Genomic DNA, 141,012 nt, shown 5'->3' with positions numbered 1-141,012 from the left:
AGGAATGGCCATTGCTCGCATCTGCGATTGTTGATAACCTCATTGAAAGCATGGAAAATCGTTGTAAAGTTTGTGTGAAGGTCCGGGGTGGTGACATACCATATTAATGTAAGTTTGTTTGCCTCTAAACATCATTATGTTAATGACCCAAATGTAACATCATATAACTTACGAAAAGTTTTTTTTTTCATCTTCCTACACAATTCTTGTTTTCTTTAATGCATAAACACATTTGCTACCTTCATGTGCAATTTTGTGTTAATCAAAGCTTTACTTTTCAATTTTTGTTGATTTTATCATCGCGTGCTTAACTTTTGGAAGCGTGTTTATATTGGAGATGGACTAATGACATATAGTGTACAAATATACTGTATAAGTGTACTGATCTCTGATGTAAGACACAACAATTCAGTAAATGACTTGACTGCATCAATGTACATGATAAAAAAAATCTCTTAGGATCATCGACCTAAAGCTCATAGTTTGTTTTAATAATGAAACTAAAAATATGCATTGCGGAATTTGTATCTTAAAAATCGTTGTGTTTGTACTACTAAGGTTTTCTAACTTACTTTCTGTGATGACATGTCTTGTGTACACAAGGTGTTGCCTGCTGTACAACATTGCAAGGTTTCACCCTAAGATTACCAAAATTACTTTTTCCCTCTCAATCTTTTTTATTCATAACTCCTTCAGTACAGCAAGAGCCATTTTATTTTTTCATGTGAGGCAAAAGTGTTTATATTTAGAAAATGCTATACCCTAAGTGGTTTGTACTTTTGAAGACATGCCCTTACTCATGTACTAATATTACCAGCAAAGAATCATTGTTATCCCTAATATATATTGCTCTTCAGTGTTTTACACAAATTGTTCTTGTATTCACTCATGTCTTGTGTGTGTGCGAATTACTCACAATTACAGAATAATAAGTATTCTAAAAAATATTTAAAATAAAAATACTAAACTTATTTTACTTACGATTAGTGAGAATGTAAAAATTTCCAAACAACGTTTCAGGAATCAATTGTTCCCTTCATCAGGTTCCTTCTTGCCTAGCGAAATTGCCTCAAGACCATGTCATATTGAATTAAAAACAAGGATAAAGGATATAGGAATAACAATGGTACAAACGAATTCTGCAAGAAGTAAATCTGGAACCCTCATGGGTGAAAGTGTATTGACGTGCATCTTTTAATTTTTCAAGTTGTAATGTTCTTTTAAAAATGTCTTTTTAAGTTTTGTGGTTTTACGTAGGGAGAGTAGTGGGTATGGAATTTTTAACAGGATTGGGCAAGCTTTTAGGATTCCGTTTGTACCATTCTTATTCCTATATCCTTTATCCTTGTTTTTAATTCGATATGATGTGGACTTGAGGCTATCTTGCTAAGCAAGAAGGAACCTGATGAAGGGAACAGTTGATTCCTGAAACATTGTTTGGAAATGTTACATACCTACTAATCGTAAGTAAAATAAGTTTAGTATTTCTTTTTAAATGTTTTCTTTTTAAATATTTTTTGGAATACTTATTATTCTGATCTTGTATTGTTAAGATAAAAGTAACAGGTATGTAATTAAGTAACACTTCAGAGGTTGAAAGCAACAATGTACTAAAGATGAACCTTGCATGCATAGTGTGGGCATGTGATATCAGCTGTGCATAACTGGCAATTGACTAACTTTCACTAAATTGTGGGTGCTGTCACTAAAATGCATATTAAAAAAAAGAAGAAAAAAAAGTGGCACCAGTTCATTAATTAGTATTTAGGATTGATTGATTGATTTAGTTTATTTTACTATGCGTTTTGTGCCTCTTGGCTAATTTGCGAAGATGGGAATGAGTGATGAAATAATGAAATTGATGGATGGACATCCACAAACAAGCAAGCCCGAGCAGGATTCGAACCTGGGACCCTTGGTGTCGCAACACGATGTGCTAACCACTCGGCCACAGGGTCTGGCTATTTAGGATTGAGTACAAAGAATTGTGCTATTGTTTTAACAGTTGTGAACTTCTTTACAAGTTATGGTTATTACTTAACCCTTAAACCATATATTTGTGTAGAAAATAAATCTGGTAATGTACTATTGTAGGTTTGAATAGAGAGTTAGGTGGTCATGAGAGGATTGCCGTAATGTACTGCTAATAAGCGGCTTTACAGTGTGCCATGTTAAACTGCCATAAGTAATTATTTAAGTTGATATACACTAGAGTACTGCATCAGCACTTTCGCTCGCTCAAATTCGTTCGACTCAACTCGAAAGACTCAAATACAGCACATATGAAACAGACCGAAACATAAAATACAGTACTGTGCAAATTAATGTGGACAAAGAGAAAAAATATATATTTTTTTCCATTTTTTACTCTTTCTTGGAGATGTACATAACGTACACTTACACTAATATGAAATATGTCCTCCTTTGGCTGCTATTAGCTGCTTGATGCGGTTTGGCATTGATTGAACCAAATTTGAACACATAACTTTGATATCACTGTCATGAAACCACACATGAATCACATTGGTAATGACCTTTTGCTTCGTTGAACAGTCCAATTTTGCAACACGTTTCTTCACAATACCCCATAAGTTTTCTATGGGGTTCATATCCGGTGAATTCCCTGACCAATCTAGAATCATTAAATTGTTGTCAGAAGCAAATTTACATACAGACTTTGTGTGACAAGGAGCAAGGTCATGCTGAAAAATTTCTTGTCCATCGTCAGTGGGATTTTGAATGAGTGGGACAATTCTGTGCCTCAATATGTCAATGTATTTTGCGGAATTCATCATTCCATCCACTGGTACGAGCCCTCCAGGTCCACTGCAAGTAAAGAATCCCCAAAACATTTGCTTGGGTGGGTGTTTGACTGTCTGAATGCAATGTTCAGGTCGTAAAGGTTCACCTGGACTTCGTCACACAACAGATGTTTTGTAGCCATGCACTTCAAAGTGAGACTCATCTGAGAATATTACCTTCCTCCAATCAGCGACTGTCCATTTCTGGTATTTCTTAGCCCATTTTAGGCATTTCGTCTTCATTTTAGCTGTCAACAATTGCTTTTTAACCAGTTTCCTGGATTTTGTTCCAACTTCAAGTAAGCGACGTCGAACAGTTGATGCATCAATACTGATCCCAGCAGAAAGCAAATCACGTTGCAGGTCCACACTTGTTTTGTATGGGTGAATTTTACTGTTTCTTAGCAGTAACGTGTCACTTCTAGGTGTTGTTTTGAGTTATCTACCACACTTTCCTTTTCGCTTTGGAGAAAAACTACCAGTTGCCCTGTAGTTTCTGATAATTTTTGACACCGCTGATTTCCCAACACCAGCCTCTTCAGCGATTTGCCGCACAGTCATGGATGTGTTCTCACTCAGTGTAATAATTCTAGAACGTTTTCTGGGTGTTATATCCATAATGAAAACTCGTAGGAACACGGAGCCCAACAAAAGTGTGTTTACTATAGCCAAGCTCTCACAGAAGTCTATTGGCATTGCACAAGGACAACAATGAAACACCAACAACAGTGCTTCAAACCTTGTAATTGTTGTAAACATTCTCAAGTACGCATCAAAAAGTTAGCTGATATTACTAGTATAAATCTGTTACGTATTTATTCGATTATCTCACATAAAGAGTGTAAAACTAAAAAAAAATGTATATTTTTCTCTTTGTCCGCATTAATTTGCACAGTACTGTAGATACAAATTCTGACAGACCTGTCTAAGCAATTACAAATATCGTATCACAGTGCAAGAAGTACGTGTACATCATTGTTCACTTACCGAAAAGGATAATTATATTCTGCAAAATAATAAAATGCAGTTATAACATTCAATCGAACATCATTTCAGTGTGAAAATAATTGTAGAAACATAAATTGTCAGCCTAGGTAGTTTCAGCCCATAATCATCTATTTCATTTTCACATATCTCTGTAAGATATACAAAACTGAATTTTATCATGGAGAGGGTGACTGTGTTCACTTATTTTTTTTAATTTCACTTTGTCTTTTACTTCACGATCCATATTTGAGGGCCCACTCCCGTAGACAAATTACGGAAATACGTCTGCTAATAGGGTTCGAGTGTATTTCGCTCGTTCGGTCGTTTTTCGTTCGAGCAGAAGAAGTATCAATTCTGTGTGCCATCAGTGTTGCCCGTGCAAACTATTTGCCGCTCGAGCGAAAACTGCTCATTGCAGCACTCTAAATGTACAGATTTTTAAACTGCTGATATTGTTAACCACATTCTTTATATTATAGATTTTTGTTTTATGTATTTTTACTAAGGCTGGGATGATACAGATACACAGTTATGGATGCAGTGGGGTGGTTTTTGTATGGGGTGAAGGAAATTCTTCTAGTCTGCATCCCTCATCCTGTGGTATTTTTTTGTGGGAGGGGACACTCACGTGCCGAGATTTTTCAAATACCATATCCCACATGTGTCTATCAATATTTATGCAGTTAATTAAGGAATTAAATTATACATACATAAGTATTAATCTACGTATTACAACCTTGTAAATTGGATTATACACTAATATGCTCTTTGATTGCTATTATCACAATAAAAATATTGTAAAGAAATTTTTTTTTTTACAACATAGATATTTTAGGGCTTCAACTCAATGATTTCCAGAAAGTAACTTTTTTAACATGTAAGCTGATATTTTCTGATATATGCTAATTTATCTGTATCGTCTCAGCCATATGATTCAATAATTATCAAGTGTGTAAATCCACATAAAGAGTGAATTTTGAGGAAACAAACATAAGAATGTTTACTCCATTCTTAATGGATTTCATTACATCTTTTTTCTTAGGCTGTGTTTCAGTTGCCATATTGATATTCCTTATTTCTAAAGAAATGGAAATTTGTGGTGTGTTCATTGTTTCAATATTTACAAGCTAGATATATTTAATAGTACTTATACCCTCAGAATATAAATTCCACTTCTAGCCATTGTTTCGAAAACATTTTTTTTTCTTTTTTTTCTCGACGATTTTTAAGACAGCATTGCTCACATCATATTCAGTCATATGTATATTTCAAGCATTAGCAATTATACGAACACACACTAAAAATTCCATACTAAAAAGCTTGCTATGTGAAATTCATTGCTCATGCATGCATGTACACTGTTAATATTGGCCTGGTTGAGGGGGTAATGAAATCTGAAAAACTTGAAATCTAGAATTTTAATTCTGATTACTTTTGAAGCAAACACTGTGAGATTAAAAGTTAATAAAAAAATTAAATAAGTTATTGAAATTGATGAATGTCAGTGCTCAAATTTCATCATTGATCTTGAATGTTAAATTGTCTTCATAATCAAATTTTGATAATGCAGGTAATGCATGCAAATGCATGTGTGTGTGTGCATACATGCATCCATGCACAGGAAAAGTTACATTAGCCTGCCCATTACTATAGCCTGTGTTTATGCTGTGTGTGTAATTGGCAATTGACTGATATTGACTGTGCTCCAGTGTGTTCACTATAATAGACTGAGTGAATTTTTATAGCCTCGAGTTTAATGACTGGGTATCACTTTTTTACAACTGTACTATGATGTGTGTGAAATTTCAAAATCTTATTAACTAGTGAAATATTAAATTTCCACATGTGTTCTTGTCTTAGAGACTGATTTTTTTTAAAAAATGTGTTTTATGTATTAACTTACAGAAAAGGAATGTGATATTTTCATGAACTCAAGTGTCCTTTTCTATTTTTTTTTGTATAATTTCATGTACTCATGAAAATGTATAAGCTTTATATATTCGAGTCAAATGTATAGTGTGTTACTGAAAGCTTGTAATAAAGTTTATTTAAAAAAGACAGGCAAGCTTAATGCATCACATTCTTTGAGCATGTAATGGTACAGAAAAATTTAGTTCCAGTTTTGGAAACAAAACTAACTTATTGATATACATACAAACTATACTTACATATCCACAACAGTTTATTTAATTTGAGTGAATTGAGTAAAATAAGCCATTACATGGATACATAGTACAATTCATGTATATATTAATATCTTACCATGTCCAAGTTCTGTAACGTGAAAACTAACTTAAGTATAAAGTTATTGAATGGCAGATTCTCCAACCACAGTTTTCAATTTGAGTGTCACTCACACCTTTAAATTTCTTCCAGAGAGTGAATGGCAAGAGCCTTTCTAACCATAAGATACTCTGAGCATCATCATAGAGAGAGAATTTGTGCTAAATGCAGAAAACAGCAGGGGCAACTCATTTGTTTTGTTCATATTTTAATCACTTTCATCAAGCTCAAGGTATAACTTCAAGTAGTGTGTTGAAGTGAATTCAATAATGATGAATAACAAGAGGAAAGTTGTTGCTTGGAATTTGAAGGGATCGTGGTCTAATCACTGCTTTCCAGTTTCTTTTCAGTTAATTTTTCGCATACTGTACTTTTATGTATTTATACTTTCCCGTACATGTACACTTTATTAATAGATGATGCAACTGTAATCTTCACCTATGCAGGAAAATAATAGTTATTGGGTCATCGGAGATGTTCTGAGCATTTTCAATGTTGGTATATTTAAGCAACTCCCTATGGAAACTCAAGGTTGGTGGCACTGAAAACCAATTTGACTTCATGGGTTCTTGATGTTTTGTCACGTGAAGCCAAAGCTGTGTTTCTGACTGCATGTGTCGTGGGTCACTCATAGAAAATTGAATGAGTTAGTCTGGGATGTCTTACAACACCCACAAATTCACCAGACATTGCACCATCCAACTTCAATTTCTTCTGGTCTTTACAGAACTCTTTGAACAGAAAATCATTCTGTGACTCCAACAACGCATCGATGATTTATTTGCCTCCAAGTCAGACCAATTCTCACTGACATTATTTTGAGGTTGCCGAACAATGGACCAAGGTCATGAAGAGTCGGCCAAACACTGTAGGAGTGTAGATCATATGGTTGCAATGTAATCTTATGTCACATAAAAATGCATAATTTTACCTTTAGCACATAAAACATTTTTCCATAGAAAGAACATTAAATGTATATATGGTATTTTATACATTCCAGACAAAATAAAGTTTCCAAATTCTTTGTGTAAACACATATTTTAGAGTTAAATGCATAAAATAATAGACAAAACACACAGTAAATTAGCAAATTATTATCCTATTCGGGACTCCACAACAAATAATGTTGGAATTTTTTGTATGTGTTGTGAACGAGTTTATTCAAATGCTTCAAGATTTATTGAAATATGGTTTTTTTCAAAATGATTTGGGATTCCTGTCTGCAAATGTAAGCTTTTTGTGTGTTGTGATAAACTGAAAACTTCCACACAACTGCTTTCTGAAACAGTGAACGATGTTAGTGCAGTTGAAAGGAAATTTAATTCTCCATTAGGGACACACTTGCAACTGCTTAGGTAAATTCCGAAATCTGTTTGAAAGAAAAAAATAAAATAAAAAAGTACCAAAAACTGGATAAAGTTGCTCATTCAGGTTCGGAGTGAACATGTAGGTGATATTGATGTTGGAAGTGTGCATGATATCCTGCACTTCAAATATGAGGGTTGCTGGAAAAGTTTATGCAAACTACGACAAACAGTGGCGCTAGTGTTCTGCTATTATAAAAATCAGAAGAATACAGCTTTTTTATGTTTAAATTATCTTTGATTGTTTGTTTAAGTCTATTCGTTTATTTTTCATAGCAGTTTGAAGAAGTAGTTTCGTGTGAGAAATGGAAATTTCTCGTGAACACTTTCGGGCAATGATTTTTTATGATTTCAAATGTAGTCTAACACTGAAACAATGCATCGAGCGACTTCATTTGGCTTTTGGGAATGAAGCACCATCCAATAAGACTGTGTTGGTTTTCTGAATGCCAGCATGGTCGCATATTTCTCAGTGATGAATTTCATGAAGGTCATCCATCCACGTCTGTTGTTGCCAGTTATGTTGATGCTGTGCGTGAAATGATTGAGAGAGATCGGCATGTGACATACTGTGAGATTCAGGCATCCTTGAACATTGACATGAAAGCAATACATAGAATTTTGCATGGTCATCTGAATGTACGGAAACTTGGAAGCCGTTGGATCCCACACAACTTAACCGAAGCTCAAAAACAGGCTCGTGTAAATTGGTGTAAAGAAATGCTCAAAAAATTCAACCGAGGAAAGTCAAATTTGGTGTACTACATCGTTACAGTGGACGAAACTTGGATCTATTCATACAAACCCGAATCTAAACAGCAATCCACTATTTGGGTGTTTCAAAGTGAGCCGAAACCAACAAAAGTTGTTCATTTGAGGAGTGCTGCCAAGCAAATGATTGCTTGCTTCTTCAGTTATCTTATGTGGCAACAACAATAGCTTTAGAAGATCGAATAACTGTAAATGCTAAGTGGTATACAACAATTTGTTTGCCAGAGGTCATCAATGAATTGCATAAAACAAACCCAAATCGTCACATTATTCTTCACCACGACAATGCCAGTTCCCACTCAGCACACCAAACTGTTGATTTTTTGTCCAGTAAAAATGTCTTAATGAATTAATGACTCGTTGTCTGTCCGTATTCACCTGATTTATCACCTAATGACTTGTTTTTGTTCCCACAAATGAAAAATAAGGTGCGTGGTGAGCGATTTGTGTCGCCTGAAGCAGCTGTTGATGCATTCCGAACAGCGGTTTCTGAGGTATCAGCTTCAGAGTGGAGAAAATGCTTTCAAAATTGGTTTGAGCGTATGCAAAAGTGTATCAATCACTATAATGAATAGAATGCAACAAGCATCTAACATCCTCCTGACACTTGTATCTATTTATTTGTTTAACAGTTTTTGAATGAAAATATTTTTGATTGTGCACTGTTTTTAGAACATAAAAAATAAATATTTTTCAATCTTTTATCACCTAAAAATCTACTACCTGATTATAAAGAGGTTGATTGGGTTATATCCGACTGATATGTAAAGTACACTTACCCTATGAAAAGCCATGTTGCCACCACTGGGTGTGTTCTATGGGACCGCCAGCATTATGGACTATCACCCAACATCGCAATTTCCACTGCAACAAACTATGTTGGAGCGCATGCATAGGAATTCCAACCCATTCCTCCTTGCAGGCTTTCCATAGACCAGTGAGGGTGTGGTGGCAGCGATGTTGTAACAGTCCAAATGCACAGAAATCCATTGGACTGGCAGGGCTTTTGACAGGAATGTCATGAAACGAAATAACATGGATTCCTGTTCCCTGATCCATGTCCTGATAAAACCGAAGGGATGATCTAGTGGTGTGACTGGATGCTTTGTCCATGTGGGTCCGCACCTGGTTCTTGTTGGCTCCATACAAACGAGGGATGTATGTCTGATAGATTGGGGCCATAATGGATTCCTGGAAGTAGGCAGCATTTATCTTTATGTTTTTCTCCACCTTACGTATCTCCCAACTTACCCTCATAACCATATCCAGCGACAATCATGATTCCCTGCCGGAAACTGCACCAGATTGGACTTCTAGGCCATGGGGTGGTGGATTCTCCTGGACTGCAATTCACCAAATTCCACGAAGCACCTCAGGTGACATTTTCGCTGGCAACCTTCGAACGGGCCCTTTTGTTGGCGAATGTTTCTGCATGAGCACCATTTGTGTTTGCCTGTCCACGATATTTTTAGCTGTGGTCACTCTGATGGTTAATCCATTTTCCCAACACTGTTTCACTATTCGGTTGTACGAAAAATGTGCGTGAAAAAGAGCCATGATGTACCCTTCCCAACAATGGTTAATTCTCGGCGGCATTTCACTAGCATGAACACAACACTCCAGCAACTGCAAGCTCAGACACATCAAGTCCAGTTTCAGTGGCGCAACTACACACGTGGCAGCAACGTTGGCAAATCATACGTATATAGCTCGATGAGCCTTCTGTATTTGTTTTCTTTTTCTACAACAAAAATACTCAGAACTCTCTGGACAACCAGTAGTTACATTAACATTCTTATTCTATTTTATAGTACCCCTATTTTGATCTGGATGAAGTCAATATTCTACTGAGAAACTTCAACGTAAAAAATGTTTCTCTTTTATTAATTATACAGCTATTGTTATTTACTTGATATTTGTGGATGAAGTAATGATACTTCAGCATAAGATGAAAAAATGCTTTTATGTCTGAGACATGTTAGAAATTATTTTAAAGTATGTTATGTGGTTAAACTACTATTTTGCAATTTTTATTCAGCGTAGATCCAACACTAAATGAACACAAGTATATATATATATTCCGTATATATTTTTTTATTCCACTTTAGAGAGAGTTTCATTTAGAAATTTTGCTTCTGCCAACTACCTGTTTTGGAATTTTTGTTGTGAAACTAGTTGCTTTTGCGATATTTTTCACTTTGTTTGATGTTACTAAAGTATCTGAGAGTTGCGTGCTCAGTCCAAATTTGTTCTGGGAGGGCATCCCAGCTGAAGAGTAGATATAAGTATCCCCACCTTCTGTTTGATGTTTAAGTAGGTTATTTGTCCGTGCATCTACTGGTGACTTCTCATCAACAGTGTATTGAGGCAAAATTATAACCACTTTAGGCGATTGTGGGCTTGCGAGAGAGAGAGATTTTCCTGGAATTGTACTCTTGTTGTCAAAAATGTGGCCATAAGATGAACTGGACTGGTGAACATCTGGAAAACTGCTATTGGAACTGTTTCCTTGATGAAGAACATTGAGAGCTTCCAAGTTTAACGTGCATAGCCCTCGCATGAGAGCTTGCTGCATTGATGTCTCACATTCTTCTTTTGCACTTAACAAACCACGCCTTTCATTCTTCAGATGTGTTAGTTCCTTTGACAGCTAAAATAAAATGGAAAACTAAAGTGTACATGTATTGCATTTACATTTTTGCTATCAACCCTTATCTAAATTCGAAAAACGTTTGTCTGAGTTTGGTGGGTTTTTTTTTTTTTTACTTAATCAGCAGAAATATTTTTCAAATTTTCAAGTAATTTTCAAATATGACTTACTTAAATTTGTATTTGTATTTTCGCATCTCTTTTCTGCCAGTTTTGACTAATTTTAATGATGAGTATATGTATGATGATTAGATTAGTGATACACAGGTATATACCAAGTCTGTTGAGTTTTGTCTTTTACATCCATTTTATGCATAAAAAGGCTAATTGGGATTGAACCTACAGTTTATAATCATAATCTTTGTTCATCCGTTGACCCATTTTGCATGGGTATGGATTTCGTCAGATACATGAAAATATAATATAAGCTATGGTATACAAGCTATTACAGTATAGGAACAAAAAATTTTATATGCTCTACATATGTGATAATGAAGTTTACCTTGGTAAGTTGTACATTATATTCACAATGTTAAAAACAATGATAAACATATATACAAGGTAATCAAAAAAGTTCTTGCCATTTTTGACATCCCATTAGTCATGCGTTCACAGAGAGGAAACGAAATGACGCACGTGCCTGCCAAGCGATCGGGAGTTAGTCTGACCATCGACTGTCAGACACGTTGCGCACACACATCAGTCATAGCTCGTCCAGTGTTGAAGAGAAATGGAGGTATTGAAGTAGCTTGTTCACGTGTGTTTGTTGTATGACTTTGAAGTGGGCCTGTCAGCTGCTGCAGCAAGTCGCCACATTTGCCAAGCATTTGGGGAGAATGCCGTGAACGAACACACTGCCAGGCATTGGTTCCAGAAATTCCATTCGGGAGGTGTGAGTCTTTCGGATGAACCTCGCAGTGGACGACCACATGTGTTGGATGACGAGGCCCTGAAAGCAGCCATCGAAGAGGACAGTGGTCTAACATGTGATGAACTTGCAGAAAGGTTCCATGTTTCTGCTGAAACAGTCAGACTGCACCTGCATGGGATAGGGAAGTCATACAAGTTAAGCAAGTGGGTACCCCACAATTGTCGGCAGCCAACAAGGAACAACGAGTGACAGCCTGTTTGTCCTTGCTCACTCTGCACCTGAACACACCCATATTTGATCGCTTGTTCACTGGTGTCGAAAAGTTGGTCCTCTATGACACTCACAAGCGTACCAGACATTGGTTGTCGCCACGTGACCCTGTTCCTCACACCTCAAAACCACCTCTGCACCCACGAAATTTATATGCTCTGTATGGTGGAATTGTCAGCAAGTGGTGCATTACGAGCACCTTCCACCTGGTCAGACCATCACTGCTGACCTCTACTTTCAGCAGTTGCATAGGGTGCACCGTGCATTGCGGCAGAAGGAGCCGTCATTGGTGAATCGCAATGGTGTGCTGTTCGTCGAAGTACCATGGTCCATTATTCATGCCAGGAACAAGCTGCTATGGTCTTTGTATATGGTCAAGCAGATGGAACCGGTCGAGAAGCCGCATGGATTTATCAAGCTATGTAGCCGGACAGGCAGCACCACCCAAGCCACAAAACCTTTACAGCCATTTATGGTCGTTTGTGTGAGCATCGGTCCTTTCATACAGGCGAACATGGAGGGGCAACCGCATCATGTTCGTACACCAGCTCTGGAGGAATGCTACACGATATTGAGAACAACTCCAGTACAAGCTCCAGGCAAGTGGCCTGCCAGCGTGGTGTAAGCCAAGTGACGGTGTTGTGTATCCTGCATAAAAACCGCTACTATCCCTATCACCTGCAACGGGTGCAGGGATTATCACCAGCAGATTTTCCTCCAAGAGAACATTTTGTCCATGGTTTTTGCAACAGGCCAGCACCATATTGGGATTTCTGTCATCAGTCCTCTTCACCGATGAAGCGACCTTTGGTAGAGATGGCATCGTCAACCTACACAATCATCATCTGTGGGCTATAGTCAATCCTCGGGAAATGGCTGAATCGTCTCATCAGCAACGGTTCAGCATCAATGTTTGGGCAGGCATTATTGGCGACTACCTACTTGGACCATTTGTTCTTCCACAATGCCTTAACGGACAGACGTATCTGGAATTCCTGCAGAACACTCTGCCTCTTTTGCTTCAGAATGTGCCTTTGCCAATACGACAGGTAATGTGCCTGATGCATGATGGAGTACCAGCCCAACACCTCAGCATCTTCTCCAGAAGATGGATTGGATGAGAAGGTCCTCAGGCATGGCCTGCTCGATCACCGGACATTGTTTTTTACTTGTGGGAGCATCTGACAAGTGTTGTGTATGCTGAGCCAGTTCCTGATTTGCAGACCCTTGAACATCGTGTCCGTGTAGCCTGTGGCGCTATTCGGGTATAGGCTGGAACATTTGAAGAAGAGAGGCAATCCATGATGCGAGGTGTGGACACTTGCATTGCATCCCATGGAGACCACTTTGAACACCTGTTGTAACATGGATGAAAGTCATGTCATGTAGTGTGTACCGGTACTAATTGCTTTATTGCAGACTCACTGTCCATTTCCGGACATATGACGATATGAACATTTTTGTTCCTTCACCTGTCAGGAATCACGTCCTGAAGTTTGTCTCTATAGTTTCTGTTCACCCTGTATACAAATATATATACATATATACATACACATATATATAAAGTACATGCATGATTTTTTAAAATTAGAGATACATTATTCCTTCTATGACATTATTGAATTTCATTGTATATTTGATACTTGTACTCAGTCTATTTTATACTTCAATAATGTCATACAGAGCTCTGTCTGTGAGGTATTTTTTTATTAGCTGCATTGTTTTCTTTAAAGGAGTGGTATTTTTTAGCCAAGAGGGAAGGTTGTTGTGGAATTTCAAACCTGCAGAATGTGGTGATCTGTCTGTCAGAGTTAATCTGTTAGTCTGGACATGGAAGTTTTGTCTTTGTCTTGAATTATGTTCATGAATTTCTTTGTTTCTAAATTGTGTTTTGTCATTAAGTACATAGATAATACAGAGCATTCCCTGACATTCGCTACGAGACTCGGCGGCAAGTGACCCGGCATCAGCGCTTGTCATTCCCGGTGAATGGGTTCGCGACAGTTGCACGCTACAGTCTGTTTTTTTCGCTCTCCCTGCCTTCGCTCTCTTTCCCTTTCTTTTGACGTTGCAGACTGACGCCAGTATAATCCTCCCTCAGAAGTTCTGTTGTGTCGTGTCAGTGTGTTGAAGATTGTGGCTTGATATGGTACCACAAAAGTTTACATTACAACAAAGGATTTATCTTGTCGAGTGTTACTTCGGAAAGAGGAATTGTGGAGAAGTGCGACGACAGTTTGCAACGAAATTTCCTGGTGTTCCCGTTCCACATAGGACCACTATATTAAACCTCGTAAAAAAGTTTAGAGTAACAGGGTCAGTTCTGGATAAAAGTGGAAAGAAAAATGGGGAAATAAAGTATACAAAGACAATCCGCACACCATCCATGAGTTAAAAGAGAGTATTGTATGAGAAATCGGGAGAATTACAGTAGACGAACTTGCACATGTAAATGCCAATTTCCTTCAGAGATGCCAGGAATGTGTTGCAGCAGAATGACATCATTTTCAACACCTTCTGTAGTCAAGGTTAGTACACAATATGAAAACTGTAATTTTAATAGCTGACTAGCGACTGTCGCTGACCCGTTCACCGGGAAAGACAAGCGCTGATGCCGGGCAGCTTGCTGCTGAGTCTCGTAGCGAATGTCAGGGAATGCTCTGTAGATTTATAAACATACAGAGAGTATAGAGTCATAATTTTGTTTTCGCGAAAGGCAATTCTGCATGTGGATCTGGATGGTATTTTGCATATAAGTCTAACAGCCCTTTTCTGTAGTGTGAACACTCTTTTTGTATGTACGTGAGCTGCCCCTCCCCAAGCTGTAACGCAGTAATCTAAGTGAGGATAAATAAGACCATAATAAAGATTCATATTGATTTCCTTGATATTATATTGTGAAAGGATTTTCAATAGATAAAGATTTTTGGTGAGTTTATCACAGATATAATCAGTATGACATGCCCAATTTAATTTATCATCAATGATCAATCCTAGAAATTTTACAAGGTTAGCATAGTCTAGTTCATTTTCATCTAAGTAAACCATCAAGTTATCAAAGTTGTTCTTGTTGCCAGGGTTAAAAATCATGAAATTTGTTTTTTGATGGTTTACATTTAGGTTATTAGTGTTTAAGTACTGGGTTATTTGATTAATTGAGATGTAAGTTTGGATTTCTAATTGTTGTTTGGTTTTTGCCCTACATATTATATTAGTGTCATCTGCATAGGTGATAGTTTGAGTCATGTTGTTCTTCGGTATGTCATTGATGTAAAGGATGAATAATTATGGACCAAGTATAGATCTATGAGGGACACCTATCTTTGATGATTTAAAGCTGGAGTAAAAAATTTTGATAGATGAATTATCTATGTGGTCAATTTGAGTGCATTGTATTCGATCAGAGAGAAATGACACCTCGAATACCTAAACTATATATGCATAAGTGTGTTTTAGTTGAGAGTCAAATGCTTTGGACAGATCTAGGAATACTGTGCTTGGAATTTCATTGTCCTCCAAGGCATCAGTGATTATTTTTGTAAATTGTACAGTTGCAGAATTCATTGATTTGTCTTTTTGAAAACTGTGCTGATATTCATTTATAATATTAAATTGGAGCAAAAATCATGAATTTTATTGGAGATTATTTTTTTGAGAATTTTGGAGAAGGTTGAAGTAATTGCTATTGGTCTGTAATTTAAGGGATCTGTTTTGGACCCTTTTTTTGTATATTGGTATTATGACACTTTTTTTTAAGGTCTTTGGGAATATACCATTTCTTAATGATGAGTTTATAGCAAATTGTAGAGGCAGGAGTAGACAGGGTGTACATTTTTTTACTAGATAGTTAGACCACCCATCAATATCACATGATTTCTTGTTATTTAGGGAATTAATAGCTTTCTCAAGGTCATTTATACTTATTTCTTCCAGTATCATAGTGTTTTGAACGGCATTATTGTGTGGTCCTGAATTTTCACTGTGTTTTGTTTGCAAACTAGTGTTTGGGTTATCATTCACAAAACTGTTATTGAATATTGTTGCTATGGTTTCTGGGTCTCTTACCTCAGTTCCATTTATAGCTAGTGAGATATTTTCTTTATCTTTATTATTATTTTTCCCTCTTTGCTTCTTCAGTATATCCCATATGATTTAGATTTATTGCTTTGCTTTTTATTTTTTGTGATAAATGGTGAGCTTTCTCAGATTCAATTAATTTTTCATATTCTTTTTTCTTACTTTTATACATGTCATTATAAATTTTCTTTTTGGTAGCTATCAATTTGTGATGGATGCTTTTTAGTTGAATTTTTTTTCTGCAGAATTTTCTTTGAGACCCAATCTTTGTTTATTTTATTTAAATATATATATTTCTTTTTAATAGGACATGCAACATTTAGGTAATATACAAGTGTTTTTATTAAAATTTTCTCATTTTTTTTTCCGTAGTATCTGTCTGGTACACTTCTGTCCATTCTTCCTTTTTTAGAAGATAAGATAGATAGATAACTGGTATCTTCTTCATTAATATTTCTACATTCTATTGCATATCTTCATGTTATATTATGGTTTGTGGGCAAGTTTACTTGCATTAGTTGTGCGGTGTGGTCAGATATTAAATTGTGAATTACCTCTGTTTTTGTCATGTCAAAAGGCATGTTAGTGCTAATATTAGTACTAATTATTAGTGCTAATATAATAGTCAACGCTGTCTCCAGAAGCTTGAAGTCAATTTTAATGGCTTGTGAGCATACCCACAATGAAGGGAGGCAGGAGGCATCTTGCTGGATACCAGAAATGAAAGTTTCATTATTACCTGCAATGTGATGAATGAAATCCTCAGCAATGCTTTGCAAAAGAAGGATTAGAGTCTGGCGAAAGTCATCCCTCTAATTACTTCAACCAAATTGCATTTGCAGGTTATTGCAAATCAGTGTGAAAACATCAAAGGTGATCTGCAAAAAAGTATTCGGACCAAACTGAAGAATATCGGATGAGAAGTGCACCTGGTTGCTGATGAGGATGCTAGGAAAACTTTCTGTGTGATGAAAGAATATACAGAAAGTGTAATTGAAGAAATGGAATACAGGTTCAACGATCAATCTATTGATACCATGAGATTCCCAAGTCAATTTGAAACCTTTCAGTCAGTAATATGAAGTCAAAAGGTTGCAAAATCTCCGTGAAGTCCTTCTAACCATTCCCATAACAACAGCCAGCTTAGAAAGGTCTTTCAGTGCAATGAATAGGATACTAACTAGGACAAGAAGTAGAATGCTACCAGGAACTTTAATGCTTTCCATGATAATAAGCATTGAGGGACCTAAGATTCCAACTGATGATTTTCTGGAGAAAGCAGTAGATTTATATGCCACAAAGAAAGCTCGCAGGATAAGATGGCTGTAAATTCTTCTTGCCATCTTAAGCTTTGCATGATTGAGTTTAATAATATAATATTTTTTGCTGGTTCACCATTGTGGAATTTGTTCTGGTTGATAAAATGTAAAAGTAGGTGATGTTTTGTAATTTACTATTTACTATTGTAATGCTAATTGCACAAGATAATATTTGTAAATGTTAGACAACAGACTAATAAAAAGAAACAGAGACAAATAAAAAGAAAAATCTATGTCTTTCCACATTGAATTACTAAATATACTTAGGTCACCGCATCCTACTTTATTTTTGTTACTGTACGTCATTTCCTACCTGTAACGCTCAGCGTCAAGTTCATTGACGAACCACAAACGACCACTGGTAATTCTCAATGTTAAACGCACATATGTTGTATTTTGCAGTTGAGATTCACTGGAAGTTAAGGCTGGAAAACACTGAAAGAAGAATAAGTGCCCTTCGAAGATGATGGATAACTTTCTAGAGAGAAGAAGTAAAGTATGCCAGATGAGTGATCCCAAGATCTTTGTTCCAGGATGAACAGATGTTCCAGAATTTCTTAAGAAATTCTTCAATGACAAGTCTTTTGATTTATATTCTTTTAGTTTTTTCCCCCAATAAATGCAAAAGATGATAGCCATCGTTCTTACCTTTGCTACTTCAGCTGAATGAGCTTCTTTAAGCTTTGAACAAGCTTCCTGGAGTTTTCTCTGATAAGAACTAGATATTCTCTCTTTCCACAGTTGGTGAACATCAGAATGTAATGCTAGAAATGCTTTCCGCTTAAGTTTATTGTTGTAGTAGAAACTGGCGAATTTAGTTGATGACCTCTAAAGAGAAAATATAACATACTTGGATGGTTGGCAACAGGGTAGCATGATTTGAAAAGAAAATATTTATATTTTGAGAAATCCTAAATATACAAATAATCCATTTTATATCAGAATATCAACAATGTAAATTAAAAGTACCATAATAAAATGTACATACATGTATAACAAGAATAATAATATTGTAATATTTTGTTCCATTGTAACATAAGTACAATTTTCCTCTAATATATTTGTTATGTTCCATAATCAGATATCTACATATTTCATTGCCACTAAATTTTGTTTTGTTCCTATGTTGATAATAGTAAAAACATAAATAAATAATGCAACACTTTTTCCTATAAAGAAAAGAGACTATTACATAAATTCGTCATGTTATAATGAGAAAGCAACTTATTTTGTAATTTATATTTTACACTTGAAAATGCAGTATTTCAATGCTAAAGTAGCTGCTTGCTGGCAAAAACAGATAACGATCTAGCAAAATTCTGGGACTTCAGTGGAGCTATTTAAACAAACATTTTGTCTCATCACAAGAAGCATATCATCGGAATTTTTCAATTTCACTGTCTGGGATGAATTCTGAGACAAACTGAGCTTCATTGCGAATGATGGAGAGAAATCAAACGCTGTGAGAGGACATTGTAATGTGTTGTCATCCATGTGTGAACAAATCCATACAGACACAGATTTTTAGCACTGACCAAATATTATGAAGGTAACTGGAATTGACCGAGAGGTAAAAGAATCCAGTTTAGAAAGCAAGGAAGTGCCATGATAAGAATTGATATGGCAATCATAATCATCCCATTGAGAAAAAACAACATAGATAGTAACTTTAAAGGTACTATTGCACTGCTGAACTGCAAATGCCCTGCTGAGGTCAATTTTGGAATTATCTGTGTCTCTCATATCTTCCTTTAGAGTAGCACATAGCAAATATAAATTGGACAATAAATAACCTGCTTTAAGGGGGTTCTAAAACCATGCTAAAGCATAGACCCAAATTTCTAAGGATAACCCTACAACTAATATAGATTCGGTAAGGAAGAAATTTTCTGACATAAAAGATTGTTTTATTCACTAGAACATGTGAACCTTATAATTTTGTTACGACTGAAAGGATTTAAGTAAATAACAGAAAATATAAAATCTCCGTCATGTTCAAACTGCTGTGCACAGATGGCGCAGAAGTGATAGTTTTGTCAATACCGGTGCATATTTTAAAGTTGCCAGTCTATTAAGGATGATTTTTACGAAATGGTCTTCACAAGTTCTTGTCTCAAGTATTAGGAACACTGTGTGTAAATATAAACTCAGTTTGTGCGTCCATGAACTAGTCCTTATATTAATAAAGTTTGAAGTGGCATTTCATCTTCAAGATATTTATATCAAACGCTGTTGCCAAGTTTACATTCCGTATGTTATTACAATACGTTGATTGTCATGTTTGATTGATCGTGTGTGGAAAATGGGGAAAGTGACACACAAGTATGGAAGTAAAAGACACCCATTTCGCTCTAGAAAAGCATGGGCCCAAAGAATACGTCGTGAACGTGAAAAGCAAGAAAGAACTAAAAGTTAAGTCTTGTTTATATTTAATTGCTTGCTCGTATCTGTTACAGATATCAAGTGTGCTACAAATTCAGTATGCTTAATACAGATGGACATTTCTCACACAGTATACATATTTGTTATTATGTTTCTTTACACATTTTTCTTTCAATCAAAATGGATGTATTGTCTGCATGCGTGATGTAAAAGATACATACACAAGAAAAAAACGTTTACCGTTTTCCTTGTGAGTGAGGTTTTGACATTCACAATTCATACGATTTCTGTTAGCTTATTTCGTACAAATAGAATGTGAGCTCGAGGACAATTGTTGATTATTTGAGGTACACACGGATATCTGCTTGCAAACTCTTAGTAGCCAGTCACTTTACGAATTCACTTTGCCCTTGCACCATCTTCAATACCGGAGCTCCATATTTTGTGACTAATAACAAATCTATCATTGTTTTGTCCATACAATATGATATTTATTTATTTATTTATTTGAGAAAATTTCAGATACAGCACAGGTGGCCATTTTACACTGAAATTGTCAACAATGAGAAAGCAATAATTATAATAAGCATAAAGATAAAAAAATAAAATAAAATAAATAAATAAAAATAAATAAGAAATAATTAAGAGTAACAAAACAACATAAAAGTGAATAGCAAATGAACAAGAAAATAAGTAAGAGATGGCACTATGTGATATTAATTACAAGTATTTCTTCTGATAGAAGACCGAAAGGCAAACTCGGAGGAAAATATATCAATATTTGAGGGGAGATCATTGTATTGTGTGATAAGTCTATAAAAGAGAGATCTTTTTTGAATTTCCAGTCTAGGTTTTTTTGTATAAAATAACCTTGTATTGCGAGTTGTGCGCATAGGTACTCTAAAGTGGAATTCCTCAAGGAGTGTGTTGCAGCGGATTTTGCCATTCACAATTTTGTATAAGTAACTGAAATCATTCTGCAAACATCGCTGATAAGCAGTTTGTAAGTTTAGAAAAGACAAGAGATGCGGAGATGAAAAATTGCGTAATGAGGGAACCCTGTGACGGACTATAGCTAGGAAGAAGTTAAAGACTGAATCGATTTTGGAGAGGTGAGTGGGACATGCCATGGACCAGACGGGAGAGCAGTATTCTATTATTGGGGAGATGAATGATTTGAAGTACAAAGTGAGGGCTGAGATGTCACTAATTTCAGTGAAACGGTAGAGTAAACCTAAGAGACATAAAATATGTTCCTCAAATGTGAGCTTTTGGTCGAAAACAATGCCTAGGTCCTTATGAGAGGATACTGCTTTGATGTTATTGCCAGAGATGGAATAAAATGACTTTAACAGATTCTTCTTGAGAGAGATAGTGAGAGTAGTACACTTGTCAGGATGTAATGTAAGGTCCCATGTCAGGCACCAGGAAGTAAATGTTGCTATGTCATTCTGAAGAAGATGAGTATCGTCGGAAGTGGAGATTTCCCTGAAAATTTTACAGTCATCTGTGAAAAGAAGGTAATTGCTAGAGGGAGCTGTGAGATGGTCGGCAAGGTCATCGACGAATAATATGAACAAGAGAGGTCCTAGAACACTACCCTGTGGAACTCCAGAGAGGACAGGAAGAAAGTTAGAAACAGTTCCAGGAAGAACGACACGTTTTTGGTGATCGCTAAGGTAATCTGTGAGAAGGGTGAGAAATTTCCCATGAATGTTGAATCTATTGCATAATTTGTGAATCAGAAGACGATGACTAACAGTATCAAAGGCTTTGGCCAGATCAAAGTATATTACATCTAATTGTGAATTATTTTAAATGCATTTCATAGCATGTGAGAGTAAAACAGACAGGTTTGTAAGACAGGAGCTACCAGGAAGAAAACCATGTTGCTTAGAGCTTAAGTACGGAGAAACAAATTTGTACAGTCTGTCTTTGATTACTTTTTCACAGATGATGGACATAGGAGAGCAGGCACGTATCCAGAGGGGGGGCTTAGGGGGCTCGAGCCCCCCCCCGAAAGTTTTATGTTTACACTAGATAGAATGAGGTTTTTTGTTCCTTGTGGCGTGAAATAAAATAATGTGACAATAATTTAAGGAGACAAATAATTATCGAGGCAAGACGGAGAATGTTCCGTAACCCTGTTATTGATAAGAGCACGTATCCAAGATGGGGCACAGGGGGCTAGATCCTCTCCCCAGGAAATTTTTCAGTTTACGTTAGATAAAATGAGGTTTTTGGCTTCTTGAATAATGTGAAAATAATTTAAGGAGAGAAATAATTATCGAGGCAAGACGGAGCATGTTCTATACCCCTGTTATTGTTAATAGCACGTATCCAAGGTGTGGATGAGGTGGCTCGAGCCCCGTCCCCCCACGAAATTTTTCAATTTACACTAGATAAAATTAGATTTTTGGCATCTTGAATAATGTGAAGATAATACATTTATAAATCAGAGAAATAATTATCGAGAAAAGACGGAGACTGTAACCCTATTATTGTTAATAGCACGTATCCAATGTGGTAATCAGGAGGCTCGAGTCCCCCTTCAGGAAATTTTTCTGTTTACACTAGATAAAATTAGGATTTTGGCTTCGTGAATAATGTGATGATAATTTGGGGGAAATAATTATCGAGACAAGACGGAGAATGTTCTATAACCCTGTTATTGTTAATAGCACGTATCCAAGGTGTGGTTGAGGTGACTCGAGGCCCCCCAGGTAATTTTTTATTTTTCACTAGATAAAATTAGGTTTTTGGCTTTTTGAATAATGTGACGGTGATTTAAGGAGATAGGAAGGCGGGAGAGGGTACGTTCTTGAATGAGAGAAGGAGTCAACTACTGGTAATATTAACGAATCGTTTTATCTGCGGAACGTTCTAGAATATAATGAGGATATAAATACGCGGATTCAATTTTTCGATTGATCTTACAAAGAATCGGTTATTGAGATTTCAGAGGTAAGTGTGACCATACAGTCGATTAGTGATCAGTCAGCGTCTTCTGGTTGCTTTATAAAATATAGTGATTCGAAAATGAAGACATTGACGACAGCAGAACTTCCGGGACCACAGTGTAGTACTAGTTCGGGTTTAGGGCCGAAAGTGAATATTTCAGCAGTACCGGATATTGGAGCGGTTTATTAAAACAGAAATAAGCTGCATAGGCCAACTGAAAATCAAAGTTTTAAGTGATGATTTAGTTTTGCCAGAACTAAATTTCGTATATGCAGTCCGAGAATTTCATGGTATAAAAAAATAATTTTGTTTAAGCCTAGTTGCATATGTAGACATTTTAGGCGGAAATTGCAGGCTCTACCAGGACCAGAATCAGAGCTCTACCTACTGAGCCATCCTTGACTTCAACCGATTTTTTGTTAAAATGTCTACATAGTAGATGTCCTGTGTATATCAAATCGTAAGGTGTTGCCTCTATAGTGAACAAGCACAGAAAATATATGAGAGAGAAGAAAACTGAGGAGCATTCCCACCGGTTGAGGAGAATTTTTTTCTTCTGTGGTCAGCAAAAGCTACTACATCGAGGTGACAATGACAGTGGCCTAATAAGGGAGATTTCACACCGTGTCGCCTGAGGATTTCACAATTCGAAATTAGGTTTGTGTGGCCTTTTGTGTCGCTACAGTGTGAAACGTTGCTGTTGATTGGCCCATTCCAATCGACATGTATCGCCTGTCCGTTCGGTATGAAACCTTCCTAAGTCTTGAAAATCCAAGTCACAAGAATGGAAAATTAGGGCCTTGTTAAGGTTAGGTGTGAAGGCAGGCAGACGACAGCACTCTAAAGGATCATATCCAAACCGGTAGGAAGAACGCATCTTACTTCAATCTCCAATACGGAATGATAAAAACTTCTGGTGAGTTGATTTTTAAAAAAATGTGTCCGAGATAAAGAGTGGCGTGCCCAGGATTTTCGGAGGAGAGGGGTTAGCATACTATTTTTGGAGGTCAGTCCTGATTTTGCCATTTTTTTTTTGTGTTTGGTGTTCTTTTTTTAAAAAAAAAAAAAAGAAAGGGAACACTGGAATGGGGTTATGACCTCACCAACCCTCCCTTGGGCACGTCACTGGAGATAAATGAATAAGCATTTGATCATAGTGGGAGACGAAACTTTATATGTGTTGGGAACCTAAGGATTTTCACTGTGCATTAATTGTTTCGTGATCCAGCTGTATTCGAGAAGACTTCCTTTGTTTCGTGCCGATATATGACAAGACAGCGGAAGCTGTGACGGACAATTTTGAACACTTGTGAGTGCTTAGGCCTGAATATGAACAATTTGGTTGGTTTCAGCTTTTATAAGAGCTTCAAACATGGGGGGACAAGACGCGTTAGTGGTGTTCAGGCTCGAATCAGAGAGAAATATCCGAGAGCTGTTTGCGTCCAGTTTGCAGTCCACAATTTGAATCTCGCGTTGTCGAGTGAATTGTCCATCCCGTGCATGGGTAACAGCTTCGTAAAAACAGTCAAAGACACCATAGATGTTTTTATGCCTGATGAGAACAAATGGACAAACACACATACTGAGGTGGTTCCGGCACACAATGTTAATGCATGGAAACAGAGGAGTCGAGTGGTAAAAAATGTTCCCATTTCACGTTAAATGACAGCCTTACAGTGGCGACGATTTAAGGGATAGTTGCTTCCCATTTTTTTGCCTCAACATTATGAGCTCTTAATGTTAAGCCTTGTCTACCAAGAGAAAGTAAACTTTCCTTGCACCGCCCTCCATCCCCTTCCCCCCCCTTGTTTTGGAACCCAGTTTCCACCACTGGTATTAAACATACAATTGTGAGGTTCTTACTATACCCCTTAAAAAAATAGTGTTGAGCCCCCCCCCCCCCCCCCGAAAGGAATTCTTGGATACGTGCCTGGAGGAGAGAGTAAGGAGACTGGTCTGTAAGATGAAACAAAATTTTTGTTACCACTTTTGTGAATCGGTGTGATGTTAGCTTGTTTCCAAGCGTGAGGAAAGATGCCTTCCGAAAAACATCTGTTCAAGAGAATGGAGAGGAGATAGCACAGGGATTGCACAGTTTTCCTGAGGAACATGGTGTTGATATCGTCCGGTCCTAGGGCACGGTGAACTGAAAGAGACGACAATAGATCCTTTACCTCATCGGGTGAAGCGTTGTTAGGCAGTAGGAACAGACTGGTCTTACGTTTGGCAATGCTGCATGGGAAGACGGGGGGCAGAAGTTACCATGAAAATAAGCGTTGAAGAGTTCTGCCCTTCGGTCCCCTATCGCACTTTCTCTATCATGCGTAATTTCAGCTGGAATCCTACTGTTATTTTTCCTTGAGTTTATTAGATTAAAAAAGTTTTTTGGGTTTTCCGGGATTGTTGCAGTGACATGTTCCATATATTTTTTTCAAAGGAGATATTTTGAGTGTCGTCGCAGAGCAGCAAAGGTATTGTGCGTGTGTTCACTCGGGAAGCCCTTCTAAAGTTGCCATGCTCGTGTCTTATTGGCCAGTACATCCCGCACTTCGGAGTCGAACCAACACGGAAATCTACGAGAAGATATTTTCCCTGTAGGCACGTGGTCCGTCACTGCTGCTTGAATGACACCTGTAAATAGGTCAGCTGCCTCGTCGACCGTCATGTCTTCGAAGATGCCCCAGGGGAAGGAGCCGAGGGAAAGTCTTATCTCCTCCCACGGCACTCGGTTCCACAGGTAGCGTTTGTTCTGGATGGAGGGGCGATGACCTCTTCTAGGGGGTGGGGGGATGAGAATAGAAACATCCAAACTGTCTTTGAACAAGTCAACATTCATTGGTTAGGTTGATCATGATCCACTATTACATTGCGATAGATTTGGCTAAAATAAGCTGGTTAGGTTAGCACTGGTCAGATTGAGTAACTTTTCCACAACGCCCTACATGTTACAGTTTACTTGAAGCTTCGAATTAGAACAGAACCAGTAATACTGTAACACTTTTAACTTCGACCTCCTCTCATAACTTTCAACTGATCATGGCCCATTTCCTCCTAACGGTAATACTTTATATATTTAACGTAAATAAATTTGTAAATTTCGACTGAAACCAAGAAACTTTGATGTCAATAGCTTACATGGCTGATACATTGCAAAACAGTAACCAGATTTGAAGCGTTCTGCGTTATGTGCAAGGGCAATTCAACAGTAGAAGGATAGAGTTTACAATAAACATATATCTTTCATGTACAAATGTTTTCTTCATTTGTGAAGAAAAAAGAAATTGTGTTAAAAAATGCATACTACACCAGTAGTTAAGAATAAGAGGCACGATCACGTTACAAATGTAGTTGTATTTGTTTTGTATAACTCATACAATTCATAATTGTTTTTGTTCCAAACTGAAAAGATTTATTGATATATAAGATATGATTGTGTGAATCATATTGCAATAATTCACAATACAAGGTCTGAAGATCAATACAAATAATAAATAGCTGTGAGAATGATATATACATTTCTCTGCCAACATGCAAAAATGATATGTTGTAGGTCTAGTAACTGTTACATAAACAAATATTGTATACTTGGTGGACGTTGTGAAATTACCCTAAATGGCGTACCTTCCAATTTACATTTCTTTCTCATTTTGTGAACCTAAATAATTTATTTTCATTGAATTATTTTATATATGTGCTAAACTGTAGGATAGCAAAACTATGAACATTTACGTATCTATGATATCCCTCTAAAGTCTAAGCATTTCACAGCATATTTCAACTATAGTTAGGCTACACGTATTTAATGTTTTGAATATGGTTCAAATTGTAGGCTTTTCATGAAGAGAGAAAATTACAACAATAATTTTAAATATCCCAAATTAATCATAAAAATAGCTAATATGTTCCAAATTAATATGCAAAAACACACATACACGCACACACACATACACAGTAAGCAGAGGGTACAGACATATAAACTTGAGCCGGCCCCCCTGGCGGAGTGGTTAGCACATCACTCTACGACGCTGGTCCCAGGTTCGAATCCAAGCCTCGTCATGCTTGTTTGCGAGTGTCCATTCATCAATTTCATCATATCATTTATCCCCATATTCGCAAAATAGCCAAACGTGGCACAAAAGGCAAAGTAAAATAAAGCAAATCAATCAATCAATCATATAAACTTGCTATTGCATACATATTCTTCAAATATGCCAATAAATTAAACGTAAAGTCGTCTATGGCTTTACCTTTTACAGACATTGTTTGATTATCAGATGTTTATGACAACATACTTGTGCATTTAGCTCTGATTTGATAATGTCGAGCTTCGTCACAATTACACGCTGCTCTTATTTTTATAGCTACTTATAATAATGTAAAATTCACAATTCACTTTTGGCATTTATTTGCTTTTCTTATGTTTCTTAAAGAATCATGTGGGCATTATTTTGTCTTGTGTTGTATGTCTGAAGTTCTATACCTGATGTCAATCATGCCCTTCTTTCGCAGGTATGCAGTAGAGAATCCAAATGCATCCTTATCGCACAACAATGAGGAGCACGCCGTAGTTTTGGACTCGGATTTGAATGATAGTGATAATTCATCTTTGAAGTCAGAATGTGTACCCTCTACACCGAATGCTTCGCCTGTGAGAGGGACTACATTGTCCTTATCTACGTGCACTACAAGAAACACCTCCACTCAATACAAGTAAAAGCTATACATGTGAAGATAGTTTTTCAAGTTCATTATCGCCACTCACAACCACATTTGAGAGACTTAAAAGGGAGTTCATTATGGAGACAATTTTACCATATGTGACATGGGTCACGTAATTGAAAAGGCACAATTACTGGAGGCGCATTCGTATAAATGCAATTTTGGGGCCTCGATGATTCTAGTTAAAACATCACAGAATGGACTGGAGAGTAAGTGCTTCTATGAGTGTAACAAAAGTGAATGTTCTCATAGGCATACAATTACAAGCATTTCAGGGGATAATCCAATTTCTATAAACATGGTCACCGTTCTAGGAGCCCGATCAGCTGGCAGTTCATACTCTCTTGAAGAAGAGAAATTCTCGTCCATGAATATTAAATATATGAGCCAACCAACATTTATTCATCATGAGAAATCTCTGGGCGACATATTAGAGAAGTGTACAAATGAAGCATTAAATGAAGCAATTGCCGAAGAGAAGAAGTTGTCATCGATTCAAAAAACTTACATAACATAGCTGAAAGATATGTTAGAAGATTCAATGTATCAACGGCAGATGAGGTTGAAGTACTAACACGAGGCCAAGCCAATAGCGAGAGATGGTGTGAAGAAAGAAGTAAAATAATACCATCGTCTTTGTTCAAAGACGTTGCTTCACGAAGACCAACAACACGTACTTCTTGTTTGGTAAAAAAAATTTCCAATCTCCATGAAAACAGCAGCTCTGCCCTTTCACTAGTTTATGGAAGGGATAATGAACCAGAAGCTCTTAGGCAATATGCAAGTTTCCACCCAAAATTATAATGTGCAGCAATGTGGATTATTTGTACATATAATGCACCCATTTTTATGTACTAGTCCAGATGGTTTGGTGAACAGTGACGGCTTATTGGAGATAAAATGTCCATACAATGCCCGAGAATGTATAAGACTTGTTGACGTTGCTAGAAGTAGCAATATCGGGTTTAAAGTAAACGAAAACAACAAGTTGTACCTTAGAAAAGAACACCGCTATTATTATCAAATACAAGGACAGTTGGAAATAACAGACAGAGACTGGTGTGATTTGTTTGTATGGTCCCCGAACGATACCCAGGCAATAAGAATTCTTCGGATAAGCCATTCTGGGAAAATCTTTATCTCAAACTGTACAATTTCTATTACGAGTCAGTGCTACCTGAACTGGTGGATTCACGAGCAGCAAGGGGTATGCTCCTTAGAGAGCCTGATCATGTGTTAAAGGCTATACAAGATAAGAGAAAAATGTAAAATAGGCTTTTCAATTACTAAAACTTTGAGTATCATAAATTAAATATTTAATTTTGGTAGTGCTGTGCTGTAAAAAGTTATGTATGTACTGAGTATGTGGATTTTTAGTTAGTTAAAATTGTAGTGGACAAGGCTATCATGTGTGTGTATTACATGTTACGATGTTCCATTGTTACAGTTCATATGAGTCGTTGCGGACACGAAGGACGAACTTAACAAACAAACATTGTGAGGGAAATGCGTTTCAAGTTGTCAATATGTATTTTGACAATTACTTTTTGATACTGCATTCTAAACGTAGTTATTGAAATTAATTCCATGGGATTATATATTTTTTAAAGGACCCAATTAGGGCAAAATGTCAAATTTCCTTGTCGAAACTATGGCTTTCGTGGGGGGAAAATGTAATCATAATGAAACAAGTTTAACGATATTACCGTTATGATCCAATATCCATTGTGCAGCAGATTTATCGCCTTTAAATTCGCACCAGAATTGAAATCCAGACTGGGAAAGCTGAGAAATCTTATTTTATCACTTGTTTGTTTTACATGTTGTCACATATAGAAGATATTTTTCCACCCTTTGTGTAAAAGCATTGCTGTTTTATACAACACTTGCCAATGTCAGATCGTCATAATGTTACTAAACAACACCAATGCTTTCTGTAACTTGGAAACTGTAAAGACGACACTACTGTAAGTTAGCAATATGCCGCAGTAAATATACATACCTGCCTGATAAGTATATCTGAGAAATTTTGTTAGTACGTAGTTTTGGTACCCACTATAAGGTACAACCTATTTACACGGATGGTACTAAAACCTCACAATCTGTTTTGTTCTGTTTTCAAGCAATAATGCCGTACAAAATTACTTCGTAAATGGATTCATGCATTGATTACAATTGACTAACACAATATTTTAGGAGGCTGTTTTTTGGTACAGTTACGTTCTTCGTTTTTGTGTGCCACAAATATTGCCATCTTCACATGTGTAATCATTAGAGTCATTTCACTATTATTTTTTATGTAATCCATTGCATTTTGTTCCGTCTTTTCCATAATTGCTTGTTGGAAAATTTCATGAGAACAAATAATTGAATATGTGCTTTACATTTGCTTTCGAACAAATAGAGGCAACTCTGTCAGGAAAAATCTCAAATATTTGCTGTGACGCATCAATTGCAAATTTAATGTATGTTGCAAATTACTGCAACTTCATCAACTCCAAATGTGATTATGTTGCATACATATATTTAATATATCAATGTCATTTTACAATGGTGAAATAAATAACTCTTCTGTTTAGGATGTATTTAAACGACTGCAATCAAATATTTAGCACTTTGTTTTCTTCCAATATCCCTCGTTTCAGTTCTCTTAACATAAGAAATAACAATGCAAACGTGACGTCATTTATTGACAGTAAATGTTGCTTCATTATCGTTTATTAACCAACCTGTATGCAGCTACTTTGATTATAATGCGTAGATCTGGCAACATGACCCTCGGTTGCCATGGCAAATGGTGCTGCCATCTGTTTTCGAAAAATTACCACAAAATTGCCTTACTACGGCCTTAATTTGTTATCGAGAATCTGCTAAAGGGACAATTTTAAACTAGATTAGAGACATATTTACCACCGGTAAACCAACTTTTTCCATATATGTAGAAATTTCTGGAAAATTTGAAGTTATCAGACTTCTGTTTTTGTTTTTTATATGCATGCCTACATTGGGGATTTATTTATATTATGTCTAATGAATATATACAATATACAAAAATTGATGCGGTGAAGCAGGTCAAATTTTCAGAATACGCTACTGCATTCTAGATGGCCTTTAAGAACATTGGATACTTGATAAGATGGAAAATAAAAATACCATATGAAAGTCCTGGACACATTACTATTATGGTTTACTCAGTACTCTGACCAAAAGATTTCTGGTGAAGAGGTTGTGGGTCCAGTAACTTTATTTTGAAGTATACGTAAAAGGAAACGCTATTCTTGGACATTGCACTGTGCCATGAAGAGTGCCACCTTCCACTCCTCCCCACACATATTCCTGATTTGGGCCACACTGGAGGTGATTGATCAGGCCACCATTACCTTCCAGGATTGCTCTCAGGTATCCATTGATTCAATACTGGGTGAGCTCCAGAGCAGATTTATGCAGTATTTGTTAATGTTATAATCCATCACAGGGAGTAAAATTATTTAGTAAAGTATTTAATTTAATAGCACTCACCTCATGCTTCTGTAGCACACTATTCAGCTGCCAACTGTGAAAGTTCTTTTGCAACTGGAATTTTTCTCTTTGTTTTTCCAATATAAGCAAACATTTGTAAATTGCCTTTGTTTTTGATTGAGATTCATTTTGATAAGTTGACACTAGTTTTTGTAATTGATTAATTGATTTCTTCATGTGTTCTGTTTCAAATCTAGATCTATTGTAATTACTCATCAAACATTCAAGCTGTTCATGCTTTAGTAAGGTTGCAAAGTGGTCAAACCAGTCCTGAAAAGTATATTACAAAATGTATGCACATGAGTAATATATATATATATATATATATATATGTATTTTCCTCTATGGCTACAGAAAATAAAAATATGTTCAATAATATCAGGGATGGGACCGATTAATCGGTACTCTATCGGTATCGGCCGATATAGGCATATCAGTGTATCGGTTTATCGGTAAAGTTACCGATTATTTTACCGATCGATATATTGATAAATATCTGATAATTTAGTACAAAATTCTGACATTTTGTTGTAATTTTAATGGATACTCTGCATGCCCTAATTTCTAAAAAAGTAAATGTCTTAATATGCAATTTCTTTTTCACTACAGTCAACTTGAAACACATTTATTACGGAGGTCAAGACCTTTCAGGTTCTTCAAGGATCATTTCTAATTTTATATCGAATCGGTAGAATATCGGTTATACGGTATTGGTAAATTTTATATCGATACTTGATTGGTATCGGCCCATCCCTAAATATTCTGCTGGTTGTATTGACACCATGAGGTGTATGTACACCCAACAGCAAAATAAATAGTAGGCAAATTGTCCATCACATTTTCATTGAGTCTATTTTCCACAATGTGATGATCATGAATTGAAATACTAGGGTGAATCAAATATGAACGAGCCTTGATTGGCTAAGTGTTGGAATGGGTAGCAGGGTGTGATTAGGCATGTGGGGCCGGTAGGTGGGGCTGTCGTGAGTCAGGAACCAGAACAGCCGGCGTGTCGCATGCTTTGTTTAGTAGCTCTCACAATGAGTGAGCAGAGTGTGCCAGTGTCTGTTGCGCAACGCATAATCATCAAGTTCTTCACCCAGGAAAACGCCAAACCGGCCGAAATTTACCGGAGACTGCAGGCCCAGTTTGGGAATGGTACCCTCTCGTGGGCAAGAGTGAAGGTGTGGTGTAAGGAATTCCAGCAAGGCCGTGAACGTGTTGCAAATGAAGTGCACCCCCGTCGTCCTCGCACCAGTGTGACGAATGACAACATGGCTCGTGTTCGTGAGCTTGTCGAACAGGATTGCCGAGTCACTGTGAAGCAAATTGCGGCAGAACTTGGTGTGAGCTATGGAAATGTCCAATCAATCATCACAAAGCACTTGGGCTTCCGCAAGATCACAGCTCGGTGGGTTCCTAAGCTGCTGAATGTTGCTCAAAAAGATGACCGAGTTCGCATTGCTTGCCAGCTTCACACTCGTTTTGACGTGGAAGGGGAAGCGTTTTTGCATCGCATCGTTACCTGTGACGAGACATGCGTGTATCATTACACCCCAGCATCCAAGCGTGCCAGCATGGAGTGGAGGAGAAAAGGCGAAGCAAACCCCATGAAGGCCAAAGTTCAGTTGTCTACGGGGAAGGTGTTGGCCACGGTGTTTTGGGACTAGAGGGGGATCCTACTGGTGGATTTCTTACACGAACGTCGGACCATCAACGCACCCTACTACTGCAGCCTCCTGGATCAAGTTAAGGTGCAGTATCGATGCAAACGACGAGGCTGTCCCATCAGCCAGGTCTTGTTCCTCCACGACAACGCCAGACCCCATACAGCAGGTGTTACGTGGCAGAAACTGGTGGAAACGCACTGGGAACCGCTTCCGCATCCACCGTACAGCCCAGACCTTTCACCATGTGATTTTCACCTGTTCGGACCCCTCAAAGAAGCACTTGGGGGCGAGCAATTTGCGACCAACGATCAGGTGGAAACCTTTGTGCGCAACTGGTTGGCTACCCGCCCAGCTTCATTCTACGAGAACGGCATCAAGAACCTACCACAACGTTGGGAAAAATGTATCACTAAGGGCAGAGACTATGTACAAAAATAGGTTGTGGCAATGTCTCTGTTTCCTTCAATAAATTTTGTTTTTCCGCACAAGGCTCGTTCATATTTGATTCACCCTCGTAACAATGTCAATAGGCAGAGGACAACATCTGCTTTGTATCAACAGAAATTCATTCCTTAAAACAACACAAATGACGTGTTGTGGAATAAAGAGTAATGAAAATAGTGATGGACAATTTGCCTACTATTATATTTGCCGTTGACTGTACATATGGTGGGCATGTGGAAGTCGATATAACCAGGAGAACGTCATTGAACACTATCATTTCAGAGGTGCTGGGATCCTTGTATGGACTGGCATTATGATGGGCTCTTGTACACCTCTCCACGTCTTTGCTAGGGGTTCAGTCACTGGCCAAATATACTGGGATGTGAATATCCAACAATATGTCCATCTATTCAGGGGTGTAATGGGATTTGCTTTCCTGTTTATGGACGATAATGCAAGGATCCATAGAGTGGATCTTCTCAATGAATCCCTGGAATCAGAGGATTTGGTGTATAGATTTGCTGGCGAGCTCCCTCGATCTCAACCCAACAGAATATGCATGGGATATGCTCAGGCTACGCATTGCAGAATGGAATCCCCTTCTACGTAGTTCCCCTCCAGAAAACATTGTTAAAAGGGTGGGACACTATTCCTCAAGAACAGCTCAATACTTGTACCTGCAGTGTGCCACATCTTTGTATGGCTTGCATTGCTGCCAGGGAACACCATATTCACTATTAACATTTCTGCGGAGCATTCAAAAGTGTCTTTGTGTGCAGATGTACTAATCACCATGTGGCTCTATATTTTTTTTTTTTTTACAATTGCTTTTCACCACGATTGTTGGTTTCTTATGTTTTCTTATTGTTTTCAGGTGTATCTCACATATATAAACCAAATTGGTGTATGTTAGATAGCTGTATGTGTCTGATGTGCCATGATGTTTACTTTATGGACATGTGTGTATATAGAAATTACCAGAATATTTGAAATTGTCGGACTTCTGTTTCTGTTTTACTTGCCTGTCTGCGTTAGTGTTTTATTTCTCTTATATCGAATTAATAAATAATAAATGTATACAAAAAATATGAATTGTTGCGGTAAACCAGTGTTTAAATGAGCTTCAAAACAGTGGGAACAGTGCTTAATATGGGGGTGGGGTATGCCATCCCCCCCCAGTTCAGAAAATTTTCATAAAGCATTGGTACTGTGCTAGAATATTTGCACTTCCAACTTGAACAATTTGTACAAGCCTGCCTCCACCTATCCCCTAACTCAACCATGTATCCTCTCCGCTAGGAATTTCTACTTCGAGCATTGGGTGAAAATGTATTATGTTCAACATGTTGACAATGAATATGTGAAGGGTGCTTTGCTTAAATTTCTCCATGCTCTCATTTCGAGAACTGTAGGCAAGAACCGATCCTTATGTGGTAAGGTCATGGTTCCAAAAGGCAAGGAGCAATATAACTACAAGAAGTTATTTATAGTTAAGAAGACATATATTTTGCAAAGCATATAAAATATTTAAAAAAAAACATAAGTTATAATAACTTATAAAAATTATAATTGACTATGCTTACCATGATACTTTGCTTGTAGTTAGATGAAATTGTATCTAACAACGATCTTGATTCTGATATTGCCTTACAGAAACTCTCTTCTAATTCTGATGTCCTCATTTCCCCCTTTTCATCTGCTTTGATTGGATCTGACATACAAGTATATTTTCTACAAATTGGACTTGACATACAGAACAATGGAGAATGATATAGTGTTGGCATGGGCACAGGAATAAAGGGGCCGGCCATCCTGGGTTCTTCGTTACTAATCTCAGATCTTTTATCGTTCATGTTAATTTGGCTTCCATAGCTCTCACTACTATCCTCATTCACTTGACTCTGATTTTCAACACTGTTAATTTCCCCTGTTGACTTGCTTTCAGTACTGGATCCTGGTAGGGTGTTATCATATTGCGTTTTTGAGGAATCATGACTTTTATCCTATAAGAGAAATAAAGGGAAAATTGAATTTATTTAGCAAGAATGAGTTAAATATACATATCAATGGCTTACAAATATTCCAAGTACATAATATGGTTTGTGCCAAAAGTAAATAAGTTTATGTTAATACATGTCTAAAGCTTTGTTATTTTCTTCCACTACAAACAACAATGAAACAGCTAATGAATCAAGAATAAGCAGTCTAATTTTTCATCCCAATTCAAATAAGTAACACATGGGTATACAGAGGTTGTTCGCTTTATAACCAACCATTGTCAATTCGGTGCTGCCACCTGGCGTATCATGCTGGAACTATGGATCTGCTGGCGGGAGCAGTGTTGCGTCTGACCTTGTAGGTGCGTGAGTGTTGTTAGTGAATGTTATCAAATAGCACCGAAAATCAACCGGTATTGGGAGGGTTACGTAATGGCCCTTTTCCATGCTAAGTTTTCATATGTATACATTGTGAAACACTCGGGGTGACTATTGCAAAAGCTATTGTGGCCCATTACACACAACAGGCTCTCCTTGCAAAACATTCACCCACGCAAACCACCATGAGAAGGGCTGAAAGCAAAGTGTCACATACTGTGACATTGATGGCAAGGGGCGCAGCAACTTTGTTCGTCAGTGCAGGGAAAGTTTTCCTCATGGCTTTATGGTTGTGACGGGATTCAGATATGAGGGTAAGTTGATGATACACAAGGTGGACAAAAACGTGAAGGTAAATGCCAGATACTTCCAAGACTCCATTCTGACACCTATCTATCAAAGAAACATCCCACAATTGTATATAATGGATGCAAACCAGGTGATGATCCATATGTACAAGGCTTCGAGTCATCCCGCCAGAACATCACTACGTTTTTATCAGGAAATGGCAGAGGAATTAGGAATTCGTGTCATTCCATTTGAAGACATTCCTGTGAAAAGCCCAGATGCCAGTCCAATGGATTTTTGTGCATTTGGACTGTTGAAATGACGTCTTCAACATCGCCGCCCGCGCAATCCTAGGCAATCCTTTATTTAGGACCCTGCCAATATTAAACAGTTATGTTATCATGGTACTTCACTTCTTCTAATTGCATGCTCTGTATTAATAACACCTGTAAACTTTAAAATATAGACAATCTTATTAAAAATTAGTCATTAAATTTAGTTTTCGTTTATAACATAAGATGGTTATGCAGTAACAAGTTATTTAAACGCTTGAAACTCCTTCCTTTTACCATCTTTCATGAAATAATCAAGTAAAAGGACTTGGAATTTTCTTACTCGATGTTTTTTTTCTCTGTCACAGAAGATTTGGCACACAGGAGATGCATTATGTAGAAATTTCAGCAAAAATTGCAGGTTCGACCAGGGCTCGAACCCAGGCATACCATGCCAGCCCTGGATTCGCCTGATTTGTCGCTGTTGGAAGTTACCACTATGCCATCGAGGAGGATCTTGATGATGATAGGTCTTGAAGCTGTAAACTTTGGTAGATAGGTACAGTCACCCCACCCAAGCAATGGCGGCGAGTGGAGGGGCAGTTGGGAAAGTAAACTGCCCTTGCCCCCCCCACCCCAGTTTGGGACCCAATCGCCGCCACTGCACCCAAGCAACACTTCCTTCCCAAGTAAAGCCGAGTCCCACGGGACGTTACTTACCGTTATGACCTTACCCGCTAAACTCAACCTATCTGAACTTCGAAATACTCGCTTCCCTGCATGGTGTTATATGTGTTGCCTAACTTTTAGGAGGAGACCGATTTTGCCATTGATGATTTGCTACAAGGCTCGCTTATAGCCGTAGAGTTATGCAACACACATAACGCCATGCAGTGAAGCGAGTGTTTCAGGAGCTAAGTGTCCCAGTTTTATCGCCGGACACTACATTATTTTTCCACACAGGTAAAACAGCGACACCGGCAAATTTTAAAATTATCTCAGAAACGAACTAAATAAAATGCAATCATTTATGTACTTGCGAACAGTAATTTACCAACATGCCCCTAAAATTCTGTAATTTTTTTACTGTGGACAAAAAAAACTTGCTTTCATGCTTTGATTTACAAACCCTGGACAAACTGCTGCCTTGGTCAATACGTAAAGTGTGGGTCAACGGATGTTATTATTTCAATTAGCGTACAACCGACCACAGGGCCACTCAAACCACACTGATCTCGTTTAAATCTTATATATAAGCGCAAAGGTTCCAATTAATAGGGATTTTAGTAGCCTATTTGTCCTTGAAAATACTCTTTATTTTTCGAAGAGTGGCTGTGACAACACTGATGTTGTTCGTTATCTCGTTGATTGATTGCTTGATTGATTTGGCGTTTAAGTCCACTTTATGCACAGTAAGGCTAATCGGGACTGGACCTACAGTTTAAAGTTGGACCCGAACCACATATGCCTCCACCGAGCATCGAACCCGGAACTTCGTTATCTCGTCTCGCGTCATTTAATAAGTTTAGAATTATGACTACACACACACACACACACACAAGCAAGCCTACGGTTAAAATTCTTAAAATATTTTTTACCATTAGCTAAACGAATCCTTTCTCTTAAATGTTATAAAGCTCTAATATTGTGCTATCAAAATTCCAAGTAAGCTATATATTTAAAAAAAATGTATTCGACTAGAAAAAGTAATGATATTAATTATTCATAACTACCGACACGCGATGGTGGGAATTTCACACGCGAAAATAAAACTTCGAATGTTTATGAACCTGAAATAGAAAAGCACATGCAATTGCGCAATTTATATTCGTCAATACAAACACGTAAGTGCTAATATCTTTCTTCTTCCTCTTAACACTCGAAATTTTTGAAATATGAAATCTTCCGTTACGTCATTTAAAAATATTGAGCAGAGTTCACAGCGATATTAGAAATAAAGTGGATATTTCAGCTTTTTATTGTCCTACAATACAATAACATCTCAACAGAGTTTATTTTGTCTATTTATCTTTTTGGCTCCAAACAGCGAAAAAAATCGATTCTGACGGAAACTAACGATACGATGTACGCACACACTAGCACAAAATTGTTTCGATTATTATTTATGTTTTGTTCAGAGCTTGCCATAAAGGGTATATTTAAAATTTAAAGGGGGAGTCCAGGTGGTACAGACTCCCTCCCCTGGACGCAGTGTTAGATTTAAATTAATTCTCTCGCTTTCTATTAATAATGATCAATAAGATTTCATATTTATATTAACCTTGCATTCGTGTTTTATATTCATTTTGTATATCCCGTACCCAGGATATTTGAAAGGAGGAGGGGGTAGATCCGAAAATGTGGAACAAAGGGAAGATCAGATATGCTGTGTGGTTGATTCAATTAGGTTATTTTGCGTTGCTTTTCTGTCAAGTTTGCTTAATCGCGACGACGAGGATGAACGGATCATACGATAAAATTACTGAAGGAACACACTCACAAAGAACACCCATGCGCATGTCGGCTTTGTTTTCTGATACCTGACTTCTGACCGACGACGATAATTCTACATTTAAAAAATATATATTCATAATTTAAATTATACGTATTAGCAATGATAATTAAAAAAAGAACATGTAAAAATGTGTCTTAAGAAAAAAATAGACATTTTCGCATGACAACTGCAGTTCGAAAATAAGTCGGGACAAGAATTGGGAAACCCTATGTGGGAAACCCGTGGAATAAATCGGGACGTTCGGTAGCCTTACATCAATGCTATAAAACTAAAATTACCAAATATTGCAGACTGCAGACTTCTGGAGCCTCGCCCTCTCCGTAACAAGCCCATTCATTTATGCAAGGACGAATGTAAAAAAACGAATGTCAATGTTATTTTCGTAGGTTTTAATGGATTCACATTAAAATATTTCATACTTCCAGGGGACGATGCCATGGCCCCTCCCCCTGGGTACGGGCCTGCCTGGATGAGTTGACAAGAACTAAAATGCAATAATATTTTTTCAAATAAAATTAATAAAGTGGTTTCAGCACTAAAATTAAATAAGCAAAGTATAGATTTGTATGCCGTTTGTTGTGTAATAAGGCGTTTAGTTATTCCGCCGAACTTGCACGAAGATAGTGTTCTATTTGGATAGGATTCTTATTGACAGCGTATTGAAAATTAATGCATAAAGATACACTTTTCATCTGATTTAATTTGATTTATTTGCGTCTTACAAGTTTTGTACAATTAGGTACATCAATAATTTGATTGATTGATTGAGTTGGTGTTTTAAGTCCACTTTATGCACAGTAAGGCTAACCGAGACTGGATCTACAGTTTAAAGTGGAATCCGAACCACTGTGTGCCACCACCTGCAATCGAACCCGGGACCCCTTGATTACAAGGCAACGACGCTACAACTGCGCAATCGGGGAGGCCCTGACATCAATAGCGTAGGGTAACAGATTCTTCTTTGTTATCTTACAAATCTTTCATTTTTCTATTTATGTGTACATTATTTTCCTTCTTAAATTAGCTTGACTAGAAATAAAGTAGATAATGTATGCAGTAGCGGCGATTTGATGGTGCCAAAACTGGGGGACAAGGACAGTTTACTTTCGTTGGTAGACAGGGCCATAATGCAGGTGCAAGAAGTGACAAATGATATGGTTTTCTATCATTAGATTTTCTTGCGGCCATAAATAATGGAAACTCACATTTAAAAAACAATCTAATTTTTCATGTATTAAGCTCTCATGGCCTAGAAATGTATTTAAATATGTATAAATATATATAGGAAGGGGTCCTTACACGTTAAACAAGTGTCTCACATGTAATAATAACAATAAATTTTAAAAATAATAAGTTTTATTATCCGTATATTATTAATCATAATAATAATTATAAATATTTTCTATGATAAAATAAAAATTCAGATATAATGGCATACATGCATTCAGTTCAGTGACCCCCCAGTCTTTGTCACTTCTTGCACCTGCATTATGGCCCTGTCTACCAACGAAAGTAAACTGTCCTTGTCCCCCAGTTTTGGCACCATCAAATCGCCGCTACTGCATACATTATCTACTTTATTTCTAGTCAAGCTAATTTAAGAAGGAAAAAAATGTACACATAAATAGAAAAATGAAAGATTTGTAAGATAACAAAGAAGAATCTGTTACCCTACGCTATTGATGTCAGGGCCTCCCCGATTGCGCAGTTGTAGCGTCGTTGCCTTGTAATCAAGGGGTCCCGGGTTCGATTGCAGGTGGTGGCACACAGTGGTTCGGATTCCACTTTAAACTGTAGATCCAGTCTCGGTTAGCCTTACTGTGCATAAAGTGGACTTAAAACACCAACTCAATCAATCAATCAAATTATTGATGTACCTAATTGTACAAAACCTGTAAGGCGCAAATAAATCAAATTAAAAGAGATGAAAAGTGTATCTTTCTTTATTCATGATAAATAACACAGCAATGAAAATTTGTAAATTTGTTAATTTTAGTGTAGTCTAATAAAAATAAATCAATTTTATCCTAAATTTATAATAATAATAATAATAATTGTATTCTTGGAGAGACTTTCCACCTCGCTTCACCAGATGAGTGAATATCCAGTACAATTTTTTGCATTATTTTATTTTACATTTCACACAGTTAGTGTAATGAAATGTATAGTTATTCTGTTTTATTAACTTTTACATACCTCGAGAAAAAGCTTAAAAGGTAAGAGGAAATAAAGTCATAAAGCTTAGTTGTTTGACGTCTCACATACAACTATACCTATTTTTTTGGGGATTTTGAAAACTGTGGAATTATTTATTCTATGGATTAGCTTCAAATGCTACAAAATGATAAAAACATAACCGGATTACTGGATTTTACACTCAATTTTTTTTTTCGATCTAATACATTTTTCTTTGGTTATTCTGTTCTAATACAAGCTAACTGAGGTCTCCCTAATAGCGCAGTGGTAGCATCGTCGCCTTGTAATCAAGGTGTACCGGGTTCGATACCCGGTGGAGGCAAGTAGTGGTTCGGATCACACTTTAAACTGTAGGTTCAGTCCCGATTAGCCTTACTGTGCATAAACTGGTCTTAAAAAACACAAACTCGACTCAATAAACAAACTAACTAAATAAGCTTTCTGTTTTTGTAACTTGATATAAGCAATGTCAATTTCCAGGGAGAGAGCGGGGTCCGACTGACCGGTTCGACACTCTTCCCAATGCCTAAGGCTTCGGTGTCTGAAGTTTCCTCTTGTACGCAGCTTTTCTGCCTCTTTAGGCTAATTGCAAAGTTGAAAATAAATGGTGTTTAGATTAAATTAATGAAGGGGCATTCACATAGGAACAATCACTTCCACGCCAGGACTCGAACTTGTGACCGTCGGCAACTCGTGTTCGTGCGTCCAACACTCAAGGCGCTCTACAGCCTAAGCAACAATTTCCTTTCTGTGAAACTAAAAAAGCTCACAAAGGGTTGCTTATCAAAAAATCTGCTGGTATTATTCTGTATCGATCGGAAGGGAGCCCAGTAGGAAATTACCAGAACTCCTGCTAACGGAACGACGATATGTACGTGATAAAGTGCAATCTGAAATAAAATATATTACGTAGAAGAGCTGGCTTATATCAAAATTTACACACAAGGCTTCTCTAAGACTGGTTGCGTCTTTTGTATTTTTGACAGATTATTTACAGAATTTTACCGTTCAACCTACATACCGATGTAATTTTCAGTTGATGTCGATAAAATAAGAAAATCTGCCATATTCGTAAAATATAGACAACTATTTTAATTTTTGTACTTTATCCCTTTTTTTCTACTCCGCAGGATTAGTTACCTCCACGGAAAAGGGTGTAGGATGAAATGAATGACTGAACGAGCTAGTGGCGGATTGATTCTGGGAGTGGGGTGCGAGTTGAACACATAGGCTACATTTTATTTGGCTCTCACCGAACTTTAAGTTGTCGATTACGAGTAATCATGCTTTTATGGCCATATTACTATTTTCATTAGAAACAATGACACTTTTTATTAATATTATTAAATAAGTGAAACACATATTATTTGCACGTTTTCTTTTATATAAATTTATAACGCCGTAGCCTTATAGGTAATCAACAGGTCCCGCGCTCGATGCCCGGTGGAGCGTGGAGGCACATTTATTTATTTATATATTGTCTTCAGTACAGCCTGGATTAAAAGGCCACGGAAAGCGTCAAGATTCAGAAAGGTGTATAGTTAAAGAAAACACCTAACTTTAAATAAACAGTAGAGTCCAGTCCCGATCAGTCTAGCTGTGCATGAAGTGCTTCAAAAATTCCAACTCTTTTATATAATTCGATAAAAAAGTCAGTTTTACATTTGGTTGATATGTTGAAACATTTCATTTAAATAAAATCGGAATTGTGACAATTCATTTTTCCACCTTAAGTGGTGATCTTTTGGAATATTGCTTAAGAAGAATACGATATTTTTATGGTATGTGCACGACCGACAACCATATCCAGTAGGCTATCAACTTCTCTTAAATGCAGTCTATTACAAAACACTTGATGCATCACCAAAAATCTATTTGTCTCTTTTGCAAATTGTCAGCCTACAGTATTCATTACTTTTTTCATGTTTATACACAATTAATTATTTTATTTGATTTTGTGTTTTAAGTCCACTTTATGCACAGCAAGGCTAATTGGGACTGGACCTACAGTTTAAAGTGGGATTCGAATCACTTGTGCCTCCACCGGGTATCGAATCCGAGACCCCTTCCTAATTAATTATCTACGTTATGATATGTAAACTTGTGGTGGGAAATAAGAGTTCCGCAGTTCATGCCAGATTCATATAAATCGGGCATGGCGACTGAGCTCGCCCAACCGTTTTTGATTGCGACTGCGCGTTGTTCACGCTTGCTTTTGACGCTTAACCTCCTTATCACGGCAGTGACTCAGAAGGAACGCATTTTCGCAGCTCACAGCGCATGCTCATTTATGGCCTACTTCGGAAGACCATCGCTGACGTGTGCGCAAAGGAACTATTTGCAATTTCGCGTATGAATAAAAAAATCCCATCGTGAAGATGGTGCAACGTTTGAAATTTAACTGTAATTTACTAATAGTATTGACATCAGCTATATACATAGGAATTAACACTGTCTACATCAAAATTGAACATCAACATAGCTGTTAGGAATATTAAACGAATTTTGATTGAGTAGTCAAGTTTATATGTCGAAAATAGTACCACAAATGTGTGACATTAAATCGTTTTTAAGAAGATATACAATACGATAGTGCTCTATATTCGAATTTAAGACGAATTCATAGCATTCCGCGAACAAAAATGAGCAAGAAAGTATTTAACAGGGAAATTAAAATGTATATCGATAAAAGAGTGTATCACTCCGCGGTCTGTACTAACAATATTGCATTGAAAATAATGTTGTTACTTCTCTGCAAAAATGTAAAATATGTGCATACACATATTTAATTATTCATACGAAGTTATGGATTACAAATACAATAGACCTAGTTCAAACAAATTTTAAAAAACAAAGTAAAGAAAGTTAAAAATGGTTATCAGAACAGATGGTATGTTTCGCCATTTTGAAGCAACGCCATCGTCAAACATTACATCACCGAGCTTACTTGTGTTTTATGTAAGAAAGTCTATTTAAATTATATTTCTCAATGTAGTAGTACATTATACAGATGAATATAAGAGATAGCATAAAATTAACAAACAATTTAACTGATGTTTTTAAAGAAATAAAATTTCACCCGTGACAACTGACAAGATATAAAGAAACCTCCGAGCTTGCAAACCTTTATTCATTTTCGTATTTACGCAATATTAACAATTTTCCTGAAAGATATGTACATTAGTATAATTGTTTGAGATACATATTTGGGACTAAACTTTATCGTCGGAAGAATGTGTGAGATGTCCTTTTTCCCGGGCAATATACGCATTCCCATTGGTTGATGAAAACGTCACATGATGAAAAGCGGCCATCTTTATTGTAGTGTTCTTGCGAAGGACGGTGTGCTGTGAAGGTGTGCCCTTAAATTTTGGAAATACAACGTTAATTGTAGACTGATAATAATAAAATTCAAGGTGAGGAGCATGCATATTGTATATATTTCGTACACATAAATGTTTTCTCTTAGATATCTTTGTGTGTGAAGATATTGCAGCAGTATTTTACGACGTGGATTGATGGTGGTTCAATTTACAGTGAAACGAATTTTAAATTATACAATAAGTTTCTTAAGTAATATAAGAAATGGAAATTAACAATTGAATCCGAAATGTATGCCGCTAATGTAATTTATATATAACATGTCCTTTAAAAATATGTAAAGAGCTTATAGTTTTAGCGATTCAAACTTTCATTTCATTACTTTGGTCATCACTCCTCTTTTAGGAATTAACAATAACTTTCCTCGGAACTTCGTAAAATTTTTGCATGGCTTTGGTGAAAATACTAGAACTGTGACGACAGACGTTCATGATTCGCGAGAATCGCACTAGAGGGGCTCAGACCCCACTGACACCTTCACATCAATTTGGTTGTCACTTTCTTTTGGTCATTCTCTATATTTTAAGGAATTGAGTGGGTAAAAATTGAAAGTAAAACTAGAAATGACATTTAGTTTGTGTGGAATGTTGTAAACAAACTGTTTAACAACAAGACTCTTGCACGTGTGAAAGTGATTTGGAACCTTTGTTGGAGCGCAGAAATGTCAGGAAGCAAAATGTAGAAGTGCCGCTGCGCACACAACACAAAGAGGAATTAGAGACGTTGGAGATGCCTTGCTAATGTCCGACGATCGAATAAAAGAAATAAATTATAATTACCAAGAACATTTCCCGCTTGCCTGACGTGAGCAGGTAATTGTTCCCAAGGGGTACCAGTTGGCGGACATAGACGTTTTCTGTGAAATAAACATAACATAATAGTATTATTGGTATAACATTTATCTTATAGATTTTGTTTGAAATGCACGATAAAAAAAAAACAACTCCATCTATATGTGTTTTAGATTTGTTGGTGTGGCAAATGCACTTTCGTTATAATTTCCATTACTGATGAAACAGGATCGAGAAGTGCTCAAAAGTGAAATAATGTTAGTTAATAACTTTGTGTGCTCAAACAAGCATATTTATGTTGTTAAATGCTAAGTAATTAATCATGGTGCAATCTGATTTGAAAAGCATAATTTGCATAATTTTACATGACTAAATCTAAAATTACCACAGGACGTTTGTAACGTCTTATTAACATTTTTCACTGGGAAATCACATAACAAAGACCTGTAACATGTTTAAAGAAATTATAGTGATAAACATGTTATGTAACCGTGACCATGGAGAACAGAAAGATGACCAGTCCATGTGCCCTTCCTCCCTATTTTGGCATAGGTTTGTGTATAATTTCATTGATACATAATAATATGATAGCAGTCTTTGTTTCAAAAGAAATACAGCATACAAACTAAATTGGGATATAAATGCGATTTGGAAAGTATATCATCATCAACATTTTTTGAGCAACATGTTTTCACAATATCTGCTTTTAAGGTTTGTTTATTTTTATGTATGATTGGCCCTTTTTCTGCCAGTTTATTGTGTGAACCATATTGAGTTATTTTTCAGTTTTTATTGATCTAAGAATTGACATTTTTTTTTTGTGATTTGTGCTGTAACCCAAAGTGCTTCTTTTCTTGTCTTTGGATTTTTACCCCGTGTTCTTGTAAATTTTAATTTTATTTTTTGTCTAAAGAAATAGTTTTGCATTTTGATTACTGATTTCATCATGTAGTACCTTGTGGTTTCAATTATTCATTTCTGAGAAGTAATTCATGCATGTGCATTTAAGCAATATATTTTTGCTCTGGAATAGTGAATTCAACCAAACATGATATAGGATGGAGGGAGGTGTTATGTGATGCATATTTAACAGAATAAATGCATTATTGTTATTTTATGAAAATAATGGAGATAAATTTCGAAATTGGGGGAAAAATTTGCACTTGTAGTTCCATTTTAATTAATTAATTAATTTATTTATTGAGAAAATTCCAGATACAGCACAGGTGGCCATTGTACACTGAAATTGTCAACAATCATAATAAGCAAAAAAGTAAAAACTAATTAAGAGTAACAAAACAACATAAAAGTAAATAGCAAATGAACAAAAAAATAAGTAAAAGATGTCACTATGTGCCTATTAATTACAAGCATTTCTTCTGATGGAAGACTGAAAGGCAAACTCGGAGGAAAATATATCAGTAATTCAGGGGAGATCATTGTAGTGTGCTGCAAGTCTGTAAAAGAGAGATCTTTTTTGTATTTCTAGTCTAGGTTTTTTTGTATAAAATAATCTTGTGTTGCGTGTTGTGCACATATGTACTCGAAAGTGGAATTCCTCAAGAAGTGTGTTGCAGCAGATTTTGCCATTCACAATTTTGTACAGGGTGATTTTTTTAAAACTCATGGTTTTCTTTGTTGTGTAAAATTTGTAAATGAAGTATTATTTCCATGCGGTTTGTGTTGGTGTAATAAAAGAACACGTACAGTTTATGCCGAGAAGTTTTATTATGCTTCTCACTCGGACGAACACAAGTGCTACAAAAAAAAAATTCGAGAACCAAAACAGTAGAACATCGATAGTGCAGCTTTGCACAGACTACAACCTATGTAGTATATTAACTCTTGATCTCTCGTTTATATACTTTATATGTTTATTGACAAAAACACCCTACATATAACCCCCCTTTTTTTCAATGAATAATAAAGTGTGTATCATCATAATTACTCACTCATCATATTCATTAAGTTACAATTCCTTCTTAACTTTATACCTGTTTGTGGTTTTGTTAATGTATCTGCAATCATGTCGTCTGAAGCACAGTACTTAAATGTTACTTCACCTTTATAATACAGATCACGAACAAAATGATATTTTACATCAATATGTTTAGTTCTCAAACTAACCCTTTCATTTTTAATTAGTTTGATACAACTTTGATTATCTTCATTTATGATAATTGGATAATCACATTTTTTATCCATATCATTTAACACATATTTTATCCATTTTGCTTCCTTACATGCTTCTGCAATAGCCACATACTCAGCTTCAGTGGAAGATAATGAAACATAAGATTGTTTTCTACAAGCCCAGCTTATCATACCTCCCTTATACATAAATACATAACCACTGTTTGATTTTCTAGTTGACACATCCCCAGCCCAATCAGCATCTGCGTAACCTAACAAATAATCATTTTCAAATTCAAATTTGTTTCCTAATTTTAACTTATATGATTGAGTTCCCTTTAAATAACGAAAAATTCTTTTAACTTCAATCCAATCAGCTTTAGTAGGACAACTGACCTTCTGACTCAAAATTGACACACTTGCCGATATGTCTGGTCTAGTATTTATACTTATGTACAATAATGCTCCAATAGCTTGTCTGTATTGCTCATTACTTGGTAATGGTTCAGAAGTTTCTGCATATTTAATGTATCCAGGATCCATTGGAATTTTTGATGACTTTGCATCTTCCAGTCCAAATTGTTTGATTAACTTTCCTATGTAATTACTTTGATGAAGAGCAAAAATTCCATCCTTACTTCTCTCAACTTGAATTCCCAGATAACAATTAATATCACCAAGACAATTAATCTGAAATTTCTTTGACATTAACATTGCTACATCATTAATTAAATCAACATTTGTACATGCAATCACAAGATCATCTACATACATTAGAATATAGATCATAGACACGGATCTGCCTCACCTCTTTTGAAATTATTGTTAACCAAAAATTCATCAATTTTATTATACCATGATCTTGCGGCTTGTTTTAACCCATATATGCTTTTCTTCAATCTGCATACATATTCTTCTTTTCCTGGTTGATGATATCCCTCAGGTTGTTTCATGTATATTTCTTCATCTAAATCACCATACAAAAATGCTGTCTTTACATCAAAATGCTTGACTGCCATATTCATTTGTCCTGCAACTGTTAAAAGAACTCTGAATGTTGCTTGTTTTCCAACTGGTGCAAACACTTGATCGTAATCATCACCATAGATTTGTGAATATCCTTGAGCAACTAGTCTGGCTTTGTAACGAGTAACTTTTCCTTGTGCATCTTCTTTAATGGTATACACCCATTTACTACCAATTACATTTCTTCCATTTACTGGTTGAACTAGTTCCCAAGTTTTATTTTCTTTTAATGAGTTCATTTCTTCATTCATTGCCGTCTCCCATTTATTATTATCAGGTCCTGTAACTGCCTCTTCAAAAGATGTTGGTAACTTTCTTTCCACAATGACCTTTTGTAGATATCTAGCTGGTAATTGTCCTTTTGTTGTACGAGTAGATTTTCTGATAACATCTGGTGTCCTTTTCTTTACTTTGATATCTGTATGTTCATCAGTTTTTGAATCACAAATTAGTTCTGAATCACTCTTCACTTCCTTTTTACCAAAATGTGAATGCATTTCTGGTTCCTCTCCAAGAATGTCCACGGATAATTCACAATCAGTATTATGATAAGATTCAGATTTTTGGATAGGTTTCAAAGTTGAAATTACATGACTTGAGTTTTCAATAAATTTACAGTCTCTGCTTATGTAAATCTTATCAGATGTCATATCTAGTAACCTATATCCTTTATATCCTTCATATCCAACTAAGACAAGTTTCTTTCCTTTAACGTCCATCTTGTGTCGATGACTTAGAATCATAGCATATCCAACACTGCCAAACACTTTCACATGACCCATGTATGGTTGCTTTCCGTACCATTTTTCATATGGAGTAGTCTCCAATATCTTTGTGGGTAACCTGTTCTGTAAGTAATTTGCTGTATTTATAGCTTCACCCCAGTACTTCTTGTGCATGCCAGCATCAATTATCATGCAACGAGCCATTTCAACTAAGCTTCTGTTTTTCCTTTCCGCAACGCCGTTCTGTTGTGGGGTATATGGTACTGTAGTTTGATGTTCTATTCCTTCCCTTTTGAAGAAATCTTTCAATTGTAATGACATATACTCTCCTCCATTATCAGTCCTGATTACTTTAGGTTTTCTTTTAAATTTGTTTTTTACATACTGTACAAATTCCTGTAACTTATCTTCAACTTCACTCTTTTTCTTCATTAGATATACCATAGTAAACCTACTAAAATCATCTATAAATGTAAGTATATATTTGTTCCCACTAGGAGTTTCAACGTCCATCGGACCACATACATCTGAATGCACTATATCTAATAATTCCTTTGATTTTTCAGTTTTCAATTTTGGAAATGATTTACGAGAAATTTTACCTTGAATACATTCCTCACAAACTTTAGTTACATTACATGCATCAATATCAACACCTTTAACTATATTTCCAAGATTTTTAACAATTGTTGCATCTCTGTGTCCTAACCTACGATGCCAAAGATGAATACATTTCCTGTCATTTTCATGACTTACCTTGTGCAATTGATTTACAGATTCTACATTTGAAATAGTATTCAACTTATATAAATTATTTGTCAGATCTGCTGATGCAACAGTTTTTCCATCTTTACTAATGATACATGTGTTATTGTGAAATTCAACATTTAAACCTTTTTCAGTAAGACATTTCACTGATAGTAAACTACCATGCAACTCAGGTACATACAACACAGATTTTACTAATACATTCTGTATACCTTTATCATGTATACATTGTATTACACCTTCACCCATTCCTTGTGATTTCAAACAACTTCCATCTGCAAGGTATATTTCATTTGTTATACTTGGATTAAATGTGGCAAAAAATTCCTTGTCACTGGTCATATGACATGTGGCTGCTGAATCAATGTACCATTTGTCTCTACCAGTACCTTTTTCACTTGCTTCAAAACACAGAAAATTAACATTATCACAATCAGAACCACTTTCATCATCTCTTTTTTCACTTTCTTCAACATTACTCACCTGGTTTGCTTTATACACAATTTTCCTTTTATGTGCCTTGTACTTAAAACAATCACGTTTAAAGTGACCTGGCTTTTTACAAAAAAAACAGACACTTTTCACATTATCGGATTTCACTTTAAGAGCACTTTCTGAATAAACACCACTGTCAGTTTTGGCTTCCTTTCTTCTCTTATATTCATGTATGAGCTTCCCTTTCACCATTTCTAAAGTTAGGTCTTCTTCCGGTCTCGTCTCCAGTGCAGTAATTAGCGTCTCGTAACTGTCCGGCAGGCTACACAACAACATTGCTACTTGCAAATGTTCCGCTAAATTTTCACCAAAAGCTGCAAGTTGATCCACAATATCCAACATTGCATTAATGTGCTGCTCCATGTCGCCATTTTCACTAAGCTGTAAGCGGCACAATTTCTTCAATAAATACACTTTAGTTGTGAGACTTGATTTTTCATGATACCGTTTCAAAGAATCCCAATATCCTTTCGCTGTTTCCTGCTTTCTTACATGAACGAGTTGATCATCTTCCAGCAAAAGTCCAATGGTGGCCCTAGCTTTTCCGTCTTTTTTCTTCCATTCCTCGTCCGGTTCTTTTGGCTGCACACCCGTCACTACATCCAACAATTCTTCCTTTAGAAGTAGTAACTCCAATTTGTACTTCCACGTTTGATAGTTCCTGTTATTTAACTTCTGTATAGTCGATTTCACCGACTCCATTTTCACAGTCCGTATTCAAACATGAACAGCCGCACTTCCTCGTTTTTCCTTATTACAACTGCATTAGACGTGTTCTGGGCGTTCTGGGCCCATAACCTATGTTGGTGTAATAAAAGAACACGTACAGTTTATGCCGAGAAGTTTTATTATGCTTCTCACTCGGACGAACACAAGTGCTACAAAAAAAAAATTCGAGAACCAAAACAGTAGAACATCGATAGTGCAGCTTTGCACAGACTACAACCTATGTAGTATATTAACTCTTGATCTCTCGTTTATATACTTTATATGTTTATTGACAAAAACACCCTACAGTTTGTGGCAAATGAATAAGGAAGGATGGGAGATTTATTGTAGTATGTTTACCGGTTTATATGCATCCCGGGTTATATCGCCCACGCCTCAACAAAAACAGCAAATATTCACCAGTGTACCTTTCGCGACTATATGGTCTGGGGGTTTGGATGCAGTGCGGAGGTTTAAGTTTCCTCCTGTAGATAGCATCGTTGTCATTGTCAACAATAACCAGGAAACTGAGCTGTTATATTGTTGTGCTGGAAAGTTGTGTACTTTTGCGTAATTGTTGTGCTGAAAAGTTGCGTTATTGTGATCAGGACACACAGTAAGAATGGTGTACTCCTTGCAGGAACGTGTGTTTATCGTGAAAAGTTTTTGGAAAACTGATTCTGTTGTTGCTACGCAAAGGGCATTTAGAAACAAATTTGCCTCACGTTCTGCCCCAGACAGGAACACAATATTGTCGCTAGTGAAGAAATTGGAAGAAACAGGATCGCTTACTCGTATGAGTGAGACAGGGAAGCATCGGACCCCATGGCAGGTGTTGTGGAAGATGTCAGTGCTCGACTCTTGAGGTCGCCCAAGATATCTCTCCGTCGTTTGTCACAAGAAACCGACTATAGCTATTCAACATGTCAAAAGGCAGCGAAAACTGCGAAACTAAGGGCGTACAAAATTACAGCTGTTCAAGAATTGAAGGATCCAGATAAATTTAAACGTGTAGATTACTGTAATTGGTTTTTAATGTTTATTGTGCGTAATCCTGATATTCTGAAAATAACGTGGTTTATTGATCAAGCCTGGTTTCATCTCTCTGGGTGTTAATTCTCAGAATACACGGATATGGGCAGCTGAAAATCCACATAGTGTAATCTACATTCCGTTGCACTCACAGAAAGTTGGGGTATGGTGCGCTGTCTCAGCATCATGTATAGTGGGTCCAATTTTCTTCAATGAAGCAGTGAACACAGAGCGGTACAGGGCAATATTCATGGAATTTATTGGAAGTTTGGACGACATTGAACTCACACAGGGTTATTTTCAACAGGATGGTGCTACATGCCATACATCGCATGACAGTATGGCACTGATTGAAAGTTTCTTTGCGAATAGGGTTATTTCAAAGGGATTGTGGCCTCTGAGGTCTCCAGACTTAACTTCACTTGACTTCTTTCTGTGGGGCTTTCTAAAGGGACGTGTGTACAGAAACAACCCTACATCCCTGGAAATGTTGAATCAGAACATTGTCACTGAAATTGCGAACATTAGCGCAGAAACACTATGTCAGACAGCCCTTAACATGGAACGGCGTGTTCGACTTTGTTTACAGGAAGGAGGTCAACACTTTCAGCACCTTCCTTAAAGGTGAGATGTTATGTCATATGTCTGTGCGATAATTTTTATGTTTTATTTATGTTTGAGTGAATACAAAAAAAGAACTCATTTTCATTAATTTAGTTTAGCAAAAATCCAATACTTCAATGTTATTGTAGGGTACACTGGTGAATATTTGCTGTTTTTGTTGAGGCGTGGGCGATATTACCCGGGATGCATATAAACCGGTAAACATACTACAATAAATCTCCCATCCTTCCTTATTCATTTGCCACAAACTGCATGGAAATAATACTTCATTTACAAATTTTACACAGCAAAGAAAACCATGAGTTTTAAAAAAATCACCCTGTATAAATAACTGAAATCATTCTGCAAACATCGCTGATAAGCAGTTTGTAAGTTTAGGAAAGACAAGAGATGCGGAGATGAAAAATTGCGTAATGAGGGAATCCTGTGACTGACTATAGCTAGGAAGAAGTGAAAGACCTACATAGATCTTTGTAATACCACTGACTTTCGTTTACATCATTGAAGTTTGCATTAACACATAAACTATGTTAGAAGTTTACTATTCACTTAATTTTTATCTTTTCTTGGCTTGGAGGCTTTTTTTTTCAGTACTGGCAACTGCGATTCCAAATTTTACGGGTGCGTTCATGTTGCTCACTTCCAATTTCAATTCAGTGCTAACATCACCGACGTCTTATCAGCATCAAACCCAACCTAATGATAAAACTGATCATAACTAAAAGAAAACCATGGTCAAGAAATATACCTACTTGTCTTGAAAATATGCATTTTCTGCTATGTTGCATGTTTGGTAAATTGGGTCAAGTGGTACATGCATGACATACCACTTTCACCATTTTTTATTCATGAAAACTGAATTTATGCACACTTAGCAAGCGAAAATTCATGTGCAATTTTTTTTGTGTAATAGAATTTGTTTCAGGGTGCAGAAACTGCAAGTAACCAATATATTTGATCCCAATTGGGCTGCATAAAACCACACATTATTTCATTATAACACATCTCCTTCAGCTAAAATGAGCAGAAAAGGTCATAATCAACATCATCATCATCATCATAAACCATGCAAAATTTTGCAGTTTCTATTGAATGTATCAGATTTATAAGTACACATTATATAAGCAGAATATTAATGTTGCTGTCTTGAGGGGTAATCAACAAATAAAATTATCAGCACAATACTAATGCAAAGTAAGTGACAGTTGCAACTGTGGCATAATTACTAGGATTATTAAATTGTGAATATATAAGATACCAGTTTCCTGGAAATGAATTGTGTGGTATCTGTGTTTAAATTTGAACTTATAATTGTGGTATCAGTGTAGCCTTAGTATATTATTGTGTATGTTTTTACTGACATCTACAGTTTTATTTGTATTCTAACCTGGCATATCAGTAACATGATTTTATGAATTTTGCATGGCATTTATTGTGCAACTGTCAAAGTGCACAGTTTCTAATTGACTTACATTTAATTTTCAGCCACCATGAGTCGAGGAAACAGAGGTATCAGGAAGCCCCCAGACATTGCACTGATGATGGAGTGCGAGGATGAAGAACTCTCGGATTGGCAGTTGAGTGCTCAGGCACGCCTGGAACAGGAGTACAACTCTGCAAACCAAAAGGTGGAAACACTGAAGAAGACTTATGATGTGATTGATAAAGGGGATGATATTATCATCCTCCAGCCACCAGAATCTGCTGTGCAAGGTACAGTACCAGCTCTTACACCAGTGCCATCATTGACAGCAGCAGCTCCTCAAAATGCATTTACTGTCAACTCTTCACCCTCTGTTGGTGCACCTGCACCTCAAAAGCAGACTGGTTCCATTGTACAACCGGTTCAAGGTTCTGTGATAGTGAATAATTCGCAGCAAGTAAGACCGGGTGGCACTTATCAGTTAGTTATGGATCCACGTATTGGCTTGATAGTTGGAACGGCAGTGAGCACCACTTCTCTGACATCAAGTAAGTAGCTGATGCTGTATTCTTTTTTTTTTTTTATGTATCTTTATTTTTAAAATGTTGGTCTGTATTTATTGCATGGAGTAACTCAGATCCGTTCACAGGGTTCTTACATTTCTTACAAACTGGTAGGAGTTGTGCAGCATTTTAGGTAACCTGTGAAACAAATGTAATTACAAAAAAATATGACTTAAGAACATTATGCATTCTTGGGCTTTTTCTCACTTTCAAAAAAAAATTCGTAGTCATCTTTGGAGGAGGGAGAAAAGGGTCTGCCTTTTTTTGTTGTTTTTTATTTTATTGGGGTGGGGTATGCTGCATTATCTAGATTGGCACACATAATGAGTAAAAGCTGCCTTGAAGGTTGTCACGTTGACTTTCTATCTTGCCAATGTAGTTCCTTGGTTCAAATCTCAACATTGGATAGTGAATAATAATGCAACACTTCGCAGCATAACTTAAATACCAACTCTAGTTATAGACATGACATTTTTATGCATTGTTTATGATGGTATAAGCAAACATGCATGAAATGTTGACTCTATGGTGTTTTTTGTTTGCTTTGTTTTTCATAATAAGTTTCATGAATGAAATAGTGTGAGAATTGGGTTAAATAGTGAAACTATCACAGCTTCAAAGTAGTAATAGGCTTGAGAATTACAATGTATGGAATTTACAGTACTCCTGTGAATATAGGACACAAGTGCTATTTCAGCTGAATGTGAGTACATGCCATGAAATACAATATGGTGGTCAGAGAATTTTTTAGATGTGTGATAAAATTTACTAATTGAATGCTATCAACCTTGATATCATCAAGATATTCCTCAGAATATTGTAGCTAAAGTTACAACACCAATTCACTCATGCCCAGGCTTCTGAGCTACCTGTTGTTGCAGAAGATTTGTTATTTTTATTTCAACTTCCCTCCAAGTATCACCTTGAAGTGAGAAGATTAAATTTAACCTTTAGTAAGCAGAAGTCTCTCTTGCCAGGCATGTTCTTTACAAACTTGTCACAAAGTAAAGAAAATAAAATGCTCGAGGAAAAATTATATCAGCATGCCCCTGTGGCTACCACAATAGACCAAAGTGAATAAAAAAATGCTTTCTTTTACGTTCCTACAACTATGAAAGGTTGCATTTAAAGTAGGCTGAAAACCTCTTGGGGAAAAATAATGTATAAGTGTGGCAGTGTTGCCAGCTTGCACAAAACCACTAAAATTGCTCCTAGCATTTGCCCTATGAATGTTGGGTGGACCAAATTTCCAGGGAAGGATGGCTCTTGTTGAAAACATTTCATGTCTGTCTTCCAATTTTGGAATAAATAAACAAATTTAAAAAAAAAAATTGAAAAAATGCAGAATTTAGAAAATGTAATTTTTGGAAAATTTCCTGCTGGACCCCCAATTGTCACCCATTGTGAACATAGCTATTCTTTTACTTTCATTATTACATGTAAAAGTAAAATATATCAATAAAAAGTGCTGGTTGAAGACTAGATAGTGTATTTATAAATTCTATCCCGTGATATGTTGAGAAAAACTACAAACTTAGTTTCTTCATAACAGTAACAATTGATATATTGTTTTGTGATTTGAGTATGTTATACCTTCATATATATATAAATGAACAAAATATGTAGAATGGAATTATCGTCTGTAGTTTTAAAGAAATGTTAATTTGCTACCCCTTGTTCTCTAAGGTTTAAGGATGAGACTAATGAACTATATTGTGTGGGGTTTAGCATTGTACAGGCCTAGCATATAAACATATACACTACGAAGTGAAAACAAATTGTTATTAGAAGCTTTAGAAACACTATTGTGAAGAATGGATCGCATGAAATTGGCAGAGAAAGTAAAAAATGAAACTGTGTTGGAAGGAGTTGGTAAAGAGGCGACAATGCTGGGTCTTAACAAGAGATGAAAAATAAATTGTCTAGGACACTGGCTGAGAAGAAACTGTCTGCCAAAAGATGTGCCTAAGATAATGGTTAAGGGAGACAAGGTCAGGGACAAAAGACTACATCCGTTGATAGTTATTAAATTAAGTGGATGTTATGCTGAAATGAATTGGAAGATTAAGATCGTTTAGCCCAGTGTTTCTCAATAGCCTGGCTGTGAAGGGTTCTTCTGAAGTTTGCGAAAGGCAGTCCAAGCTGGCAACTATCTGGAAAGATGCGTTTTGTTTAGGTTTCGAGTTCCAACGGGAAAGGCTTTCATGACAGTGGCGGTGTTGGATCAAACAATCTAACCAGGGGGCATGTTGCTTCAAATATATTGATGTGAAGTGGAAATATTCTGATTTATTGGTATTTTTTGGTTTCCGAGATGGAACATGCCAATTAATTGAATGATATTGGTCAAAGGAAACTAAAAGATTCCATTAGATCCAGTCGTTGTCAATTAATTTAAACCAAATCTTATATTTTCCGACAAACGTAGTCTTAATCGAACTAATTCTCGCTATGATTATTCCCTAATTTATTTATTAATATTAAATATCGAGGTACATATTAATTAACGTTCAAAGTTAAGAAAATGAGAAAGACTATTTACGTGTACAATTGTTGGGATCGTGGCATTGACCTTAAAAAACAAATTTACTAGTCTACAGGCTCGCGAAAGTTGAGAACCACTGGTTTAGCCTGCTGGTTGCAGTGAAATAACTGCCTATTGAATATCACACAATGATTGAAACATACAAACACTTACCAAATAAAACAGTATTCATTTGTGTGTTACATTGTCAGAATAGAAAATGGTTGTATGTACACAATAAGTTGGTGCTTTAGTCTGAATGTTTACTCATGGTCAAATCCGAAATTATTAGTTTCAACTTGCCAAATTTGAGCATCTATTCATATAGGACTATTTCTACTTTTATACTTTCTAATATAATATTATATACAAAATTTTTGTCTTTTTCATTAATGATGCTATATGATCCTATTGAAGTAAAAAATATAACTTTTTTATGGTATGGATCTAATCTTGGAAATCTTTGATGTTATTACGGAAAGCTCTAGGTATTTCTAATTCATAACCAGGTTTTTCAGCTTGAAATTTTAGAAATGTTATTTTTGTTATGCTTTTGTTTTATGAGGAAGAAAGTGTAAATGTTTGTTTTCTTCAGATGCATATATTGTAATGGTTTTTATGTTTTTTTTTTTATGCCATACATTTGTCATTCTTTTAGTTTTGTGTTATTGAAGTGGACAATAATTAATTGAAGAATGGCATATAAAGTTGTTGAATCCTATATCTCTACCCCCCTCCCCCCTTTGTGTGTGTGGGGGCATTGGAATATTAGAAACCTAGGCATGGAATCCAGTTGAACCATAATGTTCTCATTAGTCAATTTTTGTATTCATATGCCACTTAGTATGTACTAGCTGTACTACAGGTTGTATGCAAAAAAAGGCCTAACTGGATATAAATTTTTTAATGGAAAACAAAATGACTAATTGGTTATAGCTGCAAGGAAAAGCTGAACAAAAGATTTGTAAGGACCCTGGCTTTTTCTTGGAAAAGGTTGGTGGGACTAGAAAACAAGTATGCAAAGATTTGGAAGTAAACTCTTATGTCTGTATTGTTTGCACCCCATCAGTTTTTATTTTGAGTTTCATTTGCATTTTGAATATTTAATTGCGATGACAGACAGTGTGTACCTGTTGAAGATTTTAGAGGAAAAGTGACCAGCTGTTTTGGTAAGGAGTGTTTTCTTACATGTAAAACACTGGGAAAGCTTTATTTTCACTTTATCTTCCAGTGTTTAATATAGTAAAGCATGTACCTTTGTTTTCTTTTCACTTTTCAGGCCCATGTTATGCATGCAAGTTTAATTTTTTTTCTCCATGATAGACCACATTGTGTAGTAGAAGAATAGGGGAGGATGGAGTAATATGAAACGAACAAAATCACACCCACAAGACAGTTTGGAACCTGAGGTCAAGACATTTCATAATGTTCTTTGTGATAAGAGAGATGATGTATTAGACATACTTAAATTGATGAAACCGGTTCTTGTGTGTATGTTTTCTTCCACTATGACTAGCAGCTATGCCACAGGGATGTATTTATTACAGTGGCAGCTGGTGGTCTGGGGTCTATGAGTGTGCACCTTGGCCTCGCATCCAGAAGGAATGTTGTTAGCCCATCCAATTTTTCCCACCCGTTTCTGCAAATTGTATTGTCAATCATAGTTGTAGCATGCCTTTCGCTGATAATGAGACAATAGCAATGTTACATTTCATGAAAACTTATAAAAGTAAGGTTTATTACTTTGGTCTCTTCCGTGACCTGTAGAAAATTCAACATTCGACGACCTGACAGAATCACTCACAACGGTATACCGATAAACTGATGAGGTTTGTAAGGAATAATAATATCGCCAGTATTTTTTGTAATTACCATGTTTTAATAATGTATGTTATCTTTCTTCAATGTAAATATGTCCCATCAGAAACCCAAGTTAAACATTTCATCATACACTTAAGTTAATTACCATTTTTTATGTACTTATTCAATTTAGTCATTGCCATGAGGATTCTCGAAACCCAAATCAAATGTAACTAGTTGTTGCCAGCACCTTTACAAAAATTGTCAAATCTGTGACATAATAGTATAAGTTACAGATTCTCATATGCACTGAATAACGAATTGGATTGACTGTTCTGTGACAAAAATACAAGATTAAACTCTGATTATTTGAAATTTTTGTTGAACTTCTAAATACAAGTCAGACCAAATGACAACAAATCCTATGACATTATGAATGTTTCTAATTCAAACCGCTGACATTTTTTAAACTATTTTTCCAGCACCTGTATCAACATATTCCACTTATGTCACCTGGCCTTGCATTGTTGAATATGCTCGTCACTACATGCCACGAACGAGCATATATCAAAGCTTGTTTGCTATTTTCCAATCTGTTGAAACCACTTATAAAAAGCAGACTGAAACAATAATCTTTTTCTGCCATTGACTGCAAAACATCAAACTTCTGTTTCTAGAGGAGAATTTTTTTGTTCTTGTTTCACAACATTCTTCCTCTCTCGCAGATCCACCCGGAACTTGTCTGCAAATACTTTCTTTCTTTCTTTCTTTATACTAAGCAAAGGCTCATTATTGCAATGCAACATTTTGTTTACAGTTCTGGTTTCCCTCTCCCCTTCCTTTCCCACCCTTCCCTCGTTCAGATTTCGATGCTATGCTCAGAACCGCATGATGTGAGGAAGATGGAAATTTCTCTTTCTGAAAAGAAAATCCCTCAATTTGCAATGATGCGTGGGTTTTTCTAGACTCCGTCACACAACAAGGAATGGAAAGATTGCACAACTGCATGATGAAGAGGGAACAGCGCATGCTCGAAGGTACTATGTCTCAATTCTTGGTGTGAAACGAGTCCGAGAGCCCACTGATCAAAGCCATAAGAGCCTTTCTTCTTTTTCAACTCAACATTGAAAACAGCACCAGTGTGCACTTTCCAATTTTGTTCATGCACATTTCGATGCATGATACGCAGATAGAAAAGGTGACATAAGGAAGTAAATGGAATGTGATATGGCCCGGGAACATTTGATGTTTTGAAGAAATTGCATTCTATGAATAAATATAATAAGAATTATTGAGTGTGCGAATAGGCAGCAGCCACTACTGACTTATTATGAAAGTTTTTGCTGCAAATGTGGGTATTTTGTGTGACTAAGTCAGTTTTTCAGTGCAGTGAGAATTTTGTGCAAAGTTTGAAAACCCACCTAGTGCAATTCCATTTGTGTGATAGAAAAAATGAAAGTTGTCTGGACATTGGGAAATCAACTCATTGCTGATGCACTTAAGCAAAAGACAAGAAATGTTTGCAGACATGTTTTCAGTGCAGCCCACTGAAATTGTGGGTACTGTAGGTGTGTACAAAAATTATTTGAGTTCCTCTTCCATTCTACACATGCATCATCAAGTGGAGTTGAGTGAACCGTGTGTAATGCATCTTTAGATAGCCAAAAGGAAATTTCTGTTGTTGGATTTATGTTATATATATATATATATATATATATAGTGAAAGAGGAGAGAGGAAACACTCACCGGACGCAGAAAAACTTCAAATTTTTTTGACGGTGTGTCACATCTTCAAGAGTAGAGAGACGTTGTAGAACTTGGTGACAAGAATGAAGAGTAAGCATGACCTGCAGTGTTGCCAGGTCCCGAAAGAAAGTGTTGACAGTGCCACAAAAATATAATTAGGTGGTTCTTTCGCCAGGCTTGTTGAAGACTGAGAGCGAGGGGGGGGGAGGTGGTGGTGAGGGTGAGGATAGGGGATGAGGGGTGTTACTGGGTGGCCTTGTTCAGGCCTGGGGGTGTGGTTGCATTCATGGTCAATATGTAGGTCTCTCCCATCTACGTATTGAGGTGTTGGTGGATTGGGGCAAGGAGTGGACGATCGCTACCTGGAAGCAGTCATTAAAAGGAATATTATGGTGATTGGTGTGAATGGCAACAGCAAAGTCCAGGTTTTGGGTAGAGGAGCGGTGGTTGTTGATGCGGAGGTTCAGGGCTGTGGATGTTTACCCCAGGTAGAAGCTCCCACAGATGTTGCAGGTGAGGATATAAATTAGGTTAGAGCTGTAGCAGGTTCCTTTGGGGTGGAGGGTGAATTTGCCGGTGGCAGTGTGGATCTGGAGGGTGTGGCAAGTGACAAATATGGGGCAGGTTTTGCACCTTGGGCGGTTGCATTTGTGGGCGGGTGCAAGTTGATTGTGAGTAGGTGGATTGTGGTGGACCAGGATGTTTTGGAGATTGGGAGGCCGTTTGAAAACAACTCGGGGCTTGTCAGGGAAGATATTTCTGGTGTCAGATCCAATCCCTCAAACCTCTCCTCTGGCTCTGTTTTATCGATGAGATCTTCATGCTCTGGACACATAGCGAACCTTCCCTGACCACCTTCCACTTCAGCTCCATCAATTTTACCTGGACCCACTCCACCAACCAAATCACCTTCCTGGATGTGGATGTGCACATGAAAGAAGGATATTTGGAAACCTCCATCCACATCAAACCTACCAACCAAATGCAATACCTACACTTTTCCAGCTCCCATCCGTTCCACACCAAGAAAGTCATCCCATTCTCCCTGGCCCTCAGAGGTCAACACCTCACCCACCTCCCGACAGAACTATAACCTACGCTTACACCAAGCCTTGACCAACCGTGGATATCCTTCCACCCTGGTTACTAAACAAATATCCCGAGCTGCTTCATACACTCCCACCAAGAAACCTGCCACCAATCCCCGTGCACTTGTCACCCAATATCACCCCCACCTCAACAAAATCAGACAAACACTACGTTCCCTCCTTCCCATCCTGCTCAGTGATCCTGACACCAGAAATATCTTCCCCGACAAGCCCAGGGTTGTGTTCAAATCCAATTTTTCCGACTTTGGAATGAATCCTTTTGAGTACGACTCACTTCAACTGAACACGAACCCTCATTGTTTGCCATGCCAAGGCCATGTCCCATGCATGTTTCCTGCATTCATGCTTGATATTGGGCCTAACACCTAAAAGCCTCACACCCAAACTGCCTTTTTCCGCTATGCACCCTAGTATTAAACCTACGATTTTCCCACTTGCGAGATACTTTGCTATTGAGCTAACCCACACCATGTACAGATCCCAGCTTAATCGCACCCAGGAACTGCCCTTATCCATCCAATCCCTCACAAAAATCCTTTTGTTGACCCCAGGGGACTGCTACCAAAAAATTGAATCTTTATGGCATGCAGCCCATTCTATCTCAAACGACCTTAGCAACAAACACCTACACAAACTGTCCAACCTCTGCCGTCAGGCTTTTCAGGCTGGCTGCACTCTCCCCATTCCACTCCCACCCCAATTCACTCCCAAATCCACTTGCCCTCTACTGCCTGACCCTCTCTTGTCACTACCCCCTCCTCCAGCACCACTAAAAAGAAACAACACAAACACCAAAGCTGCACCCACAATTCTCGCACCTTGGTAAACAAGCAGTCCATGGACAAACCCACCCTCATCAGAACCATGGTCACCAATGACCCTAATCTACCCCAACACAACCAAAGTGTACTAAATTTGTCCAACCACAATCTCACCCCTACCGAAATTGATATTCTATTCAAAGGCCTCACCTTCTCCCCCACAACCAATTCCGTCTCCTCTTTGATATCCACACCTTTGCCAGACACCTCAGAACGCAACACTTATGGGCAAAAAAAAAACCTCCCCCCAGACCACGACCAATGAAACCCACTCAATCCTCCTCCAATTTTGCCCACCATCCTCTCAAGACCCACTCCCCCCTGCCCACCAACCACCCCCTGGAAAGATACATCACTGCCATAATCTCCACTATCACCGACAGCTCATTTCTTGACAACCTCCACAACAAACCCAACCTGAATTCTCTCAAGATAAATCCCTTCAAGATCTCCGCCAGAACCACCACATCAAAAGCTGTCAAGGGGTCCACCACGGTGGTTTTAAACTCTCAAGATTACCTGGCGGAAGCCACTCGCCAGCTGGCCAACTCCTCCACCTACAAAACCACAAGGGTCGACCTTTCAGCCACACACCTCAACAGAATCCAGGACTTTATCCACACCCGAGGTCCTGACAGCCTCCACCATATCCATGCTCATCACAGACAACCCCCGCACCCCCACTTTTTACCTGCTGCTCAAAATCCATAAATCTGGAAACCCTGGTAGACCCATCGTGTCCAGTTACAATTCACTTTCTGAAAGAATCTCATCCTTTGTCGACTCCCACCTCCAGCCTCTTGTTAAAACTCTGTCCTACCTCCGGGACACCAGCCACTTCCTTCAGAAAATGAACACACTTCCACCATTACCTGCCAACACTATCCTTGCCACAATCAATGTTACTTCTCTCTACACCAACATACCTCACTCTCATGGCCTCTGCTCCATAGAATCCTTCCTCAACAACAGACCAAAACCCCACAACCCCAGCACTAATTTTGTGACCCATGTAGCTCACCTTGTCCTCACGTGCAACAACTTCACTTTCGAGGATAAGCACTATCTTCAAATCTGGGTCACAGCCATGGGTACCAGAATGGCCCCATCCTATGCCAACCTGTTCATGGGCAAACTTTAAAAAGAGTTCCTGGAGACTCAATCCCTCAAACCTCTCCTCTGGCTCCGTTTCATCGATGACATCTTCATGCTTTGGACACATGGAGAACCGGGCCTCCCCAATGGTGCAGTGGTAGTGTCGCCGACTTGCAATCAAGGGTTCCCGGGTTCGATACCCGGTGGAGGCACAAGTGGTTCGAATCCCACTTTAAACTGTAGGTCCAGTCCCGATTAGCCTTACTGTGCATAAAGTGGACTTAAAACACCAACTCAACACGTGGAGAACCTTCCCTGACCACCTTCCTAGACAAACTTAACCACTTCAGCTCCATCAATTTCACTTGGACCCACTCCACCAACCAAATCACCTTCTTCGATGTGGATGTGCACATGAAGGAAGGATATTTGGAAACCTCCATCCACATCAAACCTACCAACCATATGCAATACCTACAGTTCTCCAGCTCCCATCCGTGCCACACCAACAAAGCCATCCCATTCTCCCTGGCCCTCATAGGTCAACGCCTCAACACCTCACCCACCTCCCAACAAAACTATAACCTCCGCTTACACCAAGCCTTGACCAACCGTGGAAACGCCCTCCCGATCTCCAAAAGAGCCTGGTCCACCACAATCCACCTACTCCCAATCAACTTCCACCTGCCCACAAAGGCAATTGCCCAAGGTGCAAAACCTGCCCCATATTTGTCACTTGCCACTCCCTCCAGATCCACACTGCCACTGGCAAATTCACCCTCTACCCCAAAGGAACCTGCTACAGCTCTAACCTAATTTATATCCTCACCTGCAACATCTGTGGGAGCTTCTACCTGGGGGAAACACACACACCAATTACCACAATATTCCTTTTAATAACTGCTTCCACTCCTTGCCTCAATCCACCAACACCTCAATACGTAGAAGATGTGGGAGAGGGCCTACATATCGACCATGAATGCAACCACACCCTCAGGCCTGAACAAGGCCACCCAGTAACGCCCCCCACCACTCACAATATATATATATTTTTTGTGGGACTGTCAACACTTTTTCGGGACCTGGCACTGCAGGTCTCGCTTACTCTTCGTTCTTGTCACCAAGTTCTGCAACGTCTCTCTTCAAACTTCGTTTGAAGTTTTTCTGCATCCGGTGAGTGTTTCCTCTCTCCTCTTTCACTTTTTATTTAGCTCTTGTGGCCCGCCTTTCTTTTATCCCCCCCCCCCTCTCTCTCTCTTTCTCTCTCTCTCTCTCTCTATATATATATATATATAAAAAAAAAGGTAAAGTGTTCCCCTGTGCATAGCACCACGCCATGAAGGCGTATAGGGGGTGTGGGGGTAACGCCCCACACTTTCTTGATCCGGTCGTGAGTGGGGGTGATGTGATCAGCATCACGCCCCTGACCGCCTTTACCCCCCAGGGTTTCCTCCAGGTACCCATGTTATTCGACGCTGGGTAGGCGCCGGGGCCGCTTCCACCGTTAGAAAAGTTCCCGGATTTGAACCGGCCGGGGATCGAACCCGGGACCTTTAGCATGGTAGTCAGACGCGTTACCGACTGAGCCACCGCGGCCGTTATATATATATATATATATATATATATATATATATATATATATATATATATATATATATATATATATATATATATATATATAGACGTATATATACGTATATATATATATATATATATACACACACACACACACACACATACACAGGAATAGGATGAGAAAAGGTGTCATATGTGAGGATAAATACAAATGATGGAGACAGTAGACAATTACCACAAGAAAAGAAATACATTGATATTTCGTGACCTAAAGTTCAAATCACAAACCCTGAGACCTTCTGTAAACAAAACCACCTGCATGCAGAAAGCATTGCAAACTCATAGAAGTAAAATAATCCTCACGAAAATCCAGCTTTGTTACAGGATTCATTACGTAAGGTAAACCAATGGCCAATTTGAAGTGTGGGATACGCTGCCGCAAATGACGTCTCACTTTAAACTAAATGCTCTTTCTTTTTTTTACTTATTGCTTCACCTTTATGGTTAACTCTCTGCACCAGTAATCATTTCCCATAAATTTGACTTCTTTCTTGCATGCGAATTGAATATATTTTACTTGCATTTTTTTTAGACAAAATTATATAACATGGTAATGTATATTTCTAAGGATGATATAGATAGGAGTGTATCTGAAATTTGTTTGTAGATTTTATGTAAATTTTATCTTATGTAAATAAAATATATAATGGGCATAAACAGCCATACACATTGCTGTAAGTCCAATAAATATATTGATGATGATGATCAAAACAAGACAAAGAAAGTTCGTAAATTTATTGCGGTTGAAAACTTTGACAAGCACCCTAATAACGATTTTTGTTTCGCCAAATATAGTGCACTTGGTAAAATAACTTGGTGACATGGGAAGGCAAGATAAGTGTGAACATTTTGTAGTAATATGCATTGTAACTTTCATGAGCTTAGAGATTTGTGTACATAATGATATTTTATAACATTGGTTATTTTCTAAAAATAATCATGTGAACAGCAAGGAAGTAGTGCATCTTAGTAATATTGCCTGACTTATCGTTAGAAAAATAACCTGCTGAGTTCTATGCATGCGGGAAAGTCTCAGTGTTCTCCGAGCTAGTTTTCAAAACACCAGCAAGGACAGCCTTTGAAAAGGGTCGAGAAACAGATTCTACTCAATATTTATGTAACGTTCTGTCAGTGGTATCCTGAGAAACCAGTAAATGAAGTGGTTAAGTTCGTATCCCAGTGCAGTGGTGTGTCAGTGTCTGCAGTTTTAAGGGTTATGAAAGAGAGAATGACCGGGAGAGTAACAATGTATGCGGCTGCATATTCGTCTGATGTTTTGAGAGCGGGTTCTCACATTCAGAGGCTCTTATATAAAATGAATAGGTGCGGCGAACTATGAGTGTAACAGCAGATGATCGCGGTCATGAATCAGCTGACGCGGAGTGATACATCGAATCGGTGAGACCGTTTGTTTACAGAAGGTCTCAGGGTTGGTGATTTACACTTTAGGTCACTTTGTCATCAGAGGAAATAGAGGTGCACAGATTCACAAAGTATAGAAGCACAGAATTCTAACTGTAGCATTGGTACAATGTTGCCAGAGAAAGTTAAAAGATTGGAAACATCACCAGTGTTTACTGCATACTGTGGGTGGTTTCGGGGAAGAAGGAAAGAGTTATTGGTTGGCTAGGTTGAGTCCGGAGGGTATAGTGGTGTGCATGCCTGATATATAGGCCCTTTCCCATTGCCTGCAGAGAGATGTGTAAAGGGGGGGGGGTGTAAAAGATGGATTATGGCAACACAGAAACAGTTGTTGAAGGTGGTGTTAACCCACCTCCCCACACACACACTCAGACACGTCTTTTCGCAGGCGATGGGAAAGGGCCTATATATCAGGCATGCGTGCCCCTATACCCCCCGGACTCAACTTAGTCAACCAATAACCCTTTCCCCTCTTCCCCATAACCACCCACCCTATGCAGTAAACACTGGTGAAAGTACCTTACATTTGTTTCCTATCTTCTAACTTTGTCTGGCAGCACTGTACCAATGCTACATTTATTATTCTGTGCTCCTATATTTCGTGAATCTGTGCAGCTGTGACCTAGGTCACGAAATATCAACGTATTTCTTTTCTTGTGATAATTGTTTACTGCCTCCTTCATCATTTGTATTTATCCACCCTTCTGGCACTTTTTCTTATCCTATGCGTGTATATATATACACAGGGTGGCTCAATAAGTCCCTTAACACCCCTGGTACAAGGCCACTGCAGCGCGCAACGTGGAAATGGTGGCCAGGCCAAGGGGGAACTACATTGATGCCACCTGCTTGGTTGGATTCCATCTTGTAACTAACGTGAAAATTTTAAATGGGAAGGGGGTTGTGCGACACACATCAATGTGGCCTAGAATTTCACCAGGAAACTAACCTACTGTGACATTTGTTTGCACCTAATTTTAATTTTTGCAGAGATAACTGTATCACAAAAGTTATAACACATGCTCAATATGGTGTCCCTGTTGCGAAACACACACGTGTAAACATCTCTCCCATGACCTTACCACATTCTGCAGAACCTCAGGTGAGATTGCAGCACAGGCATCCATTATGCGTGTGCGCAAATGGGCCACATCCCCGATTTTCGTAGCATACACCATGGCTTTCAGATGTCCCCAGAGGAAAACGTCCAGTGGTGTCGGGTCAGGTGAGCATGCTAGCCATTCCACAGGTCCTCGGTGACCAATGGTGAGGGAATTGTTGATCCAGGTACTGATGGACCATCATCCTATAGTGCGGTGGGGCACCATCTTGCTGGAACCATTCAGCTCCCATCCTCAGACAGCAAGGATGGTAAGAAGGCAAGTAGCCCTCTGCATTTAAGTTGCCCTCAATGAAAAATGGAGCAAATGTCGGGAACCCAAGTACCACACAATTAGCTTCCTGCTTCCTGTCACCTTGCTGGAATTTTTCCAATGTGGATTATCGGGTGACCAGTACTGCAGATTTTGCTTATTCACCTCCCCCGACACATAAAAATCAGGGATGTGGCTCATTTGCGCACATGCATAATGGATGCCTGTGCTGCAATCTGCTGAGGTTCTACAGAAAGTGGTAAGGTCATGGGAGAGACATTTACATGTGTGCATTGCGCAACAGGGATGTCATATTGAGCATGTGCTATAACGTTTGTGGTACCGTTATCTCGGCAAACATTTCAGTTAGGTGCAAACAAATGTCACAGTAGGTTTGTTTCCTGGTGAAATTCTAGGCCACATTGATGTGTCGCACAACCCCCTTCCCATTTAAAATTTTCACGGTTACAAGATGGCCATCAACCAAGTGGGTGGCATCAATGTAGTTCCCCCTTGCCTTGGCAACGATTGGTCATCACCATTTCCACGTTGCACGCTGTAGTGGTCTTGTACCGGGGGTGTTAAGGGACTTTTTGAGCCACCCTGTATAATTAAACCAAAAAACCCGACAGGGATGCATTGATAAGTGCTGAAATTCCTGCAAGTTACATCGTAGCTTTTAAATAAATAAATAAAACTGATATTATGCATTGCCTTGATTTCTGCTACTACCTGACTTGTCTGCCAAAATTGATATATGTGCATCACTAAAAATCCATATTTAAACTGATACCAGTAATCAATTTTTTTTATCTGCTAAGAAGTTTCTATATATTTGTCACATTTATTGAAAAGCAACATGCATGCAACCAAACCAAATAAATTATATGAGTTTTAGGGTGTATTTTAATGACTTCATGGCAATGGAAACTTTCTTCTAGTTGTACATGATTAAATACCAGCCATCATCTTATTCTTATCAGGAAAAGTACTCCACCCCACATGGGGTAATAAAGAATGCCTGTACTTAATTTTTATAAAAGAAAATATTCTTACCAGATTTTTTTTGGCAAATGGATGAAACCCTAGGTGAAGTTTTTTTTGATGGACCTATCTTATAAAAAGTACCCACAACACAAATGATTTTGTCATTACTCTTATGTAAATGGCTTATGTGATTTTCTCCAGATTTTTATTGCTATCGAACAGTAAATGGTATGTTTTTCATTACTCCATCCTCCCCCTAGTTTAAGTATCAGAAAAAAATATAGTTCACCAAAAAGGACAGAATTGCTTCATTCTTAAGAATGAAACCACTTGAGCATGGTTATACATATTTCTAATTACAGTCGTATTCCAAGTTCCATGGCAAAGCCGTATATGTCACACAGTGTTAGCTTGTCTTCACAAATGTTTGAGCTGATATCAATCTGTATGAGAAAATATTGGTTCAGATTGATCACGAGTTGTCAGTCCATATTTGGTTATCATATAACATGAAAAGTGCAAAAGTTATTGATTTTAATGGTTTCTTTCATATTTTACATAACACACATTAGTACTCTTATTACCATATATATGAATCAATGAATATTTTTAGAAATGCTTGTAGATTGGCTTTGTATTGGGATAATTCAATAGTGAAATGAAAATTCCTAACATGCTTTGTACAATACATGTATAAATATTCTGTTGTACCATATCTAGTTATGACAATTGCAGCAACAGTAGTGGAAAATATTGTTTGAGGATATCAGTATCAGGATTTTATATATTATGACATTTCTTTGGTGTACTTGTAGGTTCTGGTGTTATTCTTTACCACTGTAATGATTCTTGTTTTCTGTAATTTCTGGTTGAGGTCTTACTTGCTTATATCATCTAAATATTCCGGTGCTCCTTTTGCCTAATATAATGGTCTAACATATAGTGTCTTGTATTACCACCCCCTTCCAATCCAGGACCCTGGTGATGAAGTGATATTTTACTTCATCGTTACTTTATCTTTTTCAGGTGCTCCTGTTCTTGCAGCAAAAACAACTGCAAAGACTACACCAATGGTAAGTCAATAACTTAGTGTGATTTCCGTTCTTGTTTAACGATCCCAAAAAGTTCTTGTAGCAACAGAACTATGTATACGGACTTTCACATAAAATTGTATCATGTTGATCCTGTGACTTTGGGTAAAACTTTAAACTTTAATAAACAAGTCCATCATTTAATGTTTGCAAATTTAAAGATTGATGTAATTGTTAAGTATGTATGATTGTAAACATAATCAATTTAGTATTTCTTTTAATGTTATATATATATTTTCATTATTCTTGTCTGTTATATTTTTATAGATCCTTCATTTATCGTACCTTAAAGTGATGTAATCTGTGCTGACTCACTTGATGTTTTGACCAATGAACATTAGTTCCTACCAGGAAACTGTAAAATTTCTTCCAACTAATAACATATTACTTGGAAAGGAATTTAAAAATGTAGAAAGCACACAGATAAGAACTAGACACAATGTGTTGTGATCATTTGCATGCAGAATTCTGGCGATTTGAACTAAAGAAAGTGTTAACTGTTTCTGTATGAGGACTAATGTTTATTAGTCAAAATATCGAGTTAGTCTGCAAAAACTACACCACTTTAAGGTGTTACATATTTTTTTATTACAATCAGTGATGAATTTGGTAACACGGACAATTGTGAAGAATTATATAATATATCCTTTATTTTTAAACCTCATATTGTGTTTGTGACTTGTATTCATTTTTTGTGGTATCTTCCATTGAGATGATATGTCACCAAATCCTTCATTTTTTTTTTGTAAATATAAAACTTGTACTGCAGGTACAGGTGTCGACAGCTGTACAGCAACCTGTTGCTCAAACCAGAACACAAGCAGGACGCCCTACTGCTATTAAACCAGCTGCCCCTACTGTGGTAATCCCTAGTGCACCTGTTCAAAGTAAGACCACTGGAGGTATGGCATATCTATTGTTTTCTTTTTTTATTTACTTATTTAAACTAATTGCTGTTCATTCAGCATTTTGACACTAAGATCCTGATATTTCGCATATGTAGAAGGTATGTACTGAAAGTAATGAGCCAAGTTATATTACTCAGTCAGAAACCACTATTTGCATTCTACGTATGGTAATACATAATTTGGACCTTGTTGTTACTTTTGCACATAACATCCAAATCGCTCAACACATTTGAGCCACCGTAACGGCAGCTGGAAAATACCACTTGCACAAGTCCTTTTCGGCATGACGTAACCACCGGTGAACCTCATCATTCACCTCGTCATCGTCAAACTTGGTGCCCCTGAAGGCTGTTCTTCAACGGAGCAAACAACTTAGTCAGATGGGGGTAGGGCTGGATTGTAGGGATTAGATTAGCTCCCGTGACCATTATTTAGTAATTGCTAAATTAAGAGAAAGACTCTCAGTGATAAATCATAAGCAACAAAATCTAAAAGTTCTAAAATTTGATACAGGAAAGTTTACTGATGAAAGAATTAAGAAAGATTACCAAATTAAACTGTCAAATAGATTTGATGTTTTGCAGGATTTAAATGATGATGAAAATATAAATGAAACAGACGTAAATAAGAATTGGGAGCACATACGTAATGCAATAGAATCAGCAGCTAAAGAAAGTATAGGATACCATAAACCGAGAAAAAGTAAGCCATGGTTTGATAATGAATGTCATAATCTAATAGAAATAAGAAATCAGGCTAGACTTAGGTGGCTAAATAACTCTGATGATACAAATCTAAACAATTATAATAGAATAAAGCGAGAAGTTAACCGCACGTTTAGAAGTAAAAAAAGAGATTACTTGAAAAGCAAAATTAACGAAATTGAAACAAACAGCAAAAATAAAAATATCAGAGATTTATATAAAGGTGTAAATGAGTTTAGAAAGGGGTGGCAACCTAAAGTAAACTTGATAAAAGATAAAGACGGTGATTTTCTAGCTGACCCAAGCGATATTCTAAATAGATGGAAGAACTACTTTAATGACCTTTTAAATGTCCATGTAGGAGATAAATCAGAAGTGAATGAAGTACACACAGCAGAACCTTTAGTCCCAGAACCTAACTTGACTGAAGTTAAAGATGCTATTAAAAGGCTAAAGAATAACAAAGCACCTGGCATTGATTTAATACCAGCTGAGTTAATTAAATATGGTGGAAATTCATTAATTTGTCAAATTCATAAATTAATTTGTTTAATATGGAATAAAGAAGAAATCCCTCAACAGTGGAAAGAATCCATAATTGTTCCTGTGTTTAAAAAAGGTGATAAAATGAACTGCAATAATTACCGTGGAATTTCTCTACTCTCAACAACATATAAAATATTATCTAACATTCTTTTAACAAGACTAACCCCATATGCTAATGAAATTATAGGTGATTATCAATGTGGATTTAAACGCAACAGATCAACTACAGATCAAATTTTTCACATCAGACAGACACTTGAAAAAAAGTGGGAATATAATCAAAATGTCCATCAGCTATTCATTGATTTCAAAAAAGCATATGATTCGGTCAAAAGAGATAAATTATATAATATATTAGTAGAGTTTGGAATACCTAAGAAGCTTGTTAGTATGATAAAAATATGCACCAGTGAAACTGAAAGTAAAATTCGTGTGGGTATTAATATGTCTGACAAATTTACAATTCATGATGGGTTAAAACAAGGAGATGCATTATCTCCATTGCTCTTTAATTTTGCCTTAGAATATGCTGTTAGGAAGGTAAACGAAACTAAAGAAGGACTAAAATTAAATGGTGTGACTCAGTTGTTAGCATATGCAGATGATGTAGACTTACTGGGGGATGATGTGAATACAATTAAGAATAATGCTAAAATATTTTTCAAAACTGCTAAAGAGATAGGTTTGGAAGTTAACAAAGAGAAAACTAAATATATGCTTACAGGCCGAAACCAAGTGTTAGGTAATAATCAAAATCTAATTATTGATAACAACTCGTTTGAAACAGTTTCCAAATTCAAATACTTAGGAGTAATATTAACAAATGAAAATTATATTAAAGAGGAAATAAAAAGTAGGCTTAATTCAGGAAATGCATGTTACTTCTCTCTTCATAAACTTTTGTCTTCTCGTTTAATATCTAAGAATCTAAAAGTTAAAATATACAAAACCGTAATTTTGCCTGTAGTATTATATGGGTGTGAAACTTGGTCCCTTACATTGAAAGAGGAACATAAATTGAGAGTATTTGAAAATAGGATCCTTAGGAAAATATTTGGACCTAAAAGGGATGAGGAGACAGGTGAGTGGAGAAGGTTACATAATTTAGAACTACATAATTTGTATTCATGTCCAGACATTATTAGAATAATTAAATCAAGAAGACTTAGGTGGGCAGGCCATGTGGCACGAATGGGAGAGGAAAGAGGAGTTTTCAGGATTCTTGTTGGGAAACCTGATGGTAAGAGACCAGTAGGAAGGCCAAGACGAAGATGGAGGGACAACGTCGAGATGGACCTAAGGGAAATCGGTAGGGATGGAAAAGAGTATATAGATCTTGCTCAAGATAGGGACAGATGGAAGGCCTGTGTTGCTGCAGCCATGAACCTTCGGGTTTAAGAAGGCTAGAGAGTTAGTTAGTTAGTTAGTTAGATTAGCTCCCGACCCATGTTTTCAATTTCCTCTACTGTGCACCCAGCTGTATGGAAACAGGCGTTGTCATGTTGCAAAATAACATTGTGCTTGTGTTAACCAAGAGTCTTTTTTATGTCCTGTGTAGCACTATGTCCAATGATCAGATAATGTGCAATTCCTCAAACAGTTATCCTTCATTTACTGTGATTAAGCTTGTCAATCTGATCCGTGTTCTTGCGCATGGAAACTGTTTTCGGTCTGCCACTACAAGGCTTATCAACAATGTCTGTGTTACCATCTATAAATGTTTCACCACCTTTTCACTGTACTGAAGTCTGTGCAGTTATCTCCATAGAAGTTCTGTAGACGACGATGAATTTCTGCAGCTCGAATGTTTTCACTAACAAGAAATTCTATGACAGCATGTTGAGAATTGAGGAATCAAACTTTCTGTGGGTGCCATTTTTCTCATACCGACAGCAGAAGTGTGCATGTGCCTGCATGTGCTTTATGCAGTAGACAACAAATGGCTGTACCTGCCATACGTGTGGTTTCAACCAAAATGGTCAAGGCTTGAGAGTAATCAAACAAGGTTCACGGCTTTCAGTACGTCCCTTGTAGATTTGAAAATATAGTATATTGAGAACAAACAAAATATGAATAAAGCTTATAGTGTTGGCAGTAAACTGCACAAGAGTGACTTGGTAACTATCTTTACACAGTGTATTACCAAAAATTAGTGTTTCAAAAAAACTGAAAATTTTGGCTTTTTACCAATTACAGCTAACCTATTTCACTTGAAGTTACTGTTATGAGTTTACAGGTTTGTAATGACATATTTTACAACTAGCTAAAATAAATTTACATGTAGCAGTCAAGAGACATATTGACCAATCCCAGTGGACACATATTGCATAATGGTTCAGATACAATTTTAACCTTAGCTTACCGGGAAGGGCCTTGCAGGCCCAAAACCTCATTATTTTATATTTTACAGGGACTACAACTGTTTGAAAATAAATTGCATTCGTTTTCTAGGATGTTCCCAATATTTCTTTATTACTTTTGTTTATAAAAATATAAATATAATGTAATTTGGAGGCAAAATGCACTTGGTGGGCATATTAGGCGCCATCTTTGAATGTGTCTCATTCGAGACACTCATGCCACTGACAGTGTACAATTGGTTGGTTATGATGGTAATTATTGTAATTATCATATTTAATAAACAACTGCACTTCTGCAAACTAAAAGAAACATTAATAAAATTTATTATGGACTTTCTAAGTTTTAGTGAATGATAAAATATATGTGAGAGACTCATGAAATAATTTGTAATTATTATAATTAATAAATAACTGCATATATATATATATATATATATATATATATATATATATATATATATATATATATATAATCAGCAAAGGAAGCAGTGATTCAGTTATAAAATGGTTTCTTGAAATTTAGTGATAGAAGAAAGTGTGGCCTGTGAGTTGCCCCTGGTATGTAAGTAAGTTTCTCGTACGGCGCATGTAAGCTAGGGTTAAAACTAAACGTGAAGTCCTAATGTGCACATCTGACCATGAAATTGACTTATAATAAGCTTTTACATGTTTGTGTCACAATTTAAATGTTGATGTCATAACATATGAAACAAATGTTAGTATCAAAATATTGGTGTTTCAGGCCAATTAAAAAGCTTTACTGTTCACAACACACATGCAGAAGTATATGTTTTATGTGAATGTGTGTGTATATCCTGTTTAACGGATCTTTCAGATGGAAGCTACACGTAGCTCGTGGAAACCAACCTTTAGAAGTAAATGCAACCTTTCGAACCGAAGCAACGTAAGCTGAAATTGTCGCTTTTCACTTGCCCTGTACCGTTTTCTCAGGGAACTTTCAGACCAATACAACAAGCGACATGTGTCACTTGGAAGCTGTAATCCAGTAATCCATTCAACCTTTTGAACTGAAGTGCGACAATGAGCTAAACATGACACTTGCATGTTACTCGGACTATACTGTTTTCTCAATGTCATGCATCGTGCACAGTTGCATCGGTCTGTTTTTCTTACATGCGCAGTGAATGTTTTGCTTTAAACTAGGGATGGGCCGATATGAAATTTTGGCCTATACTGATAAAGTACCGATATAATATTTACCGATACTGATAACCGATATTCTACCGATCCGATATAAAATTAGATATGGTACTGAAGAACATGAAATGTTCCTTTATCTCCTTAACAAATGTGTGTTTCGAGGTGACTGCATTGCAAAAGAAGTTGAATATTTAGACAATTACTTTTTTAGAAAGTAGGGCATCGAGATTGTCCATAAAAATTACAACAAAATGAATTTTGCACTAAATTATAAGATATTTATCAATATATCGGATCGGTAAAATAATCTGTAATTTTACCGATACACCTATATGCCTATATCGGCCGATACCGATAGAGTACCGATTAATCGGTCCCATCCCTACTTTAAACTGAAGAAGTCTGTGTCACTTGTCATCTGTGACTTCAGTCTGAAAGCTCCTTCAATAGCACGCGCCATGTTGCGTCAGTCTTGTTTGTGCATGCGTGGTGGATGCTTGCTTACAGACTGAAGGTGCCCATGTCACTTGTCACTTCAATGTGACCCCCTCCCCCTACACTGTCATGTGTTGCTTCGGTCTGAATATTCTCTATACTTAACAAGATTGTTAGCTACTTCATCAGAGATTACATTTCATTTAGCCTGTAAATCACAGAGAACAAATTGCAAGTACTGTTGAAGGAAAAGGCCTGCTTTTTGATAGAATGCTCCTTTTATAATCATGAATGGGTCTCTGGAGTGGAATAAAGTAATGCTGAAGCCTTGTAATAAGAAGGAGTCTGAGGTTCAATCCTCAGTGGAGGCAGAGTGCTCTGGATCTCCTTTCAAACTGTAGGTCCATGCCAGATTATGATTATTATTATTTTGCCATTTGCGGCCAGTCTTATTTGCTTCTACTTCAGTTTTAGTGCCAGTGTTTTTCAACCGCCGGACCGCAAAAGTTCCGTTGCACGCAGGGGTTGACAACAAATTTAAAACTAATTTTATATTTGACAGCAAGTCTATACATATTTGAACTATGATTATGCCATACTTGATATATTAATATTAATTAAGGTTGCATATTAATTTCCATATAAACTTTAAAGATCAGAAATTTATTTATGAGTGAAATTGTTGGGATCAGTGCATCGACTTGTAAGAAATAAATTTACTGCGCTGTGGTCTCACAAAGGTCGAGAACCACTGCAACAAGCAACCAAAATACATCATTAGTTGCCTCCGGTTTAGCGGCCAGTAACCAAATTATACATGATGTACTGGAAAGCCAGAATACAAATATTTGGTCTAGGAATTAATTTGTGCGCCTGGACAAGAGATGGTGTAACGAGTGTATCGTCCCACAGTTCCGTGTATCCACACATGCGTTGAAAACTCCTGTCAGCGCGCATCATTTGTAGTATAGGGCAGTTGATTGATGCGTCAACAACAGCATTTGTAGTCAACTGAACATGGTGCAGTTCGTGCCAGATAAAGTGTTTTTGCGGGGTGTTCTGCTTCATTACTTTAACATGCAGAAAAGTGCTACCGAAAGTCATCGTATTTTGATGGAAGTGTATGGTGACCATGCGCTAGCTGAGCGAACGTGTCAGAAGTGGTTTGCACGGTTTAGAAGTGGTGATTTCGGCCTGGAAGACCAAGAGCGACCTGGACAGCCAAAAAAAATTTAAGACTAAGAATTGAGAGCATTCCTCGATCAGGATTCGTGTCAAATGCAGGAAGAACTTGCAGAAGCATTAGTAATTGATCAAACAACAGTTTCCAAACGCCTCAAAGCCATAGGAATGATTCAAAAGATGTCACATTGGGTTCCACATGAATTGAAAGACAGAGACGTTGAAAGACGAAAAACCATTTGCGAATTGCTGCTTCAAAGATAGAAAAGAAAGCGGTTTTTGCATTGCATTGTTACTGGCGATGAGAAGTGGATCCATTATGAGAACCCGAAACGAAAAAAGGCCTGGGTGATCCAGGTGAACCAGGTCCATCACAACCGAAACGAGATATTCACTTTGCAAAGGTTATGCTGTGCATATGGTGGGATATGAAAGGTGTGGTGTACTATGAGCTGCTGCAACCGGGTGAAACTATTAATGGAGAATGTTATCGACGACAATTAATGTGTTTGAAGCAAGCTCTGGCCAGGAAACGACCAGAATGGAAGAACAGACATGATAAACTTATTTTTCAACATGATAACGCTCGCCCACATGTCGCAAAACTGGTCAAAACCTATTTAGAAAATGTCGGATGGGAAGTTTTACCCCACCTGCCGTATTCACCAGACGTTGCTCCTTCGGACTACTACTTGTTCGATTGCATGAATAACGATTTGATTGGACAGCGGTTCACTTCTTCAGAAGATATCGAAAAATGGGTCTCTGACTGGATCGCTTCTAAGGATGAGGACTTCTTTCGCCATGGAATCCGTAACTTGCCTGACAGATGGGCGAAAGTGGTGGCTCGCGATGGACAATATTTTTCTTAAGGTATTTATGTATTTTGTGTTTGAACTACAGCTTCAATGTGTGCGTAACAACCGTACGAATTAATTCCTAGACCAAATATATATTACTGTACACAAAATTTAATGCAAAGAGATTTGATACTAGATTTTCAAAAGGTAGAGCAGTATTTTCTTTTTTGCTTCATGTACATGTTCGTATAAGAAATTCAAGCATTGAAGATCATATCATACTATTAGGGTCTATTAAAAATACATACAAAACTACTCTAGTTATGTGAATATGTTTGTCCAACATATATATATTTAATAAACCTACCGAAATATGAAGATAATTCTCAGAAAGAACTGCCTATTCAAAAAAGCCCGCTTTCATGAAAACACTGTTTTTGTCTAGCTACGAATTTCATATTGTAAATTATATTTTATATTTAGAAATTAGTGTCTATTCTACAGTAGGGAGATGGAACAGGAAAAATACTGCCAACTCCTGTATTTTCATTGATTTGAGATGCTTTTGTGAAAAAAGCCCAACCAAAAAGCTGTGGAAAAAGACACCGGTTTTTTTCCCCAAAAGTGGCAGGTTTTTCCAACCACTTCCAACTCTACCAAAAATAGAAGTAGTTGTTGCAAATTTTATTTTTATTTACTTCATGCAACTGGTCTCTTAATCTTCTATAAATATAAAAAGCACTTGCTTCAAATCATTAAGCATGAAATTGAAATTTATGAATATTTTGCTGTGTAAATTACTGGTATATTCCCTGTTGTCTGTCAACAGTATATAGCATTCTTCTTCTCTCTTGTTGAATTAATACACTGTGTAGATTGTAAATAGTTTATATATATAAAAATCAAAGAAGGTAAAAGGAAACATTCACCGTACAGTAGAAAAATTCAAAATTTTCTTGTCGGCTGAGTGTTCCTTTTTACCTTCTTTGATGTTTACTTAGCCCTTTTGGCCCTCCTTGCTTTTACCCTATATATATATATATATATATATATATATATATATATATATACATATCGAAGAAGGTAAAAGGAAACACTCACCGGACAGTATAAAAATTCAAAATTTTTCGCTAATTTCATAGCATCATCGGTGTGAGAAGAAATAGACGGAACCTTTTACCTTCTTTGTTTTTTACTTAGACCTTTTGGCCCTCCTTGCTTTTATCCATTATATATATATATATATATATATATATGTTTTAATCAAGAAAAGGAATTAGGAATGTATTGATGGAAATTATGACATTTTAAAAGAATGTGTTTTTGTTTTTGTAAGGAAGAGAGGTGGTGAATATAGTTTTCATATTTTTTGAAGGGTACCTGGGTTCGATTCCCAGTGAGTACATAATGATTTAGATTGCACTTTAAACTGTACATCTCCGATCTCTCTAGTTGGCACAGCATGCTATGATACCAGGGGTCCTGGGTATAAATCTGGCCTGGGTGTTCTTTGTGAATGTCCCTTCCTCAATTTCATATCATTACTTATCCTCATTGTCACAATTAGCCAAAAGTGGCAGAAAAGTGATGCCAAATAACAAAAATCAAATTCGAAATAAAATAAAGTGTTCAGCCAGTCGCATTAGTCTCTGAACAAAACTATTTTTTTCATTTACCACCTAATGATCTCTCTTCACCATTACAGTTAACCTTGAAAAGTAGGAAATAAAGGTGAATTAAGAAGACAACCAAAATCTCAAGGCAATTTTTAATGAATGGAAATACAGAAGAACCTTGATTTTATGTTCTTTGCATACTGAATATAGAAACAAAAGTGCAGAAAAATGTAAAATCTGGAAATAATTCCAATATTTTGTTGAATTGGAAGCTGGCAACATCCAAGAATGTAAACGTGGGGTTCCACTATACACACTTCCAATAATCATTGAAAACCCTTTTCTTAAAAAGTGCAATTTATAATATACTTAATTTTTCATTACAGCTGGTAATGCAAGGACAACTGTCATAAAAGCTCGCACTCCCACAGCAACAGCCGAGACTCCTGTTTCATCAGCACGCATTCCGAACACTCAGGCAACAAATCAGGTACAAACGAAAACATACCCAGCAAGCTCCTCAAATGCTGGTCGCATAGCTCCGAAACCCCCCAAGAGTGTACAGACTGTGGATCTCACAAGTGATGATACTGCCGACTCCAGGGAGGTGACATTTAATAAACTTTCAGGAAAAACCTTTCCTTCGTTGGTGGTAGTGGCAAGGCCCTTCTTGAAGATTCGAGATATGCCTCCATCTGTGGTGTCCCAGGAACGTGCTGCGTTAGGTAAGTTTTGTGTCTGTGGTGTCTTGTACTCTTGTGATGATAGCCTATAATATGCAATATGTGTAATATCCTCTTTTAGTAAGCACCAAAGTATCCCTTCTCCCCTTTCTTTTTCCTCAATAAAACAGAGGGGACAGGAAGTTTAATTTCACGTTGTGCTATTGGTCATAATTTTACAGTAAATGTTACAATTAAAATTTACACAGTCTTTCAAGAATTTATTTCCTGTCAGTATTATTTATGAGAAAAATTTGCCCAAAAAAGGGGGAAAAAACTATATAAAATTATTATATTTTAATTCTGAAAGATTTGTGAAAATACGATAAGGAATTAGTTGAATTTGGTCTTTTGATGTCAAATATATTTTTTTTTATAAATGTTTATTTTTCCTATACTTGTGTAACTTGAGCTTCCCTGATAGCATAGTGACTAATGTGACAATAATCAAAAGGTCTTGAATTTTTTTCCGGATGGAGCTTAGAAAATAATAACCAATTATTTCAACTATATTGACCATGTTTAATAAAATAATGAAGTTCCAAAGCATGTAAGAAAAGTATGCAACATTTCCTGCCAAATGTAAAAATGAAATGGATTAAAAAATATATTTTAAATGATTTTTTAATTTTGGAGCTTTCTCCAGGAATTCCCTTGGACCACTCACACCAGAGGCAAGACTATTAATCATTCAGTGATGCATGAGTTTAAATATTTTCATCAGATTCTAGATAATTCATAGTGAACTCTCAAGTGTTATATAAATCTTTTATGTTGTGATGCAGAATGGGAGCTCATCCAATGGGCCATGAGCTACTGTCCTCCCCCTAAACATTCTGCATCTTTTATATTGTGATGCAGAAAGGGAGCTCATTCAATGGGCCATGAGTTACTGTCCTCCCCCTAAACATTCTGCTATATGGCAACTTTCTTTTTTTAATGGTCATATTTTTAGGTTGAGTTGAATTCACTTTCCTCACAAATGTGCAGGAAATTTTTTTGTTACTTGCATTACATTTTGTTTCCTGTCTTTTTAACAATTCAAATTAATGTTTATATATTTTTTAATGTACTTAGTTTGGATCTTATTCTTTGCCACTCAAATCTAGATTCCAAAGTGAAGAACGTTCTCGTGTACAGTCCTACAAAATTTACAGAATGGTTGATACAGCAAGGACTCGTACGTAGTGAACAGTTTTGCACCAGTCACGTCACATCAGATTTTTCTCCCGTTCGCTTGAAACTTGGCATGTACTCGGATGTTAGCAAGTTCCCGTACAGTGGTGGTTATGTGTGGATTAGCGAATGCTGTCCTCAGAGATTTGTTTCTGTGTTCAGTGGTTCGATATTCGAAGGTGCACCTCATCCACCCACAGTTCTGCTAAAACTCATGTACCACTGGGCTTGCCAGACGAATGTTCAGAACGTTGTTCAGTGGGTGAAAGTAGACAATTTTTATGTGAAAAATTTCTTCACAAACATGAGGAGTGTGTGTACTGCAGCTATCCATGATAAGTTTGAGAAGTTAGGTGGTCCAAATAAGAAGATTGAAGTTGGTGTAATCAGTCTTGGCACGACCTCACAGGACGGTCACATGAGGCAAGTGAAAGTCGAAGTTCTTGGTGTGATGGACCCAGACAAAAAGTATATTCGATTGCGTGCAGTTGAGCCTTTACCAGATGCGGAGAGAAATTACAAAAGAAGATTTGCGAAGATTCTGGAACCTATGGATGCATGGGTTGACAAAGAAAGCTTGCTGGTTACTGATTTTACAGTAGACAAGGGAACGTTGATTTCCATGGGTTTTAAGACCGTGATTCAGGTTCAATCAGCAGACCCTCAAAGCTCTGCAAGCCAAACAACAAACCAGGCAATCATGGATTATTTGAGGAGGATAGTTCCTAGGATGTTTCAGGTAAGTTTAAGAAATACTTCCACTTAAGTTATTCTCTTCTGAATTGAAGTATAGTGGAACCTTCATTATACATTTTCAGTGGACTTTGTCTAAAGAACTCTTATAAAACAGGGAAATGTGTAATCCGGGAAAAAAAAATACATTTTTATTTCATTCGGACTATGAAGATAAAAAATATAAAGCAGGAAACTGTAAAAATCTTAATTTCCTTGTATTTAGATGTGGCTGTAAAATGTTTCAAATCCTTGTTCCTTTATGAATGAGTAAAATTTGCTAATGTGTAAGTTATGTTTCACTTATTTTTTTTGTATCTTTCATTGTTCCAGTTGTATTTTTTTTTTTAATTCTCTGGGTTCATCATGTTGTAAATGACCGTTGCCCATGTTATTCTTGGATAGAAACTCAGAGGGTGTTCTTGGTACATATCACTTACCCTACTGATCAAAAGAACTGAATTTGAGAGCATTAGCTTTGGAGATGAGGAGGGAATGGAGCTTGTAAATTGAATCGTAAATATAACTGTGATGCATTAGTCTTTAAAACTAGACCTACTTGTATTTTGAACTTGGGAAACTATTATTTGTCACAATTATATTTCAATATGATTATTCATTATGTACAGGGGCAGGCAGACTGTGTCTAAACAAACTTAATAATGCGGGAACATTTTGTTTTGTTTCATTGGAATGAAAATAGTGAAGTATATAATTTGAAAATTTAAAATGTGAAAAAATAAAATCAGGGTACCACTGTATTAATGATTTACTGCTAACCTCTGTGGTGGAGTGGTTAGCACAGCATGTTAAGATACCAGGAGTCCCAGGTTCGAATCCCAGCCTTGTCATGGGTTTTCTTTGTGAGTGTTTCTTCATAAATTTCATCATACCATCACTCAACCTCATCTTGGTGATTAGCCAAAACCTAGATTTGACATTTTTCTGGAGACCAAGCTGAAAAACTTGAAATACAGGAAAATGTCCTAACTAAACTAACTCTCTAGTCTTCTTAAACCCGAAGGTTCATGGCTGCATCAATACAGGCTTTCCATCTTTCCCTATCTTGAGCAAGATCTATATACTCTTTTCCATCCCTACCGATTTCCTTTAGGTCCATCTCAGCGTTGTCTCTCCATCTTCGTCTTGGCCTTCCTACAGGTCTCTTACCATCAGGTTTCCCAACAAGAATCCTGTAAACTCCTCTTTCCTCTCCCATTCGTGCCACATGGCCTGCCCACCTAAGTCTTCTTGATTTAATTATTCTAATAATATCTGGACATGAATACAAATTATGTAGTTCTAAATTATGTAACCTTCTCCACTCACCTGTCGCCTCATCCCTTTTAGGTCCAAATATTTTCCTAAGGATCTTATTTTCAAATACTCTCAATTTATGTTCTTCTTTCAATGTAAGGGACCAAGTTTCGCATCCATATAATACTACAGGCAAAATTACTGTTTTGTATATTTTAACTTTTAGTTTCTTAGATATTAAACGAGAAGACAAAAGTTTATGAAGAGAGAAGTAACATGCATTTCCTGAATTAAGCCTACTTTTTATTTCCTCTTTAATACCAGGTGGTTATAATTAAAGCGACGGTGTTCAGAGTGGTACAGCACGGGCTGTAATGAGAGTAGCAGTCTGAAACTTCGTAGATATGATAATGAAGCAATGCGCTCGCGAATTATGCAAAAAAAAAAAATAGTTCCAATTCTCGCCACCAGGGTAAAAAATGGCACTGTAAGCAGTCAAAACGTGGAATTTTCCGTAACTCTGACGTCAAAGTCGTTGACATTGCCTAACCATTGTGTGAGCTCCCTGGTTGTGGTTGGTGACGCTTGTTGCTTTTTTTTTTCTTTAGTGATGTGAATGTTCGCCGAACATTAAAAGTTTGATTTTTCCCGTGTAAAAAGCAATGGCTATTGCGAAGAAAGACCGTGCACTGCTAGTGAAGTTGTTTTACCAGAATGGGAGCAATAGTAACGCTGCACTGCGGAAATATCGCCAACAGAAAGGGCTGAGAAGAGGGCCCATGTCAATTAATGGGCTGAAGAAGATGATGAAGAAATTCGAGGAAACAGGTGAATTGGGTGTTGCACCAGGGAGAGGAAGGCGGCCCATCCCCGTGGAAGTTGTGGACGAAGTTGCTGTAGCTGTAGCTGACCGTGCAGCACATGCCTCAACTTCTGCAACCAGTGCTAGAGCTGTGGCACGTGAATTGTCACTCCCCTGGTCAACAATTCGCAAGGTATTGCGGTGCATTTTACACTGGTATCCCTACAAGATTCAAATTGTGCACCAATTGAAACCCCAAGATATTCCACAACGCCGTGAGTTTGCCCATCGGTTTTTGGCACGCATGGAAGTGGATGACATGTGGCCGGGGAATATTCTGTGGACTGACGAGGCGCATTTTACTCTGGTCGGTACAGTGAATACTCAGAACTGTCGCATATGGGGTTCCACTCGTCCACATGTTGTGCAGGAACAACCATTGCACTCAGTTTACGTGACTGCTTGGTGTGGGTTCACTAGCTCCTTCATTCTTGGTCCGTTTTTCTTTGAGGAGATGACACCTCGAGGGCCTGTTAGGTGTACAGTGACATCTGCACGTTATAGGGACCTCCTTGTGCAACACGTGATTCCAGCTTTGCAAGAACGGAACTGTGAACACACCACCATTTTCATGCAAGATGGGGCAACACCACATGTCGCTCACCACGTGAAAGATTTGCTGCGAGAAACCTTCACTAATGACCGCATCATCTCTAGGCAGTTTCCAGATGATTGGCCTTCCAGATCCCCCGACCTTAATCCATGTGACTTCTGGCCGTGGGGATATTTAAAAGATCGTGTCTATCAGGGACATGTCCGGTCTCTGCCTGATCTGAAAGCTAGCATACAACGACATGTCGCTCAGATTTCACCAGACATGCTGCGAGCAACTGTCGATCATGCCGTGTTACGAATGCAGCATGTTGCTGAATTGGGAGGCCATATTGAACAGTTCTTGTAACCATAGTTCCTAATAAACATGCCAGAATCATTGTTCTTGTGTGTTTGATCTTTCCTGCCTATTTCCTGTAACTATACCACGTTTTGACTGCTTACAGTGCCATTTTTTACCCTGGTGGCGAGAATTGGAACTATTTTTTTTTTTTTGCATAATTCGCGAGCGCATTGCTTCATTAGCATATCTACGAAGTTTCAGACTGCTACTCTCATTACAGCCCTTGCTGTACCACTCTGAACACCGTCACTTTAATTATAACCACCTTGTATAATTTTAATTTGTTAATATTACTCCTAAGTATTTGAATTTGGAAACTGGTTCAAACGAGTTGTTATCAATAATTAGATTTTGATTATTACCTAACACTTGGTTTCGGCCTGTAAGCATATATTTAATTTTCTCTTTGTTAACTTCCAAACCTATCTCCTTAGCAGTTTTGAAAAATATTTTAGCATTATTCTTAATTGTATTCACATCATCCCCCAGTAAGTCTACATCATCTGCATATGCTAACAACTGAGTCACACCATTTAATTTTAGTCCTTCTTTAGTTTCTTTTACCTTCCTTACATCATATTCTAAGGCAAAATTAAAGAGCAATGGAGATAATGCATCTCCTTGTTTTAACCCATCATGAATTGTAAATTTGTCACATATTAATACCCACACGAATTTTACTTTCTGTTTCACTGCTGCATATAGGAAAATGTCCAATTGGGGAAAATTTTACACCATTTTGCTATGTTGGGACCATCAAGATTGAATGTAAAACTCAGGAAAATGTAAAATTCGAGAATGTAAAATTGGGGTTCCACTGTACATAATTTTACTTATTCCAAAGCAGAATGGAAAATTTATACAGCTCTGCCAAGTCTAAATTTTCTCCAGTTTACTAATATTAGTACATACACTAATTCCATGGCAGAGTGGTTAGGATAACATGCTACAGTGCATTAGGTCTTTGGTTCAAATTCAGATCAATTCTTAAAGTTGTTTCATTGTATTTGTTTCTTCATTCATTTTTTGTGTTTTTTTGTGAATTGAGATGTAAAATATATACAAATGCACATTAGTCCAAGCTTTGACAGAAAATGTGACACAAATATAATCTCATTTTTTATAAGTAATTGTGCCTTTTTAATATCTTGTATCGATTGAAATTTATACACTTTTTTTGTAGATTCAACCTTATGAAGGAAGGTTTTTTAAAATTTTATATTTTTTTAATTCGGAAGTTTCTATTTAGTTGATATGCATGTGTAACTATATATGCTATGCTATCAAGTGTGTTAAATTTTTCAAAATTTTTCAGAACACATTATCCCTCCTCAGCCGACAAATAATTCAGCAGTTTTTAGATGAATTAACTTGGCGTGAAAGATGGGGTCCAACAGCATCTCAGGCATTTGAGAATATAATTGCTCTTATGGCAGAACAAACTAAACATGAAACAGGTACGTAGAATATAGATTCAGCACAGGAATGATGTTGCATATTTTAATTACTCAGATCCTGAATGTAATTGATTATTATGTAAGCTCAAAACATATTGATCATCTAAAATCTGTATGTGTGTGAAAAGTAAAGATGGAAATAGGAAACAATTGATAGAGTAGGAAAATAAATATTTCACATCAACTGCAAAGATCAAAGATTGAGTATTTAGATGGACTGACTGATGCCATGAAGTATTCAGTGTAACAGACAGTAAAGAACAGACATTGGAAGAAAATGTGCCATTACCAGTGTTTTAACAATTTTGTATGCAGGCGATGCTGGGTAAGATAGGAAATGTCAGAAATATATGGTTGGGATCACAGGGGTGGGCATGGGTTAATACTAGGTGATTAGATTGAGCCTGTGGACTAGGGTATCAAGCATAATGAATATTGTTGGACCTTCAGTCGACCCGAGAATTAGGAAATGTGATGAATTGTAACCATTCAACCATTGTGCGACATTTGCATTCCATGGACAAGGCTCAGGATACCACCTGCTAAGTGAAGACAACACAAATAATTGAGTAGTCTAGAAAGACTGCTTTAAGTGCTGCTGCAACACTCTGCTAACGTGACAAAAGCTGCTATCCGGGAGCTTGGTTGGAAGGTTATTCAACATCCTCCTTAACCCCCTCTCCGATCGTGCACCCTTGATTTCCTTCTTTTCAGTTCTCAAACCACCAATCTTTTAAGAAAACTTCTTTGGTAACAAAAAATTTCTTCAAACTTGGCTCAATGATGTATTTAACCCCAAATCAGCTGATTTCCTCAGACGTAGAATCAAAAAACTGCTCCTGCGTTGGTAGACAGACAGTCATAGACAATGAAGTAAAATATATTACTGATTAATTTCTGTCATTTGTCCATCTCAACTGAGTACCAAATAAAAAAAAAACTTTTTCAATGCTGAAAAAATGCTACGAACTTATGCATCAACCCAGTAGAATTTGCAAGAAGTGTTGATGGATGGAAGTAGTTGGTGGATAAGTGTAACCCTGAAATAGTCTTTGAAGCTTGGGTTGTGGCTGTAGGCGGCAACAGTGAAGTTTTTTTTATTTTTTTTACGTGAAGGCATTGTGGTTGTTGATTATGAGGTTCAGGGGATGAAGGGAGATTTACCTTTCACTCAGTTAAAAGTCACTGCTGATGTGGAAGGTGAAAGATTTAATTCGATTGGTTGCTCAGTTTTAAACATTTCTTATTTGTAAATTTTAATGCATATTTTGACTTTTTTAGTGATTGTCAGCACCCTATTGATTAGTAATCCTGATATAGGAATATCTAAAAATACCAGCGGTTTTTACCGGTTCACTTACTTGTAATGGCGTGCACAATTGTACCATTTTGTTGTAAATGTTATTATTATTTTACAGAATAACTATTAAATATTAAAACTATATGACTAATAGGCTACAATATTAGTTTATTGCTATCAACGTACTATAACCACTTGCTACCTTTTATATCAGCTTTTGCTCTTGTCTCTTCATTTAAATAAATAAAGCTATAATTTATGTAATCTGGTTAGTGATATTGATTACCGAAGGCTTTGTACAGTACTTAAAGAGGTTAGTGAATATTGGTACTTAACAGGTTTGTTAAAGAAAAACAACTTCATATTGATTGACCCATTCATATAAACACATAGGATTGTTCAAATTTTATTTGTTAGAAGAGCAAGGAAGTAAGTTCTGTAATCATTTATACCTTGCAGATTGTTGAAAATGTTTCAATTTTTTTTTTTTTTTTACCAAAATGTAAATATTCCACTATTTTTTTCCAGGAGATACCTTGTTGCAGAGATTAAGCAAAATTGCCACAAATCCTTTCAAAAACTGGCAATATTCACGTGAGAAGGCAAGCACCAATACCTCGGGGATGACAAATGGAAATGCTGCTGCTTCAAACAGTACTGCTCGTGCAGCACCACAATCTACTGTAAGTTGGATGCATGGATATTTCTTCCATGGGGGAGATTTCCCACCAAAGACCAGCCAATTGAATGTATGCTTGTGGAGCTGCTTAAGTGAAACAATGTCAGTGATTGTTTGAGTTTTTGAGTCCACTTTATGTACAGATATGCTAATAGGGACTGGATCTACAGTTTAAAGTGGATCCAAATCACCATGTGCCTTCACTGGGTATCGAACAGTGTCATTGGTTCATTACAAAGTGAATGTTGCACGTCGCTTGTCACTTTGATGTGAAATTCCCCTTATGGTGTCAAATGGAATATCCTGTAAAGTAATACACCGTGTCCCAAAAGTCGGGTAACACTTTTATTAATTCATTATACAAAAACTACTAGTGATATAGCTTTTGTGTATATGTCATATGAGAGAGTATCTCAAATGTTTTTTTTTTTAATATATGAGTTCACAGTGTCTTGATATGGGAACCATGTGTAACACAACATATGTCTACACGGTAATCAAATTCTTTCCATACTCTTTCGACACGTGGCCTCCAAGATCCCCGGATCTAACTCCCTGTGACTTCTTCTTATGGGGATAAATAAAAGATAGTGTGTATGTGCCACCTTTACCACAAAATGTAGAACTCGAGCGCAGGATTGAAGAAGTTGCTACCACTGTCTCTGAGGATATGCTCCAAAGAGTATGGCAAGAATTTGATTACCGTGTAGATATATGTCGTGTTACACATGGTTCCCATATCGAGGCATTGTAAATTCGTACAATAAAAAAAACATTTGAGATACTCTTTCATATCACACATACACGAAAGCTATATCACTTGTAGTTTTTGTATAATGAATTAATAAAAGTGTTACCGGACTTTTGGGACACGGTGTATATTTGGGAAAATTATTCCCACCTTAGGAAAAGAAGGAAAAAAATAAATCTTATTCCTAGGTTGAAATCCTAGATAAGACAATGATTATTTCATCAGACATCCTCATGAACACGATTAACCGTGATATTTTTTTAAAAAAAGTAAATAAAATAACCAAAAGAAAAAATTAACCTGTGTTATTCATTATTAAATTTGTTTCCTGAATATAAAGGAATTTATTTATCTTGTAGTCTATGGTTATTACAAACATAAAAACACAGTTTTTTGTTGTGACATTTCAGGAGAATACACGCTCCCTTCATCAGACATTTATTTTTAGTTTGATTAAAGATAGTTTTTTGGCCTGTGTATAGGGCCGGTGGCAACCCACCATCGTGAGGAAATTGGGGATCTTCGAATGAGTAAGCGTAATCCAGTCGTGGAGACCTACTGTAACGGCTGGGGATACGTTGGGCTGACTCCCCGACTATTCCAATCCTGGTTGAAGATCTCCACGCTTAGAGGTGATGAAGGAAAGCGTGGGAGGGAGACCGGTAGTCAGTAGGTAAGCCAAGGCCCTTCATGAGCTGTAGCGCAAAGGATGAAAGATACAGTTTTTTTTAACAAAGAAGAATCAGTTATACATATCTACGTCAGATATGTAGATGATGTGCTAATTATTGCTAAAAATGAGAACATCATCATGGATGTATTTAAATTGTTGAATGAATCATATCCTCGCATAAAATTCACTTGTGAACTTATGAATAACAATGTAATTTCTTTTGTGGAACTGAAAATTAAGACAACTGACACACGGCTAATATATTTTTAATTTTTTTCCTGAGAGCACAAGAACTATGTTCTAATAATAAGGATTTAAAAAATTAAGAAAATAAGCTTTGTAATATATAGCAAAAGAAAATGGCTTTCACACTAACAGAATAAACCAAATCAAAAAAACAAGTCGCAAGAAAACTAAAGGAAAAGAGATATACGGACAAAGATGAGAAATCTGTTGAAAATAAATTTATTTGTATTCCATTCCACAAGGGATTCTCACATAAAATTGCAAAAATCTCTAGAAGATTTAATTTCAAAATTGTTTTTAAATCACCAAGAAGTTTTAAAAAGAGTGATGGGAAACATAGATTTGAATGTCTGGGAAGCTTTGTTCATTGCAGAAGAACACTGGAATAAATTAAATAATGAAAATGGTAACATTGACCCACTATGGAGTTTTCTTTTTCACAAGTGGAATAAGCAACCATCTTTAAAATTTAATGTAATGGAAAACATCAAGAATCTCTGTGAAAGCAATGATGATTTTGAATTGCCTGATGATATTTGGGATGCATAATTTTTAAATGAAAAAAGAATGTGAACAATATTTTTTATCTGAAAAAAATAAAACAGACTGCTTGTTTCACAGTTAAGTTGCTATATTACAACAACGTAACATTGACAACATCCATTGTATAACTGATTCTTTTTTGTTAAAAAATTTTAACCATTGTTATAACTATCTTGAATCAAACTAAAAATAAATGTCTGATGAAGGCCGCGTGTGTTCTTCTGAAATGTCACAACGAAAAACTGTGTTTTTATGCTTGTAATATCCGTAGACTACAAGAGAGATAATTCTACAATGCAAGCAATATAGTGCCGTTCGAAAGCAAGAAAAAATGGAAGAATATTTCACTTCCGGCAGAGAATGTGCCCTTTGAGAGCCAGATACTACATTAATTCCTGAAACTTGATAGTTCATTGTATTTATTTATCATTCATGTCATCTTATTTTCACCTAATTTGCAGTTTATAACTGTATTATGATAACAATAAATTAAAAAGACCCACTTTATCAAATAATATAAGATATGGCCACGAAAAGTCTAAAAATAACCCTTTCAGCTGTTTGATCATGTTTGGGATCAAACTTTATGACTAGGAGGTGCCAGAACTCAACGGTAGCTTCCAAAATAGTGTCAGACTAAGCCCTAATAGTTTAGTTTTTGACAATCTGTATATATACACAGGGTGTCTCAAAAGTCTGACACCATACGACAACTGCGTTATTAGTGCAGATGGCGAAAAATGGAAAGAGGGGAAAGTTGTTGGAAATATGATGTTTTCAATATAATGTGCTTGAATTTTCAATGTAGCATGCACTGTTGAGGCTGTCCGCTGGTATGAGCCTCAATCAGAATTGACATTGCCTTGTTGCCACATGTTTTGTCCTTAAGGGAGCATTTACGTTACCTCATGTTTCCAACAACTTTCCCCTTTTCCATTTTTTGCCATCTGCACTAATAATGCAGTTGTCCTATGGTGTCAGACTTTTGAAACACCCTGTGTATATATACAGATTGTCAAGATCTGAACTATTATTATTTCATGGGCTTAGTCTGACACTATTTTGGATGCGACCGTTGTGTTCTGGCACCTCCAAGTCATAAGGTTTGATCCCAAACATGATCAAACAGCTGCAAGGGTTATTTTTAGACTTTTCGCGGCCATATTGGCCACCATATCTAATATTATTTGATAAAGTTGGTCTTTTTAATTTCTTGCTATCATAAGACAGTTATAAACTGCAAATTAGGTGAAAATAAGATGTCATGAATGATAAATAACCACAATGAACTATCAAGTTTCAGGAATATAATCTTCGTCATGACTGGCATTTTGAAGATGCCATTACAGACAAACGAGGGCTTAAAAACTGGGTCTGGGGCATTAAAGGTTCGGGAATTAATGTAGTATCCCCCCTCCCCAAGGGCACGTTCTCCGCCGGAAGTGAAATATTTTTCGGCATTCCGACCCCACTAATACATACATAACAAGAAAAATTATTACAACAAGAGAGATTAGAAATTACACTGTTGACTTTTTGTTTAAAAAATGTTATTAAAGAGAGCTTGCCATTTTTTTCTATATTTTGGTATCGACATCCTTTTTACATGCTTTCTGTTCCTGTTAGATTTTCAGTTTTGCTGGAATTTAATATCACCGTTCTGAAGAAAAAAGTATAAAGATTTTTATTTAACTTCATTCTTATTCATTAATAATTATGTATATTCGAAGTTGCTTTTTCTTCTTATTTTTTTTTACTTCTGATGGTCACTTTTCAAAAATTAAATTATCAGCTATACTTTGTCCTACATCTGATTATGATAGTTTTTATAAATAAGTAGTAAAATAGTTTGAATTATAAAAATTGTACTGATAATTGAATTTAAGAGACATTGCTACAAAACCATATATTCTTCCTCTTTCCAAATTGCAAATAAGTCATAGTTGAATGTTAGTGCCATTCCAGCCACTTCTTTATTATTATATGTTCATGGAATTTAGATGGTGCAATAAACAATAACTAAAATAAACATATATGTGCGCTAAACAAGTACTGTATGGAATTGTATGGTAAAGATATTTAGTGACAAAATGTTTCTTATATGGTTTTAGGTTGTCAGTTTGCAGCCTCAGAAACGAAACAGGAAGAGAGCACCAGCGGATGCCTCTGCTGGATCTGAACCAAAGAAATTGCAAGTTACACCACAAGAGATGCGACTCCTGGAAACCTTCTACTATGGAACCTTGGATGGAGACCAGACCCTCATCGACAAGCAAACAAAAGCTGCTATTGACACTAGGGTAAGTATTTGTAGATTGTAATAGCAACATTGTATAATCTTTATATTATCTTTATTGTATTATCATGATCATTATGTGTTTTTTCCTTTCTTTTTGTTTTTATTCATTTATTGTATCTTTGACAAGGGTTGGTTGTAAGAACGACCCATGAGGCTGAAACACGCCTGCTTAAATAAAGACCATTCTATTCTATTCTATTCTACACAATGTTCTTATAGTCCGGCTTTATTAGCCGAAACCATGGACAGCTATGCGCATGAGCCAACTGCACTTGTTCAGTGTCAAAATAAGGGTGACTGCAGCAATCACATACCTCTGGTTACAGACTGGAAACTCTGTGCTTTTGTTTGAAGCCACGCATAGTCCTGGGGGTACAAATATGGCGGAGATGCAAATTAGAGCTTGTTAAGTTTTAATTTTTATGAAGAAATTATTAGTACTCACTTGTGGAGTGTAATATGTAGAGTTATATACTTCTTAGTAAACTTAAACATTGCATTCGTATGTGGTGCAATAACTCACAATCTTCAAAATAGTTGATACAAGAAAAACATATGAAGGTATGCTCACCGCCATTATAGTATCGCCCTCTTCTAAATTTTTGCCTTCAAGTCGACCCATATTGAAAAGCTCACATTTCCAGTCTGGTACCTGGAGGTCTGTGGCATCAATGGCATTTTGAGAAGGAAGGAGTGCCATGAAAATCGGTTGCTGTAGAAACAACTTTGAAGTTTCAAACGTAACATCGCCAGCAAAGTTAGTAGAGGTAATATGTTTACAAATTATGGAAGGTTCAGAATTTTAAAAATGCCATCCTTATAGTAGTAGGGTAGTTTGGCGAGTGCATTTACCTGCATCCCCTCTGGTGTTTGGAATAGACTTTCCAGCTTGTTTTGTCTTCCCTGGCTGGACTGTATCTTGATGGGCACATCATTGTTGTCATTTGTAATACTCCTTTAAGTAGTTTCTTTGTTCTTGTTGCTGTTGATTTTTGCTACCTCAAACAGGCATTAAGGTTGAATATTATGCATATTGATATGTTTAGAATATTGTGTTCAGTTCATTATTATCATGATATGATGAAATTGATGAAAGGACTCTCACAAAGAACACCCATTCCAAAGATGGTATTTGAACCCAGGACCCTTATTGTTGTAGCAGGCTGTGCTAACCACTCTGCCACAGAGATTATTAGGTAATCTCCTCACGTGTTCAAACCTGAGGATGCTTTGCTCAAGCTCTACCCCTACCCCATTCAAAATTTTTACTTCCCTCCCTCATTATTTTCCTGCTCATTTCATATTTAGTATATTTTCTTTTCTTACTTGCTTCTACCTTGTTTTCTGTGCCTTTGTATTTACAGAAGGGGCTGTGGAATTTTTTTATATAATGTTGTTATTTTGTTGTGCATTTCCATGTGTTCCTGTTTTCTACTCATATATTTATTTCCCTGTAGCTTTGATAGGCATAATATTGTATTGCATTGCTCTTCAAATCAGAACAATCTTAAAAATATCTCATTGCTCCAAGCGAAAGTCCACTTTTTGGACAAAATGGATTTGTGTGTAGGAAAACCCTGTGGACTTCTGAAGAAGCTACAGCACTATAAAGTTCTGTACCCGTAAGCCATTCCCAAATTTCCCTTTTTAAAAATTATTTTATTTATTCGAAACAGAATTGCATCTACGACTTCAACTACTAACTTTCAGACATTTATAACCAAGTCGAAAATAGGTACTATATAATTTACATACAGTATGATAGTTGATATCTCTGTAGTGAAACAGGATAAAGCAGCATGTTATTAAATTTCTCCAAATTTTTCATCTTACATATAACGTTATTTAGACAGAGCCCCTTGAAGAAACTTGCAATGAAGATTTCATTCACAGTGATCTGATTTGCGTTTGTTTCTCCCTCTATATTCATAATATTCATCAATTTATTTTTTCTTTCAGAACCAATTTCTGTGTGATACAATTCTCAGTTGTATCAGCCCCTAAGGGTACATCCCAAAATTGTAGAAGTAAATAGAAAAGCTCACATTGGTGTATTTTTCATGTAGATTTAGTATATTGATTACACATTACTTGCTACAGTTTTTCTAATTGTTATGTTTTATTTCATATTTTTTCAGTGTTCAGTGTGTCGACGTAATTTTACAAACAACATCTTGCTGATGAAGCATTTAATAATGCATGCACAGAACGACAATAGTTTCAATACAGAACTGGGCGATTTAACTCAATGCAAGTACTGCTTGCGAAATTTTGACACCCCATACAACATGCAAACACATGTTGAAGAAGTAAGTTAAAATGTTAAATGTTAAACATTTGATGGCATTTCTTGTGTACTATCTTATATGAAATTTTATTGTATTCTGTTTCATGTAGGAATATGCATTTCTGTGATATACGAGAGTAAGTCAAATGAAACCTTAAAAGTGCAACAACATTTATGAGACAGACTACATATATCATATTTATGTCGAGTCTCATCTGTTAATTGCAAAATGTCCATAAGGGCTGCAGCAAATCACTTGAGCCACAAAATTGCAAAGATGCTGTTCTTAAGCTACAACTGAAGGACTTGCTTTTGGAGAGGTAACCATGCACTTACTTAACAGTGGAAAATATGCATGTTGAAAAATACAAATTTGTGTAATCCTACAGGGAAAAATCCATGAGAAAAGAAAGTGAAAACAAAATAAGGTTTTCATTTGACTCACCCTTTTATGCAAAGTTACCAATAGCAGATAATGTCTGAAGGAATGTGAAATATTTGATGAAATTCCTGCTTGTTGATATTTTTTTTCTGCCTCCATGTTTGTGAATTTTTCCTTCATATTAAGGAGAACAGAACTGAAGTTCCAGAATATTACATTCAGGTACAGAATAATTTAGAAATATATCAGATGGTTAAAATTCACAATTTCACCAATACATTGCTATGTTGATATTTTCTATTATAATCAATAATTATAAATTTACTGATTATTTGTTTGGTGTCAAATTAAAGCTCTATTATACTATAGGGCTAGGGTGACAGCACTTTGAAAAAATACTGATAGTAATGCCTTGTGGTATAAATCTGTTCAGTTGCTTTTTTTTTTTTTTTTACAAACTTGCTATGGAATTAATAGTTGCCACATAAGTAAAAAAATCACACAGATACTCAAAGTTTGTTCAAAGTACTTGTAGTTCTATATAAAATAATGAAAAAATAAATTGAGCGAGTGTTATTTAATTTGGGAAATATTTTTGATGCACTATAATATTGTGAAGTAATTAATGAAAAGTGTTAAGTTTCTATAAGTTCCTGTGTTGGTCGATAGTTTCATACTCTGAAATTGTCCTCTTAGAATATAATTTATGAGTATTACAAGCCATAGCTTAGTGAAATACTTAATTGGTTGGTTCATATTGTTGAGGACCTGTAACTTTAGCAGTTTCACTTTTCTTATCGTGTTGTGTCAGATGTTGATAATTGATTGTTGGGGTACATAACAGATGTAAGTGTGCAAACTAGTTTGTGTGAATTTTCTTAATATTATATGTTGTTTTAGATTCACTTGAAGAGTAACAACAGTTTGGTCTGTCGCATTTGTGAGGAAAGCTTCAGAGACAGAGGTTCTCTCATAAACCACATGCATCGTATGCACGTTTGCATGGAACTACCCTATTCATGTGGAATTTGCAACTTTAGAAGTTCCATGCACAGGACCTTGATTGATCATTTTTATGAGGTAAGTTGGGAGCAGATGTAAGTGCTTTTGAGTTCTTGCATAATGCCAGGTGTGTGACAGATTTCAAACTAAAGTTTTTTTCTGCCTTGATCTCTTAAAAGATGTAAAATCTAGGTTTCACTGTGTTATATAATCAAGTGACTGCAATAGAATCACCATAATGGTGTAGTGCTAGTTGTCACCTTGATATAAATCTGGATTCAATCCCTGGTGAAGGCATAATGGACAGGGGATGGACAAAAATATACAAACACCACATCGGAATAGGTGACATCGATGCAGTTTTTCCACTTGAAATCGGACGTGGTGCGAAATTCTTTTGTTTTGCACCATGAGAGGACCCTGTTGGACTGGTAGGAGTCGACAGTTGCACTGCAGATAGCGTGCAGTGCAGTTGATACTGAATCATGTCCGAGCTGACCGTGTTTCAAAGAGGGCAAATTGTTGGTGCCCACCGTGCAGGCACCTCTGTTACCAAAGTAGCCATGTAATTTGGTGTATCGAGAGGGATTCCATCCAAGATCATGATGACATAATAGTGTGTCCGGAAAGACATAATCAGATAAACACCTGTGTGGATGAAAGTGTACACTGAGTGACAGAGACAGAAGGACACTGAGAAGGATTGTGACCATGTTTTGCATGAAGAATGGTGCAAGATCCCATTATCCACCATCCAGGACTTGTATTTGTCCATTCCTCGGAGACTGCAGGCCATTTTGGAAGCTAAAGGCAGTCCTGCACCTTATTAGCTACAGCATTCCAACTTTTCCTCGCAGGTGTTTTCATATTTTTGTCCATCCCCTGTCGATTCCATCTTGAACTGTAAGTCCAGCCCCAGGTAGCCCATCTGAGCATAAAGTGGACTTGAAACGAAACAAACTTGGACACACTTTTCACTGTTTGTTTTGAAAAAATAGCTGTTTATTTTGACATTTAGTGTACAAAGTTTGAATTTAGATTTATATTTGTAAAAATAATAAAATTACGTATTTTGCATGCTATTTATAAGTATATCAGATGAATAAAATTATCAATTAACCTACTCCATCCTTAAAATAGTGTTCTATGAATTACCGTTTGTGTGAGAGGAAAAATAATAGAATTATTATTGTTTCTTCCTTGTTATATACTTTGTAGCTTTAATATTTTAACGTCTCTTTTGTAATAAGTGCTTTTCTTTACAATATCCTGTAGGTTCACAATGGAACAGAAAAACTTCAGTGCCCATTCTGTTTGAAGATAGTTGCTGTGAGCAGTAAAGGCAAGAAACTAACAAACAACATATATTTCTTCTTCAATCACATACAGGTACAGTTTGTATTTCATTGTTAAAAAAGTAAAGTAAAAGTAAAGTGTTCCCCTGTGCTTAGCACCACGCCATGAAGGCGTATAGGGGGTGTGGGGGTAACGCCCCACACTTTCTTGATCCGGTCGTGAGTGGGGGTGATGTGATCAGCACCACGCCCCTGACCGCCTTTACCCCCAGGTTTCCCCAGGTACCCATGTTATTCGACGCTGGGTGGCCGCCGGGGCCGCTTCCAACGTTAGAAAAGTTCCCGGATTTGAACCGGCCGGGGATCGAACCCGGGACCTTTAGCATGGTAGTCAGACGCGTTACCGACTGAGCCACCACGGCCAATACATTTCATTGTTAGGAACTTTGATTTATTTTGCAAGTGTGATAGTGTGAAGAATCTACAGTAATCTATTTATAGAATTAAGTATGTGTTTTTCTTATTTTAATATTGAAATTAATTTACTTTTAAAATTCAGAGGGCACAACTTTCAGAACTAACTTAATAGTTTAATGTGAAATCAATTTAATGATGATTTTGGTAGAAAATATTAAATTGTATAGAGCGACAACAAGGAAAAAAAACCTTGGATGAAAAGTCCTTGCACAGCTTTCCCTTCTTCCCTTCCGCTCAGGCCATAAGGAAGCATGGTCCACTCTGCCCCTCCTCTCCTCGCAGGTTTTTTTGCTTGTGGTTCCACTATACAATGTTACATCACTTACTATAACATTACCATATTTACTCACTATCTTGTGGATAGAATTCTTAAATTATGGGCCTATTCAGAAATCACATGATTTGTTTAAAAAATCGCCCAAGTGTCCAAAATCAGTGTTGATAATGGCATGCTTCAATAAGAATGTTGCCTTTGGTACTTGCACAAAGTGTTATCTGCTAAGCTTCAGTAAGAATTTGTAGTTTCCAACGTATGGACTACTTACCAAGGCATATGTGCAAACTTGGATTAGTGCTTTTTCTTTCTTTCAGCCCTCTGCTTGTAACAGATTAGTGTGATTATGAAAATTGTACAGGTAAACATAGTATAATTGCATTTTCCAACAACTCTGATATTTTTTTTTTCCACAGAAACATCAGCGGAAGTCTATTGTTAAGAAATGCAACAAGTGTGTGCTATGGTTCATTCACAAGGGAATATTGAAAGAGCACCAAATCAAAGATCATTCAAGCTTTAAGGGACAACCTGGTATGTATAAGAAAATAAAGGAAAACAATTTTCAAAGCATTTTACGATTGATTAACTCTTGTTGCTGCATTTGGTAATCTGTATCTGTATTTTCCTTATGTAGAAAGCTTATTGAGACAATATGATTTTAAACTAGGTTGAGTATTGTACTGGATGTTACAGCTTGGATAAGACAGACAGGCCTCACTTCATATATTTGATTGCCCAATGAATAATTTCTGCATGAGTTCTGGATTAGGCAATTAAAAGTATAAAACATTGATATTTGCAAATTAATGTTGTTGTTATAAAGAAAATTACTGTCTTATGAAACATCTGTTTTCTACCCATTGTGCTATATTTCTATATAAACACCTAAAATCTCCAATGGTAAGCAACACCTTTGTGCAATCAGTGCATGAAAGTTTGAATGTTCAGGAAACAATAATAATATTAGGTCAGTCAAAAAGTAGATGCAATAATTATTATTTTTATTTTCACAGCAACAATAGAAAACTTACAATAATAGCATTTTCCAACATAGGCCCCCTGCACTTCAATACACATGGTCCAACGTTCCACAAGCTTTCCGATACCCTGAGAAAAAAAGGTTTTCGGTTGAGCAGCAAGCCACGTATGCACCGCTTCCTTCACCTGTTGATCTGTGTCGAATCGACGGCCTCTTAAAGCATCTTTAAGTGGACCGAACAAATGGTAATCTAACGGGGCAAGATTGGGACTGTATGCAGGATGCTCTAACACCTCTAAACCCAGATTCTGAAGAGTTTGAGCGGTGTTGGTGGACGTATGGGGACGCGCGTTGTTATGCAACAAAAGAATGCCTTCCGCCAATCGACCTCGTCGTTTGCTTCGAATTGCAGGCTTCAACTTGTTCGAAAACATATCACTGTATCGTTCACTGTTCATTGTTGTCCCCTTTTCCACATAATGTTCCATAATTACCCCTTCTGAGTCCCAAAAAAGTGTGAGCATAACTTTTCCTGCAGTGTTGACGCTTGACTTTTTTTTTCACTGGAGATTCAGGGTGTTTCCATTCCATGCTCTGGCGTTTGCTCTCAGGTTCGAAGTGATGGATCCATGTTTCATCTCCAGTGATGATTCGTTTCAAAAAGGCTTCACCTTAGCATGTCTGTCCAATAATTGCTGACAGATTCTCACACGATTTCGCTTGTTCTCGTCAGTGAGTTCTTTAGGGACCCATTTCGCACAGACTTTGTGAAAGTTGAGCCTGTTATGGATAATTTCATATGCAGAACCATGACTAACGTGCATATGGTTTGCCACTTCATCAACAGTCACTCATCGGTTATTCAGAACCTGCTCACGGGCTTGCTCAATGTTGTCATCAGCAGTGGATGTGGCTGGACGATCTGCTCTTTCCTCGTCGTTCACACTTGTTCGACCGCTTTTGAACTTTACAATCCACTGGTAAACACTTCGCAGCGGTAAAACATTGTCACCGTATTGTGCTGAAAGTCTTCTATGGATTTCAGCTCTTGTTACACCTTCAGACCACAAAAAACGAATTACAGAACGCTGTTCTTCTGTGGTGCACACGGACAGTGGCGCACCCATGTATACTTGGCAACACTGCAGAGCGAACTGAAGTGATGACGCTGTAACCTGCCACAGGCGAAGACAACGATACTATCTATCGGCTTGCGAGCGCAGAAAGCTGTACAGCCAACCTACGGAAGAAAAGAAAAACTTTGCATTTACTTTTTGACTAACCTAATAATAATGACAAACTAAAAAAAACTGTGATTATTTCTTCATTCTCATTGCTAATAGTTTTACCAATCTGTTGTTCATATAAATAGCTTATAATTTAGTGCAAAATTAAGCCATGTTGTTATTTTTATGACTAAATAGTCTCTTGTTTTGTAAAGTAAAAATATCTCTACATGCAATTGAATTTTCAAAGGAAAAATTCTATTGTAATTATCAGGTTATGTATATTAAGTAAGGACATTATTTTACCAGCCAGTGTCTTTATGAAACGGCTGTTTATATTGTATCTATAGAATATTGGTATATTATCGGTATCAACAAAATTTTATATTCTTCCATCTGTAGTATTTACACTATTTTTTTATTCTTCCACAGGAGTGAAGCCAATTGAGATACCAGTTGGAATTGATACAGTTATGATGCCTCCACCTTCAGACAAGTCTCGAGCCTTACAGCCAAAGGTTGGCGTTGGTGCCTCAGTGAAACCAAGATATGCTTACACAGTAGTGAGCTATAACAGTTTGACTGTTAATGGTGGCAAAGGCTTGAGTTGCTGTGAGTGTGAAGGAGATCTTAAAGAGGAAGAGCACTTTTCGTAAGTTTCAATACCTAATACCTTTCAGATTGAAACATGTAAGAGAACCTGTATAATCAAACAACATACAGTAGTTCCTGAATGTTCTTTAATTTATTTTTTGTTAAAACTGGGCCTGAACCGATACCCATACGGATACTGATTCCCACTGGTAACAATGCTTGAAAATTATCAGTTAAAAAGTTGTTCAAAATATTGATTAATAGGGGCATGCATATTTCGTTTTTGACGAAAACACGAAATGTGAAGTAACACATTCTAATGTTCAATTTTAATGTTTCTGAAAAGTGTGAGATGCATTTTCCAACCCTGTCTTGTCACGAAATTATGCGTTGTAGGACTTTGCGACCGGATTATGCTCACTGACTCGAGTTCCCAATTTCCTCATGATGGTGGGTTGCCACCGGCCCTATACACAGGCCGAAAATTCCTGGAGACTGAACTCGGGATCGAACCTATGCCGTCCCGCAACCGCTGCCCAAAGCATGGTGCCTTAGAACGCACGGCCACGGAGGAGGACCCTTTACAATTCCAGCCCCTCCGAGAAAAAAAAAAAATCCTGCATTGTGCCAGTGTTTGAAGTGGGTTGGACATGTTCATGCCCAGTTAAGAAAATTTGCATAAAGCATCCCCTCAACTAATAATTTACACAAGCATCCTCCAGCTAGGAAGGACTTCCCTTTTCAAGCCTGGTTGTATGATATTTGGACTTGGAGATGATGAAGACTACAATGAAATGAACTCCATTTGATGTATTTAGAATCCTTTTTTCTGTCTATTAGGTCTGATGATATAAACGGGAAATTTGTAAAATGTCACCAGGTGTGGTTTCTTGTATGTGCTGTTGATGGTCTAGTAATAAATAAAACACAATAAGATTAAGTAAATTAATTAAAAAGAAAACGAGGACAGATGAGAACAGAGAATAGTTTAGAACATTAAGGTAAACTGAACATTCTTTGGGAAACATACCTGAGGGTGAGAAGTGTATATTACAATGAGTTGATAGAAATCTGCTAAGGTAACACAAACTAGAACTTACCGGAAAATGTTTTGTATGTACTTTATAAACAAGCAGTGAGGTAGTATTTCTGATGTTAATTTTTGCTTTTTCAGTGGTTACCTGTGTTGTTCAAGATGCAGATTTGCAACCTGCTGTACCAAAGCAATGCATGAGCATGTAGTGGTCTTCCACGAGAGTAAAACTCCCCAGTTCCATTTGGGTAAAGTCATTAGACTGAAAAAAGAGCTGTACTGTGTCTGTGGATTTAAGAGCAAGAGTGGCAATAGATTAGGTAGGTAGATTTCATGTAGGCATGCACAGTCAGTGGCTAAGAAAATCGTAGGCAAATTTGTCCCTCACTGGTTTCGTATTTTTTTCTTTTTTACATCTTGTGTGGCTTTTGTTTTAATGAAATTTTACTTATGCTGGTGCACAAACTATTTGTTATTTTTTCTGTCTTTGAGCTTCCCATTGCAGAGAACAGAGTGAGTGAACATGGGGATGGACAAATTGGTACTATTGTCTTTGCAGTTGGCTGTAGAATATTTTGCTACAGTTTAGAAGTAGGTATAAAGTAACATTGTTGCAATTGGTATATGCATTAAATTTCATGTTGTTCCTAAAGGCTAAGTAGTGAAATGTATTATTGAATTTGCATTTTTGCTGTTACAATCATATTCAGGATATAGGGTTTTTCCTTATTCATGTTTAACATGCATATTTATGGGCCATTTTACTATCCACCTCTTGAGGCTGGGCCTGGCCATTTGTAATTGACATGTGATATGTTTTAAAAATTCCTCCAGAAATTGATTTCAGAACTTATCTTCTCAAGAAAGTAGTTAAATTGATAGTAAAAGTGCAAAGAGCCATGCAGTGGGAAGCAAAATAGTCTTTTCAAAGTAAGTAGACCAAATTTGTAATCTTTATATTAAGTGATCATTTTCTATTCGAAGAAGGAATTGTGGCATTTGTGAAATATGAAATTGTGAAAGCAGGAAGTTATTTCAGCACCTTTTTGTCATGATTGCTCTTTTTTATTGAAATAAATAAACTACAAAGTGAAAAATGCAATATTATAGTCATTTTTCAAGTATAATTGATTATCATTCACGAAAGAAAATACGTAAACAAAACATTACAACATTCCCACCAATTGAGGGGAGAGAACTGAGTAGAATAGTAGTTTAGATTGAGTAGATTTTAGCATTTGTAGCTTGCCTTATGCCATTCTTGAAAATATCTATTGGGGAAAGTGTAATCTGTGAATATTGCTATCTCTGCTGATAAAATATTTATTCTACGCTAGCCTATATGTCACTCTACAGTATGCTTATTCAGTGCCAAGTTCTACTTTGTTCAGTTTCTATGTGCTAATATTATCATATTCTATATATCAGAAAGGAAGAGCAAAATTCTGTCACATGTATATAACCTGTTTAAATGAAAATTGCTAATTTTTTGTAAAAGGTTGCACAAGTTAGTTGCCAAGAAACAGCAGTAAACTTGTGAATAAAGTTAAAAGAAAGTTGGACCTTATCTTCCTGACAATCTTTAGGAGGTGTGAAGATGCATGTGCCCACCACATGCCTCATCGATGCTGCCAATTGCTAATTTTTGTAAGGACACTTGTGTGAAAAGAGCAGTCATGGGGGGAAGTATGGAAGGCACTGTTGATTATGTCTGCTTCTGTATGTTTCATTAGCAAGTGCTAACGTGACTTGCCCATGTATTTTCTGAAACAGTTCCTATCTCTGTCTCCCTCGATATGTATCTTTTTAAAAAATAGGGGCTCCCTTATGGAATAGTGGTAATGTTATCACCTTGTAATCAAGGAATTCCCAGGTTCAATCCCAGAGGAGGCACAATGCTCAGTGATTCAGATCCCACTTTAAACTGTAGGTGTAGTCCCAATTAACTTACCTGAGCATAGAGTTAACTTCAACAAACTTTGACATTTAAAAAATAAAAGTAAAAATGGCTCACATTGGAACTAACAAATAAGAAGTCACAAGATAATAAAATCACAAGCTTCTATAAATACTATCAAGTTAAAAGTTAATGGAAATATCAAATTAGAAAGAATATCATCAAATTTACTAAAAAAGTGAAATGTTGAGCTATCAGATCCTATCCTTAGTAAATAAGTGCTACAAGATAATTTTAGTTTTTATAAAAAATGGAAAATGGCTTTATGTAATCGAGAATCATAAATAAAGTAGTTTTTTTAAAATGATAGATGATGATACTCACCGTAATGTTTTGTTATCATATTGTATACTACTTTCAGCAAAACACTTGGCAAAATGTGAGAGAAAATCAGCATATCCTTCCATGGCTCGTGCCAAAGCATCTACAATTCAATCACAGTCAGCATCTTTTCCACCTCTTGTTACTTTGGATGACAATGATGATGTTCATGAAGATCCTAGTGACCAGTGGCTAAAGGCTTTTGTGCCAAGGAAAGATGATGAACCCAAAGATGTGGAAAAGAAGTCGGCTGCACCTCCAAGTAAGTTTTTACATTGGTAATCCAATTGGTAAAATATTATGTGTTTGTGGTTTATTTCCTCAGCACAAACATATTCCATAGTAGTAATCCAAAGTAGTAGTAGTAACATGTTTAATTACACAGTGTGTCTGTAATGACTCACCACTCGTACACATTTCTCCAACTCTTGGTAATGGTCTATATATTTGAAACTGCAATGATAAACTGACCATTTTGAATCTGTACTGATACCACAACCAGTTATTCTCACATATGCCGATGTTTCAAAATTGTAACAATTAAAAATTTCTGAAAATATTTATTAATACAGTGGAACCTGAATTTTACATTTCTCAGGAGACCAAGTTGAAAAAACTTTAAATGTAGGAAAATGTAAAATTGAGGAAAATTTCATAACATTTTGCTATGTTGGGATCATAAAAATTGAATGTATAATGCAGGAAAATGTAAACTCTTGAGAACATAAAATCGGGGTTCCACTGCAATTATGTGCATTAATTTGCCAGAGTTCTGCTTTAAAACATTCAAGAATTACATCAGAATATTAAAAAAGCTCTCATTTAACCTTTAGCCACCCAAGCCTCTTTTGCCTCCTGCTGCCTGAGCCAATTTTCAGCAAAATGCAGTTTTATAAAAATGACTGTAGATCAGACTCTAATTGCCGTAGACAGACAAATGATATATTGTTTTACTCTGAATGAACCATAGATTTGGACTATATAAAATGTATGCCCATTCGGTATATATATGGAGGGGGGAGGAAACAAAATTCCAAAATTTTTGAAGAAAAAATGGGGTCCCCCCCCCCCCCCCCCGACAAAAAGTACAAGACATTGTAACAATACACATGGAAATAATCGCTGGAGTGTTAGGAACAAGAAAATAATTGCACTATTATCATATGAACAATAGAACATGACTTGTACCCTCAAAACGACATGTCTGCGCGCCACTGACTCAAGTCTCGAATTTCAACAAAATGCATAGTTAACTTCAAACAACTGTAGATCGGACACTAATTGCACTAATTGCCGTAGACAGACAAATGATATATCATTTTACTCAGAATGAACCATAGATTCGGACTATATAAAATTTATGCACATTTGGCGTATATATGTATATATAGAGGGAGGGGTGATGAACCTGAAAATTCAAGAATTTTTTTGAAAAAAAAAATGGGGGTTCCCCCTCCTTCCCCAACAAAAAGTACAAGACATTGTAACAATACACATGGAAATAATCGCTAAGAGTTTTACTAACACAGAAATAATTGTACTATTATCATACGACAAATAGAACACGACTTGTACCTCCAAGACTACATGTGTGCGTGCCACCGACTCTTTCAGAATATAAGTAAGTGCACATTTGGTCAAAAGGTCAACCCCTCTTCTCCCCTCCCCCTTGTGGCGACATGGGGAAAATTCCTTGTGACCTTGGGTACCAAGAAGCAAACTTTTCACCCATCTAGTTTCCAGTGGTGGAAGAAAAGAATTGCTAATAAATCTGGCCTTTGTTTGTCGGAATTCTTTTTCCTTTGTGAGGAAGCTGACCAAAAAAAGCCACCATTTTCCCGCCTTTTTTGTTTGACACCAAGAAGTGCAAGAGTCATAATTGTTTAATATGTGTGTTAACAATAATGTAAAAGAAGAAAATCTCAAATCCAGCCAAAAATAGCGATATTATAACGTAAAAACTACGAGCATGCTAGAGGATCTTGATCGAGACGCTCGGGATGCAAAAGGTTAATCACAAAATTAATTTTATTTCATTTATATTTTAGAAGCTATTCATTGAATATTTGAAGAAAAATGTTATTAATTTTTTACTTTTCCAAGATTATTTGTAAAGCATCACTAGTTTCAAATACACAGTATGGGCAAGAAGTGAAATGCTATTATTGCCCAGGACTCCGATAGTATAGTTGTCATTGTTATTCTGTACCTTCCAGCAACTTTATGAGAATATTCATTTTATTTCAGGCAATGACCAACCTAGTATGCTAAATATTCTTGGACTAGTGAGGAAGGCGTCAACAGACGAGTCCAGCTGTGAAAAAGTGCCATCTGATACGGAAGATTCTAAGGATGCCAAAGAAAGTACACACTCTGAAGAAGAACAGCATGCAAAGGATGACAAGAAGCCTGGTGCTGCAGCATTGAGCGAAAATGAGAAAGAAGACAAACCTGTTGAAGATAGTGTAATGGAGACAGAGGATGAGAATGAGAAAAGTGCAGCCGATGGTGATAGTGGGGCAGATTCTGGTGATGTTATCGATGAAAATAAAGGTGAGGATTTGGAAAGTGTGTGCGAGTCCATTACGGATGAAACTGCAACAAAGGATTCTGCAGATATTGTTTCAAGAGAAAATTCAAATAAGGCAGACGAATCTGGAATGGACGTGGAGGAAGTGAGCAAAGAAATAGACAAGGATGATGATGATGATGAAGCAGAAACTGAAGCAAAGAGCAAAAGTGAAGATGCATTGAGTCCAGATCCCATATCAACAGTAGATACCGAAAAGGAGAAAGATGAAACCGAAGTTGAAGAAATGGAAACATCAGAAAATTCTGCTGGGAAAACCATGGAAAATGAAACAGAAAGTCTCGAAAGCAATAAACAAGAAACTGCCATGGAAACAGAGTGTGCTGAAGAAATGAAAGAAGCATCGGAAAATTCACCTGGTAAAACCATAGAAGCTGATAATGGTCCTGAAACCAGTAAGCAAGAAACTGGTATTGAAACCGAAGGTACTGCAGAAAAGCATGATGCCGAAGAAGCCAAGGAAGCTGGTGATGAAGAGATGCAGGTCGATGATGAGGAAGGTGATAAAGGTAAGGTTGAGTTAAGTGCAAAGGATGATACAAAAACTACAGGAGTGGCTGAAACTAAAGCAGATGAAACTGGTACTAATGCAGAAGTTACAGCAGAATGAAGCTGTTCTCATGCCAATTAACATTGTTGAAGAAGAAGAACCATATCTAGCTTTTGGGAGCAGATGTTTTCAAGTTAGCCCAAGTTTGGTCGGTATTATGATTAGCTAGCAGCGAAGACATTATTATCTGCAGTGTAATATAACTTCTTCTAAGAAGAAAATGAAATAACATGGATTTATTCATTTGCCATTACAGTGTATCTGCATACTTACATATGTTTGTGGGAGAAATTCCGTGATGGGAAGTTTAGTACAAAGTAAGATGTTGAGAACATTAATTCATGTGAATGTGGCACTTGGATAATGTATGTGATCATCTTGGTAGATGATGATGATGCAAGTCATTGTTGTATCCATACATAAAATGGAAAAAGAAAAGTTCACGAAATGTTTGCTTTGTATGTTTTCAATTGTTACATTCCGGTTATTTTTCTTAGCGTATTAAAAAAAATCTTTATTAGCTGCAATAGCCGTGAAATAGATGCGAAATGCAGGAGCCACATATATAAATATATATTTTTTATTTGTGCTGTGGTCATTTACTAATTATAATTTTAGGTTGGTAAGGCCACATTGTGTATTTAACTGTTTTGTCTTATAATATTTGTTGTTAAATCAATATAAGATGCAATCTTGTCATGAATCTCTTTGTGAAATATGTAATATTAGGAAGAAGTGATATCTATTAATTTCAACTGCATGTTGTTTGAAAATAGTGAGAGTAAAAAATATATTTGTACTCTTGAGAGACTAATGAGTGTGTTTTAAATCATATATGTATTGGATCCGATAACGTACAGAGATTTCACCTGGAATTACATTTTCATACTCTATTACAAAAAGAAATGGAGATTGGGGATTCATTACAAGTGGAAAAGAAACATTGCCACTTTTTTTTCTAAGATGACAGATGCAATTTTCATTTTTGTATTTACATGAGAAAATAAACAGAATTTGAAAATGTACTACTGGTAGCTTAGAGGCCTCTTATCAAGCTAATACTGGGTTGTTGTGTACATACATAGTCTTAAAAATTTACTTGCGAGTACATAATGTCTTTGATACGAATGGTTTTTTGCTATGGAAGAGGCTGTGAATTGAATTAATGAAAAGTAAACATCACAGTTGCTATAACACAACTGAAACAGCTACAATTGGATCCATTTATCCTCATGGTGGACAAAGAAGCTGTAGTTTTATGAACCTTTTTTTTTTTCAGATATGAAATTGATGTATGCTGTATGGCTGTTTACTGTATGATATGCATTAACTTGTAGTAAAAATGATAAAAAATATTGAGGTTTTTCACAACTTTTTTTTTATTACAGTTTCATACATAGCACAGTTCTTAACTTTTTACATATCCTTTTGTACATAATGTGTTAAGTACCTGAACTGTTACAGCATGACAATTCAAGATATTCCATGATAAACTTTCCAAAATTCAGTTACAGATATCTGATGACCTTTATTTAGAGAATACTGTGTTGCAAAATTTCAAAGAAACCCTGACCCCGAGCAGGTTCCAGGCATCAAAAGATAGCAATTTGATACAGTCTTTACCTTGCTAACGTGAAATTTTGAAACTTCGTATTTCTGCGTTGCACAATTTAATGGTTAAATCCTATTAATTTCGAAAAGACTGGGTCTTCATTCATAAGTAATTTTAAACCACGTTTACCGCATCTATCATTAATTTACCTTGCTAGTTTTCTTTTCCTTTATTTTATACTTACATTTGAGGACTGAGAAACATAGTGCTGTGTTTTGTGACATTTCACTATGAAACTTTGAACATAAAGACATGGATGAGGTGCGAAATATGCAATACTCAAATTTTCAATTTTGTAGACTTTTCACTATCCCACCACAGACTTTCAGTGTACTTCATAAATAAGCATTAACATACGAGCAGCTCAGGAGTAAAACTTGATAATGCACACACCATTCAAAATTGAGTTAACATTGATGCAGTTGCTGCACAATAGTGAATGAAGCTTATTCAGTAGCTGCTGATAGTCAGAAACACATGGGAACATCTGGGTAACCCATAAGCCACGAACTTTCATTGCATTGTGCACTGCGTTTCCCTCAGTTTAAGCAATGGCATCATGATTATTTATCTAGGGGGTGCAATGTTAAAAAAATAGAAAAAACCTGTAACTATATCAAATGCCAATCTTCTATGAAAGTATGCCCAGGAAACTGAAGGCTACTAGTGACTTGCTTCATTTTTGCTTGCTTGGTTTAAACACGACAATCCCATGTTTGGAAATTTGAAACAAACAAATCTTGTTCAAGGTAAGTCAATAAGAAATATTTTTTTTTTGTACTCCCAAGAAAGAGGACCTAATACTACATGCAATCACAAGTTAACAGTTGTATTTAACCATGTAGTGAAAGCAAAAACATAATCCTTGCTTTTATTGATTTATTTTACTTGGCTTTTTTTTTTGCCGCGGTGGCTCAGTCGGTAACGCGTCTGACTACCATGCTAAAGGTCCCGGGTTCAATCCCCGGCCGGTTCAAATCCGGGAACTTTTCTAACGTTGGAAGCGGCCCCGACGCCCACCCAGCGTCGAATAACATGGGTACCTGGGGGAAACCCTGGGGGGGTAAAGGCGATCAGGGGTATGGTGCTGATCACATCATCCCCACTCACGACCGGATCAAGAAAGTGTGGGGCGTTATCCCCGCACCCCCTATACACCTTCATGGCATGGTGCTAAGCACAGGGGAATACTTTACCTTTTTTTTGGCCACATTTGGCTGATCGTAAAGATAAGAACAAATGGTGATAAGATAAAAATAATGAAGGGACAAATACCAGCATACATGAACAGCACACAACACAAGTCCTACAGAGGATTATATTGGCTGCGAGTCCAGCCACCAGACTGGCAGAGCATCGTCAGTCTACCTTTAATGTAGGGTGGAAGAGAGGTTGAGGTTTGAGTGTTTTTGGGAAGGGTCACATCTTACATGCCATCCTCGCTGGTAAAAACATGCTTTTTGAATGTTTGTAATGCAAGCTTGCAAACATGCAAATGCAAAATACATTATACAGGTGACAAGAAGAAGAAAGTAGGTGTCGAGTGCACTGGGTAACAAAAAAAAAAGTTTACTATGCAACCTGAAGTTCTTCTATTTGAAAAAGGAAATAACACGTGCAAAAAAGTATATCATTTAGTAACTTTCATGTAATCATAACATTACTTTTTACAACTACTTCATTTTTATGAAAATATTCTCTTGCTTTCTGGGTTATAAAGCTTTACTCCCAAGCTGCTCATATGATACATCGAAAGCAGACGTACTAGGTATGCAAAATTCAACAATTTATACATGCAAGTATCTGGTAAACATTCAGTGCAGAAAAGAAAGATACTGTAATAATCAAATTCCTAGGTATGCCACAAATACATGAAACTGCCTTCTGTCAAATTTCTCAAGCTAATTGTAAAAGAATCTTTTATACCTATATACAGTGGAACCTCGATTCTACATTTTTCAGGGGGACCATCAAGATTGAATGTGTAATGCAGGAAAATGTAAAATCAGGGTTCCACTGTATTTGGTTATTATTAACCACGTAAATTTGTGTGAATTTTTCCTCATAAGAACCATATCGAAATGGCAGAATTGTGGATTTCTGTATAAGTCTGTCTTACTGATATGCTACTTGTGAGGATTAGGTAACATTGATGAAAGGATTTACAAAACACTCATGCCCAATCAACTGGTATTGAATCCATAACTATATAATGCAGAAGGGTCATTCCACGCGAAATAAACAGTCAAGTTTTAGAAAAATAATGCCTGCTTTGAAGTAACTACCCCTGGATAGGGGTTAGAACAACAAACAAATTGAAAATTTTAAAAATGGTCAAGCAACCATTGCTAGACCATTCTCTTTGGACTGACCCACATGCATTCTGGACAAGAACTGTGGTCTTAGTACAATTTCTGATAAAAGTGGACAGACATCATAGAAATGCTTCTCCCATGTATTCAACATTTCTAACAATATTGTGTACTGATATTAGTGGTAATTTGGGAGAGTTTTAGGGCCATTTGTCAAAAATATAACTGTGCCAATGGAAACAATGGTTGATACATTGAATTTTGAAACCTGGGATATTTTTAATAAGAACAATATTACCTTTCAGATTTTTTAATATTATGTTGAACGATTATGCTGTGTAACAATTTTCATCGTGGTAAAACCTGGGACTCCCTATCAAACAATTACCTGAAGTGGGAGTGTATTTTTCATCACAAAATATTACTTTAAAGATTTTTCTACTTTCTGAATAGGTAAGAGTGGTAATAATCATTTTCTGTTAAGATTGTCGTCCTCTCCAATACCTAAATCATCACAATACTCCACATAGTTTCAGAGATATGACATATTTTGTGTCACATGATGCGTTTGTCCACCCAATTTCTGAAACTCTTCAAATTTTCAAAAAATTATAACTTTCTACATATTTGTTGGACAAGTGTAATATTACATATTTATCATATTCAGGGTGGCGACAGACCTGGAAAACCGGGAAATGTCAGGGAATTTGAGGTGTCAAAAAAAGTCAGGGAAATGTCAGGGAATTTCGTCTTCATTGACTTCGAACACACTTTTGACGAAAATTGTTATAACTCTGGCACTATGGGAGCAATCTACTTCGGATAACTTTTGTTTTGCAGCTAAAACATCAGCGCATGCAACATTGTACAATTTAGAACACCGGACGAGGAAGGGGGCTTGGGGGCACTTCCCCTGAATTTCAATGTAAAAAACAAAAATCTGGAGTTTGCCTCCTCTTCTCCCGCTATTTTGGGGAGAAAGCGCGAACTTTAGTATTCTTTTCAAAGAATGGACATTTCTCAAGAGAATGAAATATGTTTCATGTTCTTTGGTGGCATACAAGTTGAATAATATGCCAAAATGTGATTTTTTTTTCTTACGAAAAATAGGTAATTTGCATGTTTGGAGGAAAATTGTTATAATGTGGGTACTATGGGAGCAATCTACTTCGGATAAGTTTTGGTTTGCAGCTAAAACATCAGAGCATGCTACCGTGTACAATTCAGAACGCCGAACCGAGGAAAGGGGGTTTGGGGGGAGCGACCACCGAATTTCAATGAAAAAAAACAACATAAAAATCTGGAGTTTAGCCCCTCTTCTCCCGCTATTTGGGAAGAAGGCGCAAACTTTAGTATTCTTTTCAAAGAATGGACATTTCTCAAGAGAATGAAATATGTTTCATGTTCTTTGGTGCCATAGAAGTTGAATTATATGCCAAAATGTGATTTTTTTTTTTTTTTTTACGAAAAATAGGTAATTTGCATGTTTGGAGGAAAATTGTTATAATGCGGGTACTATGGGAGCAATCTACTTCGGATAAGTTTTGGTTTGCAGCTAAAACATCAGAGCATGCTACCGTGTACAATTCAGAACGCCGAACCGAGGAAAGGGGGTTTGGGGGGAGCGACCACCGAATTTCAATGAAAAAAAACAACATAAAAATCTGGAGTTTAGCCCCTCTTCTCCCGCTATTTGGGAAGAAGGCGCAAACTTTAGTATTCTTTTCAAAGAATGGACATTTCTCAAGAGAATGAAATATGTTTCATGTTCTTTGGTGCCATAGAAGTTGAATAATATGCCAAAATGTGATTTTTTTTTTTTTTTTTTTTTTTTACGAAAAATTGGTAATTTGCATGTTTGGAGGAAAATTGTTATAATGCGGGTACTATGGGAGCAATCTACTTCGGATAAGTTTTGGTTTGCAGCTAAAACATCAGAGCATGCTACCGTGTACAATTCAGAACGCCGAACCGAGGAAAGGGGGTTTGGGGGGAGCGACCACCGAATTTCAATGAAAAAAAAAACATAAAAATCTGGAGTTTAGCCCCTCTTCTCCCGCTATTTGGGAAGAAGGCGCAAACTTTAGTATTCTTTTCAAAGAATGGACATTTCTCAAGAGAATGAAATATGTTTCATGTTCTTTGGTGCCATAGAAGTTGAATAATATGCCAAAATGTGATTTTTTTTTTTTTTTTTTTACGAAAAATAGGTAATTTGCATGTTTGGAGGAAAATTGTTATAATGCGGGTACTATGGGAGCAATCTACTTCGGATAAGTTTTGGTTTGCAGCTAAAACATCAGAGCATGCTACCGTGTACAATTCAGAACGCCGAACCGAGGAAAGGGGTTTTGGGGGGAGCGACCACCGAATTTCAATGAAAAAAAAAACATAAAAATCTGGAGTTTAGCCCCTCTTCTCCCGCTATTTGGGAAGAAGGCGCAAACTTTAGTATTCTTTTCAAAGAATGGACATTTCTCAAGAGAATGAAATATGTTTCATGTTCTTTGGTGCCATACAAGTTGAATAATATGCCAAAATGTGATTTTTTTTTTTTTTTTTTACGAAAAATAGGTAATTTGCATGTTTGGAGGAAAATTGTTATAACGCGGGTACTATGGGAGCAATCTACTTCGGATAAGTTTTGGTTTGCAGCTAAAACATCAGAGCATGCTACCGTGTACAATTCAAAACGCGGAACCGAGGAAGGGGGTTTTGGGGGCGCGACCACCGAATTTCAATGGGGAAAAAAACATAAAAATCTGGAGTTTACCTCCTCTTCTCCCGCTATTTTTTTAAAGGAGAAGGCACAAACGTAAGTATTCTCTCTAAAGAATGGGCGTTTCCAAAGAGATTGAAACATGTTTCATGTTCCTGGGTGCAATAAAAGTTGAATAATGAGCCACAATGTGAAACTCTGTTCGGAAATGTGGCATGGATATGTTGCAGAGGGGGAAGGGGAGGTTGGTCATCAATATGAATTTCCCAGGCTTGCTCCAGACCTGTGTCAGAGTTTTCACCTAAACATATAAGAGTATGAAGGTCCAAAAAGCACATTCATTTCGTAATCGGCACCATGATACCATATGGTATCATCGGGCAAGTACGACCTTAATCTGATGATACCATATGGTATCATTGGAGGAGTAAAGGTTAAGCCTCTAAATATTACATGGAAAATGCACTGAATTATCATTTTTTTCTTGTCCGTATGGAAGTAGTAAGGGGACTTGTCAACAGATGGAGGGGATAAGAGCAGGTGGCGCTATCCGATAGTTGTCGGACGTCGTAGTAAGGCCAGTAAGGCATTTTGTTGGGCAAACTGAAGGAACATGGAAACAAATATGTTCCATTGATACATACGATTTTTGTCGAATATCGCCACCCGACAAAGTATCTCACTACAACATGCGACAGAAATTGCATGGACTGCAACATCCAACAAAAATCGCATGCATGAACAAGAAGAGCTTTAGACTGCAAATATGCTGCTGGAATTTTATTACTCTTCTGGCTCACTTCACCTTATTGAATGTAGCAGTGCTTACGAAGGCTTTCTTTTATCATCCTGACATATCACTGGTTTCGCACAAGTTAACATGCGTTTACAATGACATTGCAATATTCTTAGATATCAAGAAGAATCCAACCAAACGGGATATATATTGAATACTATCACGAAAAAGTGAAACATAAATCTGCATTGGTGAAAGTTATAAAAATTGGCACGTGCATGCTCCCAACCTCAAATTTACTGCAACAACACTAGTATTGCAATGAAATTAATGCTACTCTCTGTCCTGTCTGTTTAATCGCGTGAGAGATGATCTAAAATCTCTCACTGAGTGAAGTTAATGTCCAGTATTATGAAATAAAATACTAATAATAAATACGTAAATATTTTAATATCACATTTACTCGAATCATTCAATCATAACAGCAAATCACTTCCTTCAAGAATTGACTTTTCTCTGTCAGCCCTGCTACATTTTCACTTTCAATCTACTGATTTATACGAGGGGTGGCCAGAAAGTAATTTCCAATTAGTAGGTACATTGATTTTTCGCAAACGCCAAAACCGTGAAAAATGGTAATTGCTGCTAAATTATGTTTAGGAATGTGCAGTGAAGTCTGGACATATTTTTCGCCCATTCGAAATATCGAAATAATGCAAATTTGGCAAAAAAATGCGAATTGTTGGCATTTTTAGCGATTTTTTTTAAAGAAATGTCCTAAAACAACGAAAAATTCCATGAAATCCAACATCCTTGTCTTTTGTAGGCCATGTTTGTGTACATAGAACATGCACGTTTTCCAACATTTTACTCAAGAGTAAACTATAGAGTTATACCTACATGGAATAATTCCGACAGCCACATTCAATCATGTATTTTCCATGATTTTTTCAACTTCTATCAAAACCATTTGCATCACAGAGCAAAGTGGCAGGGTTCTAACAGGAGATCGAGTGCATACCTACCGTCACACGGGAGCCATATCTTCCTATTTGTCGCACGAGATATGTTTTGAATTACCAAGCTAAGTGCGCACTATCGGCATTTGTCGAGCGAGTAATAATGGAGCTCAGTCCTTAGGGCATGTGACTACTATGCGAGAGACCCGGGGTCGATCCCCTGCGGTGGAGAACCGGGATGTTTTCCACCTATTCAAACTGCTCCGGCACCCACCCAGCATCATATGAAGCTGATACCTTGAGGAAACTTTGAGGGACAAAGGTAGCCAGGAGTGTGTTGCTGATCACATCACTCCCACCTTCAGCCGTGATCAAGAAAGTGTGGGGCTCTAACTCCACACCAAAATTCTATTATCTAAAATCCTTACCTTAAAATTAATATAGGGGTATGGAAAATAACTTTCCCAAAATAACTTTCAAGATATCAAACTCTCGCGAAGAGGCGTAAACCATGTGGCTTACAATTTGAAACAGTAGTTTAAAAACACGATGAAGGTATAATTTCAGATATTTGCCAGAAAATGCGCTAAAATGAAAATTTCAATTTTGGGAAAAATACACCATATAAAAAATAAAAAAGAAGAGAATATACCAATTTGAAAAAAATAACAAAATATCAAGGTCCCTACCGATTAGGCATAAATAAAACAAGAATATCAGTTGTAATTTATTGCATTAGTAACAATGATTCCTAACCTCATAATCACCACCATTGTTCTGGTATGTGTCGTAGCATGGCACTAAATTTTGTATGCCTATGGTATATGTGTCTGACAGCAAAGACTGGAACTATCTCTACCGCAATGTAGATGTCAAACCCTTGTCTTGCCAGAAACCTCTTCAGTTAAACATAGAGATGAAAGTTGGTACATTCAAGGCCAGGGCTGTACAGGGTGTGGTCTAAGATCTCTCACCTGAAGTGATGCAAAGGGCCAGTGTGTACTCCGCTGTATGGAGTTGTGCACTCTCGATTGGCCTTCCGTGCATTGTCTGCACCATCATCTGACCATACTATCACCGCTATCACTCACGACGTCCGGTCTGCACAACTCACACAATTGCTGGTGAGTCTGAGTCAAATTCTGAGCGTGCAATGTAGGCTACATCGCAGTCGGTGGGAGACTTTATAAGCTGCAATCTTTAACCTAGAACTGTCCTAAAACGGCTGCTTTGCAACTGTACCAGATTACAGCTACATGCCACTTCTTCGTGCCTGCATGTGTGATTCGCTCTCCGACCACTAGTGCTGCGTATAGGCACCATTGGAGCTTTTTCAGGATGCCCCTCGTATATGAGTGTTAGAGTGTTCGTGTTTTAATGTGTAACAAAAAGGTAAAGTGCTCCCCTGTGCATAGCACCACGCCATGAAGGCGTATAGGGGGTGTGGGGGTAACACCCCACACTTTCTTGATCCGGTCGTGAGTGGGGTGATGTGATCAGCATCACGCCCCTGACCGCCTTTACCCCCCAGGGTTTCCCCCAGGTACCCATGTTATTCGACGCTGGGTGGGCGCCGGGGCCACTTCCATCGTTAGAAAAGTTCCCGGATATGAACCGGCCAGGGATCGAACCCGGGACCTTTAGCGTGGTAGTCAGACGCGTTACCGACTGAGCCACCGCGGCCACAGTTTTAATGTGTTGGTTAGCTAAATCAGGTACCTATATAATGCAATTCTCTAAATTCCTTGCGTTAAATTTCTAATACTTACATACCCTTTTCGTCAGCATTAATGGTATAACCGCATGTTGTCAGTTTCACAGCACTTCACTTGGATATACTGTACTGAAGCAGAAATCCCATCGATAATGTAAGGAAATATGACACTTTATTCTGTTCGATTCAGTTGTTTCAGAGAAGAGAGAAGTAGCTTTATGCGTTGAAAAATGAGTCCGGACTCATAGTTTTTGCAAGCAGAGGGTTCCAAACCTTAGTGGAAATATCAACATATAATACCGAGAATGTATAACTCCGTAACTAACTCCCTAGCCTTCTTAAACCCGAAGGTTCATGGCTGAAGCAACACAGGCCTTCCATCTGTCCCTATCCTGAGCAAGATCTATATACCCTACCGATTTCCTTTAGGTCCATCTCAACGTTATCCCTCCATCTTCGTCTTCCTACAGGTCTCTTACCATCAGGTTTCCCAACAAGAATCCTGTAAACTCCTCTTTCCTCTCCCATTCGTGCCACATGGCCTGCCCATCTAAGTCTTCTTGATTTAATTATTCTAATAATATCTGGACATGAATACAAATTATGTAACCTTCTCCACTCACCTGCGAGAATGTATAAGGAGACTGATAAATTACAAATTGTATTTCTTAATCAATCACTCTTCACTCTTATCTCATTTAGTCCTAACTTTAAAAATAATCAAGTATTTTATTTTAAACTTACTGCGTATGACAACATTTCATAACCCTTCCTTAACTTGTGAATTGTAATAATTTTCCAAATTCACTATTTTGCCGTGTGAATTCAAATCATAGAGAATAGAGAAATTAAGCCAATTTAATAGAATATAATATTGGTACTTAGCAAAACCATACGTGGATCTGTATGAGTTTATTATTTCCATTTGTAAAAACATCTATTTAGTTCAGTTTGAAATTGTCAGGGAAAAATGTAAATTTTGTCCTGGAAAACCTGGAAAAGTCAGGGAATTTCATTTCTGCTTGTTTGTAGCCACCCTGATATTGGACCAAGTATCCATCAGTAAAGAAAAAATGAAGCAAATCCATGACTATGAGGCAACTTTTTGTCTTTCAATCAGGTGATTTCATGTGGAATGACCCAGAAGGATTTTCGAGGTGTAGCCATGCTATGTAACATTATATTGGGCAACCTATTTGGCCTCATATTATCAGTGCATCAATTCCCCATCACAATGTTTGGCATTCTTGACTGGAACTTGCTGCTACTTGAATCTGCACTGAGCATAACTTCAACTGGTCACGAGATCGTCATCTTCCAAACTATCATTAGAGTATAGCTGGTATACGGTAAATCAAACACATATTTTATAGAACAAAATTTATTTTCTTCATAAATGTAGACAGATCAAGAAAAAAACAAATATACACCACCAATTTTGTACACCAAGCATTGTGTCCCAAATGTTGCCAATTTTCATGAGCCCCTGCAAGAAAAGAAAATACAAATTAGTAAAATGTATTCTGAGGATGTCATGCACAAATTTATTTTTCGGAAGTTTTACCAATACAAAACCAAATATGACTTGTGACAATATCGCAGCAGCACATATTTCAAGTCTACAGACTGAAGAAAAAAGTGACAGCTGTGGATATAAAATTTTTAAATATGATATTCCTTAACCAACTATTTTTACCTCGTCTGTCCTCAGCATACTAAAAAATTTGAATCCCGTATCTTGGATGCATATCGATTAGTCAACTACTGTACTATATTTCTTGCAGACTTGAAAAATACTCATACCAAAATCTGTCATCAGTACAATCTACCAATACTGCTACCAATGGTGAGATAGATGAGGTATTTTTCCAAGGCAACATTATGCAAGAACAACCTAAATTAATCAATACATCAGCATTTCAGTGCAAAACTTTGATTTATAGCAAGGTTAGTGTATAATAATATAAGTATTAACATGAATCATATTCATCTACTCTCCTCCAGAATCTGCTGCATGTGTGTGTTTAACCACTTAATTCATATAGGCAACCACATGTTGATAGCTACTTTATTTTCCCTCTCAAGCAACTACTAAGTTTCAGACTTTTACACTCTTGTACATCATACACTAAATTTTCCCAGCCCCATTCCACAAAATGCTAATGATATTTCCTGCATTTTATGTTTTTGGCTACAGTCCACTGAAAAATGTATAATCAAAGTTCCACTGTGGAAGAAAAAAAATATCTGTGGTAATATAAAATGATCTTCCTCTGTGATCATGTGAAAATGCCAATTTCAACTTTCAAGTACCAGAGGGGAACTGCAATTTTAAACAACGACCACTTGATAAACAATATCAAGTCCAGAAGTATCCAAAATGTTCGACTCAGCTTAAGGGGAAGAGTGACAGTTACACACAAATTGTGCATTTATTTCAATATAGTCGGAATGAGCACTGCTACTATAAAACGATGTTTGAAAAATATGATTTATAAGCATTTACAGAATCCCATGTATTTCTTGCGGGAAATCAACTTCAGCTCCAAGTTAAGGCTAATGAAATGTGAATTTAGGCTTTTCCTACGACCAAGAAATCATTTAATGTGTTGTTTTTAGGTCCATGTACTTTTCTACGCCATTGGATGTTTGATATTCCTGAGAGAACAAATAAACATGCTCCCATAATTGACTCCTATAGCCATCCTGGCAATGTTGCCAAACCTGATGCACATCAAGGAGCTAGATTTACGAAGGCTGGATAAAGTATCTTCTAGGGTAATTTTAGTTTGCAAAGGGGCAGGGGTGGATTGCACTGCTATTACTATTAACTTCGATTATTTCATAAATTTTCAATTTATTCTTAGTTTTCACTGTCTAGATCTGTCGACATCACCTATTTCAATAATTCACAGATGGTCATATGAGATCGAAAATAAAGGATTCCTGGATAACAATATTATGTCATCTACACATCAGCCACGCCACTATAAAACACTCAAGAGCCAGATCTGGCTCCAAAAGAGTTAAGTTGGCAACAGTACCAACAGCTGCCGCAGGGGGTAGAACCCCATGGAAACCCTTCCTCATGCCCATAATAATTGTGTTCCACATGGAATCATTCTACTCATCTTTTGCAGCCTTTTCCCTCCCCTTAAAATTCTCAAGAAAATCTGAAGAACTGTAATCATGAAAATATCAAAAGTATACTAATTTATTTAATGAATACTTACACAATGATGTTATTGATGGGGATGTGGATAAGCTTAACAAAGAAGCCAATGAATCCCATTATACAAAAGCCAATTGCTGTTGCAACTGCAATCTTTTGAAATTCTGAAAAGAAAAATTGAAAATATATCAGTTAAGATGAGCAGATTTTCAATTCTAGAGCACCATGCAATAAAAGGAACTTATTAGCATATAATAATATACAAAATCGCTTAAGAAATAAATGAGGTTCACAAAGTTAACTGAACCCTCAAGTGTACAAGCCTTAATTCTTTATCGTGAGGAGAAAAAAATTGCATTTACAGCCACTTTAAATGTGTCCAAATTTTAAAAATAGTAAATACATAGATATACAGTTTCAAATAATTCATTCAATGCATTCATACATACAAGCTTCCTACATGGGTCTAATTGCCAGCAGGTACCCATCTGTTGACTGCTGCCAAGGGAGGATACAGGGCACAGACAATTTTTTTAAGAATTCATTTGGAATACATGAATGTGGTCTGAAGTTTGCGGCATGTAATTAATAATAATAATTAAATTTACACAAAGTACCATTTTGTACGAAATTATGTTATGAAAAGTAAGTTACACAACTGTTCTCATGAAGCATTATTTTTGTGTGGAAAATATTTTACATGTGAAGAAATATGAAAATTTCTACATTCTCAAAAAGTGCAATTATTAACAATGCACATAAGGATTAAAAATACAGAAGCAGGATTACGTCTGTAATGAAAGAAAGTGCTTTATAGTTGGCAGCTGTAAGACAAGATGACCATAAACAAATAGTTGCTTCCTAAAATAATTAAACCTAACTGGCTTTTAATGTGACCTTAACAGTAATAGTGGTTTAAAATGATAATTTGGAGCAATTGAAGGTGACGGGAGTGTTCTCAGATTTATTTACTAGAGAATGTACTAACCAAATAAGTTTTCCAGATGGAAGTATTAGACGTTCTGATGTCCCGGTCACTGTTTGAAATTTGGATATTACGCGTGTAAGGTGTAATATGGCGATATTTCTCCGGAAAAAAGTGAGGAAGCCATGTATCCACCGTTGGATTGTAAACACTACAGACTTTGAAGGTAAGCTTAGTGTTATTTGAAGTTAGGTTTGGCAAACATACGTTACGCGAAATTTTCAAGTTACAGACGTGACTGGGAAATTGTAATGTCAGATTCGTGTTCAGGAGGCCTCATGAGAAAGTATACAAAATTTCAAACAAATCGGGGAACACTTCCGTCATCTTCAATTAAGCTGATAATTTGAAAATAATACATTTCCAATATTTAAAAAAGAAAATCCGTGCTTTTCTGGCAGCTCAAAGCATGTAAAACAGGTTAATAAACAGGTAACCAGGCAACTGTGCAAAGGAACATCCATCAAAAACTAAATACTAATGTGCACCCTACATGCATGTCACTGACCCACCTCACCTCTCCAGAATAAGGATTGCATTTAGAATAGTGGAAATGACTGGGGAAGTAAGTTTCAAAGATTGGAGAAACTTTTTTTTTTTAAAAAAAAAGAAGCAAATATTAATTTACCAGCAATTATGCTCTGCAAGTCACCTCTGACTGAAGTGTTCTTCTTGCATGGAAGAAAAGTATGGAAATGCCAAAGCAATCAAATCTACTTAAAAATGTAAGCTTATAGGAAGGAGATAGAAACTAATGTTCAGGGTATGCTTATAGTAGACATGCATAGATTTGATTCATGTAGAAAGCATCGATCATGATTGCATCAGAAATACACAATCAGAAGTTGAACCTAATACATATATTTGAGTAATTCATGTACCAGAAGCATCTACCTAAGGTAAACGTCCCTAATTTCAACAATGCACCTAAGTTCAACAGGGTATTTGAAAAATCGTAAAAGGTAAGGAAACTATGCGATGCAGAAAATCGTGTATGTATCATGCGACAGTGTACAGGTTTACCCCACGTCATGAAAAGGGCGGTCGCACCAGATGAGACATAGCAGCAGCGTGGGAGAAATTGTGACAGCACTATTTGCTAACTGCGAAAAATCAACTGCTTTTTAGTGGATTTCGTAAGAAGGTAAGTTTTCTACGTAAGGTTTTTACTAGTTCTGTGTTGTTTCAAAACAAATTACAATACTTTATTATTGTTTTAGAGCCGTTTTCTGAGCTTCATAGTCTGTTGTGGCAGACAAAGGTTGTTCATGTAACAAAATAAGGGGGATGTCGAACATGTGAGCACAAAACACTGGTGGTGCACCAAATTTCGACAAATGTCGAACCTTATTCGAAAATACACAATGTTGGGTTTTGATGTGCATTGAAAGGCATGTCGTTTACCATTCATAAAAATACCAGTTTCATTGCCCAGCGGCAATTGCAACATTAATCCGACAGGGGGGTGTCGAAGTTTGGTGCCGTGCATGTCGAATTTTGGGACATTCCCTGAAACTTCATTTCTGGGCTTTTTGCATACTATTTCTCTCTTCTGTCATTGCTATTTCCATGAAATCACTTTTTCTTCCTGCGTTACTAAATGTGAGGGACCTGAACTATACAAAACTGCAATAATAATACCAAAAAATGTCACATTATAATTATGTGTTTATATTGGTTTAAGGGCACGCGATACAATTTCCACGTGAGTTTTCCCAAGCCCTTCCGTCCATGGCAGTGTGCCAACTTAGCTCTCTTAGAGCCAGATCTGGCTCTTTCGTGCACTCTAGCCGGACCCTGTGGCCGAGTGGTTAGCACATCGCGCTGCAACGCCAAGGGTCCCGGGTTTGAATCCCGCTTGGGCTTGGTTGTTTGTGAATGTCCATTCATCAATTTCATCACTCATCCCCATCTTCACAAATTAGCCAAGAGGCACAAAACGTGAAGTAATATAAACTAAATCAATCTTTCGTGCACTCGTTCGGCTGTGAACTTGGACGCCCACCCCCCGTGCCCCACTATGATTCCATCTCTGGTTCTGACCCACATAGACAACCTTTTGTCATAATTATACATTTTGCACGTGACGTAATATTGTTATATTGGGTGCGTCGCCCCACTCTCTCTTATCTCCCCAGCTACTTCTTTATAGCGCAATGTTAGACGTGAAATTGACATAATATTGTAGTCAGTGAATTCTTTACTTTCGATTTCATACCACCATTGGTGAATCATTGAGATGGGTGATGCCGCCGGATCTAGATGTTGAAAACTAAGAATAAATTGTCATCAATTTAGAGTTAACGATAATAGCAGTGCTCCACTCCTTTTGACAACTAACACTACCCTAGACAGTACTTTATCCAGCCATCATAAATCTAGCTCCATGAGAGTGAGTTTTAACTCCATTTAAGGTGAAATTTAGTTCTTTTATGCCCATCAGGTTTGGCAACACTGCCAGGAGGCAAGGGAAAAAGCATTGATCATATGGGAGTATGATTTGATTCATTCTCTTGTGAATATAAAACTTCTGATGGAATAGAAAGAGATGTCAACGGGAAGAGGGCAGTCTGAAGATGAATTTCACCAGTGGAAAAGTAGAAACTTCCATTTGATTAGCCGTAACTTGATGTTGAAGTTGATTCCCCATAAGGAATACATGGGATTCCAAAAATTATTATTCATCATATTTTCCAAACATCGTGTCCAGCTTAATAATCAACATAACAAAATGTTTGCACTTGCAACATGGAGAGAAATTCATACTCTTGGATACACCCAGGGTTTGTTTTAGTAGCAGTGCCCATTCGGGCGATACAGAAATAAATGCACAATTGGTGCGTAATTGTATCTCCTCGCCTTAATGTGATAGACTGAACTAAAATTCGATGCAAATTAAATTGCCGAATGATGAAAATTTTGCCTTATGTACGATTTTTAAATGTTCTTAACAATTCTGTGAAAATATTGCAAAATTGGCATGATTAATGATAAATATTACAAACTAAAATTTGGCCTCATACAGTACACGATTTTCCTTGTTCTACGATTTTGTGAAAAATGTAGGGGTGTGAGGGACAGAATTTTTTGAGTCTGGATGGGAAATTTTCAGGGCGGGAAATGTTCAAAATTTCCCGAAGCTCTGGAAATCTCGAATTCTACATGTCATTTTCACTTTAAGTGATTGTTTTTGCATTTCTGGTACAAAAACAAACAATTGTCGATAAGTTCTAGCCATTTACAATGCAGAAAACGTCTAGAATTAATGACTTTTAAAAATGACCATTCTGTATTTCGCGACTGCTCGGGATCCTGAAAAGTCTGGAATCATTTCCCGGTCCTGACTTCGGGATCCCGCACACCCCTAGAAAAATGTTGCAATGAGAATAAAAGTAAGCTTAATTTTAATTTATTGTCTGATTAAAATCAGTCCTTCGTGATCCTCTCAATGAGTAAGAAGGGGACAAGCTTGCTTCTTTCTGAATCCTAAAGGAGGCAATTTCTTGCCCAGCAAGGAACAAAGGTTGTACACTGGAGCCACTTGATAATTAATTTACATTAAACTCAGCCTAATTTGTTCCTTAGTACAGTTTATTTTGGCTAAGTCCAAAGACTTCCAAGAAAGCAAAGAGAAAGACTGCCTGTTGTAACTACATCTCCTTAAATGATCAAATACTTTACCAAGGAGGAGGATTGATTCGGTGTATTAAGTCCACTTAAAAAAGTGATTGGACTTTTGAGTGAGTGAGTGAGTGAGAGAGAGAGAGAGAGAGAGAGAGAGAGAGAGAGAGAGAGAGAGAGTGTGTGAGTGAGTGAGTGTGTGTGTGTTGATGTGGCCAAGAAGGAATTTGTCACCAATGAAAGTGATGTTTCATTCATATGAGACTCAAATTATTGGTCGTGTTGAGTAGCCAGATTTGGTAATGAAGGGGGAAAGGGTCAGATATGTTTTCAAGAAAAAAATAAATGTCTAAGAGAGTTAGGTAAAAAAAAAGGTAAAGTGCTCCCCTGTACATAGCACCATGCCATGAAGGCGTATAGGGAGCGTTACCCCCACTTTCTTGATCCGATCGTGAGTGAGGGTGATGTGATCAGCATCATGCCCCTGACCGCCTTTACCCCCCAGGTACCCATGTTATTCGACACTGGGTGGGTGCCGGAGCCGTTTCCAACGTTAGAAAAGTTCCCGGATTTGAACCGGCCAGGGATCGAACCCAGGACATTTAGCATGGTAGTCAGACACGTTACCGACTGAGCCATCGTGGCCACCTAAGAGAGTTAGGTCTGATTTCGAGGACTCACACTTAACTTCAGACAGAAGTTTTGCATTTGTTTAAAGTTTATGTTAATTAATTATTAGTGTTATATAATGTTACCAATATCACAGATACCAACAGCAATTGTTCCTTAGCATCTAGGCTTGGCTAAGTAAATGTTATAGTTAGTCCTCAAAATGTTTTCCTTGTTTTTGATACACCATTGGGAATCACCCTGTAAAACAATGTTTCAAAGTTGTAATATAAACACAATGAACATTTTCAGTGTTTTATTTGCTTTGATGTACGTAGCCTTTGGCATGGTAATATTTTAAATTTTGTTGAGAATAAAAGAGGGGGGGTAAAACAAATATTTTTTTGTTCAGTTCATGCCCTGATAAATCTGTAAATTCAGTTGACTATAATAAACTGCCAATAGAAGGACATGTGCAGTTATTGGTATTATTAACATCTGCATATTTAGTGTCTGATGTTGAGATATAAGGGGGTGTCAAATGTTGGTACACAAACTGTCGAAATTAAGGACAGGGTGTCGAACTTCGGGACATACTGTAGGATTCACTTTCTGATTTTTTAATAATTATGTAACGTAACTGTTGGAATGCAAAATACTTTTTGGTTGAAAGTAGAATCTTTAAACTTTCAGGCAAAAAAAATATTACTCGCATTTATGAAATACGAAAGCCACTACAAGCAATTAACTGCAAAAATTTCCCTTAACCTGTCAAACTTAGGGACGTTTAACTTATAAGAAAAAAAAAATAATAATGATTGCAACATGGAATGCAGAAATTGTGCATTGTTCATCAGTTCTGTAATTACCTTTGCGATCAGGTTTTGTACATCTCTTGACAAGTCGAATGGAATCTTTAGCGAACTGGCGTCCTGGTGCAATGAATGCTGAAACTTGATCCATTTTTGTTCAATCTGCAAAATAAATCACAAAAAGGAAATAATAATTTACAAGAGTGACAGAGTTTCTGAATAAACATAAAATCAAATAGCTTATGGTAACAAGGCTGGTAATTGGTGCTTACCAATGCCTCAATAAAACTATTTTTGCTTCGAAATTCTGCTAGTTCTGTGGTTGACTTTCGATCTCGCCACCATGTCACCGCCGCGATTAGCCACAAGTGGAAGAAAAGCGACGTGAAATAGCAAAAATTCAGTAACATTATCGTATGAGGGAAACGGATTCCTTCAAATTTACAGGAGAAAGTACTTACGGAAATCATTTTCTTTAGCGTTGTGGAAGTTCCTGAATGTAGATTTGATCCATTTTAATGTGAATGCATGTTGTTTTCTGTGAAAATCTCTGTCCGACATGCTGTTTCTGCTCCCGCCATTTGCTTTCTGCACAAGAGTGCAATGTTCCGTGTGTTAAGATGATGCAACCCCGTAGCCACTGTTTCAGGCTCGCCGTGTTTTCACTAGAACATGATGTGTCGAGTATTTTTAATTTTTTTTTTTTAACTATGCTTGCCTAATCTAACGGAAAATGGTTTTTGGGGCTAACGCGAATGGCTTTTGGGGCTAATGTCAATGGTTTGTGACGTATTAGCATAATTTCAAATCCGGGCACGAAAGTACATATTTTCCGGTGAACAGGTTACAACACTGCATAAATTGACAAAACACTCTCAGAACGCACACTAAACCAGTACGCTATCACAGCCATAATGTGTTACAGATTCGAAACAAGTAACAGTAAGTACTCGTAAATAGAAGAAATAGACATTATCTTAGTTAGAAATGCATTATTTCATTTAAGAAATGTTCCGCATTCGAAAATAACACGTTAGCAATGTAAAGAAGTCCGAAATATATGATGGTAAATATGCGATATCGCCCGGACAGATTTCTTCAAATTTATAGGAGATAGTACTTACTGAAATGAGTTTCTTTAGCATTCTGAACGTTCTTGGAGGTATTTTCTTTCACGGGAAACTAAAACTTCGTATTTGAATGCTGCCGAACAAGAATTAGTCACTTTTTACGTAAGAAACTTGCATTGCCTGCCATATTATGCCGTTGTTTCCATTGTGTGTGTGCACATGGCGAGAGCGTCGAAAGTCACACGGTCTCGTCAGTGTTTCCAAACATACATTTTTTTACGAGATTTTTTCTTTTTTTAACTATGCTTACCTAACCTAACCCAACCTTGCCAGAAATGGTTTTTAGGGCTATCGTGAATGGTTTTTGGGGCTAACGTGAATGGTTTTTGGGGCTATCCAGCAATGGGTTGTGGGGCTATCGTGAGTGGTTTGTGATGACATAATGAACACGAAAGTAGGTATTTTTCGGTTAAGAAGGTTGAAACACTGCATACCTATTCCAAAACGAAAAAAAAACAAGCATGGCGCGATGATCCATGACGAGTGCATGCCATATTGTCTGTTAGCCAAGCGGAACAAGGAAGACAAATAATCACTCGTAATATGAAAAGTTGACACTATTTTATGGAAAAAGGCATAACTTCACCTTAAAGAATTTTCCGCAATGCAGAAAAGGTAAGTAAGTACCAGTGGTAAAATTAAGGAAATATAGGAGTTAAAGGTGTCCGGGCGTTATCGCATATTTATCATATATGATTCGTAGGCGTTTCCCTCATACGATAATAGTACCAAAAATTCAAATACAAATGCTTACAATCCACGTTAAACATCGATATATCGTAGGCAACCTCGGCTCTGTGTGCTGAGAATGTAGCATTACACAATAATTATCGTTTATCCTAACCTATCATCCTATCCTTATATATAAAACATGGCAGCTCCAATAGTTATTTGACCTACTTTTACAAAGTAGAGGTCATAGTATGTCTACTATAAAACAACCAGGGACTAGTTTCAGAAAATAACTCAAAATGGGAGACCAATGTATGGAAAACATTTTTGAGACCAAAAACTACAACGTATTGAACTTTCTATCACAAAGAAACCATTGTTTATTAATTATTTTGTTTAATACTTACTAGTACCAGGGCATGAAATTACATTTTGTAATACGTTAGTTTGATGATATTTTAAAAAGATGAAATACTTAATTTTTCACATTCTTACCAGCAGTTTCGCAGATGTTTGCTAATTCTGACTTACCATGTAAACTATTTCTATACTTAACAGCTCTAGTGTACATTACGGAACCAATTTAATTCGCAGCATACGCTTTTATATTTACATTTGCAATATTAAAGTTATTAGTAAGAATTAAGAGACATTTTAAATTATTCTGTGTCAAAAGTCTTACCTTACGATCTTCTTGTCGGACCAGAGCGAATATGTGTAAGTGAACGAACGAGCGTCAAATGTTTACGTAAAGATGAATGCGTGTTTGCCACATAACCGGATGCTCTACGTTGTTTCCGCTTTGTTGTACGAAAAAGAGAACATCGCAGCGCACAGAACGTACGTTCGACAGAGGTGTAACCACGATTTTTTGTCTGGGGGGGGGGGGAAAGTACTAGGAGGATAAACGCGCCAATAATAATATAAGTAATAATAATAAAGCCTATTATTATTATTATGTAAGACTGCAGAATATGGGCTGCTTAGGAGGAACGCGGTTCATATTTTTTGGTCATGTTTTGTAGTTAGTAATCGGGAAAAGTAAGTTTGAAGGTGCGGAAAAATGTTTTTCTTTGAAAAAAAAACGAGAAATACGTATCCAGGTTGGGCGTTCTTGGAAGGAAAAAGTAACTGTGCGTAAACAATATGGACGCGAACGAATGGAGAAATGCATTGCTTTTAGTAGGAGGAAAAACATTTTTTACGCGCAATAATATAATAGTAATCGGAAAAGTAACACCGGAAAATGGAAGTAGAAGGTACGTACTTTCGGGGGATATAAATTTTGTTCGTCTATTTAGAGCAAAAAAGCAGCCCATGTTCTGCATTGAGACATTATTATTATTATTATTATTATTATTATTATCATCATCAGCAGCAGCAGCAGCAGCATTTTTCCTGGTATTTTTTCAACACGTTCAATTTCTAGGTAATTAGCTAATAATGGAGAACAAGCACACAAACTGTATTTTTGAAAGACAAAAATAACGAATATAGTTCTTTTTGTACATATGGCATGTGTAACTTTCATCATATGCTTTCATGTAGAACATATGTTTTACACATATGCAACATGGAGCGACTTAAAATAAGAAAATACATGTGCAACCTGTTAACACTAAATTCGGCAGGTATTCAATGTTTCTTTACATTATTTAATCCACCTTATAACAAACCAACAGCAAAAATGATATAATATTGTTTCACATGTGTGTGCTTGCTCCTTTTCCTCATAACAATTGTTCATACGTTTAAAACAAAACTGTTTAGCAGCAACAGTCTGAAGTGCTAATTCGGTCTTACTCCTCTCCCTAGTAATTTACAATGCATTACAGAAAATAACAATATTGCGAGCGAAGCGAGCAAGACAATTTTTAGATCAAATTTTTGCAAACAATATTGATTTAATAGGCTGCAAATAATTTCATGGGGTTTCATGGCATTCTCTCTTTTAGCCTACAACTTTTTAAATTTAGATCGGTCGGTGCTCAGATCTGACCCCCTAGCTACGGCTCTAAACTTGATGAGACTAAGAAAAGCAGGTAATGCGAGCAAAGTGATAAAAAAAAATATAATTGCCAAACATATTTGCATAAAATTTGAAATCAAGGGGGCGGGCAATTGCACCTCTGCAGGTGCTCTTGGCCGTCTGGAAGAAAAATGCAAGAAATATATGAAAACTAATTTCAACTTGAGTATCATTTTGTCCAGCTAGCCTTGCTTATCTTTACTTCAATGTTTGCTTCCTCTTGCCCCCCCTATAATTGGTTTCCCTCCAAGGGAGGACAATGCCCATCCTGCCCCCCCCTATGGTTGCGCCACTGAAGTTCGAAAAGTTTGTGGAAAGAGACTGTTTCTAGAATACAAAAATCATGTGCTCAAACTAAGTTATCAACTTTACAGGCAAAATTCAAACTATACTAACATGACAATTTACCACGTCAAGGAAGTTGAACACTGGTTCGAATACCACTTCAGACTGTAAGTTCAGTTCAGATTAATCTATAGGTACATAAACCCGGACGCGTTCATTCGGTGATTTCTAAAAGCTAGCCTAGCCATAAGTAAAATAATCAATTTTCATAAGAGTAAACGAAAGCGACACATCCGTTAGACGTCTAAAATTAAGAAATCACGCTTAGAAACAAGTTCTAAAACTGCGATAAATCCATCAGTGAAGTTAGCCAGCGAGAAAAATATCCGCCCATGGCGAGAAGTACCTGCCCTCAATATATCTAATCTGTGGTCCCTTGAATCTTTGGACCATTTAAGCATAGCATCTATGCATACATGTATCTTATACGGACACATGTTTTCACTGTGATTTATAATGATTTTACGATATGATGTTGAACTATTGAAAAAGTCTTGGCATACACTTCACGTGGTAAATGTTTGCTCTCAAGGGGAGAAAATTGTTTTGTGTAACAACACTGCGAGTACAGCAGTCCAGTCAAGGTAGATAGAGATTAGGTAAAGCCATCCGAAGATTGCCGATCTTGCACGAACGCGTGACGTCACCAGAGAGGGAGTGAGCTCGGCTCAAGCAGACGGCCCCTAGCATTTATATGGGAGATTCAGAGAGCGAAAGTATATTATTACTTTTAGGAGGGGAAAATTATTAATTGTCATCCTCCAAGATGGTATGGAGGCATCCTTTTAATGATTAGTAACATAATTGAAAACGCGCTACTTTTAAAAGGGGACAAATTACATGTGAAAAAATGTATTTTGAAAATCCATATTCCTGAAACTTTCTGACCGATGCGCTACAAAGAAAGTTGATGTTCTCCTTTAGAATTTTCATTTTACAAATCGTAATATAATTTTAACAAAAACGTGACATGCTAAAGAAGAATGAAAGAGTTTTAAAAAATAATTGATTAATTGACTTAGTTTATTTTACTTCGCTTATCTGTCACATATGGCTAATCGCAAAGATGAGGATGCGTGATGATATGATGAAATTGAAGAAAGGAAAGTAGACCCATGCCCGGGCGGGGATTCGAACCTGGAGGCCCTTGGCATCGTAAAGTGTTGTGCTAACCACTTCGCCACGGAGGTCAGCATTACAAGGAAATAAACAGAAAATGACGATCATATGGCATCTACGAGGGGCGTATCATAAAGAATTACACTTTATTATTTTAATGCAAAATGAAATGGCATAATTCCACGCACTGCGCAGGATGGGCGCATAGGTACCTTGTCTACCGCCAGGTGGCAGCACCGTGTGACAGTGCGTAGTCTGTGGCCTGTGCAGCCGTCGAAGCACAACGTCACGAGTGCTGTTGCGGACAACATGGAACAAGATGAACGTGGTCAACGATGGATGAGTTGGTTTTTGTGGAAGGAAGGGGAAACAACAGCACGTATCCATAGACGGTTAGTGGCTGTGTGTGGCGAGTATGCAGTGTCACGGAAAACGGCGTATAATTGGGTAACTGGCTGGAAAAACGGTCAAACGTCGACGGAGAAGGGAAAGAGTCCAGGGCGACATGTGAGTGTGAAAACAGACGCAAACATCGCGCGTGTGGAAAATGTCATACTGGAGAACAGGCGTGTGACGTTTACGGAACTGGAGAGGATTACGGGATTAAGCAGACGAACCCTGCAACGCATTGTGCACAATGACTTGAAAATGGGCAAAGTGTCAGCTCGGTGGGTACCGAAATGTCTTAACGCATGCCACAAACAACAACGCGTAGACATTTCCATGGAGCTTTTGGAACTTTACGACCAGAATCCAGCTGATTTCATGGGGAAGCTTGTGACAGGTGATGAAGTGTGGCTGCATTACCACGAACCGGAAACCAAATCCCAATCCATGCAGTGGAAACATAAGGGCAGCCCCCCACCCAAGAAATTCAAAACAGCGGCCACAGCTGGGAAACAAATGGCCACTGTGTTTTGGGATAGTGATGGCATCATCCTCATTGATTGGCTACTGAGGGGAACCACCGTTAACAGTGCAGTCTACGTGGCAACACTGACGCGGTTGCGTCGTGCAATTCAAAAGAAGAGGCAAGGCAAATGGGGCAAACATGACAATGCCCGGCCGCACACCAGTCGTGAAACAACAGCTGCTATTGACCGACTGGGTTTCAAGGTGTTACCATATCCAGCATACTCTCCCGATTTGGCACCGTCCTATTTTCACTTGTTTGGCGCCATGAAGAAGCCCCTGCATGGTCACCATTTCAACAATTGTGAGGAACTCCACGAGGCTGTCCAGCGATGGGTACACACAACTCCAAAGAACTGGTTTCAAAATGGTCTCGAACGACTTCCACACCGCTGGCGTAAGTGTCTACAGCTCCAGGGGGACCATGTTGAGAAAGTGCATATAGCCGATTAAATGTATCCATGTCTGTATGTATCGAATACAATAAAGTGTAATTCTTTATGATACGCCCCTCGTACGTTTTAATATGCGAGAAACATTTGCGAGGAGGTTATTGAAGTAACAAATAATTATTACTAGACGTTGTGATGAAAATTATTAATATATCTGAAATATCGAGAGTTGACCTTGCAGTCTCTAAATGTACTTTTAGGGTTACGTAAAACCTTTACTCAAAATTGCTAGTGTAAATTTATAAGCTATTAAAATTTAAAACTTATTCCTGTTCGAAAAAAGAAACTGCATGCCAAGTCAAATTAATATTTCGTATCAATACATATATTTTTCTTTCATGAGGCCAGGACAGTATTTGGAGGAGACTGTGGCTTGGGAAGGCTATAGCCCCGGATCTCGAACTGCAAAGGGGCTTCCAGTGGGAAAACATCGTCCAGCAGAAGGGGCGAAATGATTCTTTTTAAATGGCTCAAGAATACAAAGATATAAGTGGACATTTGACAAGCTTAGTCTAAAACTTACAACTGAAATCGTACATACGCGCGCGTGTGTGTGTGTGTGGGGGGGGAGGGTGGCTACGTGAGGTAACACAGTGGAATATGATTCACAATACTAAAATTAAAATAAATATGTGGGAACAATAGAAATCAAAATATGTTGTAGCTAGTGACTGCGCAATAGAAAAGATGGAGGGGTAAATCATATTTTCCCGGGGCAATCATGTTTATTATTCCGTTACATACGACACAAAAATGCATATTTTGGCTAAAAGAGCATTCATTCATTTATTTATTTTTGTCGTTATACTGGGAGCAGATAAGAGAGAGAGAGAGAGAAATTCTCCTGCCCCCCCCCCCCTTGTAGTGTGGTCACTGTCTATAGCTATGCTGGAGAAGATTGCACCAATTAATACGTTATTAAATAAAACATATACTTTTAAAACTTTTAATCAAATTATTTGTGAACTATGTTTAAATTTAGAGAGAGCACATACCTATTTAATTTGGATGAGTTAACTTCTGAAGCCTGCCATTTCCGAGCCTTCTTCCGGTGTAACTGCACTGCCCTTTGAGCCCTAGCTGCTGCGTTCAGGTGGCGGAACGAGCAGAATACTAATTAAAACAAATATGTGACAAATATATATATAAAAAACAACGTGTTGAAGCTATTTACGGCGCCAAAGAAAAGACAGAAGAGAAACGTGGAGAGTGCAGTGATATTTTACGGGAAGTAGTCACGTTTATTACACCCTTACATTTACATACAATATTAAAATGTTCTGCTTTTAGATCTCGCACAATGCCTTTTTCACAAAAATGGGCAATCCCGCATTTTTTATAACAATCTTGTCTTTTCGTTTACTTACGCAATTACCGACTGGAAAGGCTGTGATATTTTAGATTTCTTCCGTTAGTTTTCTGATAATAGTTTTCACAACTTTCCATAGCATTTAGGCATGAATTCAGTTGACAAGAACAAAATAATCTTATTTTAAAACATAGAGCAAAAAGAAATCCAACGCGCTTAAGTTAAAACTCCCTTATATTGGAAGCCTGGAGAGAACAAAACAAGGGTTCCTTCGTAACACGATTTCTTGAAAACCATTTTACACATTTGAATCAACTTTGTGATAAATTGATTAGAAAGGATGAATCTTAACAGTAAAAGTTGTAACTTTTCCCCTGTTACTATATTTTAGAAGATATTCGTTGTCAAATATCTCAATATTTGCATAAGGAACCAGCCTTTTCCGCGCCGAGCTTCTCGATGATGACGTCATGTATCCACGGACAACTGCGCATACGATCTGCGCCGCCGAACGAGCACCCCCTGCAGTCCAGTGTATTCGTGTATCTTTTCAAGTTCCATGCTGCAGATTAATACTTACTATTATTCACGTAAATACGTAAAAATGCACATGGATATAAGTTTTTAAAGTTGTTCCTGATATAACTAACTTGATGGGAGTGCTCGCTCAAGTTTGTAAATCAGCTGCTAATAAGTTGTCAATTCATGTTTTGAAGGAATTTTTCAAACACCCACTTGAAAGGTAAGAAAATACGTTTACTACAACATTTACCAACTTTATTTTATTAGAAAGTTCATCATGATTGGATATTCTACGTAATCTTGTAATGATGTAGTCCCGTAGGTCGTATTTTCACTGAACGTTTTAATGGATAATTATTGCATGCAGAGCAAGCATAACCGTTCGAACCGAAACTCGACACAGTGTCATGTGGAATGATCTCTTGACAGTTGTGGGGGAAGGTGAACGTGTACGTACGTACAGTGCAATGCAGCGTGCCATAACGAAACCCGAATTTCTAGCATTGCTTAATACCTGTGCAAAGGTTCTATTAGGCTCGCCTTCATCTTCATAATCTACGAACAAATCTGATTGTATATACATTTCTTCAATCGAGCCCACTATGCAATGTGCCAATCGAACTTTTTGTTTTGGGGAGAGGAGGTGGAAATTGTAAGGATACCCACTCATCATTACTCAGTAAGTTGATACGTAGTATAAATTCATCAAGTGCAAATTTAAATACCATAATTCTTACCATTTTGTATGGAAATAAACAAGTAAAATACGTACATTATACTGACAAATAATGTTATTTACGAATACTCGGATAGCCTCTCATTTCGATTATCCTCCCAACTTCCCCGCCTCGATAAAAGTAATGGTACAAATAACTGTTAAGTAAATCAACTATTCAGAAGAAAACTAAATTAGTGGCGGGAAGGTGGGGCTATGCTAATTTCCTCATATTTTACATGTACAAGATTATTGAAAAAAATCAAAGCTTTAGAAAGTTTTTCTTACTCTGATCTACGTATTAAATTCGATGGAAGCTCAAACACATGCAATTTTAATAGCTTAAAATCATTCAAATATTCAGGGATACCCACAAAGGGGGGGTTATGGCACAGGGCAGTATCCAACTCTAGGTCTTAGATTATGGCGGGTATTTTAGTTAGAGGGGGATTGAGCTTTTAATTGAAGGGAGCATCCAATTCTTGGGTATTACTATTGTCTTTGATTGTTGCGGAAATTCTGGTGTGGAGACAGAGACAGACTTTTTTGGAGGAGGCAATATCCACTCTTCAATATCAACAGGAAGTCTAAAATTGACATGGAAATTTTGGTGGTAGGATTGAGTATTAAATTTAAAGGAAGAGATAGGAAGCTCTTGATATAGTGTTAAATCTTAGATTGTCAAAGATATTTCTGTAATGGAGTGAGAGTTTGAACATTAAATTTTGGAGACTGTATTTAGTGATATTAGTCCAGGGGCATATGTCAATATTTTATAGTCCGTAGGTTTTTGAATGAAGGGAATATATGACTACCGGTAATTTGTTGCTAGTGTGGTACACAATCATGTACTACCAGGTGTTTTGCTCGCAATTGTGGCAGGTGGCCTGTGTGACGTCATACATCCAAGATGGCTGCCGCTTCATGCACTAACAAAGAAAATCGATCGTAACTCCTTTAAGAGTGATTTTTGACAATTTTCTATAGATACATATTTTGTTCAGAATTGAAAAAGGCAGTGGCGATGCTAGATAAAGGGCAACTAGGGCACTGCCCCACAACAATTTTAACATAAAAAGTAAAAAAGTTCATCTGAAGAGACGATCGGTATATAACTATTTTTTCCCTCCACTCCTACGTTGCTGCAACCAGACGTACAGGGTGTGCATCCTGGGCAAGGCTAATATATTTCTGCGTCCTGTTGGAGAGAGTAAGATCTCAGCTCTGCCCTGAGACGTGACGTCACTGACTGATCCAAAGCTTTACAGCATAGGCAAGGGACGGTACCCCCACACAATGGAAAGGCGCAAAATTCGTAGCCGTCTTTGGGCAGTGGACGAGGTGCCCTGCCCATTCATGTTTGCCTCATTCACCATTCAGTGTTTCCAACTCTGGCCAGGCACTTCATTCGTTCTTCCAGCCTTCGTACTTTCACCTTCCTCAGTAAGATGCAGCAATAAGCTAGAAAAAAATCCCTCGAATGCTTTCTTCGCGCTTGTTCCGGCGACCTGAAAAGTTGACGACACTTTTTATTGCACAAACTAGTCCCTCGGTCGGTGTTTTCAAAAAGATCCTCCTTCCTTTCCATTGTATACGGATTTGGATTTGAGTTAGTGTGTGAGTTTGCGTTGCGTTCCATCTGTGTGCGTATTGATAGCTTATGAAATAATTAGTTTATTCGCGAGTGAAATAGTTTATAGTTACTGTACGTGTGTATTTATTTGTGTAGTTGTGTCTATGTTCCAGACAACTTGACATGCAGATTATCTTCGTAAGTATAAACGAACTTTTTGGGGGGTAAATGGACAATGAAAAGTGTTGTAACTGAAGTTAACGGTGCATCATCTTCCTAGTTAGTTATTGATATTAGATCGGAATTTGTTATATTTCATTCAAAATAGTGACCCATTGTTCGAACAATTTACTTATTCTATGTCAAGAAACTCTTCTCAAAGACCTTAAAGAAAAATTTAGAGGTTATCTGCCCCCACCTCCCCACCCAAAAGAAAAATGTGCCCTGCCTGCCCGGAAAGGCACGCGCCGCCCTTGGAAAAAGGAACAAAATCGATTCTTACAGCTTTTTTCATATCTTTCACTGTTATGGAGATATATCCAGTGAAACTATTTCGTGCCCATTTCTGCAAGGATTCTAAGCGTATTTTACACTTTACTTGACATTCTGGCATATAAAGGGGGAAAATTCCTGCCTGTGATATTTTGTTGATTCCTACTATTGTGGCGTATGGCCTGTGTGACATACATCCAAGATGGCTGCCTCTGGAGACATTAACATAGAAAAACGACCATCTCCCCTTTACACCTCTAGGAGTCGTTTTGACCATTTGTAAGTTTGTTGGGTTTTTCCACGAAGGGAAGACATGTCTATGGAGGATTCTTTCATTTGGAGGCATGCAATCATGTGTTACTACAGGTGTTTTGCTGGAAAATGTGTCAGACCATATATGACGTCCGAAATCCAAGATGGCCACCACGGAGTTTCTGCACATAAAATACTGTCCATATCGTGATTTAGAGTTCGTTTATCAGATGTTTCCAGAGGCATTTTCTGTTAAAAATTAAAAAGTGAAAAATATTATTACAATTTTTATAACTACAGTAGTCTCCAAAAGTTAAGTATGAGTAAGATATGAGAAAATGTTTTATTAATTAAGTGTTGTTAGTATTGCATAAAACATTGTGGAAATTAATAAAAACGTTACATGGTATACAATAGAGTAGAATCCATTAAATTAGAAATATTGTTTTTCGTGCAAAGAGACACATGCAAAAAAATTAGGAAATAGATCACTTCATTAACGGAAAAAAGAAGTTTGTATGAGGTGAAGTTACTGCTACACAACCTTACAACGACCTAGCATGCTCTTTTCAAGATGGTTCAAGTGGTCTGCTGGTTCCATTCCCCACGAAGAGCAGTGTGGAACTCTGAAATATCCTTGGTGGAGGATCGCGGGCTTACTCGTCTCCTTAAGACTCTACAGGATTTACGTCTAGGGACCTCGGTGGCCAGTTCATGCAGCGGATTTCTTCACCTTCAAGAAAGATATCCACCAATTTGTTTCGATGCGCACATGTATTATCATCTTACCATCCTTGAAGATGATTTCTGGGCCGACTGAGCCTCAGAAAAGTCGTGCAAGTTGGAGTACCTTGTTTCTTTGCCTCTACGCAGTAACAGTACCTCCAGCAGAGCCGTGCAGCTCAATACGACCATTGAGCATGATGACTTCTCGTACCAACATTCCATCTTTACCAAACTGATCCCCTTTTACGATATTCCGTGGATTAAATCGTGATCGAGGTTCTCTCCAGATTAATGTGCGACGAGAATCATTTTGCAAACTGAACCTGGACTGATCTTTGAAGAGCACGTTCCTCCGTTCGTTCAGGGTCCAATTTCGATGATGTTGACTCCACTGTAAGCGGACCCTTCTGTGCACTGGATCAAGCGGGACACACACTAATGGACATCTGGCATAGAGACCAGCTGTATTGAGTCTCCGGTACACAGTTTGGTGAGAGAAACTCTAACCTCTGATGCGCCTGCAAGCTCTGAGAACAGTTGTCTTGCAGACTTTGTCCGGTTTCGTCGTGCAGTTAAAGCCAGATATCGGTCCTGTTGTGGCGTTGTTACTCGTTTATAACCTTGTTCTGGCCTACCATCATCATCTACTGTGTCTTGGAACTGTCGCCAGATCCTGGAATTAACTTGGCACAGTCAATGCTGATGCGACTTCAATTTGTGTTTGACCTGCTTCCAGGCGTCCGATGATTCTTCGCTGACGTCTTTGTGCCATGTTCGTACTATACATTGCACACTTTACCAAGAGATTGTCCTCCAAAACAGAATGAGACACTCTTGTTCTGATAAGCTGTGTTTTGTTTACCTTTCAATCACGCGCCTATTTGACACTAGCACTACTGTTGCCTATGCACGTAAAGTCAGTTATAGTCCTTTATAAATATTTATGATCTTGCAAATCTTCCCCTTCCATTTCTCTACTTTTTGGACACTGCCATATTATGACATTGCATGTGACTTCCTCATTCAACATTCTCTGGAGCTCTACGCAGTGTCAATATGACAGGAACGATCTTTTTGTCATCCACATTTCCTTCTTTCCAATCAACAGCCTATTGGGCTGGGTAGGTTTGAATGTTTCTTTCCTGCTTTTTTCACTCCAATACTTGGAAGTAACTCCTTCTGATAAAAGGTGTGAAGGCCACTTTGCTTGGAACAAGACGTAAGCCTTGAACAT

General features: G+C 37.1%; 3 protein-coding genes across 4 annotated transcripts; 1 reads left to right on the top strand and 2 right to left on the bottom strand.

Annotated features, from left to right (window-relative positions):
• Positions 1 to 10,249: 10,249 nt before the first annotated feature.
• Positions 10,250 to 37,844, bottom strand: LOC145986962 (centrosomal protein POC5-like). Its single transcript, XM_083121428.1, has 5 exons — positions 37,813 to 37,844; positions 34,671 to 35,090; positions 30,974 to 31,243; positions 18,041 to 18,220; positions 10,250 to 10,856 (listed from the first exon to the last, which is right to left on the bottom strand). Exons 2-5 carry the CDS (start codon positions 34,938 to 34,940, stop codon positions 10,323 to 10,325), a joined length of 1,254 nt encoding a protein of 417 aa, XP_082977554.1. The 5' UTR covers positions 34,941 to 35,090; positions 37,813 to 37,844; the 3' UTR covers positions 10,250 to 10,322.
• Positions 37,845 to 44,051: 6,207 nt separating this feature from the next.
• Positions 44,052 to 109,634, top strand: LOC145999897 (uncharacterized). Of its 2 annotated transcripts, none has more exons than XM_083137173.1 (17): positions 44,052 to 44,149; positions 53,902 to 54,387; positions 69,941 to 69,987; positions 70,775 to 70,907; positions 80,104 to 80,442; positions 81,549 to 82,354; positions 86,677 to 86,818; positions 88,647 to 88,801; positions 93,122 to 93,310; positions 95,448 to 95,618; positions 96,879 to 97,058; positions 98,256 to 98,369; positions 99,443 to 99,560; positions 101,667 to 101,886; positions 103,003 to 103,181; positions 105,180 to 105,401; positions 107,387 to 109,634. In XM_083137173.1, exons 2-17 carry the CDS (start codon positions 53,907 to 53,909, stop codon positions 108,337 to 108,339), a joined length of 4,449 nt encoding a protein of 1,482 aa, XP_082993299.1. In that variant the 5' UTR covers positions 44,052 to 44,149; positions 53,902 to 53,906; the 3' UTR covers positions 108,340 to 109,634. The 2 variants fall into 2 exon arrangements, with proteins under 2 accessions (XP_082993299.1, XP_082993307.1); XM_083137181.1 differs by lacking the exon at positions 44,052 to 44,149 and adding an exon at positions 44,745 to 44,926.
• Positions 109,635 to 119,696: 10,062 nt separating this feature from the next.
• Positions 119,697 to 130,113, bottom strand: LOC145999927 (protein transport protein Sec61 subunit gamma). The gene is made up of 4 exons (XM_083137213.1): positions 130,015 to 130,113; positions 127,588 to 127,692; positions 121,565 to 121,667; positions 119,697 to 119,817 (listed from the first exon to the last, which is right to left on the bottom strand). Exons 2-4 carry the CDS (start codon positions 127,679 to 127,681, stop codon positions 119,808 to 119,810), a joined length of 207 nt encoding a protein of 68 aa, XP_082993339.1. The 5' UTR covers positions 127,682 to 127,692; positions 130,015 to 130,113; the 3' UTR covers positions 119,697 to 119,807.
• Between the last annotated feature and the right edge of the window lie 10,899 nt (positions 130,114 to 141,012).

Source organism: Lepisma saccharinum, chromosome 1 (assembly GCF_977018435.1).
Source record: "Lepisma saccharinum chromosome 1, izLepSacc3.1, whole genome shotgun sequence".
NCBI lineage: Eukaryota > Metazoa > Arthropoda > Insecta > Zygentoma > Lepismatidae > Lepisma > Lepisma saccharinum.
The sequence above is the reverse complement of the archived record's forward strand: the minus strand, read 5'-3'. Positions and strand labels throughout refer to the sequence as shown.

Excerpts from the sequence above, each read along its gene's own strand:
- LOC145986962 (XM_083121428.1), bottom strand. The coding sequence starts at position 34,940 with ATGAACGATAAAAGATCTGAGATTAGTAACGAAGAACCCAGGATGGCC. Across the intron at positions 31,244-34,670 it reads ACTACAAGCAAAGTATCATG|GACTGGTTTGACCACTTTGC; the intron begins GTAAGCATAGTC and ends TATACTTTTCAG. Across the intron at positions 10,857-18,040 it reads ATTCAGCTGAAGTAGCAAAG|CTGTCAAAGGAACTAACACA; the intron begins GTAAGAACGATG and ends ATTTTATTTTAG.
- LOC145999897 (XM_083137173.1), top strand. The coding sequence starts at position 53,907 with ATGAGTCGAGGAAACAGAGGTATCAGGAAGCCCCCAGACATTGCACTG. Across the intron at positions 54,388-69,940 it reads CACCACTTCTCTGACATCAA|GTGCTCCTGTTCTTGCAGCA; the intron begins GTAAGTAGCTGA and ends TATCTTTTTCAG. Across the intron at positions 101,887-103,002 it reads AAAGAGGAAGAGCACTTTTC|TGGTTACCTGTGTTGTTCAA; the intron begins GTAAGTTTCAAT and ends TTGCTTTTTCAG.
- LOC145999927 (XM_083137213.1), bottom strand. The coding sequence starts at position 127,681 with ATGGATCAAGTTTCAGCATTCATTGCACCAGGACGCCAGTTCGCTAAA. Across the intron at positions 121,668-127,587 it reads TACAAAACCTGATCGCAAAG|AATTTCAAAAGATTGCAGTT; the intron begins GTAATTACAGAA and ends TTTTCTTTTCAG.